The sequence below is a fragment of the Micrasema longulum genome, unplaced genomic scaffold (assembly GCF_059751315.1).
Source record: "Micrasema longulum isolate JH-2025_06_02 unplaced genomic scaffold, ASM5975131v1 h1tg000780l, whole genome shotgun sequence".
Classification (NCBI taxonomy): domain Eukaryota; kingdom Metazoa; phylum Arthropoda; class Insecta; order Trichoptera; family Brachycentridae; genus Micrasema; species Micrasema longulum.
In genome coordinates, this window is record NW_028277973.1 from 245,445 (window position 1) to 389,135 (window position 143,691).

General features: G+C 33.9%; 4 protein-coding genes across 11 annotated transcripts; 2 read left to right on the top strand and 2 right to left on the bottom strand.

The window, feature by feature from the left end:
- Positions 1 to 431: 431 nt before the first annotated feature.
- LOC148279025 (casein kinase II subunit beta) lies at positions 432 to 26,729 on the bottom strand. Of its 3 annotated transcripts, XM_088230557.1 has the most exons (7): positions 26,651 to 26,729; positions 26,370 to 26,445; positions 26,181 to 26,283; positions 24,039 to 24,138; positions 22,889 to 23,170; positions 17,438 to 17,541; positions 432 to 2,245 (listed from the first exon to the last, which is right to left on the bottom strand). In XM_088230557.1, the coding sequence occupies exons 2-7, from the start codon at positions 26,439 to 26,441 to the stop codon at positions 2,238 to 2,240; spliced, it is 669 nt and encodes a 222-aa protein (XP_088086683.1). In that variant the 5' UTR covers positions 26,442 to 26,445; positions 26,651 to 26,729; the 3' UTR covers positions 432 to 2,237. The 3 variants fall into 3 exon arrangements, with proteins under 3 accessions (XP_088086683.1, XP_088086685.1, XP_088086684.1); XM_088230559.1 differs by lacking the exon at positions 17,438 to 17,541 and having other exon boundaries at positions 1,756 to 2,245; XM_088230558.1 differs by lacking the exon at positions 432 to 2,245 and having other exon boundaries at positions 16,989 to 17,541.
- A 201-nt stretch (positions 26,730 to 26,930) lies between these two features.
- Positions 26,931 to 36,777, top strand: LOC148279026 (RNA-binding protein 1-like). 2 transcript variants are annotated; one of them, XR_015823003.1, is made up of 5 exons: positions 26,931 to 27,006; positions 27,210 to 27,431; positions 29,448 to 29,555; positions 31,372 to 31,552; positions 35,339 to 36,777. XR_015823003.1 is itself a non-coding variant. In XM_088230565.1 (4 exons), the coding sequence occupies exons 2-4, from the start codon at positions 27,223 to 27,225 to the stop codon at positions 35,472 to 35,474; spliced, it is 453 nt and encodes a 150-aa protein (XP_088086691.1). In that variant the 5' UTR covers positions 26,931 to 27,006; positions 27,210 to 27,222; the 3' UTR covers positions 35,475 to 36,777. The 2 variants fall into 2 exon arrangements, 1 of the variants encoding a protein (XP_088086691.1); XM_088230565.1 differs by lacking the exon at positions 31,372 to 31,552.
- A 1,921-nt stretch (positions 36,778 to 38,698) lies between these two features.
- KFase (kynurenine formamidase) lies at positions 38,699 to 55,744 on the bottom strand. Of its 4 annotated transcripts, none has more exons than XM_088230561.1 (5): positions 55,595 to 55,744; positions 46,997 to 47,126; positions 43,021 to 43,122; positions 41,541 to 41,754; positions 38,699 to 39,424 (listed from the first exon to the last, which is right to left on the bottom strand). In XM_088230561.1, the coding sequence occupies exons 2-5, from the start codon at positions 47,109 to 47,111 to the stop codon at positions 38,959 to 38,961; spliced, it is 897 nt and encodes a 298-aa protein (XP_088086687.1). In that variant the 5' UTR covers positions 47,112 to 47,126; positions 55,595 to 55,744; the 3' UTR covers positions 38,699 to 38,958. The 4 variants fall into 4 exon arrangements, with proteins under 4 accessions (XP_088086687.1, XP_088086689.1, XP_088086688.1 ...); XM_088230563.1 differs by having other exon boundaries at positions 55,564 to 55,744; XM_088230562.1 differs by having other exon boundaries at positions 55,341 to 55,744.
- A 215-nt stretch (positions 55,745 to 55,959) lies between these two features.
- Positions 55,960 to 71,303, top strand: LOC148279028 (RNA-binding protein 1-like). 2 transcript variants are annotated; one of them, XM_088230568.1, is made up of 4 exons: positions 55,960 to 56,141; positions 56,280 to 56,489; positions 59,855 to 59,920; positions 61,552 to 62,324. In XM_088230568.1, exons 2-4 carry the CDS (start codon positions 56,281 to 56,283, stop codon positions 61,673 to 61,675), a joined length of 399 nt encoding a protein of 132 aa, XP_088086694.1. In that variant the 5' UTR covers positions 55,960 to 56,141; position 56,280; the 3' UTR covers positions 61,676 to 62,324. The 2 variants fall into 2 exon arrangements, with proteins under 2 accessions (XP_088086694.1, XP_088086693.1); XM_088230567.1 differs by lacking the exon at positions 61,552 to 62,324 and adding an exon at positions 66,408 to 71,303 and having other exon boundaries at positions 55,961 to 56,141.
- The last annotated feature ends 72,388 nt before the right edge of the window (positions 71,304 to 143,691 follow it).

Below are 143,691 nucleotides of genomic sequence, written 5' to 3' on the forward strand. Positions count from 1 at the left end.
TAAAATTATTGTTATTTTTACTCATAATGATAATTTTTTCTGATATTCCTGCAGTGTTTTTGGTTGATTGAAATTGTAAGTAATATATTTACAGAACGCTTTTCAGGTTCTGCTAAAAAAATTAATTGACAGTTACACGATATTGCAGTATAACCGACGATATTTTATAATCAATTAAAAAAAACTTCTGGTGGAATATTACTCCATTTGTAGCCCGATTTAGAAGTGGAGAAGTTTTCTTCAACATTTTCGATAAAATTTTAAACAAAAAGTCAGTTACAAGTATTCTGTTAAAAGTGTAATTTACCTAAAATTCAAAAGGTGATTTCCTAGTTTTTTTTTAAAGATTTGAAGTTTATAATTGTTTCCACAACTTTCGTTATTATATAAAAAGATGTTCGTACGAATCATTATTTCTTGTTTTCCTTACATTTTTGTATTTTTTAACCTTTTAATGCCCGATGTAGCATATTGTCCGAGATATGCAGATGACACGACACTGATTGCCAAAGATGAAACCGAGCTAGCAGAAGCCTTCAGACGGATAGAGTTGGAGAGTGAGGCTCTGGGTCTTAAAATAAATAAAAGTAAGACAAAGCTAATGATTGTAGACAGATCTGGCAGTCTCCTAAGGACAAGACAGATGCAAGACCTTGAACTGATAGATGACTTTGTGTACCTCGGCTCGCTTATCTCCAACAACGGCAGTTGCAGACCTGAGATTGGTCGCAGGATTCAAATGGCCAAAGAAGCAATGAACCGTTTGGAGAAGATTTGGCGAGATTGAGGTATATCAATAAATACAAAAAAGCGGTTGATGGAAGCCCTGGTATTCTCCGCTTTCCTATATGGGGCTGAAACGTGGACAATGCGTGCCTACGAGAGGAAGAGGATCGATGCATTCGAGATGTGGTGTTGGAGAAGGCTGCTGCGAGTGCCTCGGACAGCCAGAAGGACGAATGCATCAATACTGGAAGAGATCCATATTACAACTCGTCTATCAGTGGTGTGTTTGAGAAGGATACTGTCGTTCTTTGGACATATTGCTAGACGTGAGCCAGACAATCTAGAAAAGGCAATAATGTCTGGCCGAGTTGAAGGTATTGATTGTTGGAAGGTAAGATGGACTGACCAAATAAAGGTGGCTACAGGGCTAAAATTTGATGAGTCAGTACGTCGGGCTGAGGACAGACTGGAGTGGAACAGACTAATCAGAAGTGTTCATGGTGATCACGATCTTCAGCATTGAGGGACCGACTTGGAAGAAGAGAAGCAGCATATTGTCCACGTAAATAAAAATATGAAATTAAAACTGAAAAAAAAATTTTTTTTTTTCATTATTTTTCGCAGTATTTGCATAAAAAAAACATATGTACATAAAAATATGCTTCTAGTTAGAATTATAAAAATTGGGCATTGAAGGGTTCAAAATGTATGAAGAGATGCCTGAATGTATGAAAAATGAAAATAATGAATTTGAATGAATTCAAAAAGAAATGTTATATTTACTGTAAGATGATGTAAATAGATATGTTATTAAAGTAAGTGTAAATATTAGTTTATATACTATATATAGGCTAACTTAAGAAATAAATAAAAAATATATGCATTGAAAATATTTTAACATGATGCTCTAGCACTAGCCAAATAAAATTTTCAGAGTTACTTCTCCATAAATAAAAGTAGTTTTTGAAAAAAGGTAGTAAAATATTTTTTACAGCCCTTAAAAGTTGGTTGTAAAATTAAGTTGGTAGATTTTTTTGTGAAGTTTATTATTTATTTGAAATTAAATCAAATAACGACTCAAAACTGTGTTGTAGGATGAAAGATCTACTATTGAGCTACTTGGAAAAAAAAATACTATCGTAGACTTAATAGTTTGGCTACACTTAGGACATCCAGCCTAAAATCGGGTTTTACTAAAATTTCTTAAAAATCCAAATAACTTTCAAACGACTGAATATCGCGGAACATACATGGGGGTTAAACCGATAGGCATCGAGGTCTTCCATCGCTCTGCCACTGATGATCCACCCTCCCAGTTACAGGCTGTATAAGTTATCTATAGTAACAACAGTTAATTATTATAATAATACAAAAGCACTAAATTTCCTCACTATTATAATTTGATATAAATTAGAGATACATCGTTAGGATGCGAAGGGCACATCTTCCTTAGCATGACTCCTTCACCTCGCATCTTTTCTTCCCGATCTCTTCCTCCAAACGACGGCCAATCAACAATCTACGGGAACGGGGAACAAATAAACATTTAGTTTAAAAAATTGGTTTTATTTGAAAAATAAAAATGAAACTATCAACTTAGGTACTTAATATACAAATGAGAATTAATACCAACAGAAATTTATCGTAAATAAACGTGTCTCTGCAAATGTCAGTATATTGTTAACTTGGTTGTGAAAAATATTAAGCACGTTCGCAGTTATGCCGGCTATAACCGTCTAAACCATGTCTCATTTAGGAAGTCGAAAAGACATTGGCAGTGAAGATGGCTATAGCCTTCGTGAAACTGAAGTAATTATATGGCAAGAGGATATTTGAGGCGCTTAGAGCCAGAGGAATTTAAGTGACATTTGAACAGGTTTGGCAAAATAGCTTCTAAACATTTATAACATTTTTATATTAGGTGTTAATATAAGTTGTGTGTGTCTGTTTTTTTCCAAATTTAAAATTGAGCACCAAACATTAAAAAAAGGTTTATACGTATTTTTTTATAAATTGTATTTTTTTCTTTGCATTTTACAATAGGTATACATAAGTTACAAATACAGAATACACTATGACATAAACACAAAAAAATCCCACAAAGGCATGGCCTGTGTGTGGGTAAAATTTTTATTTTAAATTTCAAATTGGAAGAAAACAATAGATGTAAAAAAAAAATTAAGTGGTAATATAAGAACACAATTTTTTGTCAAATAATAATAAAGTACATGCTGCTCATTAAAAAAAGAAGCTATGTAAGTCTGCTTTTATAAAAAAGATTATATAATAATTTCAATAATAAATCATTTCATCGAAAATTGAAATCGAAACAAATTTGAATAATAAATCGATATCATATTGTCCTTATGAAATGCATTGAACAGTTTTGGAGCTTTGAACAATGAGTGTCTTTGCCCGAGTCTAGATTTACAATAAGGGGTTTCAAGACACTATTTAATCTTTCACGAAATACATTTTGGCGCATAAAAACATATTTTAGATACTGCTGACAATAGGTTTATCATAGCTTCAAAAGTTCAGCTTCCTGAAATAATTGGTTTGGAGGAAACAGTTGAATTTTTATCAAGTATATGAGTTTTGTACGGTTTCTGAAGGGTCAATATGATTATTATAGGCTCCTTCCCATCCAATTATTATAGAACGCAAATATTTATTTTTCCTTTAAAAAAAAGGCGGAATGGTGAATGTTACAGTGTTTAAAGTGGCCATTTAAACCAGCCAATGACAGGTCGTAAGCCCTGTAAATGCCTAGACTTCCATATATTCCTTTTTTTATTTATTCAATTCTTGAAATTTATGTCTGTCTGAAAATAAAATCTGTTTTGTGATGGATATCAACGTGATTATGAATGCTATGATAAAACAAACCGATATGGTATTGAGTAAAAGTATCGATACCCGAGTGGTATCGTTTCATCCCTAACTACAATATCTCGAAACAACAACAAACAATTTGCTTTAATACTTAACCTCAATATCAAATACATAGATGGCGCTCCAAACGCGCTAGCGAAAGCTTTCCCTGTTTCATGACATATATACTAAAACCAAAAATGTTACCGATATGGATATTCGCTAATAAGCGGAATGGGGAATGTTGTAGAATTCTACATAAAAGTGGCCACTTGAACCCAACCTATGACAGGTCATAAGCCCTGTAAACGCTCGAATATCCATAATCTTGAAACAAAAATTCTACCCATCTCTGTAGTGATATAAATAATAATATACCTACTCCCCCTTGGGATAAAAAAACCCAGAATTGTGTGTGTATAAATATGTAAATATATATACATACCAAAAATAATATTGTGTAAAAAACATGATCTGGTCAAAATTAAGTAAATAAAATTGCAGAGCCATCTGCAGGCGATTACTAGTAATTAATTTAACTCGGATAGAGTCTTAGCTACATAAATAAAGTAATTTGCTTTAATACTTAACCTCAATATCAAATACATAGATGGCGCTCCAAACGCGCTAGCGAAAGCTTTCCCTGTTTCATGACATATATACTAAAACCAAAAATGTCACCGATATGGATATTCGCTAATAAGCGGAATGGGGAATGTTGTAGAATTCTACATAAAAGTGGCCACTTGAACCCAACCTATGACAGGTCATAAGCCCTGTAAACGCTCGAATATCCATAATCTTGAAACAAAAATTCTACCCATCTCTGTAGTGATATAAATAATAATGTTTTTGCAGATTTATTATTTAAGAATCAACCCAAAAGCATGATTACAAATTTTATACAAAACTGATATTAAAAATTATATGATATGATAGGTTAGATAAATGGAGATGTTTTTAGGCAGCACAACAGACCCATTGAAGTGAAAAATTCGTGGAAAGATGACCAAGTATGAGGTCACTTTTTTAGGAAAATTCTGATTTTTCAGAACCCTTTAAACTTAAAAATGGTTCTCCTTCAAAATTGATAAAAAGTGACATATCATAATCAATAATTACTCATCTTTCCACTGCACAGAACACCACTTGCGAGAAATTATTATTTAAACTTAACGGTAGTTCAAAAAAATATGACAGTCAGTTGCATTGAAAAATGTTGCTTTATTTAGCATTTTTCCATGCAACCTATTTTGAAGTAAACACAGCAATTATTGAACTTCTTTCAGTGCAACTAGGCGGGTTGCGGACAGACCAGCGTAGATTATTCCATATCCCGACGAACAAGAATAACTTGCCAATGCCATGCAGGCCGACGCAAGATTGCCTCGCTGTTTAGTCAAATATTTTTGTTAAATTACACGTACACATAAAACAGGCAAATCCCAATATTCTCACATACAGAGAACTGAGTTATTCAAAATGATGGATTGAATTTTGTACCGATATGTATCGCTGTAAGTGAGTGATCTAAAACATTTAAATATGTTAGTGAAATTCATTGGAGGAAGTTCATTGTAATTTATAAAATAAAGATGGTATAATTTTGAATCCACTTAGTGTTTTTCCCACAAAACTAAGTAATTTCCTTTAAACAATACATTTAAAATTTCACCGATTGCACCTTGCTAAAATAATTGGATTCTTTCTCATTTATTAGAATATTTCACATCTGTTAGGACAGCAATTGATGGTTTGAAGTAAAGGTGCGGAAAATTGTGTTGACATTTTCTTTGCGGACAGTTTTTTATAGGCACACAATATCTCCTACCATACAATGACAGTTTTAGCTATCATTTCCTAAATAAGACAAGTTTGACGGCCATTCCAGGCATAACCTCGAACTAGCTAAAATTCTCATTTAAAAATTCTTGTGATAACATTCGACAAAACCTAAGAGTCACCCACCCATATGGAGAAAAACCATTCTATGATCATTGAATACAAACTTAGCTACAGATTACAGCAATACAACTGGCCGTAGGTACTTGGGTTGAAAATTGCGAGCGCAAACCGAAACAGTCCATTACACGTTTGTTGTTAAACTAAAACCAAACAAAAATGTGGAACGCTTTTGTTCTATGTAATAGAGCTTCTTTAGATAATTATTACTCTGAAGACAAAACCCATGAATTGTAATATTAACCCATTTTTTGGCAATGTATTCTATGGGATACTTATGATCTCATTTTTTTCTCATGAACTAAAACAAGAGTAAAACAGCTTCATTATATTTGTCAAGACATTAACAAGATGGCTGTCCCAACAGTGTCTGATTTAAGCGTTCAAATTTTATTAACTTGTTTTTGTAAAACTGAAACAAAAAACGGACAATCTCGGCTTACTCTAGCATTATAAGTAGGTATATTTGAAGATGTAGTCATCGGAAGTCAAAAACTATCTTTTGGAAGAGAATGAGATATTTTAAAATCATACGACAGTGTGAATTTCAAAGTTTCTTACAAAATCAATCAAAACTCAGTCATTTTAGATAGTCTAAATCAGCGATTCCTAAAAGATGTTGAGCGGAATTTTGGGGTTCTGTAGAAGGGTTACAGGGGTTCCGAGAGTCAGGGTGTATCGTCGCAGAAAACAGACAGTCGAAGGCCGCTCCAGATTTCCGTATTCAATTGTCGGGCATTTAACCTAATTTTAGAGCTATTATAAATAAAACTATGAAAAAATTTCTTTCTTCACATTAAATAAGGTATAGATTTTTTATTTGAAATATAGTCTTTCTTTTCTAGTCTACAACGTGCTTGGTGGAAGTGGAAGCGGGAGAGAGGTGTTTATAATTTCATTTGATTCAGTGATCGGATGAAAAAAGACAACTTGTTAAAAAAGAAATCAAGACTGGTATGTTTGTTGACAGACGTAAGAATTCTGGGCATAGGGGAATGAAAACCATAGTTAGTTCTATGGTTATCGGTATGAAAAAGTAAATTTTGTTTGAGGTTTCTAGTTGGGGTATTTAATTTTATTGAGCTCAGTAGTTCAGGCGCATCAAAGAGTGAGTTGAGAATTTTAAACAGGACTATAAGGTCGGATTTATTTCGACGGTCTTGAAGAGAAGATATATTTAAGCTAGTTTACAATTCATTATACGTATATTGGTCTCTGGATAAGCTCAACCTCCAGCCTATCTTTCTTAAAAATCGATGTTGAACTGATTCAATATTTTTGATGTGTACATCAAAATATGGAGCCCAGATAAGAGAGAAATACTCTAGGTGCGGGCGAACTAGGGAACAGATGAGAGTTTTAAAATACAGAATATATAAAACTAACCCAAGTATTAAATTATATGCTTTTGAACTCAAGTTGAGTCCAAAAAAAATTTTAACCGATCTGATCTAAAGTTGAAAGAAATCACATGCGTTGTTGTTCTACGATCATGACTCCACCGCTACATGTTTGCTGCTAGATAACGGCATCCCTCTCTTAGGAAACCATGCTTTTTAGGGTGTGGAATGGGTTCAGCTACCGATGATCTGTACGGCTGTGAAGACACCGACAGAATGAGGCACATTCAACAATAATGATACACAAATTTTATTGGGCCTATTATTTATCAAATGTGATTTACTTTATATTTGTCACAAGTTTGCGGATTAAAATATAGTCACGAGATAGAGTCCATCATTTTGAATAACATACATATATCGACGGTAAAAAGGATATGTGAGTGATGCGTCATTATATACAAAATTGAGAGCTGCGTATAGAAAATAAAGAGTTATATACACACCATATATTCAGAATTTTCAGCCGCGTCGTATGAGCCGACAGCTACGGATATCAAATGTAAATTTTTGGGGTTTACATAAAAAAATCCAATTGTACGACGTTCGTAATATTGACAAATTTGTTTCACATACATTTGAATTATCTTTACGAATCGTCGTTTAGGTAAACAATAAAATCTTTGTGAGATTTTGGTATCTGTCCTACACGGCTCGAATCGTTTACACCTGTATTACATCATTGTTTTGAAATTGGTTCAAAATAAAGAGTTCTGATTTTTAATTCTTTTAAATATTCAATCGACTCTCTTCAAAACTCACTTCATGGCGCATCAGCAGTCAATTTTTATATGTACCCTTTTTGCAGTCAATATTATTATCGATGAATATTCAACTATAAAAAATTAGTTAAATAACTCGAGAATCATTAGTATAAATTAACAGTAAAGAGAGTTAATGTTAGTTAAATAAAATACAGTTTTTTTTCCTTCAAAATGGAAGAGAATGACATGAAAATTGTTCTACCAAAAACTATCTTTTTTACTCAAGGAATATAATAGAATTTTCTTCATATTTGAAGCTAAATTCAGAATGAGCCAACACCGTTGAATACTGAACAAATTTACTTATAAAGTACGCTATGATTTTTTTCCTTAAGACAGTCTTTAACTACGCCGGAGTGATCGGAACCAGCATGAACACGATCACAATACTAGAGAAAAGAACAAAATTAGACTTCCATTTAGGAAAAAGGCAAAGTCACAAAACTCAATTTTATTTAAAGCAATTAAAAAGTATTACGAAATGGAAAAAAATATTTATGAAGAAAAAAACATATCAAAATTTAAAATAATGGTCAAGACATATGTGATAAACAATTTATAAATTAAATATATTTGCAATGTTATTATTAGAACACACATAACAATATGTATGATATGTGTGCCCTACTTTAAGATTTAAATTTTTAAAAAAAGACCGTCTTCACAGAGCTAATTCGGGAGTATGCATATACAGTGGAACATCTATAATGTCAAAGTACTCTCACAGTTTCGCACTTCTGCTGGGAGAGCATTCCATGCCGTAGGGCCTGCGACCGCAAATTCGCATTCACCAAATTTAGTGCGCCATTTGCGTAGAGGTATAATAACTTTTCCTCTCGCCGTAGGTGCTGCTGATCTAAGCGTAAGTCAACTAGTTCATCTGGAATGCAGAGTTCCCTTAAATATTCTGGAGCAGAGTTGTGCAGTGACTTAAACATAAGCCAATGGAGTTTGTATTCCATTCTCTGCGTAAAACATAGCCAGTGTAATTCCCGTAGTAGTGGAGTGATATGACTGAACTTGGAAATTCCGGAAATAAGTCTCCCTGTGGCATTTATTACAGACTGTAGGTCAGTCATTTTATTCATTGATAAACCTGCGTAGATACCATCACAATAATTTAATCGATGAATCGATTGGACGGGCGGCATCAATAGGATTTTTTTTGCGTGTACATTTAATTTGTTTCAGCTGGTAGAATCATGAACTTATCGTTCTACTAATTTGAGCATCAATAGTGTAAACGGTGGGTAAAGCGGTACTCCTTATATCGGGTAGTGCCGTATCCTGAATTAAATTCTGTCGTCTGGCTGAAGACACCCATAGTTTCGTTTTAGATGGGTTAAATATTAGTAAATTTTCAGCGATCCAGTTTCCTGTTTTTTCAATGCATCCGTAAATTAAATTAACAAGCGCACTTCTCTCGTCCGGTTTACAATAAAAATAGACCTGCATAGCGGTGAGACCACAATCCACATTCTTTGATAATGTTCTCTATATCTTTAGTATGTTGGAGATAGAGGAGTGGCCCGAGTACTGACCCTTGAGGTACTCCAGTGGACACCTGAAAGTTGGGTGAAATCGAATGCACTGAATCATCGGCAAAACTGACCCCATGATCAGAATTGGAATAACAATTGGCAGTTTTGTTTTAATCGATAGGAACTCTTGTTCGTAACATTAAAATTCCTCCTTTTCCACTCCTACCACACGTATTTAGTACAAGTTTAAACATTTTTAGGAGTCGTAAATGGATAAATTGAATTCCATTTATTTCTTATGGGATAAATTGTTTTTATATTTGTTAGACTCCCAGGGACAGATTAATAACAAACATAGATACTCCACTGTATTTGAATTTCTAAAATTCAGTCGGTGTTTATGGATTCTCCTGAATTATTTCACCAACTAAGAAATGCCTGGAGATGATTATCGTCAGCAATACCGCGTAACCTGATTTTTTCACAAAAATGTTTTACTGCAATAAATTTGTTAAGTGGATTAACAGCTTTTATACAGGGTGTTCTTTAAACCCTGTCACATCGGAAACCATGATGATCAGTACGGGCTAGAAAACATATTAGCATATTTAGAACAAAGAAAATTTGGAAAAATAAAATATTAAAAAAAACAAATGGTTGCTTACTTCTCCAGGGAAGAAGTCAGGGGACCGCGGCGCAGTTTCAAACCCCCCCCTTCCCACTACTCGTTTTACCCCTGCAGAAATAAGCAACCATTTGCTTTTTTGTTATTTTATTTTTTTAAATTCAATTCGTTCTAAAAAATTGTTTTAATGTGCCAATATGTCTTCTGAAATCTACTTTGGAAAACAAATGTTTAATGCAGGAGGCTAAACTAGCAGTTCACAACCGAGTTCTAGTGCCAACTCTAATGTATGGGAGCGAAGTATGGAATTGGAAAAATTATGATGAAAGTAGGTTGAATGCTGTCAAAATGCGATCCCCCAGGCGAATGTATGATAGGTGCACAAATGTCGAGATCCGTGAAGTGTGTAAGGCTGAGACATGCATTATCGACAGAATCAAGGAAGGGGTGCCGCGTTGGTTTGGACATGTAGAGCGAATGGACAGCGAAAGAACGGCTAAAAGGATCTACAATGCAAATGTTGATGGATGCAGAACACGAGGAAGACTGAAAAAGACATGGCACGATTAAGTCCATCAAATACTTGAAGATGGATATGTCAAATGTAGGAATAATCGGCGTGCATGCATGAGAAGATGTATGAATGTAGAGGAAGTGAGGTCTGTATGCCAAGATAGTGTTATGGCGTTCTATCCACTCTGACTACCCCTGCGGGAAATCGGCGCGATGGTTTGTGTGTTTGTTTGTTTATATGTCTTCTTGCTCATACTGATCATCGTGGTTTCGGATGTGACTGGGTTTAAAGAACACCCTGTATATTAACAGAATGTTTTTTAGGGTCCCCTGCCAAAACAAATCAATTGATAGCTACGCAGTATTGCGGTATCACCGACGATTATGGACACTGGCAACACCAAATGCCAGGCCCTCCAAAATTAACCAAACTAACACGTCACCAACAGCTACAAAACGGAAACTGAAACCAGACTTTCTGCGTTCAGCGCCAGTACTGGACGTGTATTATTATATTGGCACTCATTAAATTATAAAATTAGTAATAAAACTCAAAATAATATGCAAGTGAATCTTCCATTTTAATACATAAAACCTATACAAAAAAACATCTATTAAGTCCAATTTTAATACAATCATATTTACGTGAAAACAGTTCACTACATTATATATAAATTTAAAAAAATAAATATTGCATGATTTACTCAAATGATTTCAAGCCCATATACAAACGGTTATAAATAGCCAGAAAATGGGTATCAAGTTGTCATAGAGACAATAATACCACGAATCAAAGAATGATATTTCAAATTAGTATGTTGATTGCAGATAATTTTTGGTAGTTAATTGAGAGTAAGCATAATTAGAGTTGTTATTGAGGTTCACATAAGGATCAATATTATAATTATTGATGAAATTATTTCGATTAATTTATTTGCACACATAATGACTGGCAATAATTATTATATCGTACAACTCAATGATCTTCCGAAGACGACGCAACAACGGCTTGCATAAATCATAACGCAAAGCCAATTTTATCGTAGCATTCATAATTACATTGATATGCGTCTCAAAACAGATTTTTTTTTCAGAGGGACAATAAAATTTCCAGAATTTAATAAAAAAAAAAGGGAAAATATGGAAGTCTAGGCATTTACGGGGCTTACGACCTGTCATTGGCTGGTTTCGCCTGTGTAACATTCACCATTCCGCCTATGTCTGAACATTCATGTTCCTTCAATTCTTCCATCTGATTTCTGCGATGTTAAAGAGCTGAAACCATTATTACTTGTCCTTTTCTACAAAAATTGTGACAAACTCAAAATATTGTTAATGAAACGAACAGGTATAAAAATAAGTAAAAGTAAGTAAAAATAATCAAAAGCATTTTCGGGCGTTGGCCAGTAGGTGAAATAATTCAGCCAGATGTATCTCACCCACGTCAACAAAGGTTTCGGCTCTTTTACTTCACTAACATTGACAGATAGAAGAGTTGAGGAAATGTGGATGTTCAAACATAGACATTTTTGTTGTTTGTGAAGTTTATATTTGCACACATTTTTATTTACGTAAATGTTTTAACTGACTGAAAAACTGGCAGAGATGAACCTCTGATGTCACACGCGGAGTTATTTCAGAAATACAAAACTTTTAAAAATCATAGCGCTGGTAATGCGATACATAAAAATATATTTTTTTGGTTTAGTTTAATAGCCTAAAAACAAATAAAAAAAAGACACTGAACCAGTGTGATTTCTCATGATGCGAGCTGTTTAAATTTTTTTTTATTTGAATCGTGTTGTGGTTTTGTGGCTAGTGTCTCGGACTCACGGATCAAAGATCCGTATATATATATATATATTGGGATAATTTATATAGCGCCGTTTTTGTGAAAATCACCTCAAGGACGCCGTAGTTCGAATCCCACTTTACCCCAACTTGATTTGCATTTTCTAATAGTGAGTTATTTACAACTCGTTGAAAATGGCCCTCAAAATTAAATATTTGCGTAAATTATAAGAAAGCAAATATTTATTTTTATAAAAAAAAAAATGTTATTAAATATACATATATAACCACTTGTCGGCCTCGTGGTGAAGTGGTCAGCGCGTTTGCCTACCATGCAAGAGGTCTCGGGTTCAATTCCCGACATGGTTGACTTGAAATATTTACCAAAAGGGTGTTGTCACACTATAATATTTCATAGTCCCCGGACTGGTTCCTGAAGCGTAAGACTGATACGCTGCGATCGGTGTACCAATGCAGTACCCTATGCACCATTAGGTGCGGAAAGCGAATGATGATATAACCACTTACCGACTTTTGTATGCCTACTGGTTTCGAGACGTACCAGTCTCTTCCTCAGGACACCAATTAAATCAACATGCAAAATCGGCGAGTGAAAAAAAGAAGAAAAAAAAACAGTAAGTGGTTTTATACAAATATTTAATAACACTTAGTAAAATGTTCGACAAAGTCCATGCTTTAAATATTAATAATACAAAATAATTATACAGTGGAACTTGGTTATTACGAGGAAGACGGGACTGACTGAATTTGCTTGTCATAAGCATTACTCCGTTATACTAGATAGATAAAGATTTATTAAATCTAATCGCCATTGCACATTTTCACTATTGAAAATTTTAATAAATGCTTACAAACACACCAGTTTCTAAATTTCAAATTCGGATAATTATTGTTTATACATTCATATTTTTTCACAATGTTGACAATAACATATTTAGCGCCACGTTCTATTATACAAATACAGTAAAACCCCATTTTTACGTTTTTCAAAGGAGCAAGAAAAAAAAAGTGTAAAACTGAGGAAAACGCTAAAGTGAGGAAATAAAAAAATAGGAATTACATCAAAATAAAATTGATTTGCTACACAATAGTGTCACTGCACAACTCTGCTCCAAAATATCTAAGGGAACTATGCATTCCAGATGAACTAGCTGACAGGCGTCTCACGCTTAGATCAGCTACGTCTACGGCGAGAGGAAAAGTTATTTTACCTCTACGCAAACGGCGCTCTAAATTTAGTGAACGCGCATTTGCGGTCGCAGGCCCTATGGCATGGAATGCTCTCCCAGCAGAGGTGCGAGGCTGTGAAAGTGAAGTGATGTTTCGGAAAAAACTTCAAACCCACTTGTTCTCTAAATCATTTGAATAAATCCGTAGCATGTGACAACAAAATAAATTATTTTAATTAAATTACAAATTTAAAAGAATCACTATGTAAAGCGCCCTTGAGGTATTTTGTTACGAAAATGGCGCTATATAAGTTATCCATAATAATAATTTTAAAAAAGTGGAAATTGTCAATATTTTTTAACCCTATTTTCATTGATTTCACTTAAAATATTATGTAATCTGTTTTTTTATTTAATTTAAAAACAGCATAGAAAAAACGAAAATAGAATTTGCGTAAAATAGTTTTTCCCGTAAGGGTCGGGAAATTTTATTTACATGGTATCACATTTTTTTCTATGGCATCACTAAAACAACTGTCATATAGTTTGCGGCTTTTTAAACCATCTTTTTTATAACTTTAAATATTTCTATTGTTATATTTTAAACATCGCAATTTGATGATATTAAAACTTTATTGTTTGTCAACTGCGTATCATGATTTGTACAAGTCAATATGACGTTTTTGTTCAAATGAAAACTATGACTAACCCTAAAGGAAGACACTTTAACAAAAAGGTCAATTACACTGCTCCTGCTTTGAATTTAGGTTAAGACAATAATTTATCCTTTATTCGTTGATTATCTGAATTTATTCTTCATTCGCGCGGGCCACAGCAGCATTATTATGACATGACTTTGGATTTTTTGGCACATCAAATAAATTCGGAAATTTTTTAAGCGTGAAACAGGGGTTATGAAAAATGTAAAAAACGTTAATTCGGGGGAATATTTGTATGAGAATGTATGAAGAAAAATGGGTCCTAAACATTTCGGTGTAAAAAGAGGGAAAACGTAAAATCAAGGAACGCGTTCTATTATGCAAATAATTGCCACTTTTTCGCAAATTGAAACACTTTGCTTGATAGTAGTCATGTTTACAATTCAAGGGTTAGGTTTTAACTTATCTGACGTCACCCACTTGTAATGTTCATTATGCATTGACCATAGAACATTTAAAAAAAAAAACATTGCAAAAACCCCCCGAAACAGGATGTCAATTCATAAACTACAAAAGTTGTAAATTGTAATGAGGTGCCGAGTCTGTGCTTACTAAGTTCACAAAGCTTGGATTTTTACACGCAATTTCAACCATATGTGTGATACTTTACAGCCGACAGCATTGGCTGTCGGCGAAAACACCAATTAGGTACTTGTATCATAAACCTCCAGAAAAAAATAATTTAAAAAAGGCGGCCTCCGTGGTGTAGTGGTCAAGACGCTTGACTCACGCACGGAAGGTTCCGGGTTCGATTCCCGGTGAGAACACAAAAATTAAAATGTGATTTTTCTCAAGCCTGGTTGTTCTGTAATGTAATTCACCACTGTAATTGGGCCTCATGGCCTGTTGTGGTGCAAAAAAAAATGAAAATGAAACGCAAACTGATACCAACGCCCAGCGGCATCGGTAATAAGTTGGTCCCCCATTTGTATTTTATTACTTAGGTTCTTATTTTGAAAATGATGGTTTTAAACAATTGAAGAGTATTTTCTCAACTGTTGACAATATTTTTGTTCGGTATGTCCGAGAAGAAGCTCGTTAGATAAGTGAATAAATGTATGGAGAAAAACACAAACTATAATGTCAACTGTGGTCCTTAGAACAGCTTTATTAGAATGAAATTAGTCAGCAAAAGTGATGACATAACTTTGTAGTTACATCTAAGGAGTGATTTATATTGACACACGAAAAATCATTAGTATCTGGCGTGTTAATTTATTTTTTAATACAATGCGTGACATATAAATCAACATAATTATATAAAATCAGCTCTAAAACTAAAAAAAACTCAAATAAACATAATTATTAATGACGTTCTTACAAAATTACATCATTTTGCAAAAATGTTAGAGATGGGACAAATTGATCAAATAAAAAAATAATTCATTAGATGTTGTTCGTGAAAAAAAGAATAAAATGTCTTATTTTTGGCGAATAATTGTCTTAAACACACTATAATAGGCTTTTTTTTGCGTTTTTATGTCAATTTTCGTAAACAGAGTTTCATGTTTGCATGAAAAAAATTGATAAAATCGATTTGATCGGTACATGGTCAGTGCTCAGTACTTCCCCACCACTAGTCACATTAGCTGAGTTTGGCAGCTGTGATTTTAATCAAGCTATATTTTAAGGACTATGATAATTCCTCATTATATCCGAGATCTCACTATTTCCGTGATCATTATAACCAAGTTCGACTGTATATGCATTCTAATAATATACCCAAATGTTTTAATTTTGGGGCCATTTTCAAAGAGTTGTAAATAACTTATTATTAGAAAATGAGAATCAAGTCGGGTAGGGTGCGGTTCGAACTCTGATCCGTGAGTCCGCAACACTAGCCACCAGACTACGATCCGATTCTTTTCTTTTCATCCGTCTGTCCTTGCGCAGGCAGATGAAGAATACAGTTCTGTGTGTGATAATCAATAATAAAAAAATAAATCTGCCGGTAATCTTATTAAATTTTAATTTTCTGTTATATTAAGGTGAGGTGATTAGTCGTAAGCTTCGGACGCCAGTCTGGGGACAGTGAAATATTCCAGTGTATAACGAATATTTCACGTCGACCTTCCCAGAATCGAGCCCAGGGGCGGTAATCTGAATCTTCCCCACCCCCCTAGAGTGGTCGATTTGTGGACTTTTATTTTTTTAATGTGACAACACTTTGCTTCATATATGGCCGCACTGATGATTAAATGTCAAATGATGTATGTAAGGAAAAAAAAAGGATACAGTTTGGTCAATATAACTCAACAAAATGTTTTGGGTAATGTTTAAGATCGCAAAAATGTTCTAAATGAAAATCATAATATCTAAATTTGTTGCAACAGAGAGGGAAAACATTTTTGAGAAGGGAATATGGAAGTCTAGGCATTTACAGGGCTTATGACCATTCATTGGTTGCTTTAAAACCAATAGATCAAAGAGTTGAGAAAATGTGGATGTTTAAACGTAGACAGAATGTTTAATGTTCATAGTGTTTAAAGTAGCCCCGTTAACCAGTCAATGACAGATTGTAGGGCCTGTAAATAACTAGACTTCCATATTCCCTTCTCAAAAATGTTTTCCCTCTCTGTTGCAACAAATTTAGATATTATGATTTGATTGAAATGAAATGATTGAAATCCAGCCAGTCTGCAAACATTTGGACGTACTCAAAACATTGTTGAAAAACATCACATTTGATTTCGCGTGCTCGTATTATTTGACGTTTAATTCTCAGTGCGGCCAGATACGAAGCGAAGTGTAAATGCGTGTAGAAAATAAAAATCCTCAAATTACAACAGGGATGGAGAATACCTTAAATAAGGGAATATGGAAGTCTAGGCATTTACAGGGCTTATGACCTGTCGTCGGCTGGTTTAAGTAGCCAATTTACACACTATGTAACATTCACCATTTTGCCTATGTTTGAACATCCAAATTTCTTCAATTCTTCCATTTGTTGATTTAAGTGAAGTTAAAGAGCTGAAACCTTTATTGTTGTGAAGAGATTCATATGACTGAATTATTTCACATACCTTATTTAAAGTATTCTCCATCCCTGTTGTAATTTGTTAATCTAAATGACTCCCGAGGGGGTGAAATCCAGTCTTTTGTCTTCGAACATTTGGACAAACTCAAATATTGTGATAAAATCCTCAAATTAATCACTCTCTAGGCGGGGGTAGAGAAGATTTAAAATAGCGCCCCTGAACCCGAAGAATGGTATGCGAATGCGCCAACCACTTCAATACGTGGCGGACTCATCTCCACTCGCCGAGGATTGCGCAGATACGCACGTTAGGATTTGCGGCTAGCCGTTGTCGCGTCGTGCGGAGAATGCAGATGCGGAGTTAGTGGCAATGGCGATGATGAAGTAGGATGGTATGATGTAAGGTTGGTCTAACGTTTGCCGTTGTTGTAGGTCATGCTACGCAATGGGGCCTTGAAGGTGGAGGCCGCCTGCTGCTGGATCTGGTAGGCGAGAGGGTGGATCTTGAAGCCGTATAGTCTGCGAACATTCAGATTTTATTTTTTTGCATATAAAAATAATGAGCTTTTTATAAAACATGGTTAAGATGTAAAGAAAAAAAGATACAAAAAATACTGAAAGGAAAAATATAGTGCTATACAATTTCAACAATTGAGTTATAGTCCTTAAAATATAGATTGATTAGAATGACAGTTGTCAGCGAAAGTGACGAAATAACTTTGTAGTAATGTCTAAGGAGTGATTTATATTGACACACGAGAAATCATTTGTATCTGACATGCTAATTTATTTTTTTAATGCAATGCTTGACATATAAATCAACATAAATGTATAAAATCGGCTTTAAAGCAAAACAAAAAAAACTAAAATAAACCTAATTATTAACGACGTTCTTACAAGGTTACATAATTGTGCAAAAATGTTAGAGATGGGACAAATTGATCGAATAAAAAAATAATTCACTTAATGTTGTTCATGAAAAAAGTATAAATGTCTTATTTTTTGGTGAATAATTGTCTTAAACACACTATAATAGGCTTGTTTTTGCGTTTTTATATCAATTTTCAAGAACAGAGTTTCATGTTTGCATGAAAAAACTGATAAAATCAATTTGATCGGTACATGATCAGTGATCAGTAATTTTCCATTACTTTGACAGCTGTCATTTTAATCAAGCTATATTTTAAGGACTATAGTTCAAATTTTTGTAGACAAGAACAGGATTCAACTCCCCAGGAAGCTGTCAATATTGACATATTTATTTAATTTTACAATATGCCCAAGGGGCATTTACAAAAATTATACAGGTTAGTACAAACACAGTAAGTAATAATTAAAAAAATAAACAGCACTTTTTTTTGTGTATACAAATACATGTATATGTAGAAACAAAAAAGCATGCTGCAATGCAAAATACAAAAGTGAAACTTTGCATAGTAAAAAAGAAAAAAATATATGGATATAAGAAAAATGTTAGAATTAAAAAGCAAGTTGTACATTACTTTTGAAGAATTTAAACAAAAAAGGGTATTAACAAATTAATGTTAAAAACAAATAATAAAAATTAGTTTACAGTAAGTATATACAGGATGTTCTTTAAAGCCTGTCACATGAAACACGAAACCACAATGATCAGTATGGGCAAGAAGACATATTAGCATATTTAAAAAAACATTTAGAACAAAGATTTTTTTTAAAATAAAATATTGAAAAAAAACAAATGGTTGCTTACTTCTGCAAGGCAGAAGTGAGGGGAGCGCGGCGTAGTATCAGATTCCCCCCTTCCCCTTCCTCGTTTTTACCCCTGCAGAAGTAAGCAACCATTTGCTTTTTTTGATATTTTATTTATTCGAATTTTATTATTTCTAAAAAAATAATTTGATGTGCCAATACATCTTCTTGCTCATACTGATCATCGTGGTTTCGGATGTGACGGGGTTTAAAGAACACCCTGTATAAGATAATAATATATGAAATATTACAACAGAGACAAATAACATTTAAGAGAAGGTAATATGGAAGTCTAGGCATCTACAGGGCTTATGACCTGTCATTGGCCGGTTTAAGTGGTCACTTTACACACTGTGTAACATTCACCATTCTGCCCATATTTGAACATCTATATTCCTTAAATTCTTCCATCTGTTGATGTTTTTGAAGTTAAAGAGCCGAAACCTTTATTTATGCGGGTGAGATTCATCTGATTGAATTAAATCACCTACATACTAGGCAATGCCTGAAATTGTAATTTTTCAATTTTTATAATTCTTCATGGACCAGGTGGACAACAATATTTTGAGTTTGTCCAAATTTTTGTAGACAAGGGGACTGGATTTAACTCCCTAGGAGGCGGTTAATATTAGCATATTACAACAGAGATGAAGAACATTTAAGAGAAGGTTATATGGAAGTCTAGGCATCTACAGGGCTTATGACCTGTCATTGGCTGGTTTAAGTGGTCAGTTTACACACTGTAACATTTCAATATAATTACAAGTTTTAAATTATTTATTTTTACACTTACGCACCCTCTCCCTCATTCATTCACACATGTACATACACCCTCTCCCTCATTCGTTCACACATACACATGCACACACATGAATACAAACATCACACGCATACAATTACGTAAACTTTTTTCTTGTATATTGTGTATTATTAGATTTACAGTGGATTTTTTAATTGGCTCTAGTGTTGTTACTTTATTTCTACTTATTTTATATGTAAAAGCTGTAAAAATCCCAAATAAAATAATATAAAATAAATTCACCATTCTGCCAACATTTGAACATCTATATTCCTTCAATTCTTCCATCTGTTGATGTTTTTGGAAACTCAAACCAGCCAAAGAAAGGTCACAAGCCCCATAGATGCCTAGACTTCCATATTACCTTCTCTTAAATGTTCTTCATTTCTGTTGTAATATGCTATAAAATTTATTTGAAGCACTGACTGTGGTTATTGTTAAGTTTTTATTTAGATGCAGTTCCTAATTTAATTCTTATTGATTTTTGTGAGTGCCACACTAGAGTATTGTTGCTTTGGTGGGTACTCTTTGTATGATATACAGTCGAACTTGGTCATAACGATCACGGAAATAGCCAGATCTCAGATATAATGAGGAAACATTAGTTGACATTTTAGTTTGGGCTTTTCTCCATACATTTATTCACTTTTATAAAGAGCTTCTTCTCGGACATACCGAACAAAAATATTGTCTAAATTTATTGCAACAGAGAGGGAAAACATTTCTGAGAAGGGAATATGTGAGTCTAGGAGGAGTCTATGGGAGCCAAATACGGCAGCGGCGCGAAGGTAACGGACCGCAATGCATTTGACCGGCCAAAATCGGCCAGTAACCATTTAACCTAACCATAGATTTAACGACTCGTAACGCTACGAACGTTTATAAAACGCAATTATCGGCTGGTATACCAAATATTAGTTAAAAATGGTATCAAGTTAACGAACGGATGTTTATAAAACCGGCCCTTAGTGACAATATGCAATGGTAATTGTATAACTCTACTATGATTAAATACTCTGGTATAACTCTCGCTAAACCAATTTCATACATGTTTAATCTTTCTCTGTCACCTGGTGAGTTTCCATCCTTATGGAAAATAAGTTATATAAGGCCTATTTTTAAATCTGATGTTAGCAATTATAGGCCTATTTCAACATTATCTTGTTTGCCTAAAATGTTCGAAGCTATCACGCTAGCAAAATCACGCCCATGTTTAAGAATATACTGATCGATGAACAGCATGGATTTAGATCTGCCAGATCAACCACCTCTAACCTGGTAGATTATACCCAGGTTATTGTTAAAGCACTTGAGGATGGTCAGCAGATTGACGTTATCTACACAGATTTTTCCAAGGCATTTGATAAAGTAGATCATAAAATTCTCATATATAAATTACATGCCTTGGGAATAAGAGATCCATTACTCTCATTTATTAAATGGTATCTTACTGGTAGGAAACAAAATGTTCGGATAAATAACTATTTGTCAACCAGTGTTGATGTTACATTGGGTGTACCTCAGGGTGCTCATTTGGCACCCCTGCATTTCAATTTGTTTATTAATGATGTTGCTAAATTATTCTCTAACTCTCGCTTTTGGCTCTTCGCGGACGACAACAAAATTCTCAAAATAATTCAAACTTTACAAGACTGTTTTCTTCTTCAATCAGACATTAACTCTTTTAACCAATGGTGTCAATTTATTTTTTTATATTTAGTCAATAAATTAGAACTAAATATTAAAAAATGCAAAATAATGTCATTTCATAGAACAAAACAACAGATTTCCTTCGGGTACCTAATAGAAAACTGCAAAATTGATGTAGTTAACTCTATCAGACATTTAGGAGTTGTTTTGGACTATAAACTAACATACAACGAGCATATAGATAATACAGTAAATAAATCACTGAAATTACTTGGCTTCATTAATAGAATATCCTTTGATTTTACTAATGTCTTGAATAATATGCCTCCGTGGTCTGGTCTCCATTCTAAGTCAATCGCATAAATCACATTGAATCAGTCCAACATCGCTCGCTTCGAAAAGTAGCATAGGTGCTTGGACTAGAGAGAGGTAATTATTCTTATGCTGATATAAAGTCAATGTTAAGTATTTCTGGTCTACAAAAACGTAGAATTAATATTGATTCCATATATATGTTCGGCATACTAAATTGTATAATCGATGTTCCATCATTACCGGGACAAGTAAAATTCAATATTCCGACTCGTAGGTTGAGAAACAATAAAGTACTGTTTATCGATCAGCATGGAACAAACTATGGCCTTAATTCTCCAATGACCCATCTTTGTCGTATTGTTAACTCAAGACAAGATCTGGACTTTTTTGGTTTCAGTTTACAACAATTTAAACGAGCACTAAATAAATAGTCCGTCTCTTATGTTTGTCAATGCTTCTTTTCTTCTTTTTTTAATGTTTTAAATAAATTGTATACATGGAAAATGTTCGTTAATAAATAAATAACGAGTAATGCTTATAACTTAAGTAAGAGCAAGGTTATGAGATTTTTTCGTCTGGAAAATCCAATCATATGCGACTACTCACTGAACGATGAAATATTATCATCTGTGTCTAGTATACGAGATTTAGGTATTATACTTGACACTAAACTTTCTTTTACAATTCATATTGAACATGTTATCAATAAATCCTAAAAACTCCTTGGATTTATTGAAAGAAGCACAACTGACTTCAAAAAGTTAGTTCGCCCGCACCTAGAGTATTCCTCCGTTATCTGGTCTCCATATTATGATGTTCACATCAAGAATATTGAATCAGTTCAACGTCGATTTTTGAGAAAGATAGGCTGGAGGTTGGGCTTATCCAGAGACCAATATACGTATAATATATCTTCTCTTCAAGACAGTCGAAATAAATTCAACCTTCTAGCCTATTTAAAATTCTCAACTCACTTTTTGATGCGCCTGAACTACTGAGCTTAATAAAATTAAATATCCCAACTAGAAACCTCAGAAAAAAATTACTCTTTCATACCGATAACCATAGAACTAACTATGGTTTTCATTCCCCTATGCCCAGAATTCCTAGGTCTGCCAACAAACATAACAGTCTTGATTTCTTTGATAACAAGTTGTCTTCTCTCAAACGACCACTGAATCAAATTCAATTATAAACACCTCTCTCCCTTTCTACTCCCACCAAGTCTACTATTTACCATTGTGTTTTTCTACTTTCCTTTATAATAATTTTCTATGCATAAATATGTCCTTATAAAATTATCTATTGTTATTTACGATTGTTTTTGAAAAAAGTAGCAATTTCAAGCAAGACGGGAGATAGGGTACAGACCTGGGGATAAACTGGTTGATGGGCCTCTTGGGCCGGTACTCGGGGTGCACCATGAACACCATGTGTGGGAAGCCCGTCCCGAAGTAGGCACCGTCCGTGTGGTGGTGGCGGGACGACTTGGGAGTGTACACGTCCATGCACTTGGGGCAGTAGGACTTCACCATGGCCTCGCCCGGGACGTCGGACAGGCCCAGCGGCAGCATGGGCTGGGACTCACAGTACACCCGCGGACAGTGCCCGAACTCTCCCGACTGGTATTTCTCCATCATTTGACCTATTCCCCTGTAAAGAAAATAAAAAACTTAATCTCAATTTTTTTTCTTTATTCTTTTGATTTATTTTTCATGTATTTGGGCCTGAGAGTAATAACGCGCTACCATTTCCCTTTATTGCATGGAATTGTTGTAAATTTTTGGTTTGACAAACATGCAACAAACGGTTTCATCGCTGCATTTGCGATTCCGGCACTCTCTTAATACCCATCCATAATTCCTCTTTCTTCTCTAACTCATATAGTGTCCATGCCGCTCGACTGTGGAATCATCTCCCATCCACCATCAAAGATGTTACTACATTATCTCTGTTTAAATCACGTCTGAAGAAACATCTCCTTTCTCTTCCTTAATTTCTTCTTCTTTCCTCTTTTTTCCCATTGAGTAATAGTTTTGATTTAAGGTAATTAATAAAAAAAAAAGTTTATTTCTATTTTTATACATCTTAAGCTTTTTAATCTATATTTTCTATTAAATATGTTCTGTAACTTGAATTATAAAAATAAAACTATAATTTTATTGGTTGGTTGGAAGAAATTGCCATTTGGCAATAAGCCCGCCGATGTACAGATAACATTATGTACAAAAAGTTAAATAAATAAATATTTCACTGTCTGAGAATATCTAGATATGCTGCGATTGGAGTTCCAACACAGTGCCCTATGCACCATGGGGTGTGGATGGTGAAGTGATGATGATAAGTATATTATGAGGTACTGATGTCTTATCTCTTCTCAAAACTGTATGATACAGGGCCAAAGTGTATCTTTGCAATCGCTTAGAAGAATTTATTTTTTAACTATACGGACATTGTGAAGATATGGCTTCCGTGTCTTGCGATTGTAATCGGAGCCCGGGCATAGGATGAAGTAACTCACTTATTGGTAAGAATATATCGAGCGTGTATGAGGCCATATAACATCTCGGAGGCCTGCTCTATGAGGTCCGAGTGGTTTGGATTGTCTTCTAATTCATCATCTGAAATTATAACAAAATAGTGATCAGTTTTAGGCGTCATTTTGTCAGATATCATCGGTGAGTTGTCCTGACAAAGTGGATCCCGTATGTACGAAACACGCTAACGCGGCTTCCTAAAAATGGGAATATTCCAAAGCTCAGACATTGAAAAAAACCATATAATTTAGCCCAGGGATAGCAAAATAAATTAAAAATCATAAATACATCACTCATTTTACACACATGCGTTCCCCGTCACTGTCCATAACCGACTGAATCTGTTTCACACAAACATCGGCCACAGAACAGCGTCTCTGTCTTCCTTGTTACGAGTTCTATCTTCGTGCTCTCTCTTATACAGATTAATTGCTGTTTTGGAGGACATTCATTTTTTGCGTAGCAAGGATAAATATTTTTTGTATTAAAATCCAGCATAGTTATACAAATTTTACTTTCAAATTCATTGTCAAAATGTCCTTTTGAAGATTACAAAAATACAATTTCATCATCAAGGATCAGTACTCGGACCACTCCTCTATCTCCTGTACACTAAAGATAAAGAAAATATTATTAAAGAATGTGAATTGTGGTCTCACTGCTATGCAGATGATACACAGATTTATTTTTATTGTAAACCGAGCGAGAGAAATGTGTTTGTTAATTTGATTAATGGATGCATTGAGAAAATAAGAAACCGGATGGCTGAAAATAGACTAACACTTAACCCATCTAAAACGGAACAACTATGGATGGCTTCAGCCAGACGGCAGAATTTGATTCAGGATACGGCACTACCCGATGTAAGGAGTACCGCTTTACCCACCGTTAAACTACTGGGAGTCTACCTTAATTCTGACCTTTCTCCTGACGCCCAAATTAGTAGAACAATAAGTTCATGCTTTTACCAGCTGAGACAGATTAAATGCATACGCAAAAATTTGCCAGTTGATACAACCCATCAATTAATAAATGCGTTTGTAGTTTGATTCAATTATTGTAATGGTATCTATGCAGGTCTACCAATAAATAAAATGACTCGCCTACAGTCTGTATTGAATGCCGCAGCAATACTAATTTTTGGAATCTCTAAGTTCAGTCATATCACTCCACTACTTCGGGAATTAAACTGGCTACGCTTTCCACAGAGGGTGGAATACAAACTCTGTTGCCTTATGTATAAGTCACTGCACAACTCTGCTCCAGAATATCTAAGGGAACTCTGCATTCCTGATGAACTAGCTGACAGACGCTTAGATCAGCTACATCTACATCGAAAGGAAAAGTTATTATACCTCTACGCAAACGGCGCACTAAATTCGGCAAACACACATTTGCGGTCGCAGGCCCTACGGCATGGTATGCTCTCCCAGCAGAGGTGCGAGGCTGTGAGAGTGAAGTGATGTTTTGGAAGAAACTTAAAACCCACTTGTTCTTTGAATCATTTGAATAAATCCTTAGCATGTGGTGACAAAGTACATTGTTTTTCTTAAATTAAAAAAGTTAAAATTAAATTTATATCTTTATATAATCACTTTGTAAAGCGCCCTTGAGGTATTATATCACAAAAATGGCGCTAAATAAGTTATCAATAATAATTATGTTTAAAAATAGGAGAGATATATAAAGTCTTGTATTGTATGTAGACTAGTGTGACATCACAGCCACACAAGTAGTATCCTCCAATTTTTGGTAGCATATGCAGCCCTGGTGTAGATAAACAGTACTTAGTAACTATGGGTACGTTCATGTGTCACAACTTTGTAAAATACTTTACTCTATAGGGCACGTCTATGTATTTATTTAACATTCTTCGCGCCATGATATCATTCTACCAATGAATACAATTTCTAAATATGAGCTGTGCATACTTTCCAAAGATAAATAGTTCAAGTACGAGCATTTATCAACAATTAAAATGTATATACAAAATAAATATTGCTTAACTGTTAGTTTAACATCGGTATTATGTCACAATTCCTTAATTGATGTGTTTCGGTGAGCTTATTACACACACAGACGACACGCACCAGTGAAAATCGGTGTCCATTAAACAAGTTTTTTACCTGGTTCGAGATCCAATATCATGTCTAGCGCTTGTCTGTAGTGTGGAACTTGTTCATTGAGGCCCGTGAGGTTAAATTTGTCTTGTATATAGTCTTCATCCACCTAAAAACCAAACAGAAAAATGGAGGACGTGAGGATGTCATCTTAGAAAAATGTGTGACAACAAATTAGCTCAATGTTTACATTACCTCGCAAAAAAATTCATTGCCGCGCAGGCCGCAAAACCAGGAAATCCATGAAACTTCCTCTGAGCTGCTCATCTTTCTGAAAAAATAACAGGTATTGACATACACAAATCATACAATTACAAACGTCGAAAATTAGTTAATTCGTTTATTTGTTTGCAAATCGGACGATTTGTACTCTATATTTAATCCTGTGGGTTCAGAATAGATCCCCGGAGGCGTCGATGTGAATTTTAACGACTAAATCCAGTTAAAAACGTTCGAATTTTGATAAAACTCGCAACCTTTTGGTTCCCTGATTAGCCACGCTTATCGTTACTCCCGAAGAGAGCCGCTAAAGAAGACAGTTGCGCAATGTCAGATTGTACCGGAAAATGTATGTTTTGTAATACGTGAGTCAAAAAAGCAACCGTATCAGTCGCACCAACTTCGACACGAAATTAAATAAAAACGAGGCTAAATGATAACTTTTCGACGTGTTTTGTTGCAATCTTGATGCGTTTTTGAGTTGGTGAACTGTTTGAACGCGTTGGAACGAAACATCCGAAGGGAAAGCTAGAAGGAGAAGAAAGATAAAAATAAAATTGCTTCGCTTGGCTCGTGTCTGTCGGCATTTATAATCTGAAACACCGAAAACCGAGTAAGTATATTAAGTATAATATAACCAGATGAGATATTCGTACTCGTGAGACCACAGGAGCGCTAAATCCGCGTGCTCTTATTTGTTTTACTTGCAACAATCTAATTATATTTGCTCAGAATAACGGATAACATGGCGGACGGTGGTCTTTGATGTTTGTCAACCGCGTTTATTTCGCTCTCTAATTTAGCGTTGTTTTTCAGAACCGTCAATAAAATGTCCAGATTCCGAGAGTGGGACGTCCAGTGCAAGGTTTACGTCGGAAATTTAGGTTCGTCAGTCATCAAACAGGACATTGAATCTTCATTTAGCAAATATGGCCCCTTGAGAAATGTTTGGATCGCGAGAAATCCTCCTGGCTTTGCATTCGTGGAGTATGACGATCCGAGAGACGCCGAAGACGCGGTCAAAGGACTGGACGGAACGTAAGTAAAATTATGTTTTAAATATTCTAAGTGGGCAATTTTCGCGTCGAACATTTTCTGAATAAATATGAGGATTTCTCCTGGCACTGCATTCTTCGACACATTAAAATTGAACAAATTATTTCTCAGTATTGTTAAAATTTAAAACGTAACAAACGAAAAATGTATTTCAGTTCAAAAAGTCAAACTAACACAAAAGGTCACAATGAGAGCTAGACTAGTGAAAATCCTCTGACTGACTGGCGAGCAGTTTGTCTAGAATTTAATCGGAAATGCTATTATATTTATTTAAAGAAAAATACTCGTTTTGCTTTAACGCTACGGTTTGTTACAAATCGATAGTTCTTCAAAGTGGTACAGGCTGGCCTTCGTCACATGTGAAATTGTCTCTCTCGCTAAAATATATTTAGATATGTACCGTCGAGAGTGTTAGAAAAAATCGTATAATCGGTACTCTTTTTATCGTTAAGCTTTTTATGGACACGTGATTTAGCTCCAATTTCTGATAAAATGCTTTTTCAGTGCCCTATAATTATTTTTGACTTAAAAATAAATTATTTCAATCGATATCCGCATAGTTATATAGCAAAGTTCGAGGTTAAATCATGCGGCGTTTTTCAGTCGAGCGACGCATAGAAATTGTGAAAATTCGCTACCAAAATGGCGAGAACTTTACAAAGACAGTTAAAAAATGTCACACATTTTTAAGTCATCATTGTGCACCATCTCGAGCCGCTGTGGAGAATTTAATTAGTAAATTTGAAACTGTTGGCTCCGTTCAGGATGTAAAAGCAGGTGGCCGTCCTCGTATGGGTCGATTGCTTGAAAACTTAGTGGCAATTAGAGAAAGTGTACACGATCTCCTATCCACTTCCATTTGTCTTCGTTGTCGACAATTAAACGTCTCAAAAAGCTTTTTGCAACAAATTTTGATTAGAGACCTGCACATGCACGCTTACAAGATTCATTAACACGACACCTTGAGCCAACAGACCGCGGGCAGCGCCGAACATTCGTCAGTTGGACACTGAAGCATCAACTAGCCGGCAGTGATTTAAAAAAAAAAAAAACATCTTTAGCGACGAGGCACACTTCGAATTTGATGGGTACCGAAAACCCACGAGTGATCCACCGTGTAAGACCGTGTGGTGTGGATTTTGGACTGGCGGAATCATTGCCCCTTATTTTCTTGAGAATGCAACCGGCAATGCAGTTACCGTCAATGGTCTTCATTATGGCGACACGTTAACTAACTTTTTGTGGCCTGCGTCGGATGAAATTGATGTTGGCGACATTTGGTTTCAACAAGATGGTGCATCTGCCATACTGCGGCAGAAACGATGCAGTTCAGGACGAGTTATCTCACGACGGGATGAAGTTAACTGGCCACCGAGATCGTGTGTTCTGACTCTTCTAAACTTTTTCTTTGGGGGTTTCTGAAGGGAATAGTGTATACAAATAATCGAAAATGGAAATTTGTCAATTTATGTTAAAATGTGAGTGAAAATTTAGTGACAAAGCCAAGGTGAACATTTGTCGGTTGTTGTGTTCCACACGTAACCTCCGTGTCCATATTTTACATTGAAAAGAATCCAGACAATTTTTTTTTTTTATTGAAATTTTTTCACATAAGCATGCTTCTAAACAATTTTTTTAATTCCCGCCAAACTGCGAAAGCAGTTTTTTTGCAGGGAGCTCAAAACGGAAATTCGACAATTTATGTCAAAATGTAATGGAAAATTTCTTGAAAAGGGTGAATGTTTGCCAACAAAACCAAGGCGGTCATTTGTCGGATGTTGTGTTCCACATGCTGCCTCCGTGTCCATATTTTACATTGAAAAGAAAACGCCCTTAAAATTCAACAAAGTTTTACTAAAAAATTAAAATTCAAGTTGGTTTTGAGACCCCTTTATTTACAGAGATATAAAAGTTATTAGATGCGATGTGCACTGGCTACGCATCACCGGGAAGGGAGACTTAAGCAAATGGAACATTTAAAAATCGAATTTTTTTTAGGCGTATTTGTGGCAATAGAATTCGCGTAGAGATGTCATCGGGCGGTAACAGGAGAGGCCCCAGAGGCGGCGGTGGAGGTGGCGGAGGAAGGGGTCGCCGCTACTCGAGGTAGGAACCAATTAATTAATTTTTTTAATACATTTATTTCAATTCTGACAACACTAGTGCACACTCATTTTTCAAATCTTGCGTATTGAAAATTCCCATTCCCCAACACATTATTTATGCTGCTAAATTTTTGAGGTTATTTATTATTTATCAGTGTGTTTTGTATTATCTTAGGCAACTATTTTTGTGTATTACTTATTCTGCTGTGATTATTATATTTTCTGATTTCATTCTCAATTGATTTTCCATTGTAATCTATTTAGTTCTCACATGTGTAAGCCTTGTACTATTCAAGTGTTTCTATTTCTTTAAAGGGTGCGATTTTAGAACATTGTTTAGCGAAAAAGGGCCAAAGTATTTTAGTCAAATTGTTATATACATGTTTCCAACTATTGTAAGTATTTTGGATAGATAAATCGTCAAATAATAATGATTTTCTACGGTTGTTGTGTAATTAGAAACAATATATTTCAATCAATAAAGGTCATTTGTGATACTTACCATATTTATGATTAGCAGGAATTTTGTCTGTTTTTTTCTTGTTTTTTCTTCACGCATACGGTACTCTGAATATTATTACTCCTAATATGTAGGATAAAATTGTAAAACACGAAATCACATTGGCATAATCTCATAACATAAAATTTATAATGTATTTTTTATAAAGTAATTGGGAAATATCACATACTACGAATACCGATAAAAATATATGAAATGAATTTAGAATAATTAATTGTATTTTCAAAATCAATATGGATATTGTGGAGAAATGTTTTCATAGATAAATGTGAAAAAGAAATTCAATAAAAACATGTTTGTAGAAAAACGCAACATGTTTGGCCTTGGTTGTTGTGGTGTCAAGATTTGTGATAATGTTTTTATTAAATTTCAATGGCCAGGAACTAATAAACACGAATCGTGACATATTAGGGGCGTGGCCAATGGAATGACCGTTTTTGCGGGAATTCAAAATTACAAATTTAAAAAATATTTTTATGCTACTAATAATTAGCAAAAAAAACTTTTTTACTAGACAGTATTTCATAGGACTTAATTACTTTAAAAATGTTTTTAAAAAAAGTGATTTTTCCTATTATTCAACTAAATTTAAAACATTAATTAACAAATTAATTGATGTGTATTCATGCAGGCGGCCTCCGTGGTGTTAATGGCTAAGACGCTTGGCTCGCACATGGAAGGTTCTGGGTTTGATTCCCAGTGAGAACACAAAAAAATAAGTGGGTTTCTCAAGTCTGGATGTTTTGAATTGTAATTCACCACTGTAATTGGGTCTCCTGGCCTGTTGTGGTGCAAAATTTTACGTTATAGATCATTCCAATCAACTAGATTTATGTGTTAGTGGAGACTTTTGGTTTTGAGTGGGTTTAACATTTTTCTACGTCATAGCTGACGTCCCGGGTTCGATTCCCAACAAGATAGCGATGTAAGAAGGGTAGGTGGACACCAGGACAGGGACAATGGGAGGAGTGGTGAGGAGAGGGCTCGGGGGTCTCTGGCATCGGGGAGCTCGGGCGACCGAGGGCTATAGCGGCTAGGAGCTCCGGCGACAGGGAGCTACGCCGACCGGGCAACCGAGGACCGTAGCGGCTAGGAGCTATATCGACTGGACAACTGAGGGCTATAGCGGTTAGGAGCTCCGTCAGCAGCGAGCTATAGCGACCGGGCAACTGAGGGCTATTGTGGCTAGGAGCTCCGATAACAGGGAGCTATGGCGACTAGGGGCTCTGGCAACTAGAAGCTCTGGCGACGAGGAGTCCCGGCACCGACACTGTACTCAGCATTTTGTATTTTTCAGATATTATTCAATGCCAGATTACCCTCCAATCACTCCCAACCGCTTCTTTCCACCGTGAAACACAATCTCTGGGCGCACACTTCGTGCTTAGCTGAACCTCCTCGCCCACTGCGGGTCCCTGTTGTCTAACAACACATTACCAACCACTACTTCATATTCTCATACTCCGATTCAATTCTCGGTATGATCCCATGTTTTTTGTCTTTTCATAACTATATTTTCTTCTTTGTGTTTTTTTTTTTATTTTAATATTTTATTTCTTATACTAGATGTCACTGATTCTGTTATTTAAAGATGCATAAATCAACCCTCAATTTGTCTTTTGGACTTGTGATTTACCAAATATTCATTCTGCGTACGTACATACATTAATAATCCAATTATTTTCCATTTGTCAGTATCCGCACGGATATTGTAAGCACTGTTAACATTTATCGTAAAAAATATAAATTCATTACATAAAAAATAATATTCAAAATTACAGTTTGAGACAATACTTCGAGAAAGAGACATGTCTGGTAGACATTACTCGTTTAAATGTTTTCCTATTTATTGTTTTAAACTTGCAGTAAAGAAGAGTTCTTCTATACTGTGGGTGATTACTACGACCAGGTGACTTCAAAATCAACATTTGTGAGTTACCAACTAAAAATGCATATTTGTATCCTCTTCCGTAAATGTTATGTCATGCATTAAATCTTGATTTAAATGAATCACCACTCGCCCGTTCTGTTTGTAGCATTCGTGGAGGAAGACACAAAAATGTGTCTTTAGTGGGTAACTCACAACTGCAGAAGTCACCTAGCTATAGTAATTATTTACCCCACGATACGTCTATATGTTATTTTTTTATTTACACTTTGTGTATTACATGATCGATATAGATCGAACAATCAATATTATCCTTTTCATAATTAAATATTTACCGTACATACGGAAAAAGAAAGTAATTATGATTTGCGCTTTGTTTTATTAATATTTGAAGTCTCAAAAAATATGCGCGTGGCGGTGGTGGGTCAGATTAGACCCAGTTTTAAATGTCGCTTTTTAGACATAGGCTGACCAAAATTTGACAAGATCTGGGTATCTCAAGCGACACAAAAAAAGTACATAATAGTGTTTGCAATATGCTCATATCGATGGTCCCTACGCATACTATCAATCTGCATTTGCGAGGTTTACAGGAGAGCAAACACAAAGCTTGATAATTTTTTTAACAAGCTACCAGCTACTGTAGAATTGCCTAACATGTGTCTATTGAAATACAATAGTCGCGTGTCAATTTTTCACTATCTGATAGCTTCTTTAAAGAATACCTTGCCCTCCTGTAAACTTTGCAAAATGCAAATTCAATAGTTTTTTTTAAAAATAAATATTACCGTTCTTATAATTTACCCAAATATTTCAATTTTGCTGTCCATTTTCAGCTAGTTGTAATTGACTCATTATTAGAATATGAAAATCCAGTTGGGATAGAGTAGGGTAAACCTCGGACCTTTGATCCGGGAGTCCGCAACACTATCCGTGTAGGGACCGTCGATGTGGTGCAGAAACGTGGACGGTTAAAGCAGGAGAGCGGGAGAGAAAAGATGCCTTCGAGGTGTGGCTTTGGCGTCGAATGTCGGGGATACAATGAAGAGCCGGAAGAACAAACGTCTTCGTGCTAAAGAAACTTAACGTTAAAGTTCTCCCTATCAGCCGTATGCTCACAATTTATTCGCATAGATGAGCCTTCGAGGAACTGAAGAGAGAGAGAGCAGAGCCGTGAAGGGTGGAGGCGCATTGCGAATAGAAAGGCTGGGGAAAGTAGCAATGATCACGATCCTCAGAACTGAGGAATGACGAAGAACTGGAAAGGCATAGGCTGATTCAATAAGACACGTTTGATAAAGAAATTTTTGTGTTAGATTTGCTATGATTTTGTTCAATAATAATTCAAATTGTCTGGGCGCACTGAAATCCCACCGCATAATACGGCTGTCCGTCAACTATTGGGCTCTGGCCTCTCCTAGAACACACACCGCGCTTCCGATTAGGATTCGGTAGAGATACTTCGGCATTCGTAAACTTTTTTGATTTCACTGAATAAAATCAACATTCTAATATGTCTTTTATTATCTTAAATAAAAGAAGCATTGAAATTATTTTATGAAAAAATTTACTGTTCAAACAAATTTCAAATTCACTAATTAAAATTAATATGCAATATAAAGTAACGGGTTTTGCAATTTTTGTCATTGTTTTCTAAAAACAAGGTTTTTATTTTATTTTATTTTTGCACCACAACAGGCCAGGAGGCCCAATTACAGCGGTGAATTACATCACAGAACACCCAGGCTTGAGAAATTATTTTTTTAAATTTTTGTGTTCTTTTAATTTCTGTCTTCTCACCGCGAATCGAACCCGGAACCTTCCGTCTGCGAGTCAAGCGTCTTGACCACTACACCACGGAGGCTGCCTTATTAATAAAATAAAAATAATTTCAGGATAGTATCTAATATTTTATTTTGTATGATATTAATTTTTATTCCAGTCCAATGGCTAATAGTGCAGAGCAAAAAAAAAGAAAACGTATTTAATTTTTATAGAATAATATACCTACATACTTACTTACTAATTTGCACAGTGATTGAGGAACTTCAGCCCTATGGGAAATGGGATACAAAAAATGTTTGCTTACGCGCGGTAAAAGTTAGAGCATTATATTATACACCTTTTCTTGAAAATGTACGTAAAATGGCTTAAAAATGACTTCTCACGTACTTGATAATTTTGAATACTACTGGGTCTAATCGGACCCGTCTCCGGAGGGAATAATTGAGTGAAATACGTATGGTAGTGGTTGTTTATATATTTGGTAAATCTCCAGTCCAGAATTTAACTTTGAATTAACACTGCATATGTATTATGTATGCACCAGTAATGTCTATAAACAAATAAAACTAGAAGATTTCTAATAAACATTTTGTATACCAGGTGTGGTGGGTATCATTTCCCGTAGACGTAAGATTACATAAGCACATAACTTTGTACAATTTTAATTATCAAAAAAATAACCTACGGTTTTAATTTGCATTTAAATCGTATTTTCTGACCTGTCAAAATAAAAATTAAATGAAACTTGCGTTTCGAATTCATTAAAGTAAAATTCAATAGAAATAAATGTCTTAGTGCTTGGCTGTAGTGCTGAGTGTTTTGCGGCGTGGCGCTTTGCTGCGCCCATGCGGTCTCTATGGACACTACACTTGTTACCGTATGTTTGCACCATGAAATTTATTTAAATCTAATGTACGTAGAGGTTGAATTTAGGATAAATATTGAAAATAACACAATTTTAAAATTATACAAAGTTAATGTTTACACATATTCATTATAAAGGAAGGGAGGGATATTTGTAATTTTAGAAAAGACATTATTTATTTTATTAAATTTCTTAGATTTTCACGGCCGTTCAGATGAACAATGAGGTTTTCTGAGTTATGCCGTGTGTCGTTCGCACTCTTTTCCGACATTTTGGATCCCATTACAGCGTCCGTTATCAAGGGTACATCAACTCCCACGATGGATGCTGCAATGCAATCTGAAATTTTTGAAAATACGGCAATCACACGGAACGTAACACCCAGAAAAAATCGTGCGTGATTCACACCCCCTTTTTTTAAAAATAGGTGCTTAGATTTTTCAAGGTTAATGTTATCAATATGCATCGTCTTTTTTGGGTGATCATGTGTACGTTGGATTCGTTTTGGCTACCGCTGCAAGAACCTTCTTCGGGAGACATAGTTTACCCCGAAGATGGCTCCCATAACAGTAGCCAAAACGAATCCAAACCACATGCGATCACCCAAAAAAGACTATACGTATTGACATTTGTTTTTTGTTGATTTATTATCTTCCTTCCTTTATAATCGACACTCTCCGCCGCAGCGCAATCTTTCCAATAATGTATTTTTATCAACCACATCAGATCCCGCTCCCCGAGGTCGCCGCGAAGGTCAAAGTCTCCGCGGAGGTCGAGGTCGCCCAAGAGGTCGAGGTCGCCGCTCTCCCGCAGCATGTCCAAGGACAGACAGAGCCGGTCCATCTCCAGGGAACGGCGTTAAGGAACGCCCGCACATTCCCATCCCCGAGTTTGCATTATAACACACCCTCACATTTTAAATATTGACCCAGTCCTTGAGTGCTTTTTAATTCGTAAATATCGCTCAAATGTAAGAAATGACCGAGTGAAGATTTCGTTAGCAAATACATCAGCCGACGTCTTGCGCTAATATAATTTATTTGTCAATATCTTTTAATAAAACTCGGTAAAGCTTCGTATTTCTATTCTAGAATACACTTCCGAGTATCACATTTTTTGCAGTGAGTTTTTTTAAATATTTAAAACAGTAATAACAAGCTTTGAATTTGTGCCATTTTTCATATTGGCATTTTAATGCAATAAGTCACAAAATGTTTAGAAAAAAAGTGATATTTCGTGTCCACCCTAGTCAGTTTCGACCTTCAAGTGAGTCATCATATCCCTTTCCACACCAAGTGGTGTGCCATCCAGGAACAAAACATTGCAGTGTAGAATCATTTTTTAAATCAATATTTTACGTCCACCCTTCCAGGAATCGAACCTAGGACCTCGACGAGCACTGTTAGCAAACGCGCCAACCACAACGCAACGAGACGGACTTATAAACGCCGGATTTCCCCATTCGGAATTTTTATCCGAGAGTAGCCGTCGATCCGAAAGCACTCCGCGGATCTAATTCTTAATTCGCTCGGACACAGAAAGCGAGCACTAATTAAATTAGCGAATTTTTACTAGTCATTTCTTGCTGGCGTAGTTTAAGTCCAAGGTGTTCATTGGGTTTAATGTTTGAGTTTTTATTTTTACGTTTTAAAGATGAAATTTTAATTTGCGGTTGTGTAAAAATATGAAGTAGGTACAAAAGTTTGAGTATTACGTGCAATGTTTACTTCCGTTAAATATTTACTCGTAAACAACTCGATTCATTTAGCCACCGAAGGAGTGGATTCAAATAGAGATGGACTTTTCTATTTATGTTAAATAAATATTCCACCGTGTGAAGCACTCAACATTTGCAATGATTCAGTTTATAAAATAAGGGTGCATTTCCGACGTCTACCTTATGTATAAATTTATTGTATCGTGACGTTTTATATTGTCGTTTGATACAAATTTGTATGAATTAATTACTAGTAATCCTTTAAGATGTTTACCTAGCTAGGCAATATGCACCGTATATGCAAAAGAAATAATTAAAAATCTTTTTTTAAGAAATGTAGTTATAAGTGAAATATTAATTAATAAAAACATTTTTGTATGTATATTTGTATGGCACTCAAGACATGTGGATTATCATATTCGTGACATTAATAAATTGTATCTGAAAACTGTTATTTTATTTCAATAATCCTTTTAATGTTTTAGTAGCTTAAGCTTGATTAAATATCTCAGCTAATTAGGTGGTCGTCAGCTTACGGCTGCTCGACTTCACGCTCACAATCCACCTCAGTTGACTCTGCGCTAAGCGAGCAATTTTTAAGCCCTTTTGAAATGTCCACAAAATGAAAATGTCAATTTCTCAGCCCGTAGAAAGGGTGTTGAAAGCAAAAACATGGCAAAACCCGCTCAACAAAAGTGGTAATATACAAGCGAAGGGTACACGGCAAAAACAGACTCATTGCATTTTATGACTTGAGATATTTTTTCGTAAATGTGTTCAAAAGCTATCGAAATGTGGATTTTATCTTATAAATTAAAGAAAAAAATATGGGGTACTGGCAAAAAAAGAAATAATGCGACTTTTGCTTTATTAAATTTGATTTTGTGTGTTCAAAGGAGTTGTTTTTTTTAAATAAGGTGTTGTTTTGTGTTTGTATTTAAAAAAATATTTCATTAAATATATGTAGCCAGTGTCCCGCAAGTAAGGTTTTTATTCTTCTATTTGCTCCTGTAAAATTTAAACTGTGAGACCTTTAAGTGATTATAACAAGAACACAGAAAATGTGACAATCTAAAAAATAATGAATTATAGGATTCCATAAGCCGACTTACAACCAGTTTAGCGGAACTGACTGTGGTTGTAAGTCGACAGTTATTGTAGTGGTAATGCACGCACACTAGTAAAACAATAAATATCTGACCATATCTTTAATTTAAGAATTTAAAAAAAAAAAATAAATAGCAATTTTAACATTGTCAAAACTTTTTTTAATTGGCTAAGGCAACCCCATCCTAACAACCTAACAAGGATGATTTGTGCCATATGGTAAATGTTTAAAAAATAAATTTAAATATATTTCAGTTTAAAATTTTATATAATTTAAAACAATAAATTTAGACAAGTGCAAAACTACTTCTGGGGATAAGACTGACAAGGCACGAGATGAATTTAAGGGAAGGTTTTGTTTAGTGTACAAAGGATATGCATCCCGAATGGGGCATCCAAACAACGCGTGGTCTATGCATTACTCGTCAAAGCCACTCACATCGAGGAATGTCCACAATCTTGATTTTAAACAAATGTTTATTTACAATACAGGAGCCAATCCTCAGTTTGAATATTGGGGACGATTCTTTTAGACAATTTGTAGGCATGATACTAGGGAGAGGTTCAGATGAAATTTTTTGTATCGAATTCCTTTGTTTGAATTTGAGGTTTGTCAAAATCATTCCAACCAAAACTGTCTTTTGATCTGACTGAGTTGGTCGCGATTTTGTGTGTTCAAATTCCATTGAGCGAGGTCGCAACTTCATCAGCCATTTCATTTACCAAGATTCCATGGTGTGACAGTACCCAAGCAATCATTACCTGCCTTCCGCCATTCATAAGATCGAGGAGGTCTTCTTTTATAGAGCATATTATTTGGTTGTCAAGAGAATCTGGGTGGCTTTCCAGAGATCAATTGAATGGAGCTAAGGGTGTCTGAAAGTATATTTACTTTTTGATGAACCAGATTTTTACATAACTTTAGAGCTTTATTTAGAGTATAACATTCGGCCGTAAATACTGAAGAGGGGCTAGGAAATGGGAGTTGATGTAAATGGCCAGTTTGGGAGATGACTACAGAACAGAATTGAAGTCAGATCAGGGTTTTTGAACCCGTCAGTAAAAATTTGAAGATGATTGAGAACTAACAATTTAATTAAATAATTGATTGGTAACTGTGAGCGAATCCCAAGAATATTTCCGTAGGCTTATATTAAGGACGCAATTTGGTTCAAATGTAACGGCTTTATATGGAATTGAACACAAGGGAAGATTTTTTGTGTTTTTGGTTGGGAGATTCTTAGAAATAATAGAGTCAAAACTTCTTCAGAACATTGCCAACACTTTATTTTATTGAAAAATCAATGTAGTACTAAAAAAAAAACAAATTAGTCAATGTTTTTTAGGGAAAAAGTAATAAAACAACCATAGAGGACCAATTATAAAAAATCACCTCGTTGGAGGTTGGCAACACTGGTTTTGTACAATTTCGCAACCTCTTTAACTGCCCCATTAAATATAATGCTTTCAAACAGGACCCCTATATTATAAGTAAAAAATACTGTAAAATTTTTGAAACACGCTAATGATTCAAATACTTTGATATATCATTTACAAGAATACTTCTAAAGTAATTATCATCTTCCGTGATTGTTTCCATGATGTCAAAGTGGTCCATCTTGTCTCTAATCTCGAAATGGATGTTTTCCACTTTGCCACTCTCCATGAGCATATCGTAGAAGTCTCTCGACTGCTTTTTGAAGGTGTAGCTGTCGTCTTCTCCAGCGAGGATGTAGAGACGGAAGGAGAAATCCGACAGGTGGTAATAGTTGTCGAAATGAGGGGATAGCTGTTTGGCGTCTTCCAGTTTTAGGTTGAGGCAGTCGTTGACGGATGTGTGGATGATGCTAGTCAGGTCGTAAATCCCGGAGACGAGGATAGCCCCCTTTAGCTGGTCCATGTTGGGTACGGAGGTGATAAATGACTCGTTGCTGAGCATCTTGGCTATCAGGTGAGCTCCAGCAGAATGGCCGGCAAAGTAAACTCCCCTGTAACAAAAGGTCACAGTTATTTATGATTTTTTAAACCTATTCTTAGGGTACTATCACTCGGCAGGAATAACGGATTTAACCTACTCTACAAATAAAAGATTTTTTAAAGATTCTCCTAGTGTTTATGTAAGCCCTTTTTATGAATATTTTCATTCATTATTTTCGTTTGAAAAATAAGGTATTTCGAAAACGATCGTTTCGTAAATTGGTAATAAATTTTGTCACAGAAGTTCACGAGTAATGCATTCGTTTTAATGTTGGTAATGCCACAGGCCGCAGAAAGAAATATAAGGAGAGTTGTCTATGCATATTATCTTAAGCCCCCCTTTACCCACTCCACACTCCAGTTCCAGGTACCGACGGATGAAAGTAAAAACGGATTACATCTTACATATTTCTTTTATTATTTTATGGTTTTCAATCTCTTCTAAATGAATTCAATTTATCATGAAAATTATAAATCACAACTCATAACGTTTGATAATCGACAGGACGCCATAAATGTAAACAAACAACAAATAGAAAAAGGAAGCTATATACAATACTCTATAAAATCCATAGACATTGATGAAAAAAAATCCGATGAAGTCACAAATTGTTAGTTTTTGGCACCATTCAAATTACTAAAATTTAATCCTTCATATCTCCCTTATTTCTTAACAGATTTTAATAAGAATAGTACCGATCGGCTTGTGAATTTTTAGATTAATTTATTAGCTAATAAAAAATCCATGATAATTGCCCATTGGTTACCGACGAAGATACTTAGAATTTTCATACAAATATACACATTTTTGTTCATAAATATCGATTTCACTTTATACCGATGATGATAGTGTTTGTAATCGCGGCACAGGTCTTTAAAGAGCCCGGCTACTGTGTGGCTGTGGCAGTTTTGGAGGTGAGGCTCAGCCTCACTAAAAAATCATACTCCACATGTTGACAATGCAGCGTGTTAAATAAAAAAATATATCATACTAAAAACAACCCAATTCCCTTGTCCAAAGTACAGTTTTTTGCAACGCGCGTTAAATCCGCATGACATTATCAGTCTAGTCGCAGTCCTTCAGACAACACGTGCTGCAAGCAAAAGCCATCTTCATTTATTATATATACAGGGTGTTCTTTAAACCCTGTCACATCCGAAACCACAATGATCAGTATGAACAAGAAGACATATTGATACATTAAAATATTTTTTTAGAACGACTAAAATCATAAAAAATAAAATATAGAAAAAAAACAAATGGTTGCTCACTTCTGCTGGGGAGAAACGAGAAGGGGGGAGTCTGATTTGCACGGCTGCGCCCCCCTCGCTTCTCCCCTGCAGAAGTAAGCAACCACCTGTTTTTTTTCTATATTTTATTTTTGAAGATTTTAGTCGTTCTAAAAAAATATTTTAATGTGCCAATATGTCTTCTTTTAACTGTTTTTTTTTTAAATTTAGTAACATACTATCGGTAATCAATATTGATTATTTAAGTCTAGCAGTAATGGAGTATAAAATATATTGTAGCTTCACTAGGAATATCGAACTAAAACCGCTACTGCTCTGTGGAGGGTGAGAGTTCTCATTTTGCTAAATCTCCCCCTCCAAGCCGCGATCCATAAAGAATCGGGCTATTAGGAGCCGAGCTCTCTAACATCTTCAGGTTTAACCAGCGGTGCCCCGACAATGCAGCTTCTTTTATGATTTAATGCATCGTATTCGTGTAGAATGTGTATAGGTGTTTCCTCATCTGCATTGCAAAATCTACATCTTGGAAGTTTCAGAAAGGTTCATACTAGTGAGGTATTTATTATATGGGATAACCCTCGATTGATTTCGGCTGAGCTTTATTAGGTCGAAAGCAAACCTTTGCGAGTACCTTTTTATTAGTTCCTTTGCGTAGTGCTAACCAGGTACTGAGATGACTATTTAAATGTTTATTTTCTCATCTTTTATCTTCTTATCTTTTAACTTGTAATTAGGATATCTGATTAAATTGGACGATTGATATGGAATGTTTCCTGGAAGCTACATTATTTTGATGAAATTATATAAAATGACAACTTATGACTGAAATCTCCATGATACCAAAACGCATACCTTTTAATATTGTTCTCAACTCACTTTGATTTCCGTTTCTCGGCGTAGTCAAACACGAACCTAGCCGCTCTCTCAATTTGCTGAACGATATCAAATAGTGTCACTTTGGGACACAGATCGTATCCCACAATGACGGTCTTTATTCCCGACTTGTAGAGGGGCCCAGCGGGGTACCGAGACTGCGGCCGAGAGAGTTCTTGCCAGTAGCCCCCGTGGACGAATACCAAGATTGGAGCATCTGAAAAAATCATCTGAATAGAAACTTCGCTTCCTCTAATTTCATACATTTAGGGCATATTTTTGTTCATTTTACGCTGGTGTCTCTCGGAACAGAACCTCGGCGTAAAACTGACATAAACCCAGTAATTATAGTGGACGTAAGCATGCATGCCGCCGATTGCGATTTTTTTTTTACAAAACACTCAGTTTATCCTGAAGATGGCTCCTGCAATGGCAGCCAATACTTCGAAACGAATCCAACTTACACCCAAAAAAGATTCATATTTATAACAGCAACCGTAAAAACCCACGAACCCATTTAATCTACGCACCTATATAAAAAAGTATTTTGTTTTTGGCAATTGAAGGGAAAAAAAATAAACTTACTGTTCTGCAGAATAGTATGAGAGTAATTTTGAGAAAAAATAAATACACTAGAATAAAGTTGATGCTGAAACACGCAAAAATTATGACACCACGTCAACTAATATATTTTAATGTAATGTTTTTTGTTCATAAAATGATTGATGGTTATACCTCAAAAGAGTTGACTCAAAAGGTTTTTTCTAATCAATGTGAACATGTATATAAAACAATAAATAAACATGAAGTAAGACTACCATTTCGTAGGAAAACAAATACACAGAACTCGTTGATGCACCGAGCTGTACAGTTATATTATAAGGAAATACCATTAGAAATAAGAGAGCAAAAAAATATTATTTCATTTAAATATCAGTTAAAAAAACATGTGTTTAGCAGATAAGTTAGTTTTTAAAAAGTAATCTTATTCGTGTTAGCTTTATAGAAGTTTGCTTTTTAAGTGTATGTTTATTGTTTAGAAATGTTAATAATTAGTATATGTTTTAATAATAATTAGATATAAGTTAAAATTAGGACATTCATTCATTCATTCATGTTTGTACTATTTTAAGACAAAAAAAAAAAAGGTTCCAGTGTTCATTAAAGATTATTCACTATCATATCATATTATGTATATGCCAAGTAAGTAAAAGAGTGATGTAGGGAACATTAAAAATGAATATCATAATTATATTATGCATTCTAAAATAAGTGTTCAAATTTTTTTTAATTAACTTTTTGTAGCGTATAATTATTTCAAAACCGCGTAATCGGTTTACTTAGGCACTTACAGGGTTGGGTGGAAGGGGTAAGCCAAACAAAGTATTTTATTTATTTTATGGTCACCCACTCAGTTATATTGTTAATTTAAAGTATGCATGATCGAAATATTGTCAAGTTATGACAAAATGTATCGGCTTACCTTCAGGTAAATCAGTTCCAAGTATATCCAGTTTTTGATTATCTGTATCGCCATAGGGAATATCTAGTTCAAATTCTAGTTGCGTCAGGATCTCACAGCTCACTAAAATCATAACTTTATTTTTGTGTGTATATATTTAATCAAACATAATAATTATAAAAGGAAATATACATTATAATTTGCTCTCCACCAGAAGGACAATTGCTGACATCACTCTAATGCACACAGTGATATGCACCATAATAGATTGCCCAAAATTACTGCCCCTGATAAACTTTCCTGTACCCCCAAGGACCACCAGACTCCGACACATGTTCCAGTGCGAGCAAAATAGTCAAACTTTACCCACCATTCTCCCCTCCCCTGGTGAGCATCCACAGAGCAGCTAATAGTTATGCTGAGCTATTGGAGTTGCTCCACACCACTCCTGCTGCTATCGAATGAGCTATCCTATCCATCGAATGACCATCCCCTCAATTCTCCCCTTTTTAATGTGTTTCTCTTTTCATCTTTACTTTATTTCCCTTTCCTATTTTTTAGAATGAATTACATGTTAAGTGTAAAAGTTATGATTTTCTTTTTGTTATTTTCTATAATACTTTATGTACTTTTCACTGAATATTGTAAGAGCCCTCTGGGCGTTTATTAAATAAAAAAATATTTGGCCGTATTTGAATTTTCGAAATTTCAGTGATGGGGTTTGGTCGTGAGTCGTGACCAACATTGTCACTGGTGCGAGATCAAACAAATTTTTATGTTATATTTAAGTGAAAGCAGGGGTTGTCAATCATGATTTTGTATAATTATGGAATAAACGATTCAATTAATTAATAAATCAATTGGGCTCTTGGCCTCATAGAGTTAGGGATGCATTTTTTTTTTGTAATATGTATGAATAAAGTTTAAAAAATTATATTGCATTTCCATAAGAGACATCGATCTATTAATTATACACAGTTCTGCTCTCTAATGAAGAACATCACTTCACTGTCCTAAGACCAAAGCTCTTTTAATTTTTTCATTCTGCGTGCTGTGATAGATTTCCGGTTTACGGAAAGCCAATTCACCAATCAGCAGAACTCACCGAAGAAAACTTGCGATGTCACACGCAGAGTAATTTTAAAACTTTTGAAAATCATAGCGCTGATAATACTGTACATAATTTATTTTTTTAAATTTTAGCTTAGTTTGATAGTCTAAATAAAAAAAACCACTGAACTTCTTCATTCTTGTTATATCTGATAATTATGACATGGCGTCAGGACTAAACAAGTATTGAAGACACCGAGGACGATAGCAGGCAGAACTAGCAGGGAACACCAGAATAAGAGAGGTGTGAGGCTCAGGACATTGTGAGATGGAGTAGACAGCAAAGGAAGGACTGTTACGGTCATGTCCAAAGAATGGACACCACCAGACTCCCTTATATTGTACTACATCAGCCTCACGGAATTCATCCTTGTCAAAGACCTCCCAGAAGATGGTCGGACGTAGCAAGGAAGAAGATATGTGATATACTGAACAGTTTATAAATAGAAAGTTGTAACTTAAATAAAAAATAGAGTGTTTGAATGTTTAATAAGGTGATACTGCCTGTCGGTGAATTATTTCTATGAATTTTTTTTGTTACACACATAAGCAAAATTTATTCAAGATTTGAATGGACGGTACCTATTCGAAACAAGATTATCAATAAAGAAAATAAAACAATATTTTTTAATAACAAATTTTATTAAAATAACATGATTAGAGTGAAAGTAGCATTACGAGTGTTTTATACTTCGTTCTGTGAGGTAATCTAATAGTTTTAATGGATCGATGGACATAAAGATTTCCTCTTTGCAAACGGGTTCAGTCTTAACAATTGTCGAAACAGATTCCTGCTTCACCTTCTGCTCGTACATATCACTGTACAGCTTGTACGCATTTTTTATTTCTTTACAAACTCGCATGCTTCTCTCTTTAATCGGGTCGATTCTTGCAAAACCTTCCATGAGCTTTTCCGCGATGGAAAAAAGATCTTCCAAATCTTTTGTTTTCATTTCTTTTAATTCGCCAGCTTCGTCGTCGCTTGTTTCATCATGCTCCTCGGAATTTTCATCCAAATCAAATTCTTGTTTTGTTTCTCGGTGCGATTTAAGGAAATTTGTTATTTCAGGTATGGTCCATTCGCTTATATTTGATTTCTTGGCCAAATTGACGATTTCCATAATCTGTTCAGAAGGCGATGCGACTTCCTTGAAATTGACAACAGCTTCATTCCAGATTTTGTGCCACAACCCGTTGATCGTGTTCTGGGGTATTTCTTCCCAAGCCTCGGAGATGTTTTCTATCGCATTCATAATGTCATAACCATTCCAATATTTATGCATCTGTTTGGGAATTATTTGTTGTTTTAATTTAGTAAGCTGTATTCGCAAATAGTGTGCCCTGAAAATATCGAGGACTCCCTGATTCATCGGCTGTATTTTTTTCATCGCTTCCGATGGGTAGTAAACTACTTTTATATTTTGATAAAGCCCGTCCAGATTTGGCGGGTGATTACAACACGTTTCTAAGACAACTAACGCTTTGTTTTGTATTTTTTTCTGCGAGCAATAAGTCTCCAGTGCGGGTTTAAAGTAGTTTAGAAACCAGTCTTGGAACAGTACCGGTGTGACTCGAGATCTCCTGTTAGCTAGCCATACAACAGGCAGTCGGGTTTTCGCAAATCCTCTGAGTTCCGGCGGATTTTCCGAGTGATAAACTAGCGCAGGTTTGAGTTTAAAATCTCCTGCGGCATTAGCCCCCATGACAAGCGCCACGCGGCTATTCGCGGATGAGTAATCTAGTAAATGATTGGTCGGCAACCTTTTCCAATAAAAATCTGTCTCGCAGATGTTGAAGACTTGTTTGGAAGTGAAGGATCCTTCTTTTACAGCGTCTTTTAAAGCTTGGAGAGTAGATTCATAAGGTTCTTTTGTTTTTTTAGGTGTACTTAAAAGTTTTGGCGGGGTTTTGAGATGTACTTTTGAGCGTTTTATGAAGTTGTAAAGCCACCCTTTGCTGGCGCTGAATTTGAATTTATTGTGGCACCCATTCGCTTTGGAGATTTCTTCATGAATTGACTTTGCCTTATTCCTAATTTCAGACTGTTTGAGAAGATTTCCTTTCGATACATGTTTGTTTATCCAGATAGTGAGAGCACCCTCCATTTTTAATTTAGTCAGGTATTGTATATTACCGATATTAGTTGATGGGGTTTTAGTGGATGTTTTCTTTGCATGTTCACTAATTTTGTGTCTGTTTTTAATAACAGAGCGTATTGTAGTAACTGGGTACCCGAACTGACTGCTTAATTGAAATGCTCTGATACCAGATTCATACAGTTGAACAATTGCGAACTTTTGTTCCAAAGGAACAAAATTTTTCTTCGGTTTAGAGGCAGACATTTTACGTAAAATGCAAATATAATGTATTAAATTACAGTTTTTATACAATCCGTAATTGATGGGACTTTAAAAAAAATATATATTATTCTTAATGACATATTTCTCACATTTTACTGACGAAAACCGGGTAGTACAAAAAATAAACTTTAAATCGGTTGCGCATCACACAACGTTTGTAAAAGTTGAAAATGTGAATTCAAAACAAATGGCCATGAAATTATTCGTAGATCACATCCATAAAAATTAAATATTTTACTTTTAAAAAATGCACGGTGAGAACCGGCACACAAAATCTAAACAAAAACAAACGTCAAATTTGAACTTCGTTACCGTTTCGTGGTTATGAGTTCATGTTCATGATACTAACTTCATGGTTATCGTTTTACCATAGATTGGAGATAGATTTTATTAACAATAGACATTTTTGATAAATATGAAAAGTATGACTTACTGACATGCGGTTTTTAAAATCAAATGTGTAGGTGCACCATTTTATACTTGAATCTTGTTAATTATGTTCAGTTTACCCTTTTAAAAATACCCACCTTTCTCAGCATGCTGTACGTGATACTGTATAACCTGGTCTCTGTGTGAAAATCGTTTGGACCACATACTAGGGGAAAACTCTTTCTCGAGATTTATTTCACAGTCGGCCGCCATTTTGATCTTAGATTACTGAAAAAAATGTGTATTTTCTTTTTAAAAATATGCATAATATATTAGGCATTTATTTTACATTTAAGCTAATTTATTAGTGTCGGCCTCGTGGTGTAGTGGTTAGCGCATTCACCTACCATGCAAGAGGTCTCGGGTTTGATTCCCGACATGGTTGTCATGAAATATTTATTTAAAAAGGTTTTTTTACAAATTTCATCGTCCCTGGATCGGAACGTGAAACGTAAGACTGATCATCTTACTTTCATGTAACAAAAATGATCAAGATATGCTGCGATTTGTATACCTATACAGTTCCCTATGAACCATTAGGTGCGGAAAGGAAATGCTGATGATGACTTTATTAGTAGGTATCCTCCTGTATACTAAAATTCAATAGCGGGGGTGCGTTACTACATAAAGACAGGAAAAAATGACAATCGCTATACTCTTTCTTATCCGTAAAAATTCTTCAGTTTTACATTTGGAGTTTTGAAATATAAAAAAACGCAAGTTTTGAATACAATAAGGAAAATAAATACATCGAAAAATATTATGGGAAAAAAAAGAGTTTTATTTTATTGTGAATTATTATTACCCCAACTTAGAAATTTCAATTGGATAGGTACTAATTTAAATTAATTTTGTATATATATTTAGCACTTTATATACATATACAATATATATATATGTAAGGGCGGGCATATTGCCTGAAGGCAATTTCTTCCTACCTACCCAAACCGTTCAGTTTGAGAAAATTACAAATACATGAACATATTGAATCTTACAATTTTATACAAAAATTTAAAACAAAGATCAACAAAATAAAAATATTTAAAAAAAATAACACTATACTATGAAGAGAGGAGAGGGAAGGGGAAGAAAAGAAGAAGGATCAAGAAACAATTTAATTTTATTTATTTATTTCTTTTATAACATATCATCATCATCATTCCCTTTCCCCATCTAATGGTGCATAGGGCACTGTATTAGTACACCAATCGCAGCGTATCTAGATTTTTTGTTACATGAAGGTTAGATGAACAGTCTTACGCTTCAGGTACCAGTCCATGAACATTTTTTTATTACATTTTAAGAATGATTTTTTGCACCACAGCAGGTCAGGAGGCTCAATTACAGCGGTGAACTACAACACAGAACACCCAGGCTTGAGAAAAATCAAATGTTATTTTTGTGCTCTCACCGGGAATCGAACCCGGAGCCTTCCGTGCGTAAGTCAAGTGTCTTAACCACTACAAGGCCGCCATATAACATATAGTTCACTTTTAACATTTTTATGATATTTGTTTTTTGCCATAAAAAATAATAACACTGGACACATTCACCACGGCGCGGCACCGTACCGCGGCACGGCGCACTATGGAAAATAAAGGTCAGTTTCGGATCAAAAGCCAACAACTCTTTTATTTTTAGAAGTGTGTTAAAAAAAAATATACTTTGGACTGTGTCCAATAATTCCCCCACTATGCCTCACTTTTTCCGCGCGCATTCGTGAAGTCGCCGAGTAATGTTGCACGATGGGAAAAAATATAATTATAACACAAATGTAAGGTAAAAAAAAGCAATCTGTAAATTTCTCTAAAATTTTATTGTGCACGCGGAAACATTGATTGACACTACAGAGTAGATAAGTAAAGGGTCATTTAATAAGAGTAATTGAATTAATGAACTTTAAGCTTAAAATATAAAACAAATTTTATTTGTCATAAAACGGATATTTTAATATCACGTTAAATAATATTTGATGTTTTAAAGATATTGTCGGTCAAATGTCCACGATAGAGTTGTTTCATCCAAGATCCAGTTTTCATTAGTTCTCTCATTAGATGAGCAAAGTAGGGTAAAAAAATTACTACCCTGGCAACACTAACGAAATGTCCATTTTGTTTCTTCGATAATCTGACAGATGGAAAAATAATTCAGTTTTTAAGTAATGCATTTGTTACATACACATTCATTTGCTAGTTACGCATGAAATGTGATTTCATCCTATTTTTTTAAGATCCTAGCAGTATTTCTACACTTTAAAAGGACAAAACACGGCATGGGTAAATTCGAATCAGGAGTTGCGTACTGAGCGACGTCTGCAAAGAAACTAATGGGTCAAAACGTAAACCTACTCATTTATGAGTAGTTTAGTCGCCTTCTGTTTGATGTGCGTATACGATTTCTGGACTATTCTTAATTCTATGCTTAAAGGCTTCAAATTAAATAAATTTTTGAACGATATTTTCAATTTCATACGATGATGACAAATAAAATAAAATGACAAATACCTATCAATAATATCAATAAATGATTCAATAATGAATAACAAACTAATTAAAAAATATTTTTCATAAATGGTCTACATTTGAAACCGCCACAGATAGGTAGCGGTTTTTGGTTTTCTGATTTTTATCACATTTTTCATAATAACTTCGTGATTGGCAAATTTTGGCAGATAATTTTTATAAATGTTTTTTATGAATGCCTACGTAACGCGGCCTATGTCAACTTGGCGGCCCTTCCTGGGGCCTTTCGATATAATTTTAGCATTAATTATTAATTATTAATTACATAATAAAAATAAAATTGAAATAAAGCAAAGATTTGTAGTAACGAGAGTTAAAAGACTATCACAGAGTGTTGATTTTCTCGATTTTTATTCAAATGCCTATAATTAAAAAAATACAAGACTTAGATTTTTTTTACATTTTTCTCACAACTAGCATGACTTATCATCCGTTTCCGGCTTGACGTCAACTTCTGGGACACCCTATTTATAATACTTTATATCCAATCCTCCTAAGTTTATCCTAAGAAATTAATTATGAAAGTGATGAAGTGAACAGATTTAAAATGGTATCCGTAAAAAAAAACAGTTTGTGGGGTTGAAATAAAATGTATTATTTTTACTTAATTTAAAATTCTAACATTATTTTATAGTTTGACTCTTAAACTATTTAAAAAATATATTGAAATGTGTCCGTAGCAACATTGGTAAAAATCACTTATGATATGCCGTTGTTCTACCATTTTGATAATGAAGCCGTATAAATGTTATACTGCCATACTCACTTCGATATTCAATATGCGCTCTAAGTATTAAATTACAATATTGGTAATAATATAGCAACCTAAACTATTAATAACAACATAGACTGGAACCTCTTTTTACATGGGGAATACGTTCCACACAGTACCGTGTAAAAAACTTTTACTAAAAAATAACAATGCTGGATAGGTCCTTGCATAAAAATAAATTAGGCATTAAAAAAAAAGAAATTGTTTGTTTTTTATTGTACCTGTTAGAGATGAAACGGATATCCGCTAACTTTTTGGTATCCGGCCTGATTTTAATTTTACTGCCCTGCCGGATGCCGGATAGTAGCTCAATATCCGGCGGACACCTAATATTCATTTAACTTAGAAAATTTCATGAAATCAACGCCACTAAATTGATCCATTGATATCGACCGTGTTTGAATAAAATTAAGTAAACCTTTTTATTCGAAAAACAGACTTTTCACCATAAAAACGATCGCCAGTGTTCAGAATATACCACAGAAAAAGAATTTAACATAAAGCAAATAAATAATGTTTATAAAAAAATAAATATATATTTTATGGGGTAAACAAACAGAATGTACAAATTTCACCCCAAACCCAAAAAAATGTTTACACTTAAGATATTAATAAAAGTGATGTTAGATAGAACAAGAATGTAAAAGATAAGAAATGAAAAAAATGTTACATATTTAATAATAAAATTAATTGATTATCTTAATATTTCTATGACTTTTGACTGAAATTGTCATAAAAAATATCAACTTCTGTAAATCTCGGGTAGTCGACATGAATAAATATTTTTTTGTTGAACCTTTTTTTCTATTAACACTAACATTACAGTAAGGTGACCAAATAGGAGTACAGTATTCTAGCTGGGGACAAACAAATGTTTTATGAAGTTTTTCATATGTCTCTGCATGTTAAAATGGTTTCGATACCTTCACGATAAGTCCGACCATTTAAATGTTTTTTTCAGGACTGATTCAATATTTATGTAAAAATATAAGTGAAACTACCCAACACCATTATATTTATAATAAATAAACTTATAACCCATATTGATATGCAACACACTAATCGATAAGTAATCATTATTTTTTTGTTTTTAACAATGTGTCGGCCTCGTGGTGTAATGATTAGCGTGTTTGCCTACCATGCAAGAGGTCTTGGGTTCGATTACCGACATGGTTGAATTGAAATTGGCGGCCTCCGTGGTGTAGTGGTCAAGACGCTTGACTCACGCACGGAAGGTTCCGGGTTCGGTTCCCGGTGAGAACACAAACATTAAAATATGATTTTTTCTGAAGCCTGGTTGTTCTGTAATGTAATTCACCACTGTAATTGGGCCTCCTGGCCTATTGTGGTGAAAAAATAAATGAAATGAAATGAAAATGAAATGAAATATTTATTTAAAAGGGTGTTTTCACACTAGAATATTTCATAGTTCCTGGACTGGTATCTGAAGCGTAAGACTGATCATCTTACCTTCATGTAACAAAAAATGATCAAGATACGCTGCGATTTGTTTACCAATGCAGTGCCCTATGCACCATTAGGTGCGGAAAGGGAATAATGATGATGATTTGAGAAATTCTAGTACCGGGATATTATTATTGTTCATTAGACAATGAGCCTGATATCCGGCTTAGGGGCTTGCCGGATATCCCGCATCCGGTATCCGGCTAAACCACTATCCGTTTAACATGACATCAGAATACTTAAAAAATCGAATCAAATATTATTCACCCATACTAATCATATAATCGCCAAGTAAAAGAGCGATGTAGGCATAACGCATTGTTAAATTAAAGTTAAAAAAAAAAAAGATTCAATTTTTGGACAGTGTTATTGAAATCGTGTAAAACGAGGTTCCAGTGTATTATGTTTTTAATTTATTTGTATTATTGAAAATATTTACAAAAAAATATATAGCGATACAGATGAAAAGAAATATAAATAAAATGAGGAAAAAAGCTATAAATATATTTTTACCGTTAAGTTAAGTTACAGTTTTAAGTTATAGAAAAAATCATGTTTATTTTATTTTAATTATTACTTTTTCTCATAAAAAAACACGCAAGTAATAGAATTTATACAATGGTTTCAATATGGCGGTAGAATCGGTAAATACATATATGTATACAGGGTGTTCATTAAACCCTGTCATATCCGAAACCACGGTGATCAGTATGAGCAAGAAGACCTATTAGCACATTAAAATATTTTTTTAGAACAAATAAAATTTAAAAAATTAAAATATAAAAAAAAGCAAATAGTTTCTTACTTCTGCAAGGGTGAAACGAGGAGGGGGTAGGGGGGAGTCTGATCTGCGCCGCGCTCCCCTCACTTCTCCGGTGCAGAAATAAGCAACCATTTGATTTTTGAAATATTTTAATTTTAAAAAAAATCTATGTTCTAAATATTTTTTTAAATATGCCATTATGTCTTCTTGCCTATAGTGATCATCGTGGTTTCGGATGTGACAGGGTTTAAAGAACATCCTGTATATACATACTCAATTACAAGATGAATTCAGAAATCACCCAACAATTTAATTATTACTAAAATACAGATGTCAGCCTCGTCGTGTAGTGGTCAGCGCATTTGCCTACGATGCCATAGGTCTCGGGTTTGATTTCCGACATGGTTGGCATGAAATATTGACTTAAAACGGTGTTTTTACACAAGGATATTTCACAGTCCCTGTACTGACACCTGAAGCGTAGGACTAATTATCTTACCTTACTTATAGAACAGTGCCGCGGATCGGAGTTAATAATGTGTTGGATTTGATTTTAATAACCGTTTTTTCTGTCTCCTGTAAAAAGTTGATTTAGTAGATTGGCGCCATTGGCGGTAATGGACGCCGACGGACGATGTAGAAAAATAACTTTTAAATTGAAAACAATCTTACCGTTTTGTTCCAAATTTAAATTAGTGCCAAGGTCAACTCCTGGAACTCAAGTAGGAAAACACAGTTTTGAGATTTTTAAATGTTACGTTTTTAAAGTAGAAATTAAGAAAGATATTTCAGTCACTAAGCTAACGACGATACTAAAGTTATACGGGATATAAATAAAATATAAGAGAAACGCAGAGTTCAGGGATTTCGTAATCTATATTTGATCGTGTGATATTAATATAATTAGAAGAGCTGTTTCCGCGTATTGATAAAATTGAATAAGACTAGACAAAATAAAATGTCGGTATCACCCTCTGACGTATGTATGACAGCGTGTATAGTAAACCCTATTACATCCGAAACCACAATGATCGGTATGAGGTATGGCCGGTATGGGCAAGAAAACAAATTATTGGCAGGTTAGGTATATACTAGTATGTATATGTAATCTGTGAGTTAGGTTAAGTTAGCAATCAGAGCGATATCATTTCTATTAAATATATATATTTGGTTTTAAACTCAGAGTAATAATGCGTAACCTAGAGAGGAGCCCAAACGTAGGAAAACCATTCTATGACTATTGGGTATTAAGTTAGCTACAGTTCGCAGCAAAACAATGGGCCGTACTGAGGTCGAGAATTGCCAAATGGATATTAATTTGCATTGTAATTACTTTTAAATATGTACCCGTGCATTTATCATTGCAGGGTTATTCCAATCTATTTTTCTATAATTCGCCTGTAGTTATTTTATAAAACTGAAAATACGTGTTTGTGTTTATCTTTTTATTTATTTATTCATTTTATTCACAATATATTTGTGTCATATTTATTGAGACATAAATAACAACTCCATTGAACCAAAGCCCTGTGTTGAGTTTGTTTGTTTGTCCGTCACATCTCCGAAATGGCGAGTCGTAGAGGCCTGAAATTTGGACACGTCATTTTAGATGCGATTTCAAGGTTAACGTTGCTATTTTCGAGTAAAATTTTAATCAACCTCTACTCGATAAAAACTCCAACTTTATATGGATGTCCAGTGCGGCCCTGACATATTGCCTATAATCAACAGTAAAAATAATTTAATTCACCAATTTATCCCCTAAATTGAGAAAAAATAGTATCTGAAGTAAATATGTTGATATAAGGAAAGTTTTTAAGCAACATAATACACGTGTCGGGACAATAAATGCCAAATATCAATGTAAATCGTGGGAAAATATTCCTGTGAAAACTGACTCCTTTAACACGCTCCTACTGCTGCAACCAAACATACTGCAATTCACCATAGTCGATTTTTATTTATTATAACGTAAATATCCAAGTTATTTACAAACAAAGCCAAGCACAGCTACAAAAGCATCCGATCGAACCACTATATTTATGTTGTCAAATAAAACAAAATGGCCACCAATTGGTTGCTAACCAACAAACCAACATCGCTTGCGTTCTATGAAACAAAGTGATAGGGCTTCTCTCTAGGTTACGCATTATTACTCTGAGGTTTTAAACAAAGAAAATATTTGAATTTCAAGACAGATTTTATTTTCAACAATTATTTCTAAAGCACGATCTACAAGCATACAAGCAATGCCGTATAGTTAAATAAATACGCAACAAGCGCGTAATAAATAGAATTTCAATTCGTGGGTAATTACCTTCCGTGACTTCATTATTTTACAGACTTTCATCGCGATCGGACGTGATGCAACCCAGAAATATGCCATCGTGTATGATGATAAAATGCTTTTCCACCCACTGAGGTATAATTAAATAGAGGTGACGCTTCGTAGAACGATATGTTCAAATTATATTCTAAAAATGAGCGCTGCCGCGTCATACTGTATCAATATTGCCGTGCAAAACGTGTAGTTGAGTAAAAAAGCCTTATTGTTTATGCCAGTTTACTGTGAATTCAAAGCTCTCTATGTCGCACCCTTTTTACGCTGCTTCACATTTACTGACCGCTGTGCGTAAAATACTATTTCCCACCAAACCAAACACAAGATAAGTTCCGGAACCTCAGTTGAATGGAACACAAGACGGGTGCACAAAAACAGTAGATATATTACATAGTTTCATTCTTAAATAAAATCAAATTTACGGAATAAGCTGATTTAGGCATGTTTCTAAAGTTTAAAATCGATTCTTATGAAGTATGTTTTGTAATTCGCCACTGTTTTAGGTATTATTGCGATAAATAAATAATATTGTACATTCCACACGCTGCACAAACATTTATTTGCTCAAAGTCAAACTTACCCGTACTAATACCGGCCTAGCAGGTTTCTCCAACAAAATAATATGAAAAAACAAAAGAAAAGCACTGGACTGAAGCAGTTTTAAAATGTTTACATTAACTCTTTGTAAATAATCTGAGATTAAACAAATATATGATAGCGAAAAATTCAATTTACGTCGCTACTCTTTATACAAACTACAAATTATTCAAGTCGTTTCATACAAATATAAAATATCACAATACCTATGTATAGAATATATAATACACTACAAACTTTTTTTAGGTTTCTCATCAGCTCATCAGCTGGATAAAAGGCACTTAATAAAAAACTGTACTCATTTCTCCGGTCGAGATAATAATGTTTTTGAATTTGATATAAGGTGGTTTATTTTGATGTAGAAGTGCCTAATGCCACATTCACATTACTGCACACACGCAAGCGCGTCAAAAGCAAAAACAGAAAATGTTACTAGTTCCAAAAATATTTTTAAAATAATTATATCTTGATCTTTTATTTTCAGAGTATTTTCCTGAATATCGGATTGTTTCTATAGTACAAAATAATAAAAAAATAGTAATACTAAGTTTTAAAAATTAAAGAATAACATAATAATAAAGCAACACCTTCAGGTGACAGCGTTGGAATTTCCGTATCCGGCAGGCCGGCAACGGCAGCCATTATCGTGAAACTGAAATTTCGTGCGTGCGTTTTGTTGCGGTTGCAGTATATTTTTGTAATTTGATTTCAGTCAGACACCTTCATTTCTTCCAAAAAGGATTTATTTCCCCTGGAAATATTGTTGATTACATCATCAAATCGAGTAAGTGCCATTCAAACAAGCTTTTGCGTGCATGCGACAACGCAAATTCTTAATGTCACCCAACAGGGCGAAGAGCAATTGTTGCATTGCGTTCTAATTCTACGCCGTTCACATTTATCAATGATTGGTTTCTTTTAGCATGTCGAGATTTCGAGAGTGGGATATTTCATGCAAGGTTTACGTGGGGAACCTCGGATCTTCTGCCTCGAAATACGAGATCGAAAGAGTGTTTAGCAAATATGGACCGACTAAAAACGTGTGGGTGGCCAGGAACCCGCCCGGATTCGCCTTCGTCGAATTCGAGGATTCTAGAGACGCCGAAGACTCTGTGAGGGGCCTAGATGGAACGTAAGTTGCTATCTATTAATTATTAATGTCAATTTATTTTTCTCCGTTTTATCAGCCACCATCCAACTTTTAAAATCCTTAAACATCAGTTGGTTACATTAAGATATAATGTATAGATACGACACTCTATACAAATCAGAGCTAAAATGTCGTCCCCAAAGAAAAGGGAATTACCAGCGGAGGAGCTAGTGTCGTCACGTCATATCACGTCGACTTTGCCAAGCAAAACTTCTAGTACAATAAAAAACACGGACTGTTTACATCGGTCTACTGTAAGTTCATTTCAGTATGTCGCTCCCTTCCGCATACGCGTCACCTTTATTTATTTGACGGACTTATGCAGTCCATTCTAGCGATGGTAAATACAATTTCTTTTAATAAATACAGCCACTAATAAAATAAAACACAACTAAATAAAATTAAAGCTAGAACAAAAAAAAAATACTACCTCAAGACAAGATCCGGTCTATAAAAAAAGTCCAGATCTTGTCTTGAGTTTACAATACGATACAATCGGGACATTGGTGCATGCAAGCCATAGTTTGTTTATCGTTTTTACCAGACGCCCGACTAACTGAGCTGGATAGAGACAGGAGATAACTCACGAATTGGTAACATATTAATAGGACGTTTTTCGACTTTCAAATAGCTATTTAAAACAAGCATTGATTAAAATCAGAACATTACTTGCCGGTGAAAGGTTATACCATCGCTTTTTCTATTTTTCCAGATCGATTTGTGCAGTATCTTAGCGTAAATATAGGCATTTTAGTAATTGCGAGGAGATAAAAGTTCATATACCTCAATGGTTGGTTACACATAAATTTTACTGATTTCCGCTTCAATAATTTTGCTGCGTTTGTTATCGGACAGCACAATAAATAAATATCCCAACACGTTTTGCAGCTACAGAGCGCATGGACGGTTGGGATTCTAGTTCCTCGTTTCCAATTAAGATCAATTCAAATTATAACAGATAGGAGCTAGATTACAGCGCGCATTGCCGCTACAGAGCGCATGGACGGTAAGAAATCTAGCCCCCATGTATTTAATAGTTAACATTTACACATGGAAGCTAATCTACGTAATCTACGTATATGTCATGTTACAAATGTACCCAATCAATTACCAAACATGAAATATTAAAAAATCAGATAAAAATCAACAATATTAGATTCTAGGTGACCATTAAATACTAATTTTCTTATCATCTCTTGTGATTTGGAGATGTCTCTCTGATGGACTGGACATTCGCCACAGTATGTTGTGATTGTATATATATCATGCACGCTCCTTAGATCCGTTTCTGATTTACTTAAGAAACGCTTGAGTCATAAGTGTGCTACAGTACGGTACCTCCACTCTCGGACATCGCGCTCTGCCCCTTTCTCTGGGGGCTGAGCCTCTCCGGGAGTGGGGAACAAACTACAACCATCACCATAGACTAATATTTTAACATAAACAGAAATTCTCCGATAAGGGGATGTATAAACACTTTATTTCTTTAATAATATCCTGTTTCTAAAGACATTTATCTATCACAACTTTGTTTTTAACCACTAATTTTTATTTTCCACTGACCGGTTTCAAAGCAAACAAGCTTCTTCGTCAAGGTTTATGTAACTAATGAATTGATTCCTTTTTTAAAATTTTTATCATGTTCACTAAATAGTACATATGGACCCAATAAATCAAGTCGTTTTTTCCTTACACGGGTGGTATTTTGATATAATTATTTTCGAAGTTAGACAGGAGAGGACTAAAAGAAATATTGTTTATTTGGTTATTAATTATTGTTTTCTTATTATGAATCGCTTTTTTAATTTCTAAGATTTCTAAGTTGTCTAATTTTAACATTTTATTTTTAACATAAAGTGCTTTTAATCCAGTGTCTTTATTGAAACTATGATTATTTTCTATCAGATGATTTGAAAATTCAGAAAAATATTATTTAAGCATCTTAAGTGTTCTTTTACTCTAATATTAAAAAACATTATTTTATTATTATGAATAGTTAGTGCTTCAAATATAAACTACATTTATCTATCAACTAAAATTCTCAACTTCCATCACTATAACTTCTTGCTGGGCGATTCTGAACACTCTTGTGGGCGTAGAGGAAGCAATGCTAGCACTTAGGTGGTACGTAAATTACATGTTAACTCTCCCTTCCCGGTGATGTGTAGCTAGTACACATTGCATCTAATAACTTTAATATCTCCATTGATATAATCAATTATGGGTTGAGATTTTCGGTATTCCTTCGTTATACATTTACGTATTGGCAAAAACGTTTTTTTTATTAAATTATTAATGTTTATTGGGAACATAAAAAGCTTTTTTTTTTAAATTGGAGATATCACCAATACAACAGAAAGTTTACCGATGTGTCCCATGTTGCGTTCGTAGTAAAAGAGTAATCCTAATATATCATTGTCTCGCACACTCTTTACGTCTCACTCTCGATAATACGGGTATATTTGGGAGCGAGAGAGACAATTTTTATGCGTCACACGCGCAAACAGCAAAGTTCCTTGTACTTCTCCCAGAAGCTCGTTAGCTGCGTTAGTAGCTGCCCGGCTTTTGTTGGGAGTGGTTCTTTTGTGCGCACTGAGAGCATGAATTAATGTTTTTTTTTCATGTTTTTAGCAATTAGATTAATAATACCATCACTTTTGACTTCAACTACAAATAATTGAAGCAATTGCTGATGAATATTACACTTTTACAATTTAAAATCTCTCACTTTTTGCATGTGTAGTGACTACGCAGCACCGTACGCGTTTTAAATTAAATTTATTTAACTTTCTGTACATAATGTTAATTGTACATTGGTGGGTTTATTGCCAAATGGCAATTTCTTCCAACCAACCGCTAAAATAAAAGTTTTGTTTTTATAATTCAAGTTACAAAACATTTTCGATAGAAAATAAAAAAGCTAAAGATATACAAAAATAGAAATAACTGTGTTTGCATATAAATTACCTTAAATCAATACTATCGCTCGATGGGAAAAAGGAATAAAGAGGAAACAGGAAAGGGGAAGAGATTAAGGTAGAGAAAGGAGATGTTTCTTCAGACGTGATTTAAACAGAGATACTGTAGTAACATCTTTGATAGTGGATGGGAGATTATTCCACAGTCGAGCCGCATGGGCACTAATGAGTTAGAGAAGAAAGGAGAATATCTACCTCCGCGATAGCGTTCAGAATACCAGCCCTGGGAGTTATCATTCTTATTCTTAGAGGTGGGGGTCAGTGCTATGCAAGCTCCCGACGTCACTGCGACCTGTGAACACCTATTTGAATGCAGTTTGTTTTGTGTTGTCCTCATCAAATATAAATATGTCGATTTGTTAATTCCAGACGTTGTTGCGGCACCCGGATCCGTGTTGAGATGTCCTCGGGACGGACCCGGCGTGACGGGAGAAGGTATAAATCCTCACTTTATTTTTTCCTCTCTCAAATGATCCTGAAAAAAATTCAAACAGTTTTCAAATGCACGGGTTATTGATACCTCTACAGATACTTCTCTAAAAGATAACTGTTTGCTAGTGTGAATGAAAATCGACAAATATCTCTGCAATCTAAAATATTTATTTTGCGCATTCGTTCAGAAAGCCTCATACGGTCCCCGTGACCGATATGTTAAATAAGAATGCCAGAGCAACGATGGAATCCAAAACACTAGAACTTTCCGTGTTCTGTGTGCTATTTCAGTCCATCTACATTAAATATATAAATTTATTTATAAAATTTCATTGTAATTGGTGTTGAATTTTTGGAATAAACCCTTAGATATTTGGTCGTTCCAAAGCTCAGAAATGAGTCAAATACCTTAAAATATTTCTCTTGATACTGTATCTTTTCAAATACTGTCCCTAATCTATGGCCAGTGTGGACACACTGCTAAATAATTTCATGCAATTATAAAAAAGGGGCAGAAAAAAAATACCATGTGTAAAATATTTAAAAAAAGATCTACAGTATATTTTAAGAGTAGTTTTTTCTACTTAAAAAAATATATATATCAGTAAAAATTGATATTCTTATATGTATTGAAAATGTTGCCGTTCTTCTATAGGAATGTTCTCCACTTTAGAATTTATTCATTATAAAGTTCCTACTTTCATTGCTGACAGCGAATTTTGTGCATTTGTTTGAAAGTAACAATAATTTTTTCGGCCTTTTATTCTCTAAAATTGATTAAATCTATTCTCAACTCATTTTATTGTTTATTATTTTAATGAAGACACTCTAGACTGACATATGGGATTATTTTATGCAGTATTAATAGCTGTTCCATTTTTGCACACAATTTGTGTCATTTTACGGAGTTAATAGTATTTTAGTATCAGTGATAAATACATGTTTAATCAAATGTAATGCACTTTTGTAGTATTTTTTTTTAAACTGTTCCACTATGTAAATGAAAGCAACATTTGCATTTGTTTTATTTTCCTAAATATTTGAATTTTGAAGCCATTTTCTTTTTGTCGTAAATAACCGTGTTAAAAAATGGAAAATAATTTAGAACCTCGGACCTCCTAACCCAGGGTCCACAGCACTACTATAATATTATTATTCTATTTAATGTAGCCTCTGTTGTCCACAATAAATGGTGGCACATATTTAAAAAGTTATTTTTTTTGTGTGATTTCTTCCAGTTTTGGCTTTCATTTGTTTACAATGCGGTTTTTCACTGCTCTGGGATTCGAAGTCCATAAAATCAGTAATATTGCTTTAAATAAAAAAAAGTTAAAAGTTGTTAAGGTCTAACGAGATGTGTTGATCTTATTTACTGATTAGTCGACCCTTTTCACTTTGATTGTAAGGGCCCATGTTTCAAGGAGGCTGAGATCTTGATTAACCGACGCCAGACGAGTCAAATTTTCTATTGTTTTAATGTCAAATGCGCAAATTCCCTTCAGCAGTAAATGTGCGAACAGTAAAAATAATCTAATTGATCGACTGGTATTTGATGGGAGTGAATGTGTCAGTTCTGGGCGTGCGGTCAGTGGCCAACTGCTAATTGATATGGGCGGGTGTTGGGACGTTTTCAGGTGCCACGCCACAACCACCATCGTACCACCACCATCACCACACCACCACCACAACGGACCACCACGTAGCTGGTCTTCACTGCTCTTGTCCCCATTGCGGGCGCTGCTAGCCGCAGTCACCTAGCCCCCCCCATCCACCCGTACCCTCCTCCGAGGCGAACGAACACCGTGATCGCGTATCCGATCGCCGATAGCACCGAAGAAACTCATTGAAAGAGTATCCTTTATCAGATTCTCTATATTATCGAAAACAACAGTAAAATATTTTTTAATAGCAATATAGAGTTGTTTTAAACGTTGAAAAACTTATTTGAAAGTATAGAAATATGTTTTTCCATCGAAAATTTACAAACGAATTCCTTGAAAACGAGTTCGATAAAGATGGTTCAAAAAAATATTTATTCTCTTAAAATAAATATAGCGTTGTGTTAAAATTCACCCGTGTTTATAAAAATTAGCTGCGAAGTAATGAAATTGGTTTTAACAAAAATCAAATAAGACTTTCCCATTTCATTCCATATGGTGATTTTAATGTCAAGCCGAACGCAGCTGTGGGCATATAGAGATGATTACATTAGGATGCAGCCGTGCAGAGCTAAAGATGCATTTAAATGGTTAAAATACCGTACATGCAAACTATTATGATGGCAAATTTGCATGCTTGCATTTTGACCATTCAAAGTTTTTGTTCTTATTCATAATTGTACTTAAAAAGATTTTATACAGCGATTTAAAAACACGCGCGATGAATCTGTTTTATTGTAATTGAAAAAGATGTCGTTCGATTCAGATAAAAACAATAGCCGAATATTAATTTATTCAAATTGAAACGAGGATTAATGTCGCTGCTCCGTGGATAATTCAGCAATCGAAAAAATAATGGGCGAAAGGCTATCGAGCGCAGTTCACCACTTCCCGAGGGCAACACTGCTCCACCTCACATATCCCCCAACTCTGGTCAGCACTTCTCAGCAGATGTGTGGTTTGGTACATAATCATACTATTATAATATTATTTGTTCATTCAATGTTTTTTCACATATTTTTTTCAATCGAAAATATTTTCAAACGGTGGTCTCGATTTCTGGTGGTAAATCTCTCGTGCCCGTTTTAATTTTACTTTACAGGGTATTACATTTTTTTTAGTTAATCTTTACACCTTTAATCCATTTTGTGAATATAAAAACATGTGTCTCTTGCCCTGCTTTGCACTGTATATTATAAATAACTTATCACAATTAAATTGCAATGTCAAACTTATTAATTAAAATAAATATTGTTTGCCCGATTTCCTCATTTGACAATGATTACTGAACTGCTGGTGTTTTTTAGGCGTGATACAACTATATCTGCAATGAAATAAGCAAATTTTTACTTTTATTGTGTTCTAAATAATAAAAATACACATTTACTTTTTTTTTTAATGTCTTCCGAGACTAGAAGTTACGTAGCTTATTCTTTCTTATTCTTATTTTTAGTGGTGGGGTCGGTGCTAAACAAGCTCCCGACGTCACCGCGACCTGTGAAGATCTATTGTGTCGCGTCCCCGTGAATAGTTCTCGCCTTCCAAGCCCGGGTCTATAAAGATCCTGGCTACTGCGTGGAATGTGAAAGTTTACATTTTGCTAAATCTCCCCCTCCAAGCCCAGATCTTAGGTGTTTCCTCATCTGCACTGCAGAACCTGTATCTAAAAGTTTGGGAAAGGTTCATTCTAGCGCGGTGTTTGTTCAATCTGCAGTGCCCTGGGCGGGCCCTGAGTGGTAACTCTCACTTGATTTTGGCTGAGCTTTATTGGGTCAAAAGCAGGACGAAGAGCCCCACTAAACTCTTAATACTAAACTAAATTTAACAACAATGTTTGATTATGTCCAAATGCTTGCAGACTGGCTGGATTTCCTCCCTAGGGAGTTGTTCATATTTAAATTTATTTCAACAGAGAGGGAAAAAGCTTTCGAGAAGGGAATATGGAAGTCTAGGCATTTACAGGGCTTATGACCTGTCATTGGCTGGTTTACTTCCATATTCCCTTCTCGAAAGCTTTTTCCCTCTCTGTTGAAATAAATTTAAATATGAACAACTCCCTAGGGAGGAAATCCAGCCAGTCTGCAAGCATTTGGACATAATCAAACATTGTTGAATTACTACCTGGTAAAAGAAGAAGTATAAAAATTGGAAAATTGTTTCCAGGCGTTGCCTAGTAGGTGATTTGGTTCAGCCGGATGAATCTCACCCACGTGATAAAGGTTTCAGCTCTTTCACTTCACAAAAGTCAACAGATGGAAGAGTTGAGGAAATGTGGATGTTCAAACATGGGCAGAATGGTGAATGTTACACAGTGTGTAAAGTGGCCACTTAAACCAGCCAATGACAGGTCATAAGCCCTGTAAATGCCTAGACTTCCAAATTTCTTCTCGAAAGCTTTTTCCCTCTCTGTTGAAATAAATTTAAATTTAACAACGTTATTATAGTCCTTAAAATTTAGCTTGATTAAAATGACAGCTGTCAAACTGTCTGATCACTGATCATGTACCGATCAAATCGATTTTATCCGTTTTTTCATGCAAACATGAAAGTCTGTTTCCGAAAATTGATATAAAAACGCAAAAACAAGCCTATTATAGTGTGTTTAATACAATTATTCACAAAAAAATAAGACATTTATACTTTTTTCGTGAACATTAACAAATGAATTATTTTTTGTTTGATTAATTTACATTGATCAATTTGTCCCATGTCTAACGTCTTTGCAAAATGATGTAACTTTGTAAGAACGTCGTTAATAATTAGGTTTATTTTAGTTTTTTTTTTTAGTTTTAAAGCAGATTTTATATATTTATGTTGATTTATATGTCAAGCATTGTATTAAAAATATAAATAAACATACCAGATATGAATGATTTTTCGTGTGTCAATATTAATCACTCCTTAGACATTACTACAAAGTTATGTCATCACTTTTTCTGACAACTGTCATTCTAATCATGATATATTTTAAAGACTATAATGACAAATGTAAAAGAATCTGTCACTAGTTTGACTAGAGATATTATTACCAATCAAAAGTTCTATCACGACAAAAAAAACACCCGTTATATGGTATTAAAGTTTTAATTGATATATTTAAAAAAAAAAAAAAAAAAATACAAACTGTTTTGACATAATTCAAGTTAAGTTGCACGGTTTTCTGTTACTTATAAATTTTTCTAACATCTAACTACGAAAGGCAAACATTATTTTAGTGACAATACTTACACTGGACAAAACAAAGTACATAGTTTAAAAATTTGTATTTATTCTAACACTTAATTTAGTAGGCAGTATGTGGTAATCATAATCTCACATCAAATTAATAGAATTCATTATTTTCCGAAATTAATAAATCAGGGGTGCAATTATGAATCGTCTCCATCTCATAGAGAGTGATTAATTTGGGGATATTTATTTTTTCCATGCAACTAATTTTTGCTTCATATATGGCCGCACTGATGATTGGATGTCAAAAAATATGAACACCTAAAATCAAATATGATGATTTTCATTTGGAACACTATTAAGTTGAATTGACTTGACTGTATCAGTTTCATTTCTGTTTTTGAAGCAGTTTTATACACCATTTGACGTTTAATAATCAGTGTGGTCATTATATGAAACAAAGTGTCGTTCCATTAAAAAAATAAAAATCTTCAAATTAATAACTATCTAGGGGATACCACCCCAGGGCCCCGATTACAATGGGAAGTTTACAGAGTTATCTTCGACTTTCTTTAAAGAATAACCTATATTTGTGTACGAAAATGAAAATATTTGTCGTATTTTCGTCGGTAACATATAATTAAACATGTTAAGAAGAAAAAAATGTATGCATATTCTGATTTTCATAGAGAAAACTTAATTTTACTTTGTAGATAATGTTAACTTCCCACTGTAATCGGGGCCATGGTGGCTTTGTTAAAATATTTGGATAAACCCAAAGCTTATATAAAATTATAATATGTAGATTGTTATCGTTGATGCATTTGGTAAAAAGAGGTTGTTATTAGTCAAAAATGTATTTATTAAACGCAGATTATCGATTGGGATATTGTGTTCTTAATTTTAAAGAAAACGAACCTTATAAAACCGGAACCATGGACAATTGTTTCCACTCGACGGCTTTTCTCAGGTAAAAGTCCTGAAAAATAAAATTTAATGCCGAGTGGCAATCAAACTGGCCAATGGCAGGTCATAAGGCCTGTTAATGCCTACACTTCCATATTCCCTTCTCAAAAATGTTTTCCCTCCGTTGTGACAAATTTACTTATGATTTAACAATGTTTTGAATATGTCCAAATGCTTGCAGACCATTTGGACATACTCAAAACATTGTTGAATTAACTACCCGGTAAAAGTCAGTAAAAGTCCTGTGGCTAAAGTCTCGGTCTCACGGACCAAAGGTCCGTGGTTTAAATCCCACTCTACCCCATCTTGATTCCCATTTTCTAATAGTGAGTTATTTACAACTCGTTGAAAATGGCTCTCAAAATTAAGTATTTTGGTAAAACATAAGAACGCAAATATTTCTTTTTCAAAAAATAAAAAAAGTCAACAGATGGAGGAGTTGAGGAAATGTGGATGTTCAAACAGGCAGAATGGTAAATGTTACACAGTGTGTAAAGTGGCCACTTAAACCATCCAATGACTGGTCATAAGCCCTGTAAATGCCTAGACTCCCATATATCTCTTTAAATATCAACTTATAATTGTTTAAAAATGAAAGAAATTGCCAATTTCATACTGATCAATAACAGCCTCGCCGAATGCATCAACCGCACACTATCCCCGCCGTCGACGTGCATTACACCTCGCTCCCCTCGCAGGTCCCGCAGCCGCAGCCGCAGCCCGCGCAGGCGCTCGCACTCGCCGCGCTACTCGCCGCGCCGCTCGCTGTCGCGCAGCCGCGAGCGCTCGCCCTCGTCGCTGCGCGCGCGCCGCTACTCGCGCGACCGCCGCAGCAGGACGCCCGACAGCAGGGAGAGGTACTGACGCGGCCGTCGTGCACGTCGCCCTGAGCCAAGTGATGGAACCGTATTTTGCAAACTCCAGTTTAGGGGGTCAAAAGCAAAATCGCCACTGTGCACATTTAATTAAAAATGAATAGTCTTTTTGCTACTGGTTTTGTTGGATTTCCCCAGAAACAGCGGTCATGGACAGTGGCGCTTTTGCTTTTGACCCCTCAAATCCAGCAAAATATTTTTCAGAACATTTACAGCGCATTTGAATGCCTAACCCTTTAAGGTGCAAGTATTTTTTTTTTATATTAACCCATTAGTTCTCAACTATTTTTGTGTATTTTTTTCTTCTCATTTTCGAAAGGTGACGTCCTCACTTAACAGGTAAACGTCGTTTTTTTACAATTACGCCGGTTGGTGCCGGCGTGGAATTCCCCAGTTCGGCCGACACCAGACGACAGAAAGCGCCGCGATTCTAATAGCAGACACACTTTTACACGTTGTTTTATTCTATTACCGTGTAAGCGAGCAGCCTATTGTGTGTGTGAAATTGTTACCGAGCTAGTTTTTGTTATGTTTTTAAGAAAAATAAAAAGTTATGATTGTATTTTTTATTTTATCATATTATTATAAAAATTTTAATAATATTAAAATATTTGTAGTTTATGCTATGATTCTGCAAGAAAGGAAGCAACAATCAAAGCAAATGAAATTGGATGCTTTTTTTTAAAGAGTGTGAGAATTTAATTAAGTACCGACGAACTGGGGAGTTGGTATTTATTATAAAAAATGCATTACTTATATCAAGAGATGATTATTTATTTTGTAAATGAATTTAAACTGTATTTATTAAATATATTGAATGTATATAGGATATGTATTAAATAAACATGTGAGATTGTTCTTAGAATTTTGACACGGAACCTAACCTTATTTTTGTGTTCATCTTACGCCAATTTTTTTTACGGCGGTGTCTCTTGGAACAGAACCCCGGCGTAAAACGACGTTTACCTGTAATATAATTCATGCGCATCATATCATTAGTTTTTCCTAAAAACAGTTTTCAAATTATCAAAATAAGTTGCAATACGGAAATATCACTTTTTTTTTTCACAATTTTAACTTTAAATTAAAATACTGTCGAGCAAACAATTTTTTGTTCTTATTATTGGAGCATATAAAATATTTTTCAAGTTATAATTTTAAAATTCCCGCCAAAAGGGTCTATTGCATTGGCCACGCCCCTAATTCATCACGATTCGGTTAAATTTGAACTTTGTTTGTGACCGTTTAGATTTCAATAGAACATCATCACAAATCTTGGCGTCACAATTGTCAAGGTCAAGCATGTCGCATTTTGGTACAGACATTTTTCGACAAAATGATTTTAAAAGTTTATGCATTAAAGCATTTCTCCACAACATCCATATTGATTTTGAAAATACAATTAATTTTTCTAAATCCAATTCACATATTTTTATTGTGATATTTTCCTATTGGGGAATAGGATTTCCATCTTTTACGATGATTTTAACCTAAAACTGAATATGGTGAAGCAAAAAAGATTATTAGTTTTGAGTATTTATTAAATGTTCAGCAGACATATCGAGAAAAAATTGAAATACCGTATTTCCGATATTTGTAATACCGGAATTAAAAAAATGGTCCGACAGCCTATGCCCTAGGTTAAGGGAAAAGTTCTTATTGATAATTTTATCAAAATCACAGTGTTTATCGAGAAATATCTACAAAAAACGTGAATATAATTAAAAGTAAAAAAATATTTTGAGTTTGTCCAAATTTTTGTAGACAAGGACTGGATTCAACTCCCTGGGGAGCTGTTTATATTTACATATTACAACAGAGATGAAGAACATTTAAGAAAAGGTAATATAGAAGTCAGGTAAACAGCTCCCCAGGGAGTTGAATCCAGTCCTTGTCTACAAAAATTTGGACAAACTCAAAATATTGTTGATAAATTACCTGGTCCATGAAGAAGTATAGAAATTGAAAAAATAACATTTTCCGGCGTTGCCTAGTATGAAGGTGAAATAATTCAATTAGATGAATCTCACCCGCATAAATAAAGGTTTCAGCTCTTTAACTTCACAAACATCAACAGATGAAAGAATTGAAGGAATATAGATGTTCTAATATAGGCAGAATGGTGAATGTTACACAGTGTGTAAAGTGGCCACTTAAACCAGCCATTGACAGGTCATAAGCCCTGTAGATGCCTAGACTTCTATATTACCTTTTCTTAAATGTTCTTCATCTCTGTTGTAATATGTTAAAAGTAAAATAGTCTATTAATTTGAGGCAATTTGTTAAATTTGTACCATGCGTGAGATATTTCACTTGCGACACTAAAAGGGTTAGGAAAATTTCCGTATAATTAAAGTTAAATATTAAGTTTCATTTTTAGGGTTTGATTTATTTAGTTTTTATATTGCTTAAGAATAGTAAGTAAGGTTTATTTCCTGATTGTAATTTTACCAATGGAATGTTTAGAAACATTTCTCGATAGATTTGATTTGAACAGACGAGGAATTTATTTATTGTACATTTATATTTCTACAGAACACAATAATATAATTAATTGTTTAAATAAATAACTAGTTGTCTCTAGAGATTCTTCTAAAATATGTAATTTCTGGAGCTGATCAAAGAAAAAAAAAAAACAGTTTTTATTCATCTACAGACAACTGTTTACGACCTATGCAACATATAACTGTTCAATAGGGTGGACCTTTATTTTTTTTCAGAATTTTGAAATGAAAGGGGTCTAGAAAGTTGCCTTTTGGATTACTTGGAATGCGAAAAATATCAAAAAATATTTGATACTACTTTTGGCCTCCAACCAGAGCTTGAAGTTTTTAAAAAAGGCAACTTTTTGCGTTAAACTGGATGTGATCTCATATTTAAGTAAGAAAATCAGTCCAATTCAATTTTATTATGTGCATTAAACCTTATTAAATAAGCATCTGAGGGCGTGAGTTGCACTTTGTTTTGTAATAAATAGGTAGCATTGTTTTAATGAGCCATTTTTTTCCTTCAATATTAGCCAGGCGCTCAACGGAATCCGTTCCGCGGAGCGCAAACTTTTTGCATTTCGGTAGTTTTAAAACGCGTTCGAATTTGTAATGTGATTAAGTTATATCATTACTAGCAAAACATAATTTTATCAATATAGATAATTAATAAAATATTCAGACAGTGATAAACTTCAAACCTCCAGGTTGAGGGCCAAAAGTAGAATGGAATAATTTAAAAATAATTTTTACGTTCAATGTGATACAAAATGCAACTTTCCAGACCCCTTTCAGTGATGTCTAAAAAAATAAAAAACTTAATACATCATTGGTCCACTCTACTGTTTTACTCAATGACTACAATCTGCAATTAGTTTTCTGCAGAAAGGAAAATGTCTATAGTAAATTTATTTATTCATTTACAAATAATTTTATTTCCAATTATCGAGTCACAAGTTCCAAATATACATGTCCTACCTAGCTGCATCTATAATTCACCAAATTTTGTGTTGCCTTCAACAATTGAAAAAAAAATAGCAGATCACTATGTAACTTGTTACCACAGCCAAAAACGATACTAGCTGTCTGTTTTATTGTTCGAGGAGTGAAATAGTGGCACAACTAAAAAACTATTTTTTACAGGAGCGCCGTTACCACACCTGTGTGTGCAATAAACTGCCATTCATTTGCAAAAACAATGACACAACTTAAAGTTCACACACTCGAGTCATATAGTTTCAACTGTTTTCACAAATAACAATCTCTTATTGGCCTGAAATGGGTCGGATACGGCGATGGATAGAGGAACAAAAATACTGTTGACAATTGCAAGAGTTTTGGACCATAAACGGCAGTATCTCGTACATTTTTTAATCTATGTATTTAGTTCCGCAAGAACAACCACAGTCTCCTTTTTGTTACAGAACAATAACCAAGAAACAAACCAGGACCATTTATTTATTTAAAATAAGTCAAAAGTGACTAAACTAATTCATTATCCCTGCAGTCCGGAGAAAGTACTAGGAAGACATTTATTGCACATTACTCAAAACGGAAAAAAGTGGAGAATGCTGTCATTGTTTTAAAGCGCTTCATATACTATAGACAGTATTCAGAAGACAGCCTTTCAGGCGCCGTGGCGTAGTTGGTCAGACGGCCGACTGTGAAACTGACGTTGCGGGTTCGATTCCCGCCAGTTGCAAGAAAAAATTCAAAAAAAGATTTTTTCCTTAATTGGTCTGGGTGTTGTGGTGTATTTTTCATTACTTCCTTCCAAATCCTCTATCCTACCTGCCTCGTCGCTAAACATCTGCGATATTATGTAATAAAATATTTTTCTCTGTGTAGCGTCACATCTGATCGCAACGTAGAAAATTAAGGAGAAGCATAGAAAATGAAGACAAATCTTTAAAAAGAAAGTGATTGCATATGTCGACGTACAAGCAGATTTTCAAAAATATACACGGGAAGCTTGAATTTCAAGTTATTTATAAACATGTTTACTTCCATTCTGTCATTAAAATTTAATTATATATATGTTTAAAATGTACAGTGTTTAATTTAAGAAATGTATATTGAGATCGGGAAATCGGGTTTTATAAAATAGAAAATGTAAGAATTTCTAAGCAGGTCAAAATATTTATTCAGTAAATATGTAGTAGGTACAATAATTAATTTACAATTAGAACCATTGTAGAACTAGAGCACAGAAATAAAAACAGTTCATTGAAATGATATTTTTTGTTTTATTTTCCACTTGTCTCAAACTTATTTTTAACAAATTTCAGATTCCCAACACTTGTATACTCAAAATTATGTACCGTATTTTGCGAATGATAAGACGCATCGGACCCCATTTTTTAAATGAATTTTCAGAGTAAAAAAGTGCGTCTTTTGGTCAGAAAAATACGGTAGGTGTTGAAGGTTTTAAAATACTGAGAATGATATTGAAATGAGGAGTGCCGAGAGCAGGGTGAACAGTGTGCTAAAATCAGCCTCAGCAAATATATGTTTGTTGCAGGAGACGGAATCAGCCGTTCACAATGGAGTCCTGGTGCTGACCTTAATGTATGGAATTTGAAAAACGAGAGTGAAAGTAGTCTGGATGCTGTTCGAACGCAATCTTTGTGGGGTCGAACTATGTACAGGGATGCACAAATGTTGAGATCCGTGCATTATGTGAGGCTGAGATAAGCAGTATCAACAAAACCAAGAAAGAAGTTCTGAGTTGGTCTGGATATGCAGAGCGAATGGACAGCGAAAGAATCTTCTTCTTCAGCCTTATTCTCTCCACTGCTGGATAAAGGCCTCTTCCGAACGTCTCCATTCCTTCCTATCACCCGCTTTCATCATCGATGAGGCAATGTCATTGACCCATCTTTTCTGTTTCCTTCCAACACTTCTTTTGAGTGCCCATGGTTTCCACTTTATTATTCTGGGTGTCCACCTGCCATCATTTTGCCTCGCCGAGTGTCCTGCCCACAGCTTTTTTAATTTTGCTGCACAATTCATGATATCCACCACCCCGGTTCAGCACCTTATCTCTTCATTTCTTATTCTGTCTCATAGGCATACACGGAGCATCTGTCTTTCCATAGATCGTTGCGTGCATTTTCCTTTGTAGTCCGTATGTCGCCACTGGCAACATACGCGATTCACAGACTTGTCATTTTAAGCACACAGGGACAACCATCAACGTCGACCTTATAAAATGTATTGAAACTGTTTTAACTGGAATATTATTTTTTTTATTTTTGTTCAATGTTTTATCGATGTACTAACGAAAAAACTATTCAACTGAAGACTTTTTTCTTTAAACTCGACGTTCACTTGAAACGGTTTTCGTTATTCGCGACAAATCCCATGAGCAATCTTTGTTTTAAAAATAATCGAAGTTTTAAAAATAACTGAAGATATCATCATCAGTGGCGCTACAGCCCGTTGTGGGCCCTGGCCTCCTCCAGAATTTGTCTCCATTCGTCCCTGCACCCGCGGCTCTTCTCCAGTTCGTCAGGCCAATCGCTCTTATGTCACTTTCCACATTATCCAGCCATCTTAATTTTGGTCTGCCTCTGCTTTGTCTGCCTTCCGGAGTGGTATAAATAATCTTTTTTGGGGTGCGGTTATCATTCATTTTGCGCACATGGCCCAACCATTGTAATCTTCTTATTTTGATGAATTGTGCAATGTTGGGTTCGCCATACAGTGCCTCTAATTCATGATTAAACCGTCTCCTCCACACTCAGTTTTGGTTGACAGCACCAAATATCTTCCCCAAGTATTTTTCTTTCGAATACTAATACCATATTTTCATATCCTCTAGTCATAACCCAGCATTCGGAACCATATGTAATGACCGGTCTGAGGAGAAGCCTGAAGATAATCTAATATTTAATTATACATAGTTTTTAATTTTCTTTTATATAAATGTTTTCAGATTACGAAAGCTGTGTCATGTATTCTGCTCACATAGGAACATCTTGGACATTGGCACTCCCAGAACTGTGTATTTTGCTATTTTCCAGTCAGTGGCAACCTATGGCATAGTGGGCTGGGGAGTTTACACTGCGTCTTTCATGAACCCCCAATAAATGTACAAAAAGAGTGATGTTTCGATGTCCCCTCCACTTCCCCATCTGAGACATGGAGACAAGAAGATCCCAGCAGAATGCTCGTACGAGATTTTCCTGTAATTTGAATGATTAATACTAAAAACACGTACGACTTTTGCTCAGAGGAATTTCTCTTTTGTGGCCCCAAGAGTGTTCAATTTCCTGGATGAACATTAATTCTCCATAACGAAAGCCATTTTCAACGAGTGAACAAGTTTTGATTCTGTCTAAGGGAAGAGACCATTGCAGGAGAATGCTGCGAGATATTGCATAGCTTTATATACTAAGCGTGTTGTCTAGATGTTTATTGAAATATATGTTTATGTAATAATTTGTAATTTTTATTATTGCTATTTAATAACCTATATGTTTCCACTTTCCATTATGTTGTATCCCAACTCAACACAGGGCTCTTGGCCTTAGAGTTTGGGAAACGTTTTTTTTTTTGTAATATACATAAATAAATAAAAATATTTGAAAAAAATGGGGATAACGATAAAATATTGTGTTTTGAAAAAACTATAAGACTGATATTTTTTTAAACCTATTTTTAGTGTGTTTTGTTGAGTTTTTTTTGTCTTCAATTGTATCGGTATTTTTACTGATGCGTTATTTATTTACCTTTCCCTTACTGTCCTAAAAACACCCGCGCGTTACGGTGCTGTATAGTCACTACACATTAAAAAAATAAGATATTTAAAAAGGGGAAAATGGAATATTTATAGGGAATAGCTTTAATTAACCATAATTTAATTTAAAGATGATAATATTTCAAATCTAACTGCTGAAAACATGAAAAAACCATTGGGTATCGCTAACGACTCGAGCGAAACGTGCACCCGCGCCAACTTCACGAAAGCTACTAAGTAGCTAGTACTTGACTGCGACGGGCATAAATTCTTCACTCTTTTCTTCATCGCAACAATGCGAAACATTGGTATACTTTGAGTATAATTCACCCCCGATTTCCGATAAAATGCTTTTTTGTGCCTAATAAGTACTTATTATTTAATAACAAATTATTTCAGTCGATACGTAAATGTGTAATGGAGGAATACTGAAAACCTAAACCCAATATTTATTATATTTATAAAGATATTATAGTTGTTAGACGTAATGTGTACTAGCTACACATCACCAGGGAGGGAGGGTTTTCCTCCAATACGATTAAAAAATCGGCACCAGCAGGCCCACGAAACTGGAAAGTCATATTCGCCGATTTCCATCACAGTTTCACTTTTACATAAAAACAAAAAGAGCTGTCTTAATTTTTTGTTCTTCCCAATAAAAACCCTCTTAAGGTCAACGGTACCTATATCCAATACAAGAAATTAAAAAAAATCTAGTAGGTACTAATGGATGGACATTAGAGCGAGCCGATGATGTATAAAGTTTTTTTATTTTTTCAGACCAATGTGAAAGAGGTCCATTAAGTTGCATTTTGGATCAAATTGAACGTAAAAATTATTTAAAAAAATATTCCATACCACTTTTAGCCCTCAACCGAGGTTTGAAATGTATCACTGTCTGAACATTTTGTTAATTATTTATATTGATAAAATTATTTTTTGTTAGTAAAGATATAACGTAATCGCATTACAAATTCGAACACATTTTAAAACTACTGAAATGCAAAAAGTTTGCACTCCGCGGAACTGATTCCGTTGAGCGCCTGGCCAATATTGAAGGAAAAAAAATGGCTCATTAAAACAATGCTACCCATTTATTACAAAACAAAGTGCAACTCACGCCCTAAGATGCTTATTAAATAAGGTTTAATGCACATTATAAAATTTAATTAGACTGATTTTCTTACTTAAATACGAAATGACAGCCGGTTTACTGCAAAAAATCGACTTTTTCGAAAGCTCTGGTTGAGGGCCAAAGTAATATCAAATATTTTTTTTGATATTTTTGCACTCCGAGTAATTAAAAAGGCAATTTTTTAGACCCCTTTCATTTCGAAATTCGGAAAAAAAATATCGGCCTACCCCAATGAACATCTATGCTGGCAAGTTCATACTGATGAATTAAGCCGCAAAATATTTTTGTCTGCCTCGTGGTGAAATGGTCAGCGCGTTTGCCCACCATGCAAGAGGTCTCGGGTTCGTTTCCCGACATGGTTGACATGAAAATTTGATTAAAAAGGGTGTTTCCACACTAGAATACTTCTTAGTCCCCGGACTGGTACCTGAGGCGTAAGATTAATCATCTTACCTTTGTGTAACAAAAATAATCAAGTTATGCTGCGATTGGTGTACCAATACAGTACCCTAAGTACCATTGTGTGCGGAAAGGGAATGATGATCATGAGGTATATTTTTGGTCCTAGGAAAATTGATCACATTTCTGACCATCGTAGGCAACTGAAATGGCTTAAATTAGACAGCGGAGAGACTATCACTCCCTCTCACTTCTGTTCAATATACTTCATAGTCCTAACGCGCGTATATATATTATGAAAACCACATTGAAAATATAGTGAACCGGGCACACAGAAACTTAGGTTTTATTATCCGCACTTGCCAAGTTTTTAATGATATTGGTACTTAGTATCAAATTGATTTATTTCGCTTACGTTCGCACTCTCCTTGAATATGCCTCTTCTGTGTGGTCTCCTCAGTATTCCATACACAAGATAAGGCTTGAAAATATTCAGAAAACATTTTTGAGTCATCTCAACTGGAGATCCAGATTTACGGACTTTAACTATAAAACTTCTTGTCATAAACATAATATACTTAGTCTTGAGGATCGTCGTTTGGTATTAGATATAAGGATTTTACATGATATTCTTAATGGACGTCTTGATAGTCCTGTTCTGGTTTCTGAGTTGGCCCTTAATGTACCTGGCTACCGCACCCGTCACACGAATCTATCTCTTTTCCATGTACCTACAGTTCGCACCAACTATGCACAGAACTCTCCTCTGTATAATTATAATGTATTTTTCAATAACATAGACATATTTAACTGTAGTAAACCCTACTTTTAAAACCAAAATTAAAAAACTATTACATGAAAAAAAATATGTTTCTTTTATTTTTACATTATAAATTTAAGTTGTTTCTATTCACTCATATCAAACACGTAACGAGAGAACCCCTTTAATACCCTGTCATCGCTCTATTTTTTTTGCCTCCTCTTTCACAGTAGTAGCCGCTCTATGGTGGAATAATCTACCCACTAATGTTAGAGACGCCCCCTTCTTTATTTACATTTAAGTCAAGATTGAAATGTCACTATCTAAATATTTAAATTGTTCCTTTATCCTTCTTCTTTCCTTACCATCCCCTCTCCTCTCTTCATAGTATAGTGTTATTTTTTTAATATTTATATTTATTTTCGTTAATCTTTGCTTTGAATTTTTGTATAAAATTGTAAGATTCAATACGTCCATGTATTCATAATTTTCTCAAACTGAACGGTTTGGGTAGGTAGGAAGAAATTGCCTTAAGGCAATATGCCCGCCCTTATATGTATATTTATTGTATATGTATATAAAGTGTCAAATAAATATAATAAATAAACACACATTCACCCTGTCCATAAACCTACCCTCACATCCATATACAATCACACACATATTCACATACCTACCAAATGCACACTCCACTTTTTTACACTCGCATCCTCACACAAAAAAACTCGCACACATGCACTTCTATGAATTAATATCTAACTGAACCGGATTTTTATAATTGTATTTATGTGGAAAACTGATTTGGCTTTATTTTATGTTTTTTTTAATAATGTTGTGTATATTCGGCGGCCTCCGCGGTGTAGTGGTCAAGACGCTTGACTCACGCACGGAAGGTTCCGGGTTCGATTCCCGGTGAGAACACAAAAATTAAAATGTGATTTTTCTCAAGCCTGGGTGCTCTGTGATGTAATTCACCACTGTAATTAGGCCTCCAGGCCTGTTGTGCAAAAAAAAAGTAAAGTAAAGTAAAAAATTTTTTTTTTTGCATTGCTGTTGTTTTTCTGAATAAACAAAATAAATAAATTTCCTAGAAACATTTTTGCGCTTATCAGTTCATGGTTAACCTCTTCGTTATAATTCTCAAAGCACCACAATTCCTCTTTCTTCTCTAAATCATATAGTGTTCATGCGGTTCGACTGTGGAATCATCTCCCATCCACTATCAAAGATGTTATTGCAGTATCTCTGTTTAAATCACTGAAGAAACATCTTCTTTATCTTCCTTAATATTCTTAACCAGTTCAGGGCCCCGATAAAGTATAATCGAATTTTCTGTATGAAAATTGGAATATTCACATTTTTTTTAAATTGGTTTAATTTTAGATTGGCAATGAAAATACTTCAAATTTTCAATTTTTTTTATATATTTAAAAAAAAAAATTATATAAGAAGGTGAAACATGAACAGAAAATATAAAAGGAAAAATAATGAAACCCACTACACCGCTTTACCGGCTTGTCAGCAGGTTTCTTATTTTTCCTTTACAAAGAGAAACGTTAAAGAAATTATATAAATTTAAAAAGTAATATAAACATTATTAAGAACTAAAAGCATACCTAATTTTTATACAAAATTTATTTATAAAAATTAAAATAGATGAAATTAAATGATAATCAATGTAAAGCTTTGTTACACATTAACCATTTAATTAATTTTTTCTTAAAAGCTTTGTCAACATTTTCTTTTAAAATCATCTTAGGAATTTTATTTAAAAAATTGTAATTATATAATGAAGTGTTCTTTGGCCATACTTATTTACAAATAAATATACACATGTTCGTACCGAAAATTCGAAAATGGATTTCATGAACAATTAAAGATAACTCTGATGGCATCCCATTGTAATCGGGGCCCGGAATTAGGTAGTTAAATATTTTGGAGTTATTGTATATTGTATTGTATTGCTTTTTGCCAAATGCAGACGCATTTGCCAAATGAGCCAAATTATACAAAAATACATTGGTAAAAAAATCGATAATCAGAATCAAATTAAAGTCGCATAAATAACCACGAACCAACAATGTAGCCGTTCCTACAATAATTTCACGAGGGAACATTAGTGTCCATTTTTTTCTGTTAGAGGGAGATTTTCCTCTGTAGTCTAATGGCCGATTACAGACATTATTGTTATTGAGTCGTATTATCGAAGAACATTATGGCGACTAGCCAAAAAGGGCATTTTCCTTTTTGGCAGCACTTTTACATAATCTAATATCAACTTTAAACATTTTATTTATAAGTTGAAATTATTATCGGCGGCCTCGTGGTGTTATGGTCAGCACGTTTGCCTACCGAGCATTCGATTCCGGACATGTTTTTTTTTTTTACAATGAACATAAGTGATATAACAGAGTATTCAAAAAATAAAACATAATTACATAGCAATGAAATACATATTAATAGTAAAAATAGTAAACAAAAAATCCCACAAAGGCATAGCATGTTCGTGGGTATACAAGAAAATGTTAATGAATTTTTGCTCCTATAATAAATAATGGACAGTTATAATTTAAAAATATTCCGTAAAAGATTATATGGCATTTTTTTATAGTAATTAAAAAAGGAAATAAAAATTATTAAAAAAAAAAAACACAAAAATATTTATTTTTATTAAAGGGCAACAAAATACATCATATAAAAAAATTAAAAATGTTTGATATTGAATATTTATTTAAAAGGGTGTTTTCACACCAGAATATTCCATTGTCCCTGGACTGGTACCTGAAGCGTAAGACTGATCATCTTATCTACTTGTAACAAAAAATGATCAAGATTCGCTGCGACCAAACGCAATCGCAACCAATGTTCAAATGCAGTGCCCTATGTACCATTAGCTGCGAAAAGGGAATGATGATGAGAAATTTTTCACAAGGTTGTCCAATATATTATTTTTATTTTTAATATTTGATTTATTAGTTGGCTTTTATTACAATAAGTAGATATATAAACTAATATTTATACTAACTTTAATTACATATTTCTTTACATCATCTTACAGTAAACATAACATTTCTTTTTAAATGTATTCAAACTCTTTTCATCTATGTATAAAAAAGTCAATGTTTATATGCGCGTCCTCGATAGACTAAATAACAATTCAACCGATTAACGTGCGCTTTTCAGCAAAATGATGAGCTTTGCCATGGGCATATTATGGCTTAAAATCAAAAAACCTGAAGATAAAAAAAAAATTAGGAGCGTAAATGTTTTATTCATCTTTGGGCCAGGGCTGCATTCGCCGAGAATGCACATACAAAAAAAGTAATGATGTTGTTTTTATGTATATAAAAAAAGCATGTTTTTGAAGTTTGCAAACAACATTCGCTTTTTATGGATCCTAATCAGATTCTTTCTTTAAATTCCTTAAAATCCAATGATTTATTTTTAATGGATTTTCTGTAATGATAAAATAATATTAACTGACATTTAATATATTTCTGAAAATCTCAATCCCACATAAAGTGCACCCCTGTTGGTAGAAGAGCAGAGTTTGACATTTGCAAAACGAATTCTATTATCGATAATAAATTATTTTATGTTTTGGAATTCAAACATAAACAAGTACTTGGGTACCTACTTAAATTCATTTATTTGAATGTGAATTATTTTTAGATTTGGAATTCAATCATAAGCAAGTACCTAGGTTCCCAATTATCAACGAAAAGTTACACATCTTTTTTTCTTATATTGGAACAGTTTTTACACGCTTTCACGCACAATCAGGCATCCAAATCCCAAGATTCAAATGAAATTTCAAGCTCGCGTCAAAACCGGCTGGCGGTTAAATAACGACTAAATACGAGTTGGTAACAACAAGTAACACGCAAGAACCGACGCTGCCAGAAATTAAGTTAGCCATATAGAAATTGAAAACCAATAAAGCCCCTGGCGCAGACAGCATCACTAGCGAACTATATAAATACGCACCAGAGCCCCTGTTTCAAACAATACATCAAATAATCAAAGGAGTCTGAAGCGCTGAAATAATACCAATAACAATGAATTGTTTCTCTATGGAAATAAGATTCTCAAAGGACTTTTTAAGTTTGGGTAGAAATAAGTAGAAGAGCGATGACTTTTTACATGATTTAAGAAAACTTTTATATCAAAGTGTCGTAAACCATTATGCAGGTATGAAAGGCTAATAAATTACTTACGCGTTTGGTCTAATAAAGAGTAAAAGGGTTTTAAAATACTTTTACATCGGAGAGAGGTATTTGTGATTTATTTTCAAACGCAGTTTTCTCAAAATGAGGTATTTTGAATGAGCCCTTGGTCTTGGGCGATGGTTTGTTGGCATATACGAGCATTTACCTGTTTTACCTAAACGAGACCATTAACTCGGCTCATGGAGGACTGAGTCATCTTCTCAGTTTTCACTGGAGTAATTCTCATTCAGCGCGTCCACGCCGCGGGGGCGGGCACCTTTCGCTTCAGTACTCCGAAGTGTTCAGGTGGCTAAGTTTGGATGAGGACCCAGTATTGCGGGGTATAACGCGATCCCTTGCCCAGGGATACGGGTGAAGACCTCAACGGCTGTGGTGAAGTGCACACAGTGGGGACTTATGCTGGACTCGTTCGTCTTTAAAATCGTATGCGACTTGTGGATACTTTTGTTGTATTTAAACTTAAAATTGACAACACTGATCAATGTAATTTTTTTTTATTTTTATTTATTTCTTAAGTTAGCTTATATTAAAACTAATATAAACTATTATGTACATTTACATCATCTATATATATTTACATTTCCTTACAGTAACTTATACATTTATTTTTAAATTCTTTCAGACACTTTTCATTCTTCATACATTCAGGCATCTCATCATACATTTTTAAACCCTTATACATCAAACAATTTTGCGACTCAGCTCTTTTCAATAATGGTAGTCTTATTTTATCCTTTTGTCTAGTAGCATATTCATGACAATTTTTGTTTAAGACAACTTTATCCTTAAAATATTTTGGTAATTTATCGTGAAAAAAATTATGTATTAATATCAACATATTAAATTTAAGTCTCCTTCTTACAGATAACCATTTTAGTTCATCTCTCATTTTTTTTACATTGCTATATTTATTTTTCTTAAGAACTAATCTCATCGCTTTATTTTGTAAAATTTCTAGTTTATTTAAATTTCCTTCGTTTGCTAAAAATAATATTGTTGAGCAGTAATCTATATGTGGAAGAATGATTGTTTTGTAAATTAGTTCTGTAGTATCTTTATTTAATTTATTTCTCAATCTACTAAGGAAAAATTTTTTTTTTGATATTTTTTTATTAACGTGTTCAAAATTTGCATTTAATGTCAATTTTGAATCAAGTATTATCCCCAAATATTTCATTTCATTGACTTTTCTATGGTTTCATTATCAATAAGTACATTCATCCTTGGGTTTGGCTTTTTCCTTCCTAACTCCATGTATTTTGTTTTTCCAACATTAAGCTGAAGTTTATTAATTTTGAGCCACTCAGACATTCTGTTTAAGTCCTCGTTTAATTTTTGTAAAGTCTCAGTATAATTTTCTCCCGCTATATAGATTAATGTATCATCGGCAAATAATTGTAGTTTGCAGCGTTGATGATGGCGTATCAACAAATGTAACTGTACTTATTTTTAATCCATTATTAAATAAAGTTTCACTAGAAACAGGATTTAAAAAATATTTTATCTCTCTTAGTATTTAAGATATACTCGTATATTATACAATATGTTTTTTAAATCCATTAAATTAAGATGAAATATTTCTAATAACATGTAGATGTGTGTTATGTCAAAGGCAAATAATAATTATAAATGTTGCAGTGTCTCAGTAAAACATTTCATTCTATTTTTTCATAATATTCCATACATAAAATATTCCATACGCAAAATATTAAACGGAAGAAATCTGACAAGAAACAATAAAGGTTTACGTGTGGCAGAAGACCAGGAGAGCCACAGATAAATACAAATTTGTTAGTGCTGCCACTTTTTCATTCGTCTTGGTAATTAAACTGTCGGTGGGTTTTTAAGAATAGCATTATGACAAAGCAATCGAGATGACCAATCGACTATTGTCGAGTGGGTGACAAAATGTCACATATTTCCAGCATAAGGCTCCAGAACGGCGAAATAGGCGAAAGGGGCATAAATCTTCTCTCAAACCACCCGACATACTTCGGACTATGGGCTGTTGGAAGACAGTGGCGTCGGGCAGGACGTCGTGTCAAGGATGACGGCGGAGGCACAATAGTCAACGGTGACATCCTAAGCCCAGTCAGCAAGAGGGGTTACTGTATCGGCGTCAGGTGGCAACCGGCCGTAAAACAGAAACCAAACAACAAACCTCTTGGTCCGACGTGTGGACTGAAGACTAGGATGTTGACTCCAAGTAAATGGGATATGCCACCAGGAGGCCAGTAGCAAGAAGAAGAATAGATATTTTAAATCAGTTCCCCATTGAACTAGGGTATCGATTAGCTAGTCTAGACAAGTAAATAAATTAGCATTTTTTATAGCTGGAAAGGTAAGATCTAATTATTTATACAAAACAGTAATAAATAGTTATTTTGGGGTTACCAGTTGCCATCAATGTTTCGTTAGTTTCATATTTTATGGGCTGTAAGTATGCCATGGAATAAATTTTCCCTGGGCGGAAAAATAAGCTTATTCACCGATGCTTCACAATGGTTTCTGTATTTTTTGTAAGCGACAGTAAAGAAATAAAATCGTAAAATTATTTTGACCCCCTCGATGGCCAGTTTGTATAGAAAATTGTTCATCTTATTTTATTTCTTTATTATTATATTAATTTTAAGCGAGCAACTTAAAGCTGATATATAAATTTGTTGCAACAGAGAAGGAAAAAATTGTAAAGGAAATATGGAAGTGTAGGCATTTTCGGGGCTTATAACCTGTCATTGGCTGGTTTAAGTGGCTACTATGTTTGAACATCCACATTTCCTCAACCCTTCCACCCGTGAAAATTTTCTAATTGTAATTTTTATTCTAGAATACTCTAATTATTAATTGATAATTATTAGCAATTCGTGTGAATCTTGAAATCCTCGTCGTGTAAATCTAATAATCTTGAGATTTTTAGTCTAAACATTCCTGTAAATCTGGAAATTATCAGTCTAGTAACTCGTGTAAATCCTGAGACCCTAGGCCCTACGAATTCGCGTTAATCTAAAAAAATCTTGAGATTTTCAGTCCAAACGTTCCGTAAACCTTAAATATTCAGTCTAGCAATTCGTGTCTTAACATCCTGGGCCTAAAAATACGTGTAAATCTCTATAAGATCTAAAGATTGTCAGTCTAAACGTCGCGTCGTGTAAATCTTGAAATTTTCGTTCTAGTAATTATTTATTTTATTTATAAATTTATTGCTAAAAAATCATATACATACTTAATAACAGGGAATCTATATAAATCCAATTAATGTAAAATGGAAACAGAGTGTTCTCTGTTGATGATAGTCTCCATCTAATATGGCACAGCCTGTTCTAAGATGGAGATTTTCTATCTTTAGAGCATACGTAGTCCTATTTATTTGATATGTAATATATATATTCTTTACTAACTTTGTATACTATGTGGAAATCTGTTATTAGTTCTGAGTTTATACACTATATCTGTTTGTTTACTAAAATATGTATGTAGAACTGTTGATTTCCCTAATAAAATAAAAATAAATAAAAATAAAATACTAATAAAACAATAACATAAAAAAGAAAAACTAAAACTACTTAATTATAAATGCCTAGCTAATCAAATGTAAGAAATTAAAAATCATTATTATACAAATATAAAGTATATATATGTGCCAAGAATACATGTTACTTAAACATAAATAAAATAGTATAATATATAATAAAACAAATATAAAGCAATGAAATACATAAAAATATAAATAATATGTGTACCAATTATATAAAGTACTACGTTTTTTTAATTAACATATATTTTTCAAAAAAATCTTTTTATATGCGCAGTTATTTTTATTTTAAAATTTGTTTTACATTTTGAGTATTTTACATTTGGCAATAAATCAATAAATATTTTTGGAGCAATTACATTGTATTGCTTTTTACCAAAGGCGGTTGATACAAATGGGGCAATACAGTTAATTCGTGTTAATCTTCAGATCTTTGACCTAAAAAAATGTCTAAATCTAATTTTGAAATGTACGGTCTAAAAATTCCCGTAAACCTTGAAATTTTCAGTCTAGTAATTCGTGTCTTGATATCCTGGGCCTAAGAATACGTGTAAATCTCTATGAGATCTAAAGATTTTCAGTTTAAACGTTCCTGTAAATCTTGAAATTTTCATTCTAGCAATTTGTGTGAATCTTGAGATTCTTGGCCTAAAAATCGTGCTAATCTAATCTTGAGATCCTCAGCCTGAAAATTCGTGTATATGCGAGTGATCGAAAGGGATATTACTTAAAATGAATCTGGTATGAGTTGGGGTTTGTTCGTAACAAATGGACTAACAAGAAAAGCCTCCATCCACCCCATCTAGAACGAGAAAGCAATAATAACATAACCTCACGCTCGAATAGACAAGTCTCCGCCCGACGAGGAATAACGGAGGTAATGAAACGATATGAAATAAGACATTTTCATCCCCCAAGAGCGATAACAAGGAGCGCATGGCAGCCATTTTGAAAACTTTTTCCTTCTAAATTTATTGCAACAGAGAGCGAAAACAATTTTGCGAAGGGAATATTTAAGTCTGGGAAATTACAGGGCTTATCCTGCCATTCGCTGGCTCATTAACCATTTATTTATTTTATTTTATTTTAATAGGTAATTCAACAAATATACATATTAGACAACATACAATTTGAAAGCATTCGTGGATACAATTTTACATGCATATATATCTTCAATTATAGAATTACACAAACTAGATTTATATATTATGTTGTAATACATATTTTTTCATATTTTTTTTTATACAGGATACAATGCAATAAAGAATAAGTTGTACGTGTGAACTTATTGAATAAGATTTATTCCTAAGAGATTATTCGCAAAAGCTGAGAGAGTATCATGAAAAATGCCAATTTGATTGTTTCGGCAGTATATATTATATTCCCGACACATGCGGGCCATATGTGTGTGGTATGTAGCATTATTTGAAAACAAAGGTAGTTTGAATATTTCCCGATGTCTGAGTGTTCTCAATCCCGCATTTATTTGTATTTTATTTAGGAGGTTAGTATCTACTTTGTAGTTTAATATTTTATACCGAAATTTTATATCGAAAACAATGCGGCTTTTTATCAGAGAATTAAAATGAAAAACAGTTAGAAGTTGCTTGTAATTTGAATTTTAACGTAGGTTAGAAATATGGAACTTATACAAAAGGTACTTTAAGAACTTTTTTTGAAGAGATTCTATTGAATTTATATGATTTTGATATTGCGGACTCCATACGCATGAGGCATACTCAAGATTACTGCGAATCAAACTCAGATATAGACATATGACAGTTTCCGGTTTTTTAAAGGGTTTGGTTTAGCCTTTGTTTAAACATCTACATTTTCGCGAATCTCCTCGGCGGCCTCCGTGGTGTAGTTATTAAGACGCTTGACTCATACACGGAAGTTGCCGGGCTCAATTCCGAGTGAGGACACAAGAATTAAAATGTGATTGATGACTAATGTGATTGGGCCTCTTGGTCTGTTGTAGTGCAAAAAAAACTACCATCTGTTGGCTTTTGTGATGAAAAAGAGCCGAAACCTTTATTGGCGTGGGTGAGATTCATCTGTAGCTCAATCTCAAATAACTATCGACGTGCTTAAAATATGCTAAGCTTTTGAGCGATCACAACGAACAATAATGAACATGCTTAAGTTATCGCAGTCATATCGGGTTCGATTTTTCCCATTGAGTAATGGTATTGATTTAGGAGAATTTTTAATAAATACATTTAATTCTATTTTTATATACGTATCTTAAGCTTTCTTTGCTATTAAATATGTTTTGTAACTTGACTTAAAAAAACTAAAATAATAATATTTTATTGGTTGCTTGGAAGAAATTGCTATTTGGAAATAAGCCCGCCAATGTACAATGAATATTATGAAGAAAAAGTCAAATAAATAAAAATTTAAAATAGTTCTATTAATTATTTAAATAATTTAAAACTCAACGGGGCTCTTGAACTAAGGTTAGGTTAGGTTATATGTATTAAAAATAAAAACAAATATTTGTTGATAAATAAAAACATTAAAATAATAATTTACACAAAACTAATAAATAATCTACAAATTTGACTTAGTTTGGATATTGGGTTTGTTTTGACTTACGCGTCGTAAATTCTAGTAACGATTTTCGTAAAAAGATAAAATATTTTATTTCTGCTCTGGCCTCTGCGCCCCCATACCGTCCGGGCCGAGCCCGCAGCCCCCAGAATACCGACATCATGTTTTATTCATTAATTTGTTTAGGAAATGGCCACGACAAAATAGAGATTTTATTGGCGGTGCAAAGGGAAACTGGCTTTGCTCCATCTATGGCCATTGTGGACAGGGGGAATAGCTTGCCTAGTTTTATGTAGCGATGTGAAAAACGGATGTAGAAATCGAATTATTCGATGGCCAAATAAATTTGAAATCAGCGAAAGTACTTCCTCCACATACCCGGAACCGTTTTAAAGACCGTAGATCTTCCTATCGGTTTACTACTACTACTACTTCCATCACGCCATTTCCCCGTAGAGGTAGGCAGAGAGAAGGACCGCCACACACGTCTATCTTGGCATACATTCCTAACTTCTTCCACATTCATACATCTTGTAATTTTATTTTAATTAATTTTATTTGGGATTTTCACAGCTATTACACAAAGAAAATAAGTAGAAAAATATTAACAATACTTAAGCCAATTAAAAAAATCCACTGTAAATCTAATGACACATAATATATGAGAAAAGAGTTTACGTAATTGTATGTGTGTGACGTTTGTATTCATGTGTATGTGAATGTGTGTATGCGTGAATGAACGAGGGAGAGGGTGCGTGTGTGTGGGTGCGTAAGTATAAAAAAATAATTGTTTAAAACTTGTATTTATATTAAAAATGGTACAAGAAAGAGCTTGGTAAAAAGTTTGAAACCTTTAATACATGCCCCTTGGTTCTGTCTGCTTTTGACTTAAGATATAGGTTTATCTGATCAAGCCACATCTTCCTTGGTCGTCCTCGTCTCACGTTACCGTTCATTTTCGCCATATATAATTGTTTTACCATTCTTTCGTCGTCCATTCGTTCTACGTGACCAGACCATCTCAGAGACCCTTTCTTAAGCTTATCAATTATACTTGACTCAGATTTACACTCGCCTGATTTCATCATTCGTAACTCTGTCATACATTGCTTTCCCACATATTCGTCCAAAAGATCGCATTTCCACCGCGTTCGCTCGGATTTCATCCTTCCTCTGCCAGTTCCATGTTTCATTTCCATACATGAGTGTCGGGACTAAAACTTTGTTATGCACTGCCAGTTTAGCTTTCTTCCTCTGCCTCTGACCACCCAGGGAGTCCTTCTTTATCCAAAGTCGTTCTCTTATTGTAAATATCCGTGTTTTTACTTAAGATTTTTTGTAAGTTATGTTTGTTATGTTACTATAGTTTTAAGAAAATGTTTTTGTATATTTGGATACGTTTATTTATGTAAATTGTTTGTTAACAAATTTTTTGAATAGAAAAAATTAGAGGCATTGAGGGGATCCTGAGGGGTGGGGACGACGTGTTGGCCTCTGTCCATACGTCTTCCTCCCCCCTCCTTAATCTGCATAGAGTTTTTATTCCTTAGGAATATTTATAATAACTTTCCTCTATGCGCAGTTGACAGAGAGTCCCCCAGGACTCTATAACAGCTGCGGGTGGATGGTGGGCTTAAGGGTCTCCCCTCAATGCCAGTTTAGCTTCGATTGACATAGTTTTATTAGCAATTACTGTGCTTAGTGCTCCGTTCAATCTGTTGCCCGCATTCACTCTCCTTTCAATATCTTTTTCTACTCTTCCATCTCTTGAAAACACGTTTCCCAGATACACAAATTCTTTTACTTGTTCGAGACATTCGTTGTTTAAATTTATTATGCAGTCAGTAACCTCACTTCCCCTTTCAAATACCATCACTTTTGACTTACTTTCTTTCATCGCCAGTTCGCTCTCCAGGCATCATCATACATTCTAGAGACTATTAGTTGTAAAATAAATACTATTATCCGATTATTCTTCAGTTTTATCGATGAATCAATTGTTCACATCGCTAGTAGGTTATCTGGTATCTACGCCCCCCTCCCACCTAGCGAGAGTAGTGGGGATGGCGGGGGGACTAAGGCTGGTTGAACAAGGATAGTTCTGGTTAGCGAATACTAAAAAATAGATAGTCCGATTCGAGGACATAAAAGCAGAGAGAAAGAATATATTTATTTAAATTAAATTGATACGTATGAGGGGTATTAGAAGCAAGCTTAGAAATCTCCACCAAAAATATAAAAACCTACCTATCTACATAATAGCGTAATTCGAAAACGCCTCTAAATTTTGCATGAACAGATTTCAATAATACAATTTGATACCGCAAACTTAGCATTGAGTTGGTGATGCATAATCACAAATCTCACAATACTTTTTTCAAAGTTTTTCGCAAATATCCCGGTAACTCCTTCAATGGAGATTTCTAAACAACAACAAACCATCACGCCGTTTTCCCGTAAGGGTAGGCAGAGAGGATAGAACGCCACAACAATCTTACCTTTTTTTAAAAAAAAATTTTATTGGGGATATCAACAGTAATACATGTTACAAAAATATAACAAATAAAATATACAGAGAATAAAACCAATGACAGATATCCACAGAAATACATTAAATACACGTACAATACACACTAGTGTGTTTGTGTGAGTATAAGTGAGTGAAAGGGCGGGTGAGTGGGTGTTATATTGGAGTGAGGGTGGACATGTGTGTAAATAATGCACAAGTGTCAAGTGTCGAAAATATAAATATATTTAAAATATTAAGAATTAGAGATAAAATAAAGTAAGATAAAATAAGACTTTATTATTGAAACTAAGTATAAGACAAAAAAATATGTTTTAAGACGCATACAGATCTCGCTTCCTCTATATTCATACATCTTCTCATGCACGCGCGCTGATTATGCCAACTTTTGACATGTCCATCTTCAAGTATTTGATGTATTTGGTCATGCCATGTCTTTCTCGGTCTTCCGCTTTTTCTGCATCCATCAACATTTGCATTGTAAATATTCTTAGCCGTTCTTTCGCTGTCCATTTGTTCTACGTGTCCAAACCAGCGCAGAGCTTCTTTCTTGATTTTGTCGATAATGCTTGTCTCAGCCTTACATAATGTACGGATCTCAACCTTTGTGCATCTATCGTACATAGTTTTACCACACATTCGCCCGAGAGATCGCATTTCGACAGCATTTAGCCTACTTTCATCCCTGTTTTTCCAAGTCCATACTTCGCTCCCATACATCAGGGTCGGGACCAAGACTACAGGAAACTGGAGATTTTAAAGTTTATAATAATATTTGTCTAATTTATACGGCGCCATTTTTATGAAAAATCACCCCAAGGGCGCTTTACAATTTTAAACGCAAACTTACATTTTAACTAAGCTAAAGTGACATATTATATTTTCTGATTTAAAATTGAGGGTATGATTAATCTAAAGATCTGATATTTTAGTTGAGATCTGAACTGACTGGGACTGTCGATGATTCGTAAGTTTGAAGGAAATTGGTTCCAGGCAGAGGGGCCGGCAACGGCAAAAGCACGATCTCCGAATCTAGTGTTTGGGGAGCGCCGGATTTTTTTTGACAGAAGTTTTCCTCTGCCCGAATCAAATGCTGACCTAAGAGTAGATTTTCTTTGACATTTATTTTCCCTAATACAAAGGTCCGATAGGTATCTCGGAGCCATTTCATGAAGAGATTTGAATACTGTCCAGCAAAGCTTGTATTTTATTCTCTCTGGGCTTTTTGACCAGTGCAAAATCTCGAAGATGTTGTGAGATGTGAGAATATTTTTTACTCCCGTAATAAGCCTTGCTGCTGCATTGAAAACGGATTGAAGTTTATTAGTTTGGTATTTTAGGAGATTTGCTTCTAAAACTCCTGTAGGATTAGGTAGTTGAGGGTTGGTTGGAGCTCCTACCCCAGTTAGATATTGACAGAGAAGACACGAGATTGAGGTTTGATGTTTATTTATTACATGGCGAATAAATCATTAATTATGTCGGACGAGTGTTACGTAGATGATGGGTTGAAGAGACTGCACTTGAACTACATGCTGGAACTGATTGACGTCGTCGAGCTGGTCTGACGTGAACTGAACTCGTTGGTCTGACTAACTGAACGGGCTAACTGACGACGTTCCTTTGTAGTTCATTTCTTCATGGTAGGGACGATGTGAATGTACTGCAGAACAATGCTCCCGGTTTAACGTGCAATACTGTAAGAGTTGCATTACACGAATGTGTTGGATTCGATAGAAAATGATGACATTGCATCGTCGGTCATTAGTCTACTTCAGGTGAAATAATTTAACACGTGTGTGTCATCGACTATGGACTATGGACCCTACACCCTCATATACCTTTTGCAATAACTATGGATGGCTTCAGGATTCAGGATACGGCACTACCCGATGTAAGGAGTACCGCTTTACCTACCGTTAAAAAAAACATATAGGCGAAGGTGTATATTTTTTTTTTTTTACATTCTGTAATGTCCTGCCGGTAAAACATCTTTGTGACTACAAATTGATTGTAGATCATTTTGTTGATCCGGAATATAAAAAAAAGAGTTTCGCACACTCACAACACTAGATTAAAAACGGTTCTTGAATCACTTCGTGGAGCGAATATTCTATTGCGTTTTCCAAGGTTTGATTCTTATTATTGTTCTTAGTGGTGGGGGTCAGTGCTATGCAAGCTCCTGACGTCACTGGTACCCGTGAAGATTTATTGTGACTGGTCCCCGTGAATAGTCCCCAGGTCTATTATGAGTCTGTAGCTCAATCGCAAATAACTATCGACGTGCTTAAAAACATGCAAAACAATAATTAACATGCTTAAGTTATCGCAGTCATACCTCAACGCGTGTGTAATCTCTAAGTCAACGCTCGTGTCGGTTTGTTTTTTGTTTTCCTCGTAAATAAATACAGTTCATTGATGAAAAATCGGCGTTTATTTGAAAGGGGAAGTGAGGTTACTGACTGCATAATAAATGTTAACAACGACTGTCTCGAACAAATAGAAGAATTTGTGTATCTGGGAAGCGTGTTTTTAAGAGATGGAAAAGTAGAAAAAGAGATTGAAAGAAAAGTGAACGTGAACAACAAAATTAACGGCGAACTAAATACTGTAATTTCAAACTTAAATATGTCAATCGAATCCAGACTGGCAGCGCACAGCGGAGTTTTAGTCACGACATTTATGGATGGAAGTGAAACATGGAACTGGCAGAGGAAAGATGAAAGCCGAGTGAATGCAGTTGGAATGCGATCTTTTAGACGAATGTGTGGGAAATCAATGTATGACAGGGTTACTAATGATGAAATCAGGCGAGAGTGTAAATCTGAGTCAAGTATAATTGATTAGATTAAGAAAGGGTCTCTGAGATGGTTTGGTCAAGTAGAACGAATGGACGACGAAAGAATAGTAAAACAAGTATATATGGCAAAAATTAACGGTAACGTAAGACGAGGAACGACCAAGGAAGACGTGGCGTGATCAGATAAACCAAAATCCTAAGTCAGACAGAACCGAAGGGCATGTGGAAGAAGCTAGGAATGTATGACAAGATAGACGTGTGTGGCGGTCCATTCTCTCTGCCTACCCCTACGTGGAAATGGCGTAATAGTGGTGGTAATAGTAGTAGTAGTAGTAGAAGCTAAGTTTGGCCGTCGAAGTTTGTTAAACAGGAATCTAAAAATGAATACAAGAAATGCGTAATTGCAAAAAGCATGTGGAAAATACGTTCAAGAGGTGTGTTACGGAATGAGCTTCTAAAAATACGCACAAGAAATATTTTACAAAATAGGCATTTAAAAACAGCTACAAGAAATGCGGAACGACAAGTATATTTTAGCCGAAATTCGATCAGCTTTCAGGAGCCTTATGCTGGAAATATGTGACATTTTGTCACTCACTCGACAATAGTCGATTGGCCATCTCGATTGCTTTGTCATAATGCTATTCTTGAAAACCCTCCGACAATTTAATAACAAAGACTAATGAGAAAGTGGCAACACTAACAAATCCGTATTTATCTATGGCTCTCCTGCCACACGTAAACTTTTATTGTTTTTTGTCGGACATCTTCCGTTGAATATTTTGAAAAAAAAGCAAATAAAATGTTTTACTGAGACGCTGCAACATTTATAATTATTATTTGCCTTCGACATAACACACATGTTATTAGAAATATTTCATAATCATTTAATGGATTTTAAAAACATATTGTTTAATATGTATCTCAAATACGTATTTTGACATTGACGAGCGATAAAATAATTTTAAAATCATGTTTCTAGTGAAACTTCATTTGATAATGGATTGAAAATAGGTACAGTTATATTTGTTGCACATCTGTTGATACGCCATCATCATAACATTGATCGTTGCAAAGTGGGAGCGGCATTCGTTCCTTTTGGGAGTGATAAAGAATTACCAGGGAGAACATTTAAATTAGATAATTTCTGCTCAGTTTTTCAGGTTGATTACTCGCAATACGAGAAGCTCTCGAATGGTTATTAAAAAAACCACCAGAGATATGGGTTATTGCAAAAATATTATCGGATTGTCGTTCGGGCGTTCAAGCTATAACTGATACTCTGTCGGTAAATCCATTAATTGTAGATATTCAGAGTAAAATTAAGCATCTAAAAACAAAAGGGATGATCATTCAAATATGCTGGATAAGAGGACATGCTGGTATCGTAGGAAATGAGAGAGCGGACGAACGAGCAAGAGCCGCAACTTGTAAAAGAGCGGCACCTTTCTTCTCGGAATTTCCCCTTAGCTTTGCTAAACGCTATATAAAACAAAATACGCAGCAGCGTTGGGAGGATCATTACCGCGCTTCAGAAGAAAATAGGCAAAATAACTAAAATGTTTTTCCCAACGCTGTCTGATGCAGCAAACTACCGTCATCATCACCAAAGTACTTTCAAAACGACCTAAATTTTTACCGGACACGGAGCTCTGAGAAGTTATCTATATAGGTTTAAATAAAGGAATGATGACTATTGTCCATGCGATAATATTTCTTCACAGAGTATCGAACATCTGTTATTTCAGTACCCATTTTTTGGTTTACAACGCCATAATCTTGAAGCAGAATGCAGGAAAGATGGAATATTCTTAACGGATATCCACACTGTAGTTAAAAGTAGTTATCACGCGCCATTGTTCTTGAACTTTGCAACAATGGTGATTGAACTCATAAAGGTAATAAACCAAAATCAGTGTTCGAACATCCCATTTCCAAGAAAAACAAAAACGATTTTTTTCCGAGAACCTTAGCCTAGTACATGACACGTAAGGCTACTAAATACAGGGGTCCAAACTTGGTCCAAAAATATACATTTTTTTTTTTAAAGAAACATTAATCGGTGTTATAAATTTTAAGTTAAAATAAAACAAAAATACCTATGTATTTGTTATTCAAACATGAATGCCGAGCGTTTTACGAAAATGAAGTTTGACAGATGAGGTTACGATGTCGCATTCGATCGTCAATGTCGAGTGCTTTGGGGCACTCGAGATAAAGTCGATTGGTTTTCAATCGACTGCATTCGTATGGGTGGTTCAAGAATGCTGTCACTCGTCGAATTACGGAAGTCGCATACGATTCTAAAGACGAACGAGTCAGGCATAAGGCCCCAGATCCGCCTTTATTCCGAAACTACCCGTCTTTTCTTTCCCTGGTAGTTTTCTTCCCCTTACGAGAACGGGGGTTGGTGCATAATGTTATTTTGATTGCCAAATTATTAATGTTCCCTTACGATATAATAGCGTGTATTTTATTCAGAGATCCGAGATGATCTGATTGGTATTGTGTTTATTCTATTTAAATTCAAATTAAGCGTATTAGAATCACATACGATTGGCGGGTGGGCGTATAATTTATCATATTGTTATTTGAAGAATAGTAAAGCCCTGTTTGTTGAAGTATGAATGGAGACCAACTGCCTTTGTTTTCAAATAATGCCACATACCTCACACCTATGGCCCGCATGTGTCAGGAATATAATATATACTGCCGAAACAATAAAACTGACATTTTCATGATACTTTCACAGCTTTTGCGAATAACCTCTTAGGAATAAATCTTATTTAATAAGTACACACGTACAACTTATTTTTTATTGCATTGTATCCTGTATAAAAAAAAATATTAAAAAATATGCATTACATCTTAATATATAAATCTATTTTGTGTAATTCTATAATTGAAGATATATATGCATGTAAAATTGTATCGACGAATGCTTTCAAATTGTATGTTTTCTAGTATGTATCTTTGTTGAATTACCTAATAAGATAAAATAATATATATTCCACTTTCCACACCTAATGGTGCATAGGGTACTGCATTGCACAAAATTATCTTATATTTATATATATTGTTCACGGTCTGACAACATTACGGGGCCGCTTCACGCATGCGCGCAGTCGGGATGTCGGGTAAATGGGGGAATTTTGGACACAGTAAGATGTATTTTATTTATTTTAAATTCGGAGCTCGATTGTTGTGAACTCCTGAATCTCATTAACTTCAAAATACCCAATCGAGTCACTAGAAGTACGGAGTTGTTTGCAACTACGAGTACATACGTGGGTACTAACTATGCACGACACTCTCCCATTCCGCGTTTACATTCCTTAGCCAACAAATTTACTTGTGAAATAGACATTTTTAATACGACAATTATCAATTTTAAAACGTTCTTAAATGCACTGTTTGAAACAAATTATCAATGTCGTAATAAGACTTTCTTTTTCATACAATTCTTTCTCTGTTTTTGATGTGTATTATTATTATCTTATCTCTTTCTGATATTAATTTATCAAATATTTTTGTGTACCGTATATTATATTTTTTTCACATATATACTTACTGTTTTTGTGTAACTAATTTTCATTATTTGTTTTTAACAACAATTTGTTGATACCATTTTTTTATACTTATAAGTATATGAAAATGTATTTATTTTTTTGTTTGAATTCTTTACAGGTTATTTACAATTTGCTTTTTAATTCAATTACTTTTCTTATATCCATTTTTTTCTTCTTTTTTACTATGTAAAGTTTTACTTTTTATTTTGCATGGCAGTATGCTTCTTATTGTTTCTAAATGTATACAAAATAGCGTTGTTTATCTTTTAAATTTTTACGCACTATGTTTGTACTTACCTGTATATTTTTTGTAAATGCCCCTTGGGCGTATTGTAAAATTAAATAATTAAATTTAAAAAAATAAAATAATAAAGTATACAAACTTGATTCTACGCTCCTCCTTGTATAATATAATTCTATGCCATAGACAAAACAAGTAAATTATAGAAATTTAAATAATTAATTTCAACTGGATTATGTTTGAAATTTCACCTTACTCATTTTCAAATAATGTTTTGAGATATTAAATATTTTATTTGTTGATTTTTTTAATTCGAGCTGAAAACTAAGTACCCTATTATACTTCGCACCTCTCCGGCTATCCTTATGCAAAACACATGTCAATAGGTCGCTCCGTTGAGTCGTGAAGGAAACGCAAACGAACGAACAGATATATGGATGGATAGTATAGATAGATTCAATTCATTAGGTTACACAGAGATATAACATATTTTGGTAGCTTTTTTTTTGTATTTATTTTTTTTTAAGAATGTAAACATGGACATAAAATTTAAAAAGAAAAATAATGAAACCCACTAAGCCGCGAAACCGGCTTGTCAGCAGGTTTCTTATTTTTCCTTTACAAAGAAAAACGTTAGAGAAATTATGTAATTTTAAAAAGTAATATAAACATTATTAAGAACTAAAAGTATGCGTATTTTTATACAAAAAATAAATATATGACTGTTAACATAAAATCATAAATGACATCGGTAAATCTCTAAAATATTGTAAAATCCAACTCTTTGCAGATGATGCACTAGTTTACATATCAGGAGATAATTATGACACAATGATAAATAAAATTAATTACGATTTAGGAAATATATCAAAACGGTTAAAAGTAAATAAATTGAAATTGAATATATCAAAAACAAAATATATGAATATTGGGAAAAAAATAATACCCCAGGGTTACAAAATTAATATTGATAATATGAATATAAATTATGTGGACGAAATAAAGTATCTCGGGGTCTACTTGGATAGATATTTAAATTTTAAAAAACATACTCAATATGTAACAAAAAAAAATTCAAAAAAAATTTCATTTATGGGAAGATTACGAAATGTAATAGATTTAAAAAGTAGTATTCTTATATATAAAACAATAATATGTCCACACATAAATTACTGTTCTTCCATTCTTTTTTTATGTAATGAAGGAGAAATTCAAAATATACAAATTCTTCAAAATAAGGCAATGAGGATTATACTAAAAAAAATATATATATTCTAATGTAGAAAGAATGCACAAAGAAATTGGCTTGCTCACAGTAAAGCAACAAATTAAATATAGTGTGGCAATTTTTATACATAAAATAATTAAGGGGATGAATAAAATAAAATTTAACCAACAATGTCATACATATGAAACAAGGGGTAAAAAAAAGATAAGATTACCAATGAGGAAAAAAACAGAATCTCAAAATTCATTTTTCAAGGGATTGAAGCTGTACAATGAGTTACCTGAAGAAATAAAAGAAATAGATAAAATTGAAATATTTAAAATTAATTTGAAAAAATATGTAATTGAGAAATTTTGATAGAAAAATTGTAATATTATTAAAAGTTTATATTAGTTCTTAAAATGTTATGAACTAACTTAATAAAGCAAAAATAATCAATATAAAGCCTTGTTGCATATTAGCCATTTAATTATTTTTTTCTTAAAAAAATTGTCAATATTTTCTTTTAAGATCTGCTTAGGAATCTTATTGAAAATTTTAGTAATTGTATAATGAAGTGTTCTTTGGCCATACTTGTTTACAAACCTCGGTACTGACAAGCTTTCACGTTGTGCTAGCCTTGTATTATGTGTATGGATATACATTTTTAGGTAGTGGTGTATTTTTCATTACCTCCTCCCACATCCCCTTTATCCCATCTGCTGACAAGCCTCAAAATAGAGGCTTAGCGGGTTATTCCTTTAAAAAAAAAAACGATATCTAGTAACAAATTTGAGCCATAAAATAGCATTTACGGACAGGCACCCTTGCGTTTTAAAAAGTTCGGGTACCTCTTCTTTATCAATTCTAGCAGATCTGTTAATTACTTTAAGACCCGAGATTTTTAAAGATTGAATTTTTTAAATGTTAATTTTACAACTGGTAATACCGTACCTAATAATTGATTCCGCTAATGATTGATAAATAAGTCCTAATGTTTTTTTTGGTACAAAATATTTTACTCTAAACATGCTGCCTATAACTGTCCTTAATCTTTTACATAATTTGATAATATGTTTATCCCATTTAAAAATACATATATTCATTACTACACACAAACATTACACCCTGAAACATTGGCACATAAATCTTTTGAGTGGTTTATTCGTCGTCCATTCGCTCCAAATGCCCGTGTCCAAACTCTCTCTGCCCGCTTTCTTAATGTAGTGTACAGCGCTTATCTCGACCTGTATTCTGTACGAATCTCGACTCTATCGTACTTCGTTGTAACGCACGTTCGCCCGATAGCAAAACATGTTTCGTATATTTTACATTCTTACATAAATCGTTAAATATATTTGTATGCATACGGAGCAGGAGCGTGCGGTGGGGTTGTCGATTAGGGAAACAATTAATTTTATTTTATTTTATTTATTTCGAATACAAACAGATGTACAGGTTAAATTAATATTTATTTATTTATTAACGGACATTGTCCATGTATACAATTTATAAGGTTTAAATATTACAATAAAAAATAGTTTAAAACATTTTAAAAAAAAAGAAAGAAGCATTGACAAACATAAGGGACATCGAGACAAGATCTGGACTATTTATTTAGTGCTCGTTTAAATCGTTGTAAACTTAAACCAAAAAAGTCCAGATCCGGTCTTGAGTTAACAATACGACAAAGGCGGGTCATTGGAGAATTTAGGCCATAGTTTGTTCTATGCTGATCGATGAACAGTACTTTATTGTTTCTCAATCTACGAGTCGGAATATTGAATTTTACTTGTCCCAGTAATGATGGAACATCGATTATACCATTTAGTATGCCGAACCTATATATGGAGTCAATATTAGTTCTACGTTTTTGTAGACTAGAAATATTTAACATTGACTCTATTTCAGCATAAGAATAATTATCTCTCTCTAGTCCAAGCATCCACGCTATTTTTCGAAGCAATTTTTCATTTTTAAAAACTATATAAAATGTATACATAGTAGGGCCGGCCATCCAATTATATGTTATTCGTATTCGTAATTATATGTATTCACTAAATAATAAAGCGACGACGGCTTAAAGTTCAAACTATAAAAATAATCAATATACTATGTATTAAAATAAGATAAATATGGACAGAACAAGGAGATAGTGCAAAGGAAAAGAAGGAAATTGATAAGGAGTGGTAAAGGATGATTGAAGGAAAGTAAAAGTGGAAAATTGCATTTGATTTAATGATTTAATGAATTATGAATGAAGAGCATGAATCAAGCCTATTAATTCTCTTCTGTACATATTGTATGTAGTGTTAAATATATCAAGACTATTTTTTTTTTTTAATGTTTCACATATACGAGGGATCGTAGAATGTTTCCGATGATTAATTTTAATATTACGAATATAGAAAATATCAGAGAGTCTAGTTGGCCTGGAGGGGACACGGTAAGCAAGTAGATTAATGAGTTCCGGGGAATCAAATTTATTATTTACAATCTTGTAAAGCAGGATCTGATCAAACATATCTCTTCTATGTGCTAATGAATCAATGTTATAAAATTTTAACAAAGCAAAATAATTTGGAAAATGCAAATGAAATTTGTATTCTAGTTTTTTCAGGTTTTTTTTTGAACACTCGATTCTATTAATATTTAATTTATAATAAAAGGGTAGTTGGTAAATAATAATATACACTGCCCTTAAGCCTGTAGTCAGTAATTTGAATCGTACGGTTTGCCACCAAATGCGTAAAATATACCGCTTCAAGATAAAGCAATTAAAAAAAATATCCTGTTACATTGTATGTTCGTCAATTTCTTATGTGCTCTTCATACTTTATTTGACAAAAAGAGAAAGACCGAGATAGATAGAGGTTTTGCGTAATTATTTAATAGGTAAAATCTATAAATAGCATTCCTGACTAGTAGTATAGTATAGTATATAGCAGTGGCGAGCCGTGATTTATTTTATAGGTAATCTATTAAAAATGTTCATTAATTTGTACTACATATAAGTACTTACATAACATGTAAGTAATGTAATTATAAATTACTACTTTTTCTGTGGTTCTGTGAAAATCAACTCAAACAACAATTATTACTAACCGCGCAATATACGTAGCTTTATTCTACACTATTTTAATAGAATACTAAACTCATACAAAAGTTTATTATCACATACCACAATGACATTTAGCAAATATTTTCATTATGATCTGTCATTGACAATACTGTCAAGACTTGAGCACTGGTTGATTTCTTTTAAAATGAATAATGCCTAAAACGGCCACTGCGAACGCCACCTGTCCTATGTGATACAAAATATGTCAACGGTATCCCATCAACGAAAAATAGTCCTTCGGAAATAATGTTCGAAATACTAGTTTCCAAATAGAGAATCTTCTAAAAATATTTGTAATCTGCAAGTTTGTTTTAGTACTAAAAAAGCCGACTTGGGTTAAAGACGAAAAATACAGTGTACTTTTTTGTATGGAAGAATAAGCTGAGGTAATCGGCTAGTTTTATCGTTCAGTGAGAATGGACTGGGCGCTGGCGCTGGGCGCACTTCATAGATATTTTTTGTAGAAAGATATAAACGGTGATTTATAATAAATAACAATTACTTTATATATTTTCCCATTAACATGGTTACCATAAATTATTATAATTTAAAGTCAAATATAATGGTAAGCTGTGCATAATCGCTTACTTAGACGATTCGCCCCTGGTATATAGTAGTGTACATATTTGTATTTTCGAAGTTGACAGTTAGCACTGTTGTGTTTTAATGTGTCGGCGGCCTCCGTGGTGTAGTGGTCAAGACGCTAGACTCACGCACGGAAGGTTCCGGTTTCGATTCCCGGTGAGAACACAAAAATTTAAAATGTGATTTTGCCTGGGTGCTCTGTGATGTAATTCACCACTGTAATTAGGCCTCCTGGCCTGTTGTGGTGCAAAAAAAAAAAGTTAATAAAAATGCCCCATGTCACTAAAGTGAATGCCAAAAAAATAATGCACTTCATAATATTGTTTTCAAAAGAAAAAATATTTGATCTCATCAAATTACGTAAGTAAAAAATTTTTTTGACAGTTTGACATTTTATAATATTTTTCCTTTAAACTGATATTTTTTTTTAAATTTGCACTTGGTCATGTATTTTGTAATAAAATTGGAAAAATATGGTAGATAAATTCTAAAAATTGATTAACATATAATGATAAAAGACTCAGCCAAGTAACAATACTATATTTAGTTTATCTCTGCCTAACTTAAAAAATAAAGTGACCAACATATTTTTATCAAAAAGAGCAAATCATCTTCAGAAGATTGGGTTGGAATAGTTATAATTTGATTGATTAATGTATTTTGTTATTGTATAATTTCTTTAAAATATATATCTATTTCAAGTAATTAATAATGTGTACATTACGAGTATATTAATATTTCACTCTCTATTTTTTTTTAAATATTTTTATTTCTAAGCACTCTTTATACCACATATATGTAAATGGCAGAAATGCCGTATATAAATAAATAAATAAATAAAATAAAATAAAATACATACTTAACCTATAAATATTTTTATATGTTAAGTATGTATTGTGTGTATATTATTTTACTTAATTTTATTTTCTAAGTTACTATTTACGTTAAAAACCATGATAACTATCTATTAAGATGAGCGTTGCGTTTAATCTACGTAAAATTAATAATTACCTTATTTCATTCTAGGTTTAATAGACAACAAGTGCACTGTCAAAAAGATGTCATATTTTACATTAAAAAAAACTAGATTAAAAAAATAAATAATATACAATATATTAGCGGACCCGGCAGACGTTGTCCTGCCCGAACGTTGGCTTGCCTGCTATTTACCTTGGAAAAAACATTGATAAGCAGGTACCAGGTTACTTGTTTATGATTAAATTCCAAAACTAAAATTACTTAATATTCAAATATTGAATTTAAGTAGGTACCTAGGTACTTGTTTATGGTTGAATTCCAAAACATAAAATAATTATTTTTTCAAATATGGCATTCTTTTTGCAAACGTCAAACTCTGGTCTTTTTTTTTTTAAGGAATAACCAACTAAGCCTCTATCTAGAGGCTTGTCAGCAGGTGGGATAGAGGGGATATGGAAGGAGGTAATGAAAAATACACCACAACACCCAGACCAATTGAGAAAACAATAGTTCTTGGGTCTTTTTCTTACAACTGGCGGGAATCGAACCCGCGACGCCAGTTTCACAGTTGGTCGTCTTACCAACTGCGCCACGGCGCCTGTCGTCTTCTCGCCAACAGAGGGGTGTACTTATGTGGGAATACGATTTTTAAGAATGTATTGAATTTAATATTACTTAAGTATTACCAAAAATCAAGTGAAACGAAATAAATGGGTAGAAACTAAAAAAAAATCAAGGAAAGAATATGATTGAGATCTACAAAAAACAAACGCCGTTTGTAAACATTCTAAAACAACCTTTTTCATACTATAAAAAAACAACATCTTTCAATTCTTTTGTAAATGCATTCTAGATATGGTAGATTTGGTAGATCGATGAATAAAACATTTTCACTTCTAACTTTTTTTACAGATTCGATTGAAAATTATCTACGAACACGCGCAGCGGAAATATCTACATTTCGCTGAAAACCGCACGTAAATTGGTTGAGCCGTTTAAGAGAAGTTCATTGACGTCACACGTACAGACGAATTATATATATATTAAAATTTAGGTTCCGTATGTTTGTAGCCGCAAATCTCGGAAAATAATCGATGGATTGACTCAATTTTTTTACAGAATATTTCACTTTAGCAGAAAAGTGTTTCTGTATACTTTTTATATGGAAGTTTCAGCGGAAACGGAACATTCTATGCGTTTTAAATTGACTCATAATTTGTCATAGTTAACAAGTACTGAATAACAGTTCTACTAGAAATTACACATGCGTTGAATTATGACTGCGATAACTTAAGCATGTTCATTATTGTTCATTGTTACCGCTCAAATGCTTAGCATGTTTTTAAGCACGTCGATAGTTATTTGTGATTGAGCTACTGAGCCCTCAAAAATGATGTCACTTCACTCATGCCCAGACGCTCAGTCATGCCTAACGCGAATTTAGTCGTTTTTCGACCTTCAGCCAGGCGTGACGTTTAGAATCGAAACCAGGACGCCTTTTGTGTCATAAAAGTGTGTCCTTTCAGATAAACATTAAAAAAAGTTTGTCTAACTTTCCTGTGGTATATTCGTTCATGAGTGATTAACAAAGCTATTATCAAGCTATAACAATTACTATTAACAAATTAAAACAGGGATAGAGACCACTTTAGTGAAGGAAATGTGGAAGTCTAGGCATTTACAGGGTTTATGACCTGTCGTTAGCTGGTTTGAGTGGTAAAATGTTTTTTCTCTGTTGCAACAAATTTTGATCTGAATTACTCCCTAGGACAGAAATCCGGCCAGTCTGCAAACGTTTGGACATACTCAAAGCATTGTTGAATCAACTAACTGATAAAAGAAGAAGTATAAAAGTTTAAAAAATTGTTTTCAGATGTTGTCTAGTAGGTGAATTGGTTCTGCCGGATGAATATCACCCACATAATAAAGTTTTTAGCTCTTTTACTTCACAAAAGTCAACAGGTGGAAGAGTCAAGGAAATGTGGATATTTAAACATGGGCAGAATAGTGAAGGTTACAGTGTGTAAAGTGGCCACTTACACCAGCCACTGTTGCAACAAATTTAGATTTTAATAACTCCCTAGGGAGGAAATCCAGCCAGTCTGTGAACATTTGGACAAACTCAAAACATTGTTGGAAGACACATTATTTCTCATGTTTCATATTATATTTAAGGCAAAAAAAGAATAAATAAACAAAAGGGGAAAAACGCCATAAAACGTTAAAGAAAACGTGAATCTAAAGAGCGAAAAATTATTTTTATCTATGTAGATTATTGTAGATGAAATGAGATTAGTTTTGATTAGGCAATTAACGTTAATGTATGTTAATTTAAGCTATCTAGGTATATTACTATTTTTATTGCTTTCTCGAGTAGGTGGATGTAAAATATAAATTATTGTTTATGAAAAAAAAGTCTCGAAATATTTTTTTCTGTGTCGTCCTGGGTAGATGAAATATGTATATTTATGAAATACTAGTTATACCGCGGTTTCTATCTTTATTATGCAGAAATAAGTTAAATAATTAATTTTATTATTTAAAATGATTTATTTGAGAAAATCACCTCAAGGGCGCTGTACAATAAATTAATATCCCAGCACGTCTTACAGCTACAGAGCGCATAGAAAGTTAGAAAACTGGGCCCCCATTTACATTTAAAAAAAAAATGATAATGAAGTTTAGAGCTTTAGTGATATTTTGAAAATCAAAATAAAAAAACAAAATCACAAAAATAGGAGTTAGATTACAAGTCTTGCAGCTACTGAGCGTATGGACGATTGGAATTCTAGATCCCATTTACAAAATTTAGGTATTTGAAAATTGATAACTTTTACATTTTATTTTTGGCATTTATTGTTCTGACACGTGTATTATGTTGTTTGTAAACTTTTCTTATACATATCAACATATTTACGTGAGATATTATTTTATCTCAATTTAGGGGAAAAATTTGTGAATTAAAGTATGTTTACTGTTGATAATGACCGTTGATTAAGGGCAATATGTCGGAGCCGCACTAGACATCCATATAAAGTTTGAGTCTTTATCGAGTAGAGGTCGATTCAAATTTTACTCGAAAATAGCAATTATTATCTATTATACAATATCGTCATATCAAATTTATACACAAAAATAAATAAACGTACGAAATTACACAACCAAGCCACCGCTCGTCGGTTGAACTATTAAAATTTCTCATCAGCCATCAGAGGATCAAAAAACAAGTTCAATTCCAACACAACACTTTAGTTTAAATGACGTGTCCAAATTTCAAGTCGCTACGACTCGCCGTTTCGGAGATGCGACGGACAAACAAACAAATTCAACATCGGTCTTTGGTTCCATGGAGCTGGGATTTATGTCTCAATAAATGTAACATAAATATATTGTTAATAAAATGAATAAAAAAATAAACACACACATGTATTTTCAGTTTAATAAAATAAATATAGGCGAATTTCAGAAAAATAAATTGGAATAACCCTGCAATAATAAATACACAGGTACATATTGAAAAGTATTAACAATGCAAATTAATATCCATTTGGCAATTCTCGACCTGGGTACTACGGCTCATTTTTTTGCTGCGAACTGTAGCTAACTTGATACCCAATAGTTATAGAATGGTTTTTCTACGTTTGGGCTCCTCTATAGCTTGGCGCATTATTACTCTGAGGGTTATATACTAATATTTACTAACATTAGTTATTAATAAAAAATAAATAAATTGACGTTCTAATTTTGCATCTAGTCCCCTCAACTGTCAAATATTTTTGAATTCAACGCGCTATTCCGCAAGAATCTGAAGTAGGCACTTATGAAATAATAGCCGTTATTATTCCTTTGTCATGTGGCAACTCCGAATTCAATGTAATGGCCTATTATTTCAATTTATATCAAATTTTTAAAACAACGCTCGTTGCTGTCATCGAGACAATATCGGGGCAATTTCGAACATGGAATTCACACAATGTTACCAGTAATCTGGTCAATCCTTTCCCCCAGTGTATTCTTTTAGTTTTGCAACTATGATTTTCAACAGGTGAAAAAAAACTACTTAAAATTTATTTATATATTTTATTTTATTAACATAAACGACAAATCTGCCTTTTACAAACATTTATAATACTAACATTTTTGGCTTAATATTTAAAAAAAATATTTTTTTAACATAAATTTCCTTATACCCAAGATTTAGAAAAAAAAATTAAACCTTAAAATTATACAAGATTTATATTTAAAAAAATACCCTAAACATTATACAGCATATTCAGTAGAAAGTTTAAATAACAAAATAACAAACAAGAAAATCATAAGTACTGTTTCATACAGCTGGGCAAAGTGAACAAAAAACTGTATTTATTATGAAATGCATGAATAAATAAATATAATTACCAATGCTGTCGAAATGCGATTCCCCAGGCGAATGTGTGGTAAAACGATGTATGATAGGTGCACAAATGTCGAGATCCGTGGAGTGTGTAAGGCTGAGACATGCATTATTGACAGAATCAAGAAAGGGGTGCTGCGTTGGTTTGGACATGTAGAGCGAATGGACAGCGAAAGAACGACTAAAAGGATCTACGATGCAAATGTTGATGGATGCAGAAAACGAGGAAGACCGAGAAAGACATGGCACGATCAAGTCCATCAAATATTTGAAGATGGACATGTCAAACGTAGGAATAATCGGCGTGCGTGCATAAGAAGATGTATGAATGTAGAGGAAGCGAGGTCTGTATGCCAAGATAGAGTGTTATGGCGTTCTATCCTCTCTGCCTACCCCTATGGGGAAACGGCGTGATGGTTTGTTGTTTTGTTGTTGTTAATTACCATTCGAAAAAGTTCAAAAGGTTTGTTCTATGGGAACAATACCCTACACTAAATATGGGAATAACTATTGCCGAGTTCATGAAGTCTATTTAATACGGCATTACAAGTATACACTGTCCGTGAATTGTTGCTACAAAACGGTGGCACCTGTCTAGTCATTCTTCAAATTACACCAGAAGTTCTTCTAAATCAACCAATGGTAGAGTGTTGCGATGCGTTTCCGGTTTCCGGGATGTCAACCCTCCAATTAAGATATCTCACCGAATAGAACTAAAGACGTCATGCGCAGAGTAATTAGAGTTGAAAGTTGAAAACGCGCTTGAAAAACACTGGAATAGAAAATTTGAAAAAACGTGTATGATGTGTGTCTGGAGAGCGAATTGGTAATGAACGAAAGAAAGACGAAAGTTATTGTACGTATTTGAAAGGGGAAGTGAGGTTACTGACTGCATAATAAATGTAAACAACGAATGTCTCGAACAAGTAGAAGAATTTGTGTATCTGGGAAGCGTGTTTTCAAGAGATGGAAGAGTAGAAAAAGATGTTGAAATAAAAGTGAACGCGAACAATAAAATTAACGGCGATCTAAACACTGTAATTTCAAACTAAAATATGTCAATCGAAGCTAGACTGGCAGCGCGCAACTGAGTTTTAGTCCCAACACTTATGTATAAAAGTCAAACATGGAATTGGCAGAGGAAAGATGAATGCCGAGTAAACATGGTTGAAATGCGATCTATTAGACGAATATGTGGGAAATCAATGCATGACAGGGTTACGAATGATGAGATCATGCGAGAGTGCAAATCTTAGACAGGTATAAATGATAAGATTAAGAAAGGGTCTGTGAGATGATTTGGTCATGTAGATCGAATGAATGACGAAAAAATGGTTAAACATATATATGGTGAGAGTGAATGGTGGAGGTCCAAGGAAGACGTGAAATGATCAGATAAACCAAAATCTTAAGTCAGTAGCTTTTTCACAAATAACAAAAATTTTTCACCATGGTTGTTTATCGTTTTCGCGATCACAATGCTACACCTGCGAACACCTAATATTAAATGTCAAAATATTTACGTTTTGCGACGTATAATCCTGCTGCGCAATCACATATTTGAATTTCACCGGTGTAAATATAGAAAATATTCCAAAACAGCTATTTTTATTTATTTATTAATTATTTATCATGTTATTTATTGCATTTAACCGGTGGTCGGCAAACCAAATGTCAAGAAAAGCAGTCGGCGTAGTAATTGTAATTATGTAAATCGGGTTGTAGTCCTGTGGCTAGTGTCTCGGACTCACGGACTAAAGGTCCGTGGTTCGAATCCTACTCAACCCCAACTTGATGCCTATTTTTTAATAGTGAGTTATTTACAACTCGTTGAAAATGGCCCTCAAAATAAAATATTTGGGTTATTAATAAGAACGCAAATATTTCTTTTAAATTAAAAAAAAAAAAACACCTTTTTGTTGTAGATACTCCTTACTATTTTACAAATACAACATATTGTATTATTTTTTATAGTAAACGCCGATTTTTCGCCAATGAACTGTATTTATTTACGAGGAAAACAAAAAACAAACCGACACGAGCGTTGACTTAGAGATTACACACGCGTTGACTTATGACTGCGATAACTTAGGTATGTTCATTATTGTTCATTGTGATCGCTCAAATGCTTGGCATGTTTTTGACTCTTGTGTGGCTGTGACGTCACACTAGTCAACATAGGACACAAGACTTATATCTCTCCTATTTAAAAAAAAATATGAATTCGTATTTTTTTGGATTTTCTCTATCATAAGAGAGTACTTCAGTTCACGTGGCCCCCAAATCATCGGGCCACTCTCGAGTCTACTTCGCACCAAGGAGTTTTAAAGAGTTCTCAGTACGCGGGTATTTTCGAAAACCCTGGCAGTACGCAGAACAAATCCTAACATCTTCAATGCATTACCGCTGATTGTCTGTATGTGTTCATGAAAGGGCATGTATGGCAAAATGCACGAATTCTGAAGAAGCTGGGAATGTATGTTCATCCTTTCTGCCTACCCCCACATAGAAATGGTTTGATGGTAGTAGTAGTTTTAAGTTTTTTTAATTATTTATCTAATTTAGTACATTTAGGTCTGATTGGGTTAACGATGATTCGGGTTACAAAGTGAAAGATCGCTCGTTATTTCGGACATATCACGTGAGACTCGTCACTCGTCAGTCGTCACAAGAAGAACGACGTAATGGCGATACGGCGGAAGTATCCCATTCTCCAGACTTTCTGACTTCGAACGTCAGATTCGGCAATAATGCCACTCCGCCATTCACAAAATACATCGGAATCACAATAACGAGCCAACAGCAAGTCGCTTTTTAGTCACGCTTTGTTAAACACCAAATTGCGGCATTTGATGTGCTCGCTTCCGTTCTTTTTGTAATAATACATAAGTACGTTTTCACATTAAAACACAAATATTAATCTGAACGCCATCGGCCGAACCTGACAGCTAACTTACCGGCACAAAATGGCCGTTCAGTTCATTATTTCATTTATTTAAAACATTAATAGGGTATTATCACACGGGAGGAATGTCGGATTTAACCTACTCTACAAATATATATATTTTTTTAAATTCTCCTAGTGTTTATATAAACCCTTATAATTAATATTTTCATTCATTATTTTCGTTTCGAAAAAAAGGTCTTTCGAAAACGATCGTTTCGTAAGTTGGTAATAAATTTTGTCACAGAAGTTCACGAGTAATGCATTCATTTTAAAGTTGATAATGCCACAGGCCAGAGATAGAAATATAAGGAGAGTTGTCTATGCATATAATCGTAAACCCCCCCCCCCCTTACCCACTCCACGCTCCAGTTCCAGGCACAGACAGATGAAAGTGAAAATGAATTACATCTTATATCTCAAATTTCTTTAATTATTTTAAGGTTTTCAACCTCTTCTATAAATAAATTTATTATGATAATGATAAATTTGACTATCAATTTATCATGAAAATTATAAATCACAACTCGTAGCGTTTGATAAGTGACAGGACGCCGTAAATGTAAACAAACGACACATGGAAAAAGGAAGCTATCTACAATGCTCTATAAAATCCATAGACATTGATGAAAAAAATCCGATGACGTCACAAAACATTCGAAGACGTCATACTTGATGACGTCATGAATTGTTTGTTTTTGGCACCATTCAAATGACTAGAATTTAATCCTTTATATCTCCCTTATTTCTTGACAGATTTTAATAAGAATAGTACCGATCGGCTTGTAATTTTTTAGATTAATTTGTTAGCTAATAAAAAATCCACAATCCATAACAAAAAAATGCGCATTTCGGTGGCAGTGAAGTAGGACGCCCTTCGAGGAATCTAAATGCGCATTGATTTTAAGTTCTAACGGGATTTTAATGGGATGATCTTCATAGCGGCAATGCTGAACCGAACTCAAGTCATGTCTTGTCTTTTTCCGTAAAAGAGAAGTGGGTTTATCTACTAATACACTTATAACTTGGGCTGGGAGTATGGATGTAAAATTACGTGATTTTACCAAAAGGTGCGTAAAATACCGTAAATTACCGTAAATTACGGTATTTTACGGTAATTTTCTCTTGAAAAAACATCTCATGAAAACCTTCTCCTGAAAATACATTTTATTTATTTATTTATTTATTTTTGCACCACAACAGGCCAGGAGGCCCAATTACAGTGGTGAATTACATCACAGAATACCCAGGCTTGAAAAAAAACAAATTTTTATTTTCCGTGTTCTCACCGGGAATCGAACCCGGAACCTTCCGTGCATGAGTCAAGCGTCTTGACCACTACACCACGGAGGCCGCCAAATTTCATTTTGTAGATATTTCGCTTTGTTAAAACGGTCCGTAATTACAACGCGCGTTACTCGGAAAATTTTCGTGTGTCTAAGTATCGCTCAACGGAGTTTGGCATAAGATCTCTGGAAAGTTCTGGCCATTCCGAATTCGATAAACTGCCCGATGAGTTAAAACACGAAAAGTCGAATAGAAAATCCAAAAGTTACGCAATAAAAAAATATTTTATTTTATTTTATTTGGGAAATCAAAAGTTCTACATACATATTTATAGTAAACAAACAGATATAGTGTATAAACTCAAAACTAGTAACAGATTTCTACAAAGTATACAAATTTAGTAAAGAAAAATTATTACATATTAAATAAATTCAAATAGTTTATACATATAAAATGTTATTTTCATGTACTCGTAAATATTTATCAAAAATTAAAGTTTTTTTATTTTTAAGAACAGTAAGTTATTGTAAATTGGGCGGGATTAGGACAAGGATGCTTGAAGAGAGGATAAGGATTATACTGTCTACTAAGTTACATAATGCATTTTTAGTGGAAATTTTAAATCTGACAGAGTGATGTTTGTGTAATCTATATCTTTAAATTTTGTATTGTACACTGAAAAAGTCCAACGAAAAAAAGCATTTTTAACATACGATGTTTTACTTATTGGTACATGAAATAGGTGGGGTACCGTCTACAAATTCTGGCTGGCACATGTATTGTTATTAAACTAAGTAGTTCTGTACAGTCAACTATTCCTGTCATAATTTTGTAAAGCGGTAGTTGGTCCGCACAAACTCTGCGGTATTGTAGAGAAGTGATTCCACGGTAGGTGGAGGCAGTGATTAAGTATTACTTAAATCTTTTTGATAGTGATAGTTATTAATGTAATTTATATAGATGGTGTTAGTTTTTGTGTTTCTTATATAATGTTTTCTTACTATTTCGGATGTATTAACAATGTATGATATTATGTATTGTCAGAAAATGTTTTCTTTATATTTACGGTCCCAAATGAGTTTTTTTTAAATAACTCTTGGGAGTATAATATGAACTATATGTTTTTTTAATAATATAAATAAATGATAAAAAAAACACTTAGATTACTGTAAATAAAGAAGGGGCGTCACGGGTTGTTGTGTGTTGTGATAGATTTCCGGTTTCTGGTACCCATTATTTTTAATGTTTAGTGCAAAAACGGAAGGCGATGGTAGAAAAAAGGCTTTTATTCGGATTTAAGAAGATTGGCATCAGGGTTAAAAAAAAATTTTGGCAGACTACTGTTGTTTTTTTTTTTTAATGTTAAAGCTCGCATGGGGCATTTAAATGAAATGAAAAAAGTTTTTTTTTTTTTAGTTTTGTTAAATAATAATTCAAATAAATTATTCTCAATACTTACCGGTACTCCCTTGATGACATCCCTCTGCCTACCCCGCTGAGAAATCCCTTTACGGTTGTAGAAAGTATATCAAAGAGGAAAATGGCCATTGATTTTACCAGGAGAACATGAAAACATCGAGAAAACATTACTGCTAACTGAGTTAGGTTGACTGTGATGCCATAAAGTTTTTACTCTTGGGTACAGTTAATCACAAAATTTCAGGAACATTTACAAGGATATTTCGTATTGCAAAAACATTCAGCATTCCATTCGATGTTGCATCAATTTGGAATTTACTTTTGGGTACAGTTAATCGCAAAATATTAGGAACATTTACAAGTATATTTCGCATTGCAAAAACATTCCGCATTTCATTCGATGTAGCATTGTTAAAAAAATGTTCCTCTTTCTAAACTAAACTTCGAAAATAAAATTAATTTAACTTAACAAATTGTGATCAATAATGGATACACAATTGATTTAGTAAATACTCTTTTAATTAGAAAAATAAACGCTGCTCTAGTTCTTGTACGTTCAATTGAACATTTTGCAAATTTTACAAGAGACATTTTTTTTGTTTTTATAGTCAAATAAGTAAAATCAGTAATTGGAGATTGGCTCTCAAAAATTGCTGAAAATACTATTTGATAACAAAAAAAAGAATAATTGTTTAGCTACATGGACGCGTAATAAGATTATAAACATATAAGCATTCATAAATCTGTTTTTTTCAAATGGTCTATTGAACATACAAGAACTAAGGCAGCGTAAACTTAACTCTTAAAAGACTACGGTAAATAATCCCTTTGCGCGCGGTGATGTGACATCGTGTTACCACTAGTAAAAGACGGAATACTCTAAAATTCAGGCATTAAAAAAAATTAAAAAATAGAGGCGTACTGTTTAATAATTCCTTTTCCATAATTTATGCAAACAGAGATATAATTTTGCCCTGTTGTAGCAAAATAAAATAAAAATCATAATCACGCTTCTCATATTACGCGGGTGCGTCCCCCATCACAGTCATAAACCGACTGAAGACTAAATCTGTTATCTATACTAAACCCAACACCCGCCACAGAACAGCGTCTCTGTCGTCCTTATTATGAGTTCTGTCTTCCTTATTATGAGTTCTGTCTTCGTGCTCTCTCTTATAAAAATGTGTTGTTGAATTAGCGGACATTAATTCTTCGTGTAGCAAAGATATATTTTTTTGTATTAACATCCAGCATAATTATACAAATTTTACTTTCCAAATCCGGTGTGAAAATGTCCATTTGAAGATTACAAAAAATACTAGTTTATGGTTTTTAAAAATAAGAGAGATATATCAAATCTTGTGTCCTGTGTCAACTAGTGTGACATCACAGCCACACAAGAGTTAAAACCAATCAAACAATTTTTGTTTCGTATTCCATTCAATGTTGCATCGTTTAATAAATGTTTCACTTTCTTAACTTAACTTCGAAAATGAATTTCATTTAATTAAAACAATTGCGATGAATAATTGATACACAATTAAGTTAATAAATACTCTTTCTTATACGAATACCTATGGGAAACGAAATAATAAAATCAACCAATCAATTTTTTTATCCTGTTAACAGGAATTATAATAAAACTAATAATTATGATAAATGGAGAAGAATTCTATATCCACAAATGTATCCAAATTTTTACTAAATAATATGAAACTTACCTTTCGTACAAACAAAAATATTGGTCAATTATTACTTAATTAAACATAAATATAATTTATGAAATATCTCTGGTGTTTATCAATTAAAATGCAATTCTTGTCCTTCTGTTTACGTTGGAAGAACATAAAAAAAAGATATTTGTGTTAAAGAACACATTAAGTGTCTTTACAATAACAATTTCTCCTAATCCGCAAATCATCTAATCAATAAAGACAAGAGTTAAAATCGTACATACAAATAAAAAAGGATTAAAAAAATCACATTAGACAGGTTTTAGAAAATAATGTCCTTTTAATGAAAAACCAAGAAACCTTTCAATACAGCCGATTATTCGATGTTCCAATGTAATGGAAGCTTTCTACCTATAAAACTCACGCCCTTCCCTTCATCCCCTTCCTCTATTTTTAACTATTTCTCCCAGAACATCAAACATTTTCATAAACTATAATCACTGTCTGTAATATTTTTTTTACTCTGTAGTATTTCATAGACCCGTATTAATTAAAATTGTAAAAAAGTGATATTTCCCTATTATAAATTGAATCGGAATAATTCTAACACTGCTTGTATCCTGACAACTTAAGAAAAAAATATTCTTAAAATACTTTGTTTTTTCAGTTTTGTTCACGAAAGTGCGCGGCTCACTGTATAGTAGAATGTACCGATACATTCCTTTACATATTGAAATGGAATTGCTAATGGACACACTAAAGTTGGACGAGGGGGAAAAACTGGAGGTGGGGAGGGGGTTGTAGAGAGGGGAGGAGGTAATAAATGATTTTAAACTCGGAAAAGAGAAATCTGTATTTTTTCCACAAATGGTCGAAACTATAGGGTGGTTGAAATGAATAACTGCAGTGCTTTTTATAAAGTTTTGTCTTAATTTTTTATCATGGATGTTCAAACATAGCGCTACCCCAAAGCAACAGTGAGATAAACACGAAATTTACAATTTTGAGACTCACATGTAGATATAAGATCGCTAATTTATTTATTTATATACGGCATTTCTGCCATTTACATATTCGTGGTATAAAGAGTGCTTAAAAATAAAAAAATAAAAAAATCGAGTATGAAATATTAATATTTATTTATTTATTTTATTATAATAATTATGGATAACTTATATAGCGCCATTTTCGTAATATAATGTTAAAATCTTCAATTTAATGTGTAAAAAAGAAGTAAGGAGCAAAGATGTTTTATTCATTGATCTACCAGGGTTGCATTCGAGGAGAATGCATTTACAAAAAAAATGGAAAGATGTTGTTTTTTTGTTCATAAAAAAAAGTATGTTTTTGAATGTTTACAAACCGCATTTGTTTTTTGTAGATCCCAATCAGGTTATTTCCTTAAATTCCTTATAATTTCTACCCATTTATTTATTTTTACTGGATTATTGGTAATACTAAAATAATATAGCGCCCTTGAGGTGATTTTCACAAAAATTGCGCTATATAAATTATCCAACTATATATATAATATTAAATTCGATACATTTTTAAAAATCGTATTCCTACGTAAGTACACCCCTCTGTTGGCGAGAAGACCGGAGTTTGATGTTTGCAAAAAGAAATAAAGACAGGCGCCGTGGCGCAGTTGTTAGACGGCTAACTGTGAAACTGGCGTCGCGGGTTCGATTCCTAGTTGCAAGAAAAAAATTCAAGAAAGATTTTTTTCTCTATTGGTCTGGGTGTTGTGGTGTATTTTTCATAACCTCCTTCCATATCCCCTCTATCCCACCTGCTGACAAGCCTCAAAATAGAGGCTGAGCGGATTATTCCTTTTAAAAAAAAAGCCACATTTGAAAAAATACATATTTTATGTTTTGGAATTCAACCATAAACAAGTACCTAGGTACCTACTTAAATTCAATATTTGAATATTAACAACTTTTTGTTTTGGAATTTAATCACAAATAAGTACCTAGGTACCTACTTATCAATGAAAAGTATTTTTCCAAGCTAATAGCAGGCAAGCCAAAGTTCGGGGAGGACAGCGCTTGACGGGTCCGCTAGTATCATATATATAAGACAAAAAAAAATATTATGTGATTTATATAGATGGTGTAAAATACTGTATTTTGTGTTTCTTATGTAATATTTTCTTACTATTTCGGATGTATTAACTATGCATAATATTTATGAAATTCATTAAAAAAAAGACAGACAAAAAAAGTCTTGTGTCTTATGGTGACTAGTGTGACATCACAGCCGCACAAGAGTTTAAGCACAAATTTTTGGGTGAGGGTTCCCTTTCCGCACCTAATGGTGCATAGGGCACTGCATTGGTACACCAATCGCGGCGTATCTTGATATATTGAATTGAACATTACAATATTTGAGTTTGTCCAAATGTTCGTAGAAAAAAGACTGGATTTCATCCCCTCGGGAGTCAGTAAGGTTAACGAATTACAACAGGGATGGAGAATACCTTAAATAAGGAAATATGGGAGTCAAGGCATTTACAGGGCTTATGACCAGTCATTAAAATATTGTAATGAAACAAACTGGTCCAAGAAGAAGTTTGAAAATTGAAAAATAGTTTTTCACGATGAATCTCTTCACAACAATAAAGGTTTCAGCTCTTTAACTTCACTGAAATAAAAAAATGGAAGAACTAAAGAAATATGGATGTTCAAACATAGGCAAAATGGTGAATGTTACACAGTTTGTAAAGTAGCCACTTAAACCAGAGAATGACAGGTCATAAGCCCTGTAAATGCGTTGACCTCCATATTTCCTTATTTAAGGTATTCTCCATCCCTGTTGCAGTTTGTTGACATAAAGGTAAGATGATCAGTCTTACGCTTCAGGTACCAGTCTAGGGACTATGAAATATTCTAGAGTGAAAACACCCTTTTAAATAAATATTTCATATCAACCATGTCGGGGATCGAACCCGAGACCTCTTGCATGGCAGGCTAACGCGCTGACCATTACACCACGAGGCCGACGACAGGTCAGACCTCCTCTCTCTTGATTGTCCATTTTTTCATTTCGCTCTAACCAGCCTGTCAATCTAGATTCGTGCAAACAGCCCCCCAGTAGCGCAGAACATATTTAAAAGTCCAAAAAGGTTTTTAACTCAGTTTTTAAAAGGAAACTTTCCTGAGGGGGGGGACATGAAAGAAATTGGAGGAAGCATAAGGCTTGTGGAGGGGAGCTAAGGGAGGAAAGGGAAGGGTTGTATTCCAGAATGAATTGGGATATAAAAAACTTTAAATAAAAAAGAGTATAATTTTATTGCTGCTACTACTACCATCACGCCATTTCTCCGTACGGGTAGGCAGAGAGGGTGGACCGCCACACACATATATCATGGCATACATTCCTAGCATCTTTCACATTCAAACTGTTATTATTCTTGTATGCTATTTTATATGTTGATATGCCATGTACTTTTTAAATTTATTTTATTTAACAAATTTACGGAGTCTTTTAACGAAAAACATTAATAATACAACAAGTAATATTTTTTTTTTTTTTTTTAGAGTCTTTATTCAATAAAATATACATATTATTACATTATAATACATTATAAAGAAAACAAAGTATTAAGATATATTTTGTCCCGATAAACTATTCAATAATAGTTTGTCATCGGGTGCTCAGACATTAGTTTTAATTAATAATCAAATAAGAAGAGTACAGACATAATACTGTATACGTATAAAATAATAAACATAAAAATAGTTTAAAGATTTTTTATTTTTTTTTTTTTAAGTAAGAAAATAGAGTAAAATAATACAATTAAAATTAAAGAATAGTAATTTACTTAAATATATTTTAAATATAAGAAAGAAAAAAAAATAATAGACACATATATAAATAGTGTGTGCTCATAAATGTAATCAAAACAAGATAAGAAAATAAATTAAACAAGGTAAAGTAAATCTAGAATTTCAATTCATATCTACAGAAAAAAAATATAAAAAAATAGTAAGAAAATTAAAAGTACATATTAAAATTAAGATCTAACATTTTACATTTGTAAATGAAATAAGGAAGTAAGAAAGAAATAAAAGAAAAGAAAAGGTTAACCCAAGAAAATAACAAAAATGTAATTAATGAGGGATAATTTTTTTTTTTCAAAAAATGTATATATGTAAAAAAAATAATAATAAGTAAAGAATATTAAAAAATTTAAAAAATGTATTACATAAATACTACATAAATAATAAATCAATATAGGAACGTTTTATCTACTAACCACTTACGTAATAGAAACTTAATAATATAAGGAATACAACAAAAAAGGAAAGACAGGTTAAAACATTAGACAGGCATTATGGAATCCAGGTTAATTCTACAAATACACAGTCAATTTATTGGGAATATTTTTTACGTCATTTTGCAAAAATGTTAGAGATTAGACAAATTGATCAACGTAAATCGATCGAATAATAAATAATTAATTTGTTGTTATACTTGAAAAAAAGTATTCAATGTCTTATTTTTTAGTAAATAATTGTCTTAAACACACTATAATAGGCTTGTTTTTGCGTTTTTATTTCAATTTTTGGGAACAGAGTCTCATGTTTGCATGAACAACTAATAAAAACGATTTGATCGGTACATGATCAGTGATCATAATTTCCCATCACTAGTGACATTAATTTGACATCTGTCATTTTAATAAAGCTGTGGTATTATTTTTTTGTAATATGTATTCTGAATCAGGTAGAAGAATTCGTGTATCTGAAAAGCATGTTTACTAGGAAATATATTGAAAGAACGGTGAATAAGGAACAGGGTGAACGGTGTATTAAAATTTACCATGGTAAACAAATGTTTGTCACAGGAGGCAAAACTAGCAGTTCACATTGGAATTTTAGTGCCAACCCTAACATTTGGGATTAAAGTATGGAATCGGAAAAATAATTATGAAAGTAGGTCAAATGCTGTTGAAATGCGATCTCTCAGGAGAATATGTGGTAAAACGATGTACGATAGGTGCACAAATGTCGAGATCCGTGAACTGTGTAAGTCTAAGACACGCATTATCGACATAATCAAGAAAGAGGTGCTGCGTCGGTTTGGACATTTAGAGCGAATGGAACGCGAAAGAACGGCTAAAATGATCTACAATGCGATGTTGATGGACGCAGAAAACGAAGATGACCGTGAAAGACATTGCACGATGAAGATGGACATGTCAAGAGCAGGGATAATGGGCGTGCGTGCATGAGAAAATGTAGATGTAGCGAGGTCTGTGTGCTAAGATAAAATGATAAGGCGTTCTATCCTCTCAGACTATTTCAACAGTGAAACGGCATGATGGTTTGTTAATTTGTAATATGTATCTTTTTGTGAATAAATAAATGTAGAAATCTAGGAAATAGCCGATACTCGGCGCTATTTACCCCGTTTCTAGTAAGTTAGGTACCGCAATGCACTTTGCGGTCAAATGCTGTCATTATGAAGTCCATTCACTGGCAATACTCACATGTCATTGCGGAGGGCGGGTAATTCTAAATGAATATAATTCCAAATCAGAGAAGTTGCGGTTTGGGACGCCATTGTTGCATTCGCTAACAATTTGTGTAGGCAATCGTCACGCTAACGGATTGTTAATTTATATGATATTGTCAAATTATTATTATCTGCGGAGAACATGCATGATAAACTGGAGACATAAATGCTTACGTTTTCGTTCTTCAACTTAAAGTTTACTGTTTGCGATATTTTTCTAGAAATTATCGTTTGTATCAATTATTACCCGAGAGTAGTTATCGAGTCAAATATACTCATCCAGATTATTTATTTATTTATTTCGACGGCTTACGCCTTTGACAAAGTATAAAATAATATTGAAAAACCATTATAATGAATCAAAACACCTGAACACAAGTATAGAAAATATAGATATATAAAATAAAATCAGCAGAATATAAAGATACAATAGAGGAAAATTAAATAAGAAATTAGCAAAGGTATGCAGCAAATAAATAAAAAATAAAGATTTTTGATGTTTGAAGCAATTACTTTGTGGAACATAATTATTTAATATATTAAAATAAAATGTCAAAAGTCGGAATAATCGGCGCGCGCGCATGAGAAGATGTATGAATGTAGAAGAAGCGAGATCTGTATACAAAGATAGAGTGATGTGGTGTTCTATCCTCTCTGCCTACCCTCACGGGGAAACCGCGTGATGGTTTGTTGTTGTTGTTAAAATAAAATCACTTTGTTTTAATGTACCACTTATATTTAATCCGGGTCATTTAAAAAAAAACATTTCGTTATCTAAGTGACTTGCTCTTCAAAGAATTCAGAGTACTGAATATTATTCAAGAGTAGTATATTGAGAACGGTAGTGGTTACACACATCAATAGAGACATTTACCCGAGCGTCAACCACAACCATAATACAAGATACTCTAATAGGGATCTGATACTAAGTAAAGGGGTCAACACTGTTCTGGCATCGAGACAACACTATAACGTAGGCAAAAAGGTCCATAACCTTTTGCCAGAATCGTGGAAAGACGGGATTGTTGTCAAGTTGCGGAAGGTGTTGACCTCGCTCTTTCATGACATTGGTCGTAGGGAGTCAGAAAAGTTGATGCATGCCACGGATTGGAGATTCTTACTGGATATCGAAAATAAAATATGAAAATAAAGAATAATTTAAAAATATATATAAACAGATGGTAACCATGAAGTTTCGAATTATAAATAAATTGTCTATGTTTTATGAATGTATGTATGTATGTGTATGCGCATGGGTGTATGTACGTGTGTCTGTATGTACATGTGTATATATGTGTATGTGTGTATGCAAATGTATCAAAATGTGTATACGAGTAAGTTTATATTGTATTAGTCTGTGCTCTCTATTAATTTGTTAACTGTTATCATATATTGGAATGTAATTGCCTAGCTTGGAACGGGGTATGTACCCTTGTTAGCTGGGCAAAGTGAACGTAAAATTGTATTTTTTATTAAAGTTGTAAATAAATAAAAATAAATATTTTTTATAATTTGACAACCAACTAGTTTCGGCAATACTATGCCTTCTTCAGGGTTAATTACAAACTAACATAACATTTTCACAGTGAGGGTAGAGTGGGTGTGGCGACGGAAGAAGAGAGGAGAGGGGGTTTGTGTGTGGATTTAGGGAGAGAGAATATTTTTTAAATAGGACTATTACTAAGATTTATTTGATTTTTTTAAATATTAAATTTTTTCTTTACAGCCTTTCTAATCTCCAATATTTCAAAGTAATCAAGTGAATATCCCTTTTTATTTGTATGTAAAATTACGATGCTATCTTCAAAGTTGAATGAGTGATTATTTGTTAGGATATGTTTAAGCAAACTCAGAAAAATGATTGTTTTTAAGACATCTCATATGTTTTTTAACTCTAGTTTTAAAAGTATGTGATGTTTTTCCTTTATAAAATGACTTGCAGTCATGGCACATCAACGTGTAAATGCCTGATCAATCTAATTTTTCAGTTCTTTGTTTGGTGTTTTAAGTATACTTCCTTTATTATTGGTTGTGTAAAATGCTGGTTTTATGTCATCCGGTAAATCTTTTAATATTTTATTTGAATAATTGTTAATGTAACTGTGAAAATTTTATATACAGGGTGTTCTTTAAACACTGTCACATCCGAAATCACGATGATCAGTATGGGCAAGAAGACATATTAGCACATTTGAAAAAAATATTTAGAACAATTAAAAAAAAAAAACAAATCAGAGGAGAAGTAAGGGAAGCGCGGCGCAGTATCGGTCTCCCCCCTTCCCCCTCCTCGTTTCAACCCTGCAGAAGTAAACAACCATTTGCTTTTTTTAATATTTTATTTTTTTAAATCTTATTCGTTCTAAAAAATTATTTGAATGTGCCAATATGTTTTCTTGCTCATATTGATCATCGTGGTTTCGGATGTGACAAGGTTTAATGAACACCCTGTTTGTTATGTTAGTTTGTAATAAACCCAGAAGAAGGTATAGTATTGCCGAAACTAGTTGGTTGTCAAATTATAAAAATATAAGTGGTACATAAAAAATAAAGTGATTTTATTTTAATATATTAAATAAATAAAGAGCTAAATATAAAAAGTATTGAAGTAACAGAGGCGATGTATCATACATAGTATAAACAGTAAAACAAGTATAATATATTTAATATAACACTTTTGAATTTTAAAAGGCAGTGTATCAATTTACTATCTTCAAATTGTAATACCTTAATAATACTATTTTAATTTAATTGTTTACCGTTTATTGACTTATATAATATGTATTCTAAATAAGTATTTTTCTAACTTCTTCTAATTTTAAGATTATTTTAATATGACCTGTACGAAAAAATGTACTCCAGTTCTCCACTGCAATACACATATGTATGTATTATTATGTATCCTCATATATTTTCTACTAATATGTAATGATTTTTTTAAAATTTATTTTTCTTTCTCTTCTTATATCATTTTTATTTTTTGCTCCTTTCTTTGTGTAAAATGCATCTCTGTCTTCATATTTAAAAATGCACTTCTGTTCTTTCCACTTTTATACTAATATGTAAAGATGATATTTTTTATATTTGTCCTTTTCTTCTAAAAATCATTTATATATTTTTTGCTACTTTGTAAAATACATGTCTGTCTTTATTTGTATATATGTATGTAAAAACACGTGAAAGCCTACGCGTTGAAATAAATAAATAAATAAATAAAATCAATAAAAAAAAAAAAAAAAATAAATAAACAAAATAAACAAAATAAACAAAATAAACGAAATAAACGAAATAAACGAAATAAACGAAATAAACGAAATAAACGAAATAAACGAAATAAACGAAATAAACGAAATAAACGAAATAAACGAAATAAACGAAATAAACGAAATAAATGAAATAAAAAAAATAAAAATAGTTATAATAATAATAATATTAAAAAAAAAAAATAAAAAAAAAATAACACTAAGTACATTTTTATAATTCAGAAAAGAAGTGATTAAAAAGTGATTTTAATTTGTATAAATAAATTAAATAAATCTAAGATTCCATGTTTGTTTGCTAACATTATAGTTCTATTTCAAAAAACGAGTGACTTTTTCGGGTACATTTTCACCAAACAGAATCCGCCAATTATTGAAAAGAATTTTACTATTATATATATTTTTTGCTACTTTGTAAAATCTGTCTTTATTTGTATATATGTATAAATAAACGAAATAAACGAAATAAACGAAATAAACGAAATAAACGAAATAAACGAAATAAACGAAATAAATGAAATAAAAAAAATAAAAATAATTATAATAATAATAATATTAAAAAAAATAATAATAAAAAAAATAACACTAAGAACATTTTTATAATTCAGAAAAGAAGTGATTAAAAAGTGATTTTAATTTGTATAAATAAATTAAATAAATCTAAGATTCCACGTTTGTTTGCTAACATTATAGTTCTATTTAAAAAAACGAGTGACTTTTTCGGGTACATTTTCACCAAACAGAAACCGCCAATTATTGAAAAGAATTTTACTATGCATTGTCTATTGGTTTCAACGCTTAAACATCTACTTTTCAATATTATTTTCACCCCTGCCCTCTAGTACTTTTGCCGAGGGTCCAGTTTTTAAAATATGGTTCTTGAAAACCCCGAGGTGAGACTTTAGCTGCTTCCACATCATGTGATATTCTGTCGTGGGATAGAGTGGAAGATTTTTTTTTGGTTTCATGTTTTAGGTGTTAATATAAGTTTTGTTAACAATATTATGAGTTTGTCAAATTTTTTTAAGACAAAGACTGGATTTGACTCCCTGGGGAGCTGTTTATATAAACATATTACGACAGAGATGAAGAACATTTAATTGAAGGTAATATAGATGTCTACGCATCAACAGGGCTTATGACCTGTCAATGGCTGATTTTTTTATGTATATTTTTTTAACATTATGAATTTATTTATTTATTTACACTCTTTATCAAAATGCAATTCCATGTTCACTTTGCCCAGCTAACAAGGGTACATACCCCGTTCCAAGCTAGGCAATTACATTTTAATATATTATAATAGTTAACAAATTAATATAGAGCACAGACAAACAAAATATAAACTTATTCGTAAATATTTTTTATGTTATAATAAAAGTTATACTCATAATGTAATTGAGACACATTTAATGTATATATTTCTACCGACATATTACCGACACATACTATTGTAATGTAAATTCCATAATGTGTTTTGTTTTTATGAGAAAAATGTCAAATAAAAATAAAAAAATAATAGAAAAAATAAAAAAATAATAAAAAAAAATAAAAAATAAAAATAAACAAAAAAAAATACGATTTTGAAATAAATATATTTTAACTCCATCAGGGGTGCTATTCTGAATCTTTTCGCGGGGGTAGAGAGTAGTTCATTTGTGGATTTTTATTTTTTACATGCGACTACACTTTCTAGAGGATATTAATGGTCAGCACGTTTGCCTACCATGCGAGAGGTCTTGGGCTCGATTTCCGACATGTTTGATATGAATTATTTATTTGAAAAGTGTTTTTCGCACTAGAATATTTCATAGTCCCTGGACTGGTATCTGAAGCGTAAGACTGATCATCTTACATTCATGTAACAAAAAATGATCAATATTTGCTGCGATTAGTGAACAAATGCAGTGCCCTATGCACCTTTAGGTGCGGAAAGGGTATGATGATGATGATTTATTTACAAGGTGGTTTTATACTGCAATATTTCACTGTCCCTGGAGTGGCACCTGAAGCCTAAGACTGATCACCTTACCTTCCTGTATTACACATGATCGGTATACGGCGCATGTGCGTTTCCAAAGCAAAGCCCTATGCTCCATTATTTGCGGATCAGGGTTTGATGATGATGACGATGAAAATGTATCTTTCTTATATAAAAGAGCAGGTTGAAAAACTGTTCAGTGAAATAATAAAGCACTTGAATGTAGCGCCTGTTTCAGTAAGCGCTCACCAATCCAATCGACAATAACAATTTGATTGAACGAATTAGCGTGCACACCCCGTCCCTTCCCTGCAAGGGCTGCTTTAGTGTATAACTACCCTTGTGGTAAGGGGGGTTCTCTTACAGTAATTTATTTAACTACCGCTGAGAGTATTTATTTTAACTCGAAATCAAGTGGCTTCACTGGGGTCAGGAGCGGCGGAAGGGTATAGGGCTGAAATAAGAAATATGTCGAAATAAATGCGCTCTGTGATCTGTCACGCGAATCGTAGTTTACCCCCATTTAGTTTTAAACTATAACGCAATCAAAAAGGCCTAAGATACGTAGATAGAGTCCGAAACGATGATGTTCTCCGACGGATGGAAAAAGATAAAGAGCTACTGAAGATTATAAAGAAAAGAAAACTTAAGTACTATGGACATGTGATGAGAGGCGAAAAATATATAATTTTACAAGTCATTCTACGGGAAGGATTGAAGGAAGACGCAGTGCAAGTAGAAGGCGCATCTCTTGGCTTAAGAACTTGCGCGACTGGTTCCATTGCAGCACTCAGTCTTTGTTCAGGGCAGCTGCCAATAAAGTAAGAATCGCAACGATGATTTCCAACCTCCGTCGGGAGAGGAACTATAAGAAGAAGAAAAAGATGGACTAAATGAGTACATAGAAGATAGCAGTATATGGAACTGACAATATAATTTTATTTGTGTTCATTTATTGGATTATTTTTAGAATGTGTAGTTATTTATTGAAACCTGACTGTCTCTTTATGTTGTTTTTTTTATTCATTCTTATTCGTCCAAGTCAGTCCCTCGATTCTGAGGATCGTGATCACCATGAACACTTCTGATAAGTCTGTTCCACTCCAGTCTGTCCTCAGCCCGACGAACTGAATCATCAAATTTTAGAGACTACCAGCTCTGTCTACAATCATTAGCTTTGTCTTACTTTTAATTATTTTCAGACCCAGAGCCTCACTCTCCAACTGTATCCGTCTGAAGGCTTCTGCTAGCTTGATTTCATCTTCGACAATCAGTGTCGTGTCGTCTGCATATCTCAGATTTGATATTTGTTGACCTTCCACTTTGAAACCACCATTCCACCCAACCAGCGCTCTTCTCATGATATATATTCACCGTAAAGGTTGAAGAGTTTTGGCAACAAGATGCAACCTTGACGCACACCTCTTTCTGCTTTAAATGGAGCTTAAATTCATTAATTTATTCTATCAATAAGCGTTTAAATTATACCTACATTAAAGAAAAAAAACAAAAAAAAGAAAAACATGTAATTTACATGAAAAATACGAGTCTGCCGATTCAAGAGATTCGTCGGCCTCCTGGTGTAGTGGTCAGCGCATTTGCCTACCATGCAAGAGGCTATGGGTTATTTTTTTTATTTTTATTTATAAACATTTTTTTTTGTTTACAATTGTCACATTTTTTATTACATATTATATCACTTTATTTATAAAAACATAAAAATCCCACAATGGCATGGCTTGTGCGTGGGTATATTAAATCTAGAATACATTATGAAATCTATAGTGTAGAGTGTAGATGCATTTATAAATACATAAAAAAACATATAAAATTAACATTAATAGTTACATTCACAAATGTTGACATAAAATTTTTATTATGGTATTATTATGTGGTATTAAATGGTAGTATTGTGAACTCACGAGCCAAGGGTCCGAGGTTCAAATCCCATTCTACCATAACTCGATTTCTATTTTTCCAGTACAAATTATTTAAAGGAATGATAAAATGATGATGAACAAGTGTTGTAAACTGTGTGACATCAAAGTTACGCAAAAGTTAAAACGGCGTTCTTTTTGCGTCCGCTCCTGTGTCGATTGTATATTTTTCTACCCTTAATAGATTTGTGCTGAGCGCTTTCAGAACCTCGAATGATTAATTTATCGGAGGGGGTTCAAGTCACGAGTAACATACAATACAATCAAATTGTTCTAAAAGCCTAATTGACATGTAATTAAATGCGACGGTTTGCGCCGGCTAGTGGTTTGGGCACTGGCTATATTCAGTAATAAAATATTTAACATTAATCTTTTTTTTTTTTTTTAAATAAATATTTGCGTTCTTATGATTTACCCAAATATTTAATTTTGAGGGCCATTTTCAACGAGTTGTAAATAACTCACTATTAGAAAATGGAATCAAGTTGGGGTAGAGTGGGATTCGAACCACGGACCTTTGGTCCGTGAGTCCGAAACACTCCGAAATCTTATCGGTGTAAACCTGGCTAGACATGAATCTTAACTCTCCGTCCCAGTGATGAGTAGCTAGTACACATTGCATCTAATTACTTTAATATCTCCATAAATATAATTAAAGTTTTACAGCAAAATTCAGACGAACGCAGAAGAATCCTGTGTTTATTTCATTACCATATCATTAGCAACTACTAAAGCAAGAGTTGTCAATGTCACGCTCATAAGCGCGAGAGAGACAGATATTATTTTTCATACCATACGCTTATTCACAGATAATACGCAATGCGTTTGTGTAAGTTTTGCGAACGCGCCAGCTTTAAATATGCGACCAGTATACGGTCCAGTAGTTATTTAGTCTATCGAGGACACACATACGAACATAGCCTTTTATATATGTATACTTGCGGACCCGACAGACGTTGTCCTGCCCGAACCTTGGCTTGCCTGCTATTAGCTTAAAAAATACTTTTCAGCGACTAGTAGGTACCTAGGTACTTGCTTATGATTGAATTCGAAAATAAAAAAATATTTATATTGAATTTAAGTAGGTACCTAGGTACTTGTTTATGGTTGATTAAAAAAAAAAAATCCTTTTCAAGTATAGAATTATTTTTGCAAATGTCAAACTCGGCTCTTCTCACCAACGGGGTGCACTTTATAAATGAATAACATTTTCAAAAATGTATTTAATATCTGTAAATATTTTTTTAGTATTACCAAAAATCCAGTAAAAAGAAATAAATGAGATGAAGTTGTAAGGAATGTACCTAAAGAATCCCTTTGGATCCATAAAAAGTGATATGTTGTTTTGTAAACATTCAAAAACAAACCCTTTTAAACACAAAAAAACAATATCCTTCCATTTTTTTTGTATATGCATTCTCGCCGAATGCAACCCTGGTAGTTAAATGAAAAAACGATTTATGCTCCCATTTTTTTTTTTTACAGATTCAATTGAAAATTTTAATATCTACGAACACGCGCAGATCAAAGATCTACATTGCGCTGAAAACAGCACGTTGATCGGTTAAGCCGTTTAGGAGAAGTTCAGTGACATCACACGTACAGAAGAATAATATATATATATAAAGATTAGATTAAATCTTTTGACACAAGGCTAAAACTTTAATTGTTCCTGGACTGTCACCCAAAGCGTTAGACCGTCCACCTTATCTTCATGTATCAAAGGAACGAAATACGCTGTATTTAGTTTACAAATGCAGCGCCCTATGCACCACTGGGTGTGCAAAGGAGAGTGATGATGATTGTAAAGGGCCTTTTATATAAAGTCAATCAACAGGCTCATGAAAGCCCTAATAGATGGCGACTTAACATCTCGTGACTTTACTAATATGTTCACGGTTAAAACATTATTATTGCTCACTTGTTCGTCCTCTTTTAGAATATGCATCCGTGATCTAGTCTCCCTTCTATGCAGGCCGGATAAATCATATCGAATCGGTGCAACATCGTTTGCTAAGAAAAGTAGCATGGATGATTGGCCTCGAGAGGGGAGACTACACTTACGGAGAAATGGAGTCAATATTAAAAATCTCAAGTCTACAAAAACGTAGAAACAACATTGACTCCATATTTAATGTTCCGATCCGCCGGTTGCGAAATAATAATGTGCTGTTCCTCGATTAACACAGCACAAACTATGGCTCGCATGCACCAATGTCCCGATTGTGTCGTATTGTAAACTCGAGACACGATCTGGACTTTTTTGGTGTAAGTCTTTGTAGTTTTAAAAATTCACTAAGATAGACCAGATCTTGTCTTGATGTGGTAATTTTTTTTTTGTCCTAGCTTTAATTTTATTTAGTTGTATTTTATTTTATTAGTGCCTGTATTTATTATAAGAAATTGTATTTACCATCGTTAGAACGGACTGCATAAGCCGGTCAAACAAACAAACAAACAAACAAACAAACAAACAAACAAACAAACAAACAAACATTCAAACATTCAAACATTCAAACATTCAAACATTCAAACATTCAAACATTCAAACATTCAAACATTCAAACATTCAAACATTCAAACATTCAAACATTCAAACATTCAAACATTCAAACATTCAAACATTCAAACATTCAAACATTCAAACATTCAAACATTCAAACATTCAAACATTCAAACATTCAAACATTCAAACATTCAAACATTCAAACATTCAAACATTCAAACATTCAAACATTCAAACATTCAAACATTCAAACATTCAAACATTCAAACATTCAAACATTCAAACATTCAAACATTCAAACATTCAAACATTCAAACATTCAAACATTCAAACATTCAAACATTCAAACATTCAAACATTCAAACATTCAAACATTCAAACATTCAAACATTCAAACATTCAAACATTCAAACATTCAAACATTCAAACATTCAAACATTCAAACATACAAATATACAAATATAAAAATATATAAATATAAAAATATATATACAAATATATAAATATATAAATATATATATATATATATATATATAAATAAATAAATAAATAAATCGCATTGAGGTATTTATATCAAAAACCACGCTGTATAAATGATTGAAAATAATAATAATTCCTGCTTGAGCAAAACCTGGTTTTCGGCAAATGCAGAGTTCTCAATATGAATTAAGGGCGCATTTTACGAAGGGTTGAAATAATTAGTATTCCTCCCTGACTTAAAATTTGTAAATTTGAATCTGTCATTAACTCGTTAGAGTTTACTTGTATCTGGCGTCACACCTACAGTATTTTCGTACTAATAAATTAAACATACGTTCAGTATGGACTGTGCCAAAATTGAAATAAAAAAAAGATTTGATTCAAATGATATTATTAATACAAAAAAGACTCAGATTATGTACAACAAATCCTGTTCTGGCCCTGATCAGCCTCTCTATAATAATGGACAGAAGATCGGACTGGCTACGTTTTCCACAGAGGGTCGAATACAAACTCTGTTGGCTTATGTACAAGTCACTGCACAACTCTGCTCCGGAATATCTAAGGGAACTATGCATTCCAGATGAACTAGCTGACAGGCGTCTCACGCTTAGATCAGCTACATCTACGGCGAAAGGAAAAGTTATTATACCTCTACGCAAACAGCGCACTAAATTTAGTGAACGCGCATTTGCGGTCGCAGGCCCTATGGCATGGAATGCTCTCCCAGCAGAGGTGCGAGGCTGTGAAAGTGAAGTGATGTTTCGGAAAAAACTTAAAACCCACTTGTTCTCTAAATCATTTGAATAAATCCGTAGCATGTGACAACAAAATAAATTGTTTTAATTAAATTGCTAATTTAAAAGCTTCAATTAAATTTATTTAATTATGGAATTACTGTGTAAAGCGCTCTTGAGGTATTATATGACGAAAATTGCGCTATATAAGTTATCCATAATAATCGAGAAAGTTGACAGCTTAAACTACTTGGGAGTTCACATAACTGAGGATGGCATGCACAAAGAGCTCGCAACCCGCCTAGGAATTGCTGGAGCAACTTTTAACATGATGCGTGTTGTCTGGAACTCTAGTATATACTCGGTCAAAACGAAATTCTCATTATTCAACTCTTGTATAATGCCAGTACTCCTATATGGGTGCGAATCTTGGCACCTTACTAAAGTTCAAAACACCAAACTTCTGAGTTTTGAGAGTAAGTGCTTGAGAAGAATATTAGGTATAAGGTGGATCAATTTTATAACTAACGTAAGTCCGAGAGCGAACGCTGCAGCCTTCTTTAATGAGCGTCGTGTAGATGCGGCGGTGAACCTGTCTTGGACACGTGCTGCGCATGCCTCAGGAGAACCTTAACCTAAGTTGCCTCTTCCTTAAACCTGCGGGCTCACGCCGTCCTGGATCGATGACGATTTTTCGACTTTTTTCGGCGGAATTAAGGGGCGCTGGATTGACGTGGGAAGAAGCGAAAATACTGGCTGGCGATGTCCACTGCTCCACTTAAGGCAGAATCTAGTCAAATTATCTTTGCATCTAGGCGTTTGTTTTCAAAACTTACAGTTATGTCAGAATTCAATTTGACTTCAAAATTTACTCATTTCTCTCTTATATTTTTTATAGGCCTTTTAAGAAAAAAAGTGCCAAACTATAAACGATTAAAATTTTTATGTAAGAAAACATTTTTTAAATCCGATTTCCCGCAGCGCTAAACTTCCTTATTGAAGAAAACTATTGTTAAGTACTGAATTTACATTTTCTAAACTGGCAACTCATATAAGACTGTACAAATCCCGTTCCTACCCAAATCCTTCCTATTTCAAATTCTTGTGCTTCTACCGTTCTGTGAGCAAGTCACATGTGAAAAGTTGTCTCTCTGATGAATCTTTATCATATACTGCGTCAGCATATTTCGTACGAAGTGAAGTTTCTGTTGTATAAACAGGCTAAATTATACAGTTCATCAACATCTATACGATACCGGCATCCGCGCTACAGCAATAGTGAAATGCTCCATATAAGAAACAATCGGAAGAACTTTAAAAGTGAGTAACAATTTCCATACAGTCCACTAAACTCTAATTCCCTCTGTTATCTGTGTACAATACCTGTAAGGCATTGAGGTGACCATACAACTGTTAAGATAAAAACTTTTCTCCACATTGTAAAATGGGCCAGAGCCAACGTCAGGTTACGTGGTTTACGTCATAAGTACAGAAAAACTCAATTAGTTTTTTTGAGAGTTTTTTTATAATATTTTTTAATATGTGAAGAAATAAGATAAAATTATAAATTGAAAATAAAAATAGTTATTTGTTAATAAAAATGATAAGATTTCATCGTACCGAGTAGCTGTGGTACGTACCTTAAACACGTATGTTACGACATAAAGTTCTACCTTGATAATATCAAAAGGAAGTAAGTTGCCAGTTGTAAAATAATTAATATTCCCCCTGCTGTAGGGATATTCGGGAAAGTTTGAGGTTTTTGCAGATGGAAAATGGCAACACTAAACATATAGGGTTGAATTTACACCCGACATAAATATTTAATTACTCCCATACGGAATTTTCAATTATTGTTTTGTGTTACTGCTTTGCGCACTCATTCAAATATTTCATTCCTCTTTATGCTGACAAAACTAATGATAATTTAGATCTTGATTTGTTGTAACAGCGAGGGAATTTTTTTGAAAAGGATAAAGAAAAATATGTGAAAGTCTAGGCATTTACAGGGCTTATGACCTGCCATTGGCTGGTTTAAACTTCAAAATTACTCACTTCTTTATCATATTTTAAATAGGCTTTTAAGAAAAAAAATGCATACCTCAGAACGATAAAAAAATTGAATAAATCGTAAATAGGAAAAATTGCTCGGCGGAACAAAATATTTGTCACATTTAATGTGCAGATATGTGTTTCGAGGGGTACTAGACCTGTCGGTACTAGATGGTCGGGGGATCAGTAGTGTATTTTCGTAATCGGTCGTGAGAATTTTATATTTTATTATGACGTCATACTGAAGCTATGTCATTTTAGTGCGTAGATATGTGTACCGTGACGTAAGCTTCCCCTTGTTTCATGTCGATGTACCTACTCAAAACTTGAAGGTGGGGGGTCGCTAGTGTATCTTCATAATCGCTCTAGAAAATTTATCTTCACCTATACCGTCATGGTGAAGGTATGACGTCCTTATCTCCTCATCAAAATCGATTCCCTGGAGACATCCAACGTTCGGATACCACAACTGGTAACTCCGACAAACAACTGGTTATGTGCGAACGTTTTCACGGTAACTGTTATCAATATGTTTCTATTTTGGGTTTTGTTTGTGAGACGTTTCGGTTACCATTGCAGGAGCCATCTTCAGGGTAAACTGAGTGTTTTGTAGAAAAAAATATTTGTTCAAGTACTGGTAATTTGTACCGTGTCGTAGTCGGCTGTCGGCAAATTTCTAAACGGTAGTCTTAGACATACGGTGTATAGAAAACAAACCCATATAAACCGATACGTACACGTTGATTTGCATTATCATCCAGCCCAAAAACGAGGATTGATAAATACATTATTAACAAGAGCGACACGAATATGCGAAGATTCCGAAAAGGGAGAAGGGGTCAACAAAATTACAGATGCGTTGGAGCGTAATGGATATAAGAAGCAGCAAATCGACAACATTTTAAAATCGCAAGCTACAAATAAGAACAACGAAGAAGACATTACTAGAGGAACTGCATACCCACCATATGTACAGAATGTTACTAACAGGATAGCCAAAGTGTTCAAGAAACATAATATTGGAACAACGTTTGGGACTGTGAGAAAAATAAAGAACCATTCGTTGAACCCAAAAAGTAAGAATCCCCCGGAAACAGAAGCTGTTTACAAACTAAGTTGCTAAATATGTGATAAAGTGTACTCTGGACAAACAGGGCGCACAGCAAAGAGAGGATTGACGAACACAAAGGAGCGCGTAAACTTGGGCACCCTGACAAATCTGCAATAGCGAAACACTTTATAGACACCGGACATTTTTTTGCCTTCAAACCGAAAGTTTTACATAAACCTTGTAATTACAGTGCTCGAATAATAAAAGAGGCAATTGAAATACACCGACATCCAAATAACATAAACAAAGACGACGGGATTAAATTAAACTCAACATGGTTCCCAGCACTACATACTACAAAAACGAATAGAAATGTGCCCTCTGCCAACTGCGAAACGATACAAATTACTAGTACTTAAACACATACTTTTTTCTACGAAACATTCAGTTTACCCTGAAGATGGCTCCTGCAATGGTAGCCGAAACGTTGGAACAAATCCAACACACACGGTCTCACCCAAAAAAAAACATACTAACTATAGAATTAAGAATAGTCCAGAAGTAGCGTAGAATCATATTTGAATACAACGGACTGTCCAATAATCCCCCCACTATGCCCTTCTTTCGCCGCGTGCATTCGTGATGTCACCGCGTAATGTTGGTTGATGGGGAAAAAAATTATCATAACACAAATGTAAGGTAAAAAAAAAGCAATTTGTTAATTTCTCTAAAATTTTATTGTGCACGCAGAAATATTGATTGACACAACAGAGTAGATAAGTAAAGAGTCATTTAATAAGACTAATTTAACTAATGAACTTAAAATATAAAACAAATTTTATTTTACATAAAACGTATATTTTTATATCACGTTAAACAATATTAGATGCTTTGTAGATAATTTCGGTCAAATGTCCACCACAGAGTTGTTTAATCCGACGTTCAATTTTCATTAATTCTCTCATTAGACGAGCAAAGTAGGGTATAAAAATTTACTACCCTGACAACACTAACGAAATTTACATTTTGTTTCTTCGACAATCTGACAGATGGAAAAAATGATTTAATTTTTAAGTAATGTTTTGCTACTGAAACATTCGTTTGCTAATTATACATGAAATGTGATACCATCCTGTTTCTTTAAGATCCTAGCAGTATTTTTACACTTTTAAAGGACACAGCACGGCATAGTTGAATTCGAATCAGGAGTTGCGTACTGAGCGTCGTCTACAAAGAAACAAATGGGTCAAAACGTAAACCTACTCATTTATGAGTAGTTTAGTCGCTTTATGTGTGATGCTCGTATGCGGTAGACTTTTCTTAATTATATGCTTAAGAGTATATTTAAATAATGCGCGGTAGGTCCATATATTGGATGGGACCAATGTTTTCCTAAAAAAATTGACCTGTAAACATTCAGTATCTATTTTTATTTAACATTTACTGGTACCCACACTCTCGCAATATTCACTTTATATCGCGTCGGCCATTTAGCCTTTTTACCGATGTTATTATCTCATCATCGCTCTCTGCCTACCCCCAAAGCGGATAGTAATGTTCTGACAAATGTATGAATGAATGCTTATTTTTCGATGCACAAAGGAGCGAGCCATTAGGGTGTGGTTTTATGTTAAATACGAGCCAAAGCCCCGATTAAGCGCCCTTATCGCGATCCATTCGCCACTCGGTTGTTCACGATTTCAGTAGCAGATTTCACGCCGCGGACAATCGAGATTCTTATCTAGCGACTAGTGTTACTATGAATCGGTACTTTGTAGTAACTGGTTATAGAAGGGATGTTTTAATACTTGATATTTTGTATCTAAACGGAGATTCAAAATTCCTTTTTTATATGTAAAATAAAATTAAGTTTTCTGTGGAATATAGAATATGCACACATTTTGTTTGTAAACATGTTAAATTGCTCCCCAGTAGAATCACAAATAACAATCGACGAGCTTAAAAACATGCTAAGCATTTAAGCGATCACAATGAACAATAATGAAAATGCTTAAGTTATCGCAGTCATAACTTTTTAAGCAAGGAAATATTGGCGAACAAAATGAAAAACAATATTTTCAAAGCTAGAGTACATAAATGGATTGCTAAAAAGACTAGACAGGAAGCTGAGGAATATGTTTCATATATAAGAATGTAATTATAGTTTCTTGAAAATCCTTTTTCGTTTTATTGATGTAGATATGTTTTAATTTTTAATTTATTTTTATTTTTATTTCTTTTAAATTTTTACACAATTGATGTGAAATTATGTACAATTATGTATAAATAAAAAATACACTGACACTCCGGAACGTGCCTGTGGGCCAGTGGAGTGGCTATATCCATAAAAAAATATATTTATTGAATGTACCTACCTATTGTATAGACATTTTTGTTAACTATGTATTTGTATTGTATTTTATAATGGATTAAATAAATAAATAAAAAAATAAATAAGTCAACGCTCGTGTCAGTTTGTTTTTTGTTTTCCTCGTAAATAAATACAGTCCACTTGCGAAAAATCGGCGTTTACCATAAAAAAATACAATATATTGCATTTGCAAAATAGTAAGGAGTATCTAATACAAAAAAATATAATAAAATTACAATTACTATGGCGACTGCTTTCTTGACATTTGGCTCGCCAACCGCCGGCTAAATGCAATTAATAGCATGATAAACAATAAATTAATAAATAAAAATAGCAGTTTTGGAATATTTTCCATATTTACACCGATGAAATTCAAATATGTGATTGTGCAGCAGGATTATGCGTCGCGAAACGTAAATATTTTGACATTTAATATTTGGTGTTCACGGATGTGATCGCAAATACGATAAACCACCGTGGTGAGAAATTGTTATCACGTCGCTTATTAGCTCGTCGATAGTTATTTGTGATTGAGCTACAGAGCCCGTAATCTAATAGGAAGTTACAACTTATCTTCAATTTTATCTACAAAGAAATTATGTTTTCTGAATAGAAAATAGGATATGTGTACATTTTTTTTCTAAACATATTTAATTACAGGTTACCGACGAAGATACTTTGCATTTTCATACAAATATACACATTTTTGTACATAAATATCAATAACAAAAACAACAATACCATCACGCCGTTAAGGGTAGGTAGAGATGATAGAACACCACATCACTCTATCTTTGCATGCAGATCTCGCTTTCTCTACATTTATACATTTTCTCATGCACGCGCGCCGATTATTCCGATGTCCATCTTCAAGTATTTGTTAAATTTGGTCGTGCCATGTCTTTGTCGGTAATATGTAATGAGAAAAATTCCTGCAAAAAAACTGATTTTTAAATTGGCGGGAATTAAACAATTATTCACAGGAAAAAAAAATACATCAGGGTCGGGACTAGGACCAATATAGATGTTAGTTTAAAGTCTCAATATGTACCGATGAAGATAGCGTTCATAATCGCGGCGCAGGGACGCGATTATAAACGACATTTTCATCGGGGTATCACCATCATCATAAGCTCGACAGCCTTGGGTGGGCCTTGGCTGAATCCAGGAGCCTCCTCCACTCTTGCCGGTCTGCTGCCTTTCCTCTCTAGTTCCTCACTCCCAACACTGTCGTATCTGCGCTGATGCAGTCCATTCGCGGATTCACCGATCAGAGGATTGCGGATCGCACCGCAACCTGATTCCCATTTTCTAATTAAGAGTTATTTACAACTCGTTGAAAGTCCCTAAAATTGTAATATTTAAGTAAATCATAAAAATGCAACTTTTTTTTAAAACACGGATTTCCTAGCGAGTCACGCAAAGTTCACTGACGTTGTTTGCTCCTGGTTGTTGCGTCTCTGTAATTAAAAAATGTGCGTACTATAATATATTTTTATTGAATAAAAAAAAAATGTGCACATTTTGAGTAATAATAAAGGCGTCGTGACATTTTTGTATTTATTACTACTACTACTACTACCACTCTACCATCACGCCATTTCCCCTGGAGGGTAGGCAGAGAGAATGGACCGCCACACACGTCTATCCTGGCATACATTTCTAACTTGTGCCACATTCATACATCTTGTCATACATGCCCTTCGGTTCTGTCTGCTTTTGACATGACCAGACTTAAGATTTTGGTTTATCTGATCATGCCACGCCTTTCTTAGTCGTCCTCGTCTTACGTTACCGTAATTTTCACCATGAATACTTGTTTTACCATTCTTTCGTCGTCCATTCTTTCTACGCGACCAAACCATCTCAGAGACCCATTATTAATCTTATCAATTATACTTGCCTCAGATTTACACTCTCGCCTGATTTCATCATTCGTAACTCTGTCATACATCGATTTCTTACACATTCGTCTTTATTAAATGGATAAAATCGTATTTATTAAATGGATAAAAAAATGTTACTTATTTTCCAATTTCCCTTCAACAACTTGCCCCACTATAAGTGTACTCACTATCATGAAGTGAGCATCGCTACACGTGGCAGATGTTATTGGTTTTTTTAGTTTGAACACTCTAAAAACTTAACAGAGCCCTTGACTTTTTGCTCTTTTGAGTTTTGGAGTGAGCTTTTAAGTTGGGGTTCTAGTGTTTCAAATTCTGCAATTTTTACACTTGTAATTAAAGTGATTTGCTTTGAACAATTGTTCATACTTGATACTTTAAACTGGGGAGATAAATGAAAAAAACCACAGTCTAAAAAGTAAAAATAGTTTTATTTATTTTATTGATTGAATTGGTGTTTATTTTGTAGAACTCCATTTTTAAACTTATAATTTTTGAAATCAAACACTGATTTGAGTTTACTGAACACTTTATTTTATTTTTACAAATATAAAAACATAAATTTCGTGACAATTGTTTCGCCTTGTTAGGGCATTTTCAAACGAATGTGAAGATTAGATGGATGAAATGTCTTTATATAAATATATAATTCAGGGTATTTAAGTAAAAAATTAAAATATTTTGTTTTACACAATAATATCCAGTATTGCCATGTCGCTATCATTTTTTGATTTTTATAAATTGTCTTTAATAGAAGCTAGGACACTTAAAAAAACCCTTAAAAGTTCCTAGTTCATTTTTCATCTTCGGACGTACGGTATACAAATATAATAATTGTTTTTAAAAAAACGCAAAATGTACCGATACAGAAAATTTTATTCTGATTATTAACATAAGTGTATGTGTATTAATACAATACAGATAGATATGCCCTGAGCCCTTAAAATGATGACATGTCATGCCCAAACGCTAAGTCATGCCCAACGCGTATTCAGTCGTTCTTCGACCGCCAGGCAGACGTGACGTTTAGAACCGAAACTAAAATGCTTGCTTTTGTCACGAAAGCGTGTAAAAACCTTTTGAAAAATCATTTTATAAGAAATTCAGTTAATTTTCATTGGTAAATATTTGCTCATGATAGATTAACAAAGCTTAAAACAAACAATATACAAATATGTATTTTTTTATTTAACGTCAAACTACGCTTAGCGGCGCAATTGCGAAGCTCTTCTTGGTTGCAGGGGTGCACTGATGGGAATACGTTTTTTATAATAAACGTGAGGTAATATTATTTTTGCATTCCCCAAAATTCAGTGGAGGGAAGCTATGCCGATTGCTTCTACAGCCCAGTAAAAAAATAGTTTGCACCTGCGCGCGTATTGCACGTTAGGTACGATGCTGGAAGCGAAGTATCTATTTGGTTCCTTCGTTATTTGCTTGTGATCGATGCGAGATCAGCCAGTTGCTGGTATGCACCGGTCAGTACGCGCATGACAGCTCTGACGAATAGATCTGTGTGGGGAGTTCGTTTCTTTTTTATATACTTTTTATAATGCGCTACTAAAACTCCTCCGAAATTTGTCGTGATTTTTAATTAAATTATTACAGTATTTGTTTACAGTAATCTAAATGTCAGGTATTATGAGTGATAATTAATTTATTGAACACAATTTATTTATTTACATACATAAGTTTATTTTACATTATTTCAGACATAATTCCCAACTCCATGGGACTTAAAGTCTTGTGTTGAGATGGGCCGAACAATAAGTTAACACAGACACATGAGTATATCACCACAAATATAGAATCAGAAACATATTTTATATTTTTTAAAACATGTATATGGCACATCAATATGGTAAACAGTAAACTCAAACATTCGGAGAATCATCAAGGAGTTTCCTACTCAAATCCCTCTCACTAAGGAAAATCCAGTAGTTAACTCCTTTCTTGAAAATAGATTTTGTCCTTGAGAGCTTAATACGCTCTTCAAAAACATTGAACACTCTCGGTGCGATAAATGAGAGATGTATCTTAGCAAAAGTCGTACGGTTTTTGGGTAAGACATAATTCGTGCTCTGGGAAAACCTCGTACGGACATTTTGCTGAGACCTTTCCTTATTGTTGGACTAGAAGTGTGCAAGTGCTTTTTTTAGGTATAAAACATTAAAAACTATTATTTAGCTAAATTTAAAGGAAGCAATGGTTTCATGCGTTCTATGGACGGACCCAGCATTGTACCATATTTGCCTGATGTGATAATGTCCGTTATAAGTAAAATAAATTTATAAAGTGTGAAATAAATAAATAATTTATAAAAAGAACACAGTTCTGTGGCTTGACTTAAACTGAATTTACATATAATATACACAATGTGTTGTAAAACCCCTTATAAAGATACGATCAATGTTCGGTTGATACAAATAAATAATACGTGTAAAATTAGGGATGATTTTATCTTCATAATGCTGCTTGTTAACTAACTCCCTCCATACAAATGGCTATGATTATTTGATACGAATTGCGCAATAAAACCCTTTTAAATCGTAACGGCTGAAAACGACACAAGGGTATTTCCTGCATTTGTTGCAACAGAGAGGAAAAACATTTTTGAGAAGGGAATATAAATGTCTAGGCATTTTGAGGGCTTATGACCTATCATTGGCTAGATTAAATAGCCATTTTGAACATCGTGTAAAATTCACCAATCTGTCCATGTTTAAACATCTACATTTCCTCAACTCTTCTACCTATTGACTTTTTGGTGGGTAAAATATGGTGGGGCAGGCAACTGTTCCTGTGGGATGCTCATTCAGTTGGGACTGTGCTTCCTTCCAAGCGAAACGCAAACGTTCTTTTGTTTTGACCTCCCCTTACGGGGGTGGTATTCGGATCCTCTGCCTCTGACCACCCAGGGAGTCCTTCTTTATTCAAGGCCGTTTTCTCATTGTAAATATCCGTGTTTATACTTTTGTATATTGTGTAAGTTATGTTTGTTGAGTTACCATAGTTTTAAGAAATGTTTTTTGTATATTTGAATTCGTTTATTGATGAAAATTATTTGTTCAAATACATATTTTTGAATAAAAAAAAATTGAGGCATTGAGTGGATCCTGGGGGGTGGGAACGACGTGTTGGCCTCTGTCCATGCATCCTCTTCCCACCTCCTTATTTGCGTTAAGCTTGTATTCATTAGGAATACAGAGACAGAGAGTCCCCCGGGACTCTATAACAACTGCGGGTGGTTGGTGGGCTTTAGAATCTCCCCCTCAATGTTAACTTTTTGGAAGTAAAAGATGTGAAACCTTCATTGAAGTATTCTTCTTCTTAAGGTGCCTTGTCAGGTCCCCCCGACGTTGGCGATCACTACAGCGAAATCATCTCGGTCCTGCGCTACTCCGCAGCCAGGACAACTGCTTATCGGATGTATTTGCCATAGTTATTCCTAAGAAAAGATGACCAGAGTGGTTTCCCGTTGCCTTCTCTGGTGGATTTTTCTGTCGGAGTTACCTTCCCTTAGCTGGTTGGTTCTGGTTTGGAGGCGCCAGAAATTCGCCTTTTATCCTCTCGTTATCTGCTGTGATCACACCGTTATGAGTGTGCTCCCATTGCCCGGGGTTTGCGACGTGGACGCTAACGAGTTGGACTAGTCAGTAGTGTTGCCGATGGAATGCAACTGGGCGTTCGCAGCATTTTATAGAATCACACCCTCCAGCAAGATGTGACTTACTGTGATTCTACTGACAGTTTGAACCCCAGTAAGATTCATCTGGCCAAATTATTTTACCTATTAGACAACGCCTGAAAACAGCTTTTTAATTTTAAACTTCTTATACCAGCTAGTTTGATCGATAATGCTTTGAGTATGTCCAAATGTTTGTAGATAGATTAAGATTTTTTTAAGGGAATGAATTTCTGCTTTATCTGTATCTCAAGGAGTATGGATATTACCCGTGGCTTTTCCCGACTGACTTCTTACTAGAAATGCTGGGCTACCGATCATTGTTGGGCAGAAGGAATATTCATTTGGGTGTTCACTTTTTTCAACTAATTGGTGGTCGCATACATAATTCCGATATTCTGAATTAATTAGTTCTGTTTGTTCCTGATAAATATCTTTGACGAAGGCATCACAGGTTGTTCTACCTAGCACGATGCAGAACCAACCTGCCAATGGTTATGCCGGTAGGTAGAGCAATCGTGTTATTCAATCGTATCGCCTCGGATGTCGATATATTTCATGACAATGGGATTTCTCTTAGGAAAGCAATTTCCAAATTGAAATATTTATGTTCATTTAACATGACTTTTTTTTTCTCATTCCTATTTAATTAATCTGATGTGTATATTTTGTGATGTATTGAGAACGAATTAGATACTCTGTAATTTTCTCGATGAAAATAAATAAATAAAAATCTAAATTCTTTGCAACAGAGAGGGAACAGTTTAGAGAAATTAATGGCGTCCTCCGTGGTGTAGTGGTCTAGACGCTTGACTCACAGACAAAAGGTTCCGGGTTCGATTCCCGGTGAGAATACAAAAAATAAAACGTGATTTTTCTCAAGCCTGGGTGTTCTGTGATATAATTCACTACTGTAATTGGGCCTCCTGGCATGTTGTGGTGCAAAAATTAAATAAAAATAAATAAAATAAATATAGAATTCTAGGCATCTACTCATCGTTAGCTGGTTTAAGTGGCCACGTTACACACTGTACAACATTCACCGTTTTGCCTATATTTAAAAAATCATCAGGACGTTGTTGATAAATCCACCTGGCCCAAGAATAAGTATTTTCAGGCGTTGCCTAGTATGTAGGTGTAATATTTCAAGCAGATGAATCTCACCCGCATCAATAAAGGTTTCAGCTCTTTAACTTCACAAACATCAACAGATAGAAGAATTGAAGTAATATGTTTAAACACACACAGAATGGTGAATGTTAGACAGTGTGTAAAATGGCCACTTAAACCAGACAATGACAGGTCATAAGCCTAGTTAATGCTCTAGACTTCTGTATTCCATTTTATAAAATGTTTTCTGTTGTAATATGTTGATAACAATAAAAATCAATCCACCCTAGGTAATTTCCGTGTCGTGCCGTGTGAATAGTACGATCCGTCTGACATAGACTTTTCACAATGGCCCAAAGCTAAGCACAATATAAAATGCGTTAATAAAGCTTAATACGTCGTTATCACAATAAATGAATTGTAAAAATCTCGTAAAACCACCCCCTGGCAATCCGCCCTAATAGAGTAGCTTTATCTCTCGGGGGACGATCCACGATTATGTTAATCATTCTACATTATCATCCCTCACACATATAATTTCACCCCAAAATATATCAGCGCTAATGTGGAAATTGATGTACTGAAAGATCGCGTCTTTATAAGAAAAATAAAAGTAATATAGATTTTAATACATGATCCTTATTTTTTATTGATTATTAATTTATTTTTGCACCACAACAGGCCGAGAGGCTCAATTGCAGCGGTGAAGCACAGCGACAACCTGGTTCGAGAATTGAAACCGGAACCCTCCGTGTGTGAGGCAAGCGGTTTAGCCATTACACCACGGAGACCGCCAGAACCGAGAACATGAAATAATCGCAATAAATATAATACTTAACAACCATTGATATTTTTATATTAAATATTGTTTATATTGAATGACATTCTAATACATTTAGTTTTAGAAAAACATGAGCGGTTTTATTGCTTTCGCGTCATCAGACTGGTAATGTTTTAAAGGTTGAATATCAATAGACTAGACTAGACTGAGTGTATTTCTAAATTTGCTGCACTATTGCAGCCTCTCTATAGAGGGAAAACATTTTTGAAAAGGGAAGTTATTTATTTATGTATTTATTAACGGACATTGTCCATATATACAATTTATAGGGTTTAAATATTACAATAAAAGAATAGTTTAAAACATTTAATAAAAGAAAAAAACCATTGACAAACATAAGGGACATCAAGACAATGTCTGGACTATTTAAATCGTTGTAAACTTAAACCAAAAAAGTCCAGATCTTGTATTGAGTTAACAATACGACAAAGATGGGTCATTGGAGAATTAAGGCCATAGTTTGTTATATGCTGATCGGCGACAGTACTTCATTGTTTCTCAACCTACGAGTCGGAATATTGAATTTTAATTGTCCCAGTAATGATGGCACATCGATTATACCATTTAGTATGCCGAACACATATGTATATGGAGTCAATATTAGTTCTACGTTTTTGTAGACTAGAAATATTTAATATTGACTCTATATCAGCATAAGAATAATTACCTCTCTCTTGTCCAAGCATCCACGCTACTTTTCGAAGCAACCGATGTTGGACGGAATACGGAAGTCTAGGCATTTACACGGCTTACGACCTGTTATTGGCAGGTTTAAGTGGTCTCTTCAAGAACAATGATTTTCTTTTGGGCTTAATAGGTTTTAATTATTTGTCCGGTGGAGAGGTGGTGATGATTTTGGTTCTCCCGATCGGGCTTGTTTTTTCCGGTTTCCTAACAAGCTAATTTTATTTTTATTTTTATTTATTGAGGAAAAACAACAGTTGTTATATAAGAATACAAAACATAAAAATAGTACATACATACAGTTAAAGTTTTTCACAAATACATTGAGAGAACATGTTACACAGAAGAAAAAAATAATATATTATATAAGACATGAGAAAAAAAAAAGCTCGTAAGAAGGTTAAGA

Excerpts from the sequence above, each read along its gene's own strand:
- LOC148279025 (XM_088230557.1), bottom strand. The coding sequence starts at position 26,441 with ATGAGCAGCTCAGAGGAAGTTTCATGGATTTCCTGGTTTTGCGGCCTG. Across the intron at positions 26,284-26,369 it reads GCAATGAATTTTTTTGCGAG|GTGGATGAAGACTATATACA; the intron begins GTAATGTAAACA and ends TTTGGTTTTTAG. Across the intron at positions 17,542-22,888 it reads ATCAACCAGTTTATCCCCAG|ACTATACGGCTTCAAGATCC; the intron begins GTCTGTACCCTA and ends GAATGTTCGCAG.
- LOC148279026 (XM_088230565.1), top strand. The coding sequence starts at position 27,223 with ATGTCCAGATTCCGAGAGTGGGACGTCCAGTGCAAGGTTTACGTCGGA. Across the intron at positions 27,432-29,447 it reads GTCAAAGGACTGGACGGAAC|GCGTATTTGTGGCAATAGAA; the intron begins GTAAGTAAAATT and ends AATTTTTTTTAG. Across the intron at positions 29,556-35,338 it reads AGGGGTCGCCGCTACTCGAG|ATCCCGCTCCCCGAGGTCGC; the intron begins GTAGGAACCAAT and ends CAACCACATCAG.
- KFase (XM_088230561.1), bottom strand. The coding sequence starts at position 47,111 with ATGGCGGCCGACTGTGAAATAAATCTCGAGAAAGAGTTTTCCCCTAGT. Across the intron at positions 41,755-43,020 it reads TGGAACTGATTTACCTGAAG|ATGCTCCAATCTTGGTATTC; the intron begins GTAAGCCGATAC and ends TGATTTTTTCAG. Across the intron at positions 39,425-41,540 it reads GCCGAGAAACGGAAATCAAA|GGGAGTTTACTTTGCCGGCC; the intron begins GTGAGTTGAGAA and ends CTTTTGTTACAG.
- LOC148279028 (XM_088230567.1), top strand. The coding sequence starts at position 56,281 with ATGTCGAGATTTCGAGAGTGGGATATTTCATGCAAGGTTTACGTGGGG. Across the intron at positions 56,490-59,854 it reads GTGAGGGGCCTAGATGGAAC|ACGTTGTTGCGGCACCCGGA; the intron begins GTAAGTTGCTAT and ends TGTTAATTCCAG. Across the intron at positions 59,921-66,407 it reads ACCCGGCGTGACGGGAGAAG|GTCCCGCAGCCGCAGCCGCA; the intron begins GTATAAATCCTC and ends CTCCCCTCGCAG.